The sequence below is a fragment of the Pinus tabuliformis genome, chromosome 2_2, assembly GCF_031772625.1.
Source record: "Pinus tabuliformis cultivar Carrire ecotype Pingquan chromosome 2_2, CPIR1, whole genome shotgun sequence".
In the NCBI taxonomy this organism is placed as follows: domain Eukaryota; kingdom Viridiplantae; phylum Streptophyta; class Pinopsida; order Pinales; family Pinaceae; genus Pinus; species Pinus tabuliformis.
Window position 1 is genome coordinate 217,017,113 of NC_142300.1, and position 144,179 is coordinate 217,161,291.

The window sequence follows — 144,179 nt, forward strand, 5'->3', positions numbered from 1 at the left end:
GATCATTCATGAGTAAATGTGACGTAAATTTAGAGACTTATAGTTTATGCATTGACAATTGAAAATTTAATCATAATGTAATAAATTAGAATGTATCATATATGCTTTATGATTGCACATATTTCTTAAATGTCCTAATATATATATATATATATATATATATATATATATGTGTTTCTCCCTTTCCAAAATTTGGGGAGGTCACGTTTCGTACCAGTGCTCGTTTCGGAAACTTGTACCCGTTTCCCCATTTCATGCAACTTAGATTTGGAGGAGCATTGCAGAAGTATAAAACAGATCCAAGTAGCGAATCAGTGTTATGAAACAATATTATAGCACTAGCACATGATATACATCATAATAACACTATATTTTTCACCATCCCCAACCACATAGATCAATCCAAGTGATCGTCTATTTATAGTATACTCGAGTGTGTAATCAATCTCCCTTACACTAAGGCTGATTCAATAAACTTTGATCACCCAAAGTGGTTACACAATTAGTATTTCCTAGATTATTATGTGCCCAGTGGAATGCAGTCTCCCAGTTGAGATCACTTTAGTCGGTCTTATCTGACAAGTAAAAACCCCTCCTTCAGCAGTCAATTTATTCAATAAATCCATGCACTTACAGCAAAATACATCAATTAATTTATAAAATTTGTGTTTGATCACAATCTCCAACAAGCTTTACATTAACATCAAATTAACACGAGTCGCCCCTTATCTCTTTAGTATATGTTTAAGGATATATGAAAATGTTGAATATTTGAACAAACATGTTCATTGTTAATGTCAAATAGCAGTTACCATTACATGCTTGTGAAAATTAATTTCATCATTCTTGTCATTCTAGTTGATGTTTACTTGGTGTGCTTCTTTCTTTTGAGAAAATGAATTTCATCATTCTTGTCATTCTCGTTTATGTTTACCTAGTGTGCTTCTTTCTTTTGCACACTGAAAAGAGAAACCATTTCGCCACTAGGAAAATTTAACCGATGGCATGGCAAATTATATCAAGCCTACTAGCTATCATTGAAGACACAATAACTATCAAAGGAATTTTCTACAGGTATTCTTCTGTCAGCAACAAAACTCTAATGTTGAAAGACGACGATTGACCTAAATTGTTGTAAAGTTTAGCTGTATAATTGCATTCTGTTCTAATACCGTTTCACTACATTATAGTTATGTATGAACCAGATCAAGCAGTAAACATAACTTCATGGCATGAGGATAAAATATAAAAAGTAGCAAGTCATATCATAAACTTCATAATCACCTTTCTTCAAGTAGGCGGGAGGCAAGTTTCAACACGGCCTAAAGTCAGACTGCATACCAGAGGGCAAAGCTGTCGATTCACAAGTCAACTGTGCTCGCAACAATAACTCTGCCTGTTCACAGAGAACATGGTTGATAAGTTAAAAGTAGGATATACGAAAGTATAACAACTCCCTGCGATAAAAAAGACTGAATTGATAACAGATAAAATTTTGACTAACTTACACCAAGGCTGGGTTGCCTCTTCCAAAACTTTGCTTGCTCTTGCTTCCCTTTTGGATCAAAATTTAGTTCACTCCGGAGTCGGAACAGCCATAAAGAGTTTCTGGAGAGGCAGATCATCATCACTACAGCGAACAGGCATGTCCATATATTCTGCTTCCTTAATAAAAACATCCACCACCTTCCTGTAAATCATATCAATGAACAACTAAATAAAATATAGAGAGCCACCATATATGCAATCAAAAGAAGACAATGTTGTTCATGTAACAAGGAAGATGAGACATTGTTATATACCCAAAAATGTGTAACAACTACATGAGATATATATAGCCAACATGTAAGCAATCAAACAAAGACAATGTTGTTCAAGTAACAAGGAAGGTGAGACATTGCTATATACTGCAAAATGGGTAACAACTACGCGAGATATTGATAGCCAACATGTATGCATTCAAAAGAAGATGTTGTCCAAGTAACACGACGAGAAAATGATATATACCCAAAAAGTGTAACACATTATTAATATCCACCAAGAGATATTCCTATGCAATCAAACGAAGACAATGATGCCCATCTATCAAGTAAGACAAGGCACTGTTATGTACCCAAAAAGGGGTAACACATTATTTATATACACTAATAGATGCTCATAATAACTAGTGTATGGCTTTCAGTTGTCACTATTAGGAAACGCTACGATATAGGTATGTATTTTCATCCTCTGTTGTAATATATCATCAGGCTAGAATTATCTGTTACTTTTGTCCTTGGGTCCACTACAAGTATCAGATTAGTTTGGCTCCTTAGTAAAATTCATCAGGCATCTGAATTTTTTGCCCCCAAAGTCTACCTGTCCATCTCATTGTCATCCCATATTGAATAAATGAAAAGATATAAAATAAAAATAAAAACAAAATAGAGGAATCCACGCATATCATCTTTGTATTAAGCTTCTGTTGACCCATCTATGTTTCAACTCCTCATGGTTAAAGTTGTAAATACCCCATACCTAGTTAATTTTCAAAACTTGTGTGGAGGCCCATTTTCCCAAATCAAAACTTCATCACTCCGCACAAGACCTATCTTCACATTAGTATTCATACTTAGCCTTGATATTTATGATTGGGAATTACCGAGGGGGGTGAATCAATAATTCAAGATTCGTTACCTTTGCTCAATTTAATTTTCTTCTTATTCAGCTAATGGTTTATGTTTGTGCTCAATTATTATTGAATTCTTTTTGTAGGTGTCAAAGAGATAAATTTGCAGATTTATTTATCAAGAATTCAAAAACATTCACACAACATTCAAGAACAAACACATGAAGACACCAGATATAAGTGGAAACCCCGAAGGGAGAAAACCACGAATTTTAGGCTGAAAGTGATGTGAAGGCAAGCTGCTACTCTTTATTTCATTAGATTTTTGTAGAATCCAACCTACAAGAAGCTCATACCTCAAAGGAAGCTCCAACTCCCATGAGTTTTCTACATGCTACAACCCACAGGAGGCTCCTACCTCAACAGGCTACAACTTGTTCTTTTTTAAGCTACAACATAGAAAGAGACAGAAATCTGTCAATCACAACATCAAGTCACAAAAATTGGTTACCTCATTTTTAGTTTTGTTTTCAAGTTTACTGTTGCACTGCTTCTTTTTTTCACTTTGTATATCTTCCCTTGTTGCTCATCAACTTTCTTATGCAGATTGTTTCTCTTCTAAGAAAGTCCTTTTACCATTCCACATTGTATATTTTATAAGGAAGTCATATTGGCTGTTTGTATTCTTTGCAAGAATATGAAATGAAGCATTGTCTCTTAGACTTCCAAAAACTGCTCACAAGCTTGTCTCTTCACTTTCAGTTCTAAAAAAAATTGTAATATTAAATAAAGCTGAATTAAAACAGCTCAGTTAGTAATGATTACAAGAGACAAATCAGATTTTTTATTGTCTACATTTTCTGTTCAGTAAAATATATATTTATTTAAGCTTTTGTAATGTCCCATTTTAACAATGTTCAACCTTCACATTCAACCTTTTCACTTCACATTTAATTTTCAGCCTTTCCACTTCACATTTAACTTTCATTCAACCTTTTCACTTCACATCTAACTTTCAGCCTTTCCACTTCACATTTAATTTTCAGCCTTTGCACTTCACATCACTTTCAACCTTTTTCATTCAGGCTCACCAATCCAACATTTAACATTCATCTCACCAATCCAACATTCAATATTCAGCATGATATATCACCAATGTGGTTAATGACTTCAATGCCAATATTACCAACATTCTCCCCCTTTTGCATTGATGGCAACATTATGATTTTGTCTGCCCTTAGAGAAAAATAAATTCCACTATGACCTCCCCCTTTGACATCAATGGCAGGGGAAAACTAAAAACCTTTTCTCTTGCAAATTCACAATCGAAATTGCTGCAAATAATTTTATAAGAGCTACTTCAAGAAGTAAACTTTTGAAAGATATAAACCCTAATTCATGGATTTTGTTAAAATCTGCAAATGTTAAGGTACAAGGCCCAACGCTACTCTTCATTGTTCACCATACACTCCATTATTCCTTTCAATACATTCTTCTATTAATGAAAGCACTCCTTGCATGAATATCAATAAGCATTATCATGCCTTAGATAGTATAAATATTAATGAATGTAGCTAGTTAGTTTACTGTAAATAATATGGTGCATTACTGCATATAATATACAAAACCCTAAATGCTTGTCCATTTATCTTTTAATTCTGGCAATGTCCATCCATCATTTAATTCTGGCAATGTTTCTTCAGATGTGCCAATATTGTTAATGCTACTCCACTAAAATACCAAAATTGTTCCTTTCAAGCGCTGCTCCATTTAAATTGTGTGAATATGATACCACTTTGTCGAAATTCCAAATTCCATATGTCAATAGGCTGCAGACACTTTGTTGAAATCCCAAATTCTAAATTCCAATAGGGATGCCATTGTTGTCCATTGTATGAATAATATTGCTTCAAATAATAATTAAGAGAAATAATATGTTGCTTGCATTCCAATAACTTTTTGCAAGAGACAGATAATACATTGCATTCCAATAAATTAATAAGTAATGCATTGCTCCATAATATTGAACACACATGAGTGTGATAGACTTTTGGCAAGAGAAACAACTAATTATAAATAAATAATATGAGTGTGATAGCTCCATTATACCCTGCACCAGGTAGCGATGTAGTGAAGGTTTTCCATATGGAGATATTATGTATTTTCTTGCGCTTGCTTGTTTGTATAGATGTGTATGCTTGTTACAATGTTGCTTGCAATATTAATACCAAGTTGCTTGTAATTTTAGCTCAATGTTGCCTTGTAGTACTGCTACCAGAATCAACTCAAGGTTGCTACCAAAATTTGTTTGTAATATTAACTCCTTGTCGAATCAGCCCAACACTGCTACCGAACTTTGTTTGCAATATTAACTTATTGCAGAATCAACTCAATCGTGCCTTGTAATACTGCTACCAAATCGGTGTTATCAAGACGCTGCTACCAACACAATATTAACAATACAGTCTTGAGGCTGCTAGGGCACAAAACCTTAAAAAAAATTGTGTGATTCTATCAATGCCTCACTACAAACTCATGCTTGGTTCATCAATGCTTGGTCTCACGCTTTTGTCATGCCATTAACACTTTGTTCCAATGCCTTTTATCAACACTACCATCAACGTTTTGTGCCAACACTTTGTTCCAATACTCCAACACTTTGTGTCAACGCTCCATCAATGCTCCAACGTTTTATTCTAATCGTTTTGTTCCAATACTCCAACCCTTTGTTCCAACACTTATTTGTGTTGCTCCATATGCTACGTAGCCAATGTATATACCATATGCTGCTCCATATATAACGCTTTGTTATAATATATTGTGTATCCATATGCTGCATTATCTGCATTATAATATGTTTATAATATGCTACATATCCATATGGTGTGTTAATACCATGAATGCTTGGAATATGCTACCATAATACCATATGTTGTGTTATGATTTTCTTTTATGATATGGTTATAATATGCTATGTATCCATACGCTGTGTAAATACCATGAATGCTTGGAATATATACCCTATGCTGCTCCATATATAATGTTGTTGTGCTAATATTGTAATGAATGCTTGGAATATATAGCATGATTGCTTAGAATATTATAATGTTGCTGTGTTAATGTTGTAATTGGTTAGCATTAATACCATGAATTAGTGTTGTGCCAAACAATGTTCTTGATAATTTATCACTTGGAAATCGCTGGAGTGGATGCCAATACATATTTTTGTTGGTATATAATGGTGATAACATAATACTCCATTAATGTTGGGGATGATACTCCATTGAACAATATTTTATTGCATGGCGATAATACTCAAATAAATGCAGCAATAATCCTCTTATGCAGTGATAATAATAATTTAAGCAGTGATAATTATATTAGTGAATATTACATCTTGCTTGGCACAGATATATTCTCTGAATACCTATTGTGCATCAATAAGGCTATTGTGCAGTGATAATAATAATGTCAATGAACCCTTGATAATGCCATCGAACGTTTGATAATGATAATAATGCCATTTGAACAATAATAACCACTAATGCTACTCTGAGGTAATTAACACTGAAGGAATCAAATAAAACTTCCCCAATAAAAATGTTGCCATGGATATATTGACGTTGCATATAATTTTTCCACTGTACATTATTATTCTGTTGCACATAATTATTCCCCTACGCATTATTATTCCATTGTCTCAGGAGATTTCATGATATCTCAAAGAATTTTAACGCTGCTCCAATCCATTAGCTGTCAATACTATGTATGGGCCTGTCTTTTTATCCTTGACATTTCGACTCCAGTCAAATTTTGACATTCATAATTGCAATTAAACGTTACTCTTCTTTGTCCTTGTGTTACCTTCCTTGCCACTATTCGTACCTTATCATGATATATAGAAATCATTTTGAGCACTTGGTTCTCTTTGATGGATGCCATTTTTTTCTTTTATGCTTACTTTCTCAAAATTCTTGAACTTTTATGTATCTTTCCCCGTTTTTTTTCTTTGAAGATTTTTAGTGCAGGCAAATGATCAATGCTTAGTGATGCCCTTTTCAATGGCATGCACTGGTAGCCTCTTATTCAACAATTTATTGTTCTCGATATTTTCTTAGAGTTGAATGCCCAGAAATTGCATCTCAATGACAGTAGAGAATAGATTTGACAGTACAATAGATTTAAATGTATGTTCATTTGTTTGCTATGAGATGTATGAGGTTTATTTTCTATATCTTGTATAGATATGGAGAATGCTCTCTTTATATAATTCCATTTCTTCTTTTGTAATGTTACTGACTCTTCATTTACTCTTTCAGATGTAGGAATTTGTTCTTCCTCAACTCAGATGTTGATGCTTTGAAGAATTTCCTCCATAATTTCACTTTGATCCTGTAGCATTAATATTACCCAAATCTTTACGGCCATAATAATGAAGCTGAAGGATTTGGAGAAATCCTAGTGATGCAATTGAGTGAAGCACAGTGTTTCAATCACCCATGGCCTTCTAATTGTAGAAGCAATTTCACAATTTTCTTCAGTAGTTGTTCTTTGCAATCACACGGAGATCTATGCATAAAATGATCTTTTGCAGTAATTTTCTCTTGATCTTTTATTGAGCTAGATTTCTTCATGTGTGTGCAACTTGTAAATAGTGTGGTTCATATGTCGATCTCACGATTCTACATGATGAAGACTTCTTGTAAACTTGCCACAAAGATCAATAAAATCTGCTCCTCTTGGCTTGATAATAGCATACATGTTTGAAGATATCTGAAACTTTGAATTTAGCATTGCAGCTTAATTACTTGATGTCCTTTGGATTTAAGAGCCATTTTACTTCCATAGAGGTCTCTTTGCTTCTGGTTGCATGTATATATATTTGAATAGAATAGAATTTGTTCCTCCACTTGATGGTAATCTTTTGCTTTTGCTTTCATGTAAATACATTAGAATGGATCTCGGGATTTCATAGATCAATTTCCAGTTAATACATGGATCATCATAATGTACATCAATGTATTCCATATAAACAATCAGAGAATGAAGGATTTTTTTAGAAAATTCAAATGGTCCCAACATGCTTTGTCTATATATTTACATGCTTATATACAGGACATACACGTGTACATTTTTCTATAAAACCTTGCTTTAAAGACTGAACTTTTGAATGGTACACTTGATTGATGTCACTTACTCATGAAGAAAATGCCTTGAACTCGCAACTTTATGATCCCTTTGTTCTTGTTGCTTCTTAGTGGCTTCAAATTCTTGACAAAATCATATGCTTCATATTCCTCTTCTTTACTTCTTCCTGCTCCTATAGTCTCCCCCTTAGATGGTGCATTCAATTTCAAGTTTTAGACTCTTCTTTTGAAGTTACATCAATGAGAAGCACCTGCAGGCACTATCCCTAGCTTGTTTCTCAGATACTCAAATGGTTCTTTAGCAAGAGGCTTTGTAAATATGTCTGTTATATGTTCTCTTGTGGGTATGTACTCCATCTTCACTATTTTCTTAGCCACTTGTTCTATGAGAAAGTGGTACTTTATAGGGATATGTTTAGTCTTTGAATGAAGCACAGGATTTTTCGAAATGCTTATTGCACTTGTATTGTCGCATTTGATAGAGATAGGCTCACTGAAATTTACCTTCATATCCTAAAGTGTTTGCTTCATCCACAACACTTGTGTGCAATAGGCTGCAGCTGCTATGTATTCAGCTTCTGTTGTAGATAGAGAAATTGATGTTTGTTTTTTGCTTAGCCATGCCACCAAAGACTCTCCTAGGTAGAATGCACCATCGCTTGTACTTTTTTTGTCATCCACACAGCTGGCCCAATCCACATATGTGTATGTTGTCAATGTAAAGTCCTTACCTTTCAGATACCATAGTCCATAGCCTATAGTCCCTTTCAAGTACCTGAATATCCTTTTTGTTGCTAACAAATGACTTTGTTTGGGTGTTGATTGATATATTGCTACTAATCTGACTACCAACATTATATCTGGTTGAGAAGCTATTAGGTATAACAGACTTCTTATCATAGATTTGTAAAGCTTTTGATCCACATCAGGGGATTCATCATTTACACATAGCTTACATCCAGTAGTCATGGGGGTTGAGACAAGTTTACAATCTTCCATTTGGAACCTTTTCAACATATCTCTTAGGTATTTCTCTTGAGAAATGAATATGCCTCCAGGCTTTTGTAGGATTTGGAGCCCTAGGTAGAAGGTAAGTTCTCCAATCATTGACATTTTGAACTCGGTCTTCATCTCTTCAGCAAACCATTCTACTAGATGATATTTATTGCTGCCAAACATAATATCATCCACATACACAACTATAATCAGTAATTCATCTCCATCAGCCTTTATGTACAGATTACTATCAGCTCCTCCTCTCTTGAAACCCTATTTTTGAAGGTACTTGTCCAGTCTAGAGTACCACGCTCATGGTGCTTGTTTAAGACCATATAGTGCTTTCTTTAACCTGCAGACATAGTTAGGCTTATCTGATAATGAAAAACCTTTAGGTTGTTCCATATAGACTTCTTCCTCAAGATCACCATTTAGGAAGGAAGACTTCACGTCCATTTGGTACACCTTGAAATCATTGTAGCATGCAAAGGCCAAAAACATCCTGATTGCCTCCAGTCTCGCGACTAGTGCAAAAGTCTCTTCATAATCAAGACCTTCCACTTGTGAGTAACCCTTACACACTAGTCTAGCTTTGTTTCTAACAACTTGACCCTGTTCATTCATCTTATTTTTGAATACCTATTTTGTGCTAATCACATTCTTGCGACTAGTGCAAAAGTCTCTTCATAATCAAGACCTTCCACTTGTGAGTGACCCTTACAGACTAGTCTAGCTTTGTTTCTAACAACTTGACCCTGTTCATTCATCTTATTTTTGAATACCCATTTTGTGCTAATGACATTCTTTTCGACAGGTCTTGGTGTTAGTTCCCAAGTCTCGTTCTTCTCAATTTGGTCTAACTCCTCATTCATAGCATCTATCCAACTTTTGTCTTTACTTGCCTCTTCAAAGTTCTTTGGCTCTATTTGTGACAACATAACTATATGAACTTGCTCAGATTTTTCTGCTAGTTGCCTCCTTGTTTGTACTCCTTCACTTTTATCTCCAATAATTTGATTTTCAGGATGATTCTTTTGAGTGTGTCTTGAGGGTCCTTTTGAATGAGTCTCTGTATCTTCTAATTCTTCATCTTGTACTTCATTCTCTTTACTGATATGATGATGATGATCTGGAGGATTGATAAAACCTGTGCTCTTGTTCTTATTGGGTAGCTCTTTGTCAACCTTTACATCTATGCATTCCACAATCTTATGCAATCTTTTATTATAACATCTGTATCCCTTACTTTTTGACGAATATCCAAAAAATATTCCTTCATCAGATCGAGCATCAAACTTTCCTAGCTTTTCATCATTATTTTTGATATAACATTTACTCCTGAATACTTTAAAATGCTTGATTGATGTTGGTTTCCTGTGCCACAGTTTATATGGTGTCTTATCACAGTTTGGTCTGAGATGTGCCTTATTGAGAATATGTACTGTTGTATGCACCGCTTCTGCCCAATAGGTTTGAGCAATGTTTCTTTCTTGCATCATGGCTTTGGCTATTTGTTGAACAACTCTGTTTTGTCTCTCTGCAACTCCATTCTATTGCGGTGTGTCTGCAATAGTATATTGTTGTTTTATCCCAAATTCATTACACAAGTATGCAAACTCATCTGATGTAAATTCACCTCCTTTGTCTGACCTTATGCACTTTATCTTGCACCCTGTTTGATTTTCTGCCAATGCCTTGAATGTTTTAAATTTCTCAAATGCTTCTAACTTATTTATGAGAAATGCCACCCAAGTCAATCTCGAATAGTCATCGATTACCAGCATGAAATATTGTTCTCCTCCTAGTGCTTTTGTTCTGGAAGGCCCACATAAATCCATATGAACTAGCTACAAAGGCTTACTACTTGATAGATTATCTTTGAATTTGAATGATGTCCGTGTTTCTTTACCCATTTGCATGACTTGCAAATAGTGTTTTGAGGCTTCTTTATTGTTGGTAGATCTCTGACTTCTCTTTTCTTGTTGAGTTTGATGATGTGATCAAAGTTGAGATGCCCCAATCTCCTATGCCATAGCTGTTGAATTTCCATGACCTTAGGTCTAGGTTAGAGTCTTAAAATCACTGACACTACCAAACCAAGAATCTCAACCATAAACTACTTTGCACAGCGGAAATATAAAGCAGTAAATCACATATGCACAAATATACACACTTTTAACAAAATTGTACAATAATGTACAATCACCAATCTTTGTTATATTAAACCAAAACTAAATAATACAACAATCTATGGTATACAAGATACAATGAAAAACTTGCTGCAAATTCTATGTCGTATCTTGTCCTACCAGTCCTTCACTCCCGTACTACTCACTAGTTGTCCCTTAATCCTTCAAAGGACAACACATCAAGACTCTAGGAGGGCTGCCACCTAACAATGTTGCATGTCACTTCTACTGCAAATACACGGGCTCATAAATCTGCTCTTTGGGTAGGCCTAATTCCCAAGCTCCAATCTACCTTCTAGTAGCCTCTTTCATCCATCAAAGAGCTACTCATAAGACTGCAATACTTCACCCAATCATGCACCAAACAACGTCCTTCTTGTATGCTACTCTAGGGCTACTTTGGGTAACCAATACACTGCCCTCCAATCAGATCAATGGCACCCAATCCAATCACTGCGAAATCTACACTAATGAAGACACACAATCACCCAATCTCGCCTCCAAATTGGCTCCCACAGGCTGCTAGTCAATCTGATCCAAACCAGTCACCTCTTGACCCAACGTTCCTCCACAAAACATTGTTGTAAACTATGTTTGACTTTGTTGTTTGTGATAGTCCTGGATAGGGCATGTGCTGCATCCCTAACTCCACTTAATAGTAAAAAAACAAGCCCTTTAAGGGCTACAACCCAACTTGGAAGGCTTCCTCTACACCCACATTGCCTCCTTAAGAGACTTGTCACCTCTTTACACCCTTAACGCAGACCCAGCTGTGTGTTATGGCCTGCGACCTAGCACAACAACCCTCCTCCTGTAACAAATAGCCTCCAAATGTTACCCAAACAGTCTTTAAACATCAGCATATTGCTCCTATACTCGACCCAACAGCAAGCCTTCTTCATCCTTGAGACAGCAAAGTTTTAGCCCAAAAATAGACCCATGTACCTTAGCTTACTCGGCCTCTAGTACAGACTTCAGACCCTTCTCCTCACCCTGTTCAAAACCCCTCCTTTGTTGTGGCTAGGCTTGAGATCCTCCTCTCCACTGAGTCTTTCTCTAGAAGAGACGTTGAACAAATGGATGCTCTCAACAGATCACATCACCCTCTATTTATAGCCAAAAGTGGGGCTCCAACGAATAGATGAAGAGAAACATCTATTGGACTAATTTACTTCAAGCTTACATGACTTGAAAACCAATAATTACTTGTCAACTCCAAACATACGTTTCTCCACTTCTACAACTTAGAATTCGACAATTCTCGAAGCGTTGGATTCTCCCTTCCTCCCTCTATCGTCTCATTCCATAACATGTAGAAATTTGCTCTCGGAATTTCCCCAAACACGATTGGGTGGAAAACCCCATACTTGGGTTCCAAGCCCACAAGTGACCCTTGTGGTGCTTTTCCCTCCAAACCCTGAACCCTAGGGCTTCGAGTACTTCCCAAGCTCCACAAATCAACACTCCCTCTTAGCGAGGGAGGTACTTCCAAGACTAGGAAGTAACTCGTCATTGTCATCACTGCTTGCAACATTTTCCCAACTCCTGGTACTCACAATCACAACAATCTCGATACGGTGAACTACACCATTCTCGAAAGCATCGCTATCACCATAGGAAGCACCCTACTTCTTCTTCTAATCCTGTAATGTCTTCCACTCTCTCAATGATTCCTTCTTGGCAGTTGTAGGAGCACCCTTGCTCCCCACTGACCACACTCTCTTCTTGGATTATAGAGTTTCCCTCTGAATCTGTAAGCTCCCTCTCGAACTTGACTCCCTCTGAGTCTCTGGAACCTAGACCTTCTTCTCAGGAAGGTGTACCTTCTTCTCAGGAACTTGTACCTGCTCCGCTGAAGCCTGCACCTACTCCTACTTCTCTGGAACCTGCACCTGCTCCACCTACTTCTTTCCATGATCCACAAGCTTGCTCGTCAACCTATAGAGACCATGCTCTCTAACTGTGAGTACAATCCCATCAGACTTAGAGCCTATGTGCCTGAGTCTTGCATTCCCATCTTGGAACAAGACCTTAAACCCAGGACCGAGCAAAATTGACTTGCATGCATGGGCTGCTTCTCCTAAGGCAGCATGCAAAAGCATCCCTTGTTTCAGGGATCTATTTTTAGCAGATGGAGGTTACATGTAAGAATCGTTTCAGAAACCTCCCATCAAGTGTCGCTTTCCCTAGATTTGTGGCATGCACGTCACAACCTCGCTGTTATCAAAACTCATCAATAGGACGCCGCAGAGTCATTCCTCACATCAACCTTGCAACTCTGACATCCCACATCACATCTAGGAGCTATCAGCACATTCAGCTCAGCGGCTTTTCCATGACTTTTGTTGCATTTCTGGCGCTTTTTGTGTTTCACTTCGTATGAACATTGTCTGCTTGATTTCAGTGAGCGTTTGCTGCCATTTTGATACATACTAGCTTGTACTAGCACCATTTTAGTTTTTGTCAACATCTCATTGTTGTTGCATGCATGAAATTGTTTTTCACGAAAGGTCGTCAATTCGGCGACTCGCCTCACCCACATGCATGTTGTTCTGTTTTTTGAATATGTCATTCACTATTTGCATGCATGATCATTCACTTATGCTCACACTTAGTGTCACCATGCATTCACTTCCACATTTGCTTTCAATTGCCCGTCGGCAAGTCTGGGCAGCCTTGGCCCAGACTCTGCCTCACCAAGAGCCTCACCAAGACAGCATTGCGCAATCCTGAGAGGGAAGGCTCTGTCTTCCTCTCAGGAAATGCGGATTTCTACCCAGGCACTGTCCTCTAGGACTGTTTTGTGCATTTTTGAGGGACAGTGACTATTGGCCTAGAAAATTGCGCAATGCAGTCACTGAGCCTGCAGTTATCGCCAGCTAAGATTGCGCATTGCGCAATTCCAGCAGTCAGCAGCGAGAATGGACTGTGCATTGCGTAGTTCCAGCAGTCAGTCAGTCTCACAGCAGCCCAGACTGTGCCTTATGCAGTATTGGCAGTCAGTCTCCTGACCTCCCGACCGAAATTGCACAACCTTCATGATCAGTCACACAGGTATGTTGCAAGTCAGTTCCCAAGTTCATTTTGGTTTTCGACTGACAGATTGCTTGCCATGTGTGTTGCCATGTCTCTAGGTATTACAGGGGTTCATTTGCCTCTCAGCATTGTAGGTACAATGGTTTCCAAGAGAGCAGAGTCAAAGACACCATCCAGAGCACACTTGGAGGTGCAGTCAATCAAATGTCTATGAGCTTGCCTACTCACGAAGACATCAAGTTGTTCGTAGACAAGGACATCAAGATATGACAACAACAGCATCACAACGAGCAACATCATGAACAGCAGTTGAAGGCAACATACGGAATGCAATGAATGCAACGAATGCAATGAATGCAAGAGGAAGGTTGTTGGCAACACAGAGGCGAAACAAAGTTGTGAGCTCAAGCAGATCCACTGATGATGAAAATAACTTTGGAGACTCAGGCTATGAGGTAACAACGCGACAAGAAGATCACACGAAGACATAGAATGGAACGAAGAAGGAGTTTCATGTGTTGAAGCAGCAACTCAGGGAAGAACGTGACACTGCACAGACAAACGAATGAGTTGTAGCAAGAACAAGAATAGTAGTGGGTGCAACATGCACTTATGGATGAAACTGCACCCGTACATGTTAAAGATCCATCCCAGCAGCTGGCACGAAGCAGACATGGTGAGTATTGTTGTTGATCGCATGCAAGGGATTCAGCAGCGTGCATGTCATTGTGCACACGCATGTGATCCAACCCATTCAACACACTCACCAAGGTGAAGACAAGAATCAAGTCCAACTAGAGATGAACATGTAATTCGGCAAGTTGATGCGCATGACTAGGAGCACACACTTGAAGATCAGCACGGACACTATGCATCAGTGTGTTGCTGGTTCAACCACACCCAAGAAGACCATGTGCATGTTAGCAGACAAGTTGGATGAAGGAGCCATACCAATGCACATGCAACAAAGGCAAGAGTTCGCTTCAGCAAGATGTCACCATGGGGTGCATGCACACCATCACGGACGACCAACCCTGGCATCAGCTCACCACCTTCGCCATCACAAGCATGTCAAAGAGTTGGTCTCATCACAACAGACCAAGTGTCAGTGATGTCTTGCATGGCTTGCTCAAGCCATTTCATCTCACATGAGCACATGTGCAATGTAATGTAACGTCATGTCAAGTGCAAGTTCAAGTGTCAATAGTTGGATGTAACAGTCATAGAGTAGATGAAGAGTCATGAGGGTAGATGAACTGTCACAAAGGGGAATGTCAAGGGTCACCCCACCCTTTGCTATAAATAGAACCTCATAACTCATTGTGAAGGCTTTTCGGTCAGCCAAGCTTCCGATAAGACTATCTTGGAAAGAGCTTGGACAATATTGTAACATGCCTTGGCTTCTCCACTACACAGAGCTAGTACATCTCTTTGGAGGAGCAAGTGGATGTGGCTGTAATGCTCCACTGTTGGGGCTAGTGGATGTACATGGATGTATTGTATGACTGGAACTTACACTTCTTTATATAATAAGAGCCAGCACATTTCATGCATATGTTGTATTGTATTCCAACTGTCTTGTTTACTATAAATGGCATATGTATTTTCTTTCTTACGCACGCATGTATGGACTGTTATGTATGAGCATGTATGAATCTTTCTAAAATGTGTTGATTGGTTTAACCATCACTTTGGATTGCCAGCTGACTTGCTTTCCATCTTGTGATGCATCTTCGCTCGTGTGTTCCCTTCCCATCCGAGCACTGTTACAGGTTGTCAAGGGGCGCACTCATCTCAACCCAAATGTGTTAGAATCTCTCATGCACCTTCCTTGACTCACCGCAACGGTCACACCCTTGCTACTAACAGAGTTATCTTACTTGCCTCTGTGTGAAATTGCGGTTAAGGCATTGTTATACGACCCACTGCTGGGACTCCTACACCAAACGGTCTAAGGTCTAATTGGGACTTCTTACCAGGGAGATCCCCTGACATGTTGGCAGGTCCAGCACCGTCAACACCAGGACACTCTGGACGAAAACTTGCCAATCTTTAAAAACGTTATTCAGCGCTAATCATACAAACTCTGTAGGTTGGGGTGCTAATCCAACTAAAGCCAGTTGATCTCGGACAACCTGAAGCCTAGTAAGGAAGGGGTCTACACGCTCCCCTTTCTACATCCTCGTGCATCTCAGCTTCTCCTCAAGGTATGTCTTTCGTTGCTCGAAAGATCCTTCGTATAGCATAGCTAATGCCTCCCACATCTGTCGGGCAGTATCTTTGCCAGCTATGTGAGATACCACATGATCTCGAACCCCATCGAGAATAAACCTCTTAGCTCTCGCCATCTCCTTCTTGTACTTCTTGAGCGGATCTGCATCGGCAGGTACAACTACCACACTATCAACATAAGTTTTGAGATCATGCTCATCTAGAAGGCAGGAAATCCTAGCCTTCCAGATCACATAGTTGGAGGCTCTGTCCAACCGATCTTGATCTCTCAACCCAGCTAATGCCATCTCTCCTAAAAAATTCAAACTGCTTCCTCTTCTCCTCTGCGCAGCTGCTGCCCAGCTATTCACACTCCCTTCTAGAGTGATAAATCTCGTACACAATTACTGTTGCTTTGCTAGGAAAATTTTGAACTTCTTGGCGTAAAGTCCTCTGAGAAAGGAATTCCCTCAATGTGTGCTTTTCTCTCCTTCTGACGCTATTCTGCTAGCAATTGCTGCAAAATAACTGCATCCTAGCTGAATATCTGTTGTGCAAGGAAAAATACATTACTCCCTTCTGCCTCTAGAAAGCTTTGATCTAGAAAATCAAATTTCTTTGTCAACTCACTCAGAGCAATCGATCTTTCCTCAAAACTCAACCTCCTTGGCCCAAGGACTGCACTGCCTTTGGGGTTTTGAACTGCTACCAAGGCAGAAATTTGAACCTCCTTCTTCCTTTCTGCTCTGAGATCTCCGGCTTACAATATGTGCTCCGATACCATGTGAAAATTCGAAAACCCCGAATCCTACTACAGCAACTGATTAAGTTTCTTCTATTTGTTAAATAAACTGAACAAATTATTTATTGCATCCTACGGTAAATATCGAAACTAATACATTGCAGCCTTCACAAATACAATATTGCGGAAACCAAACACTACACTAGAGAGAAATAAACACACATGCAATTAGACTGTTGTTTTTGGAAAAACGTCCCCAGAAAAACCCAATGTGAGAAAACCAGTGCAGCAACTGAAGGTTTTATTATTATGCAGTACTAATCTGAGTACAAATCATTAGATGCCCAAATTGGCAATTTGATACAGAGAATAAACTGGCAAAGAGGTAGTGAAAAAAATCTCACACTATCACTGGCGATCCGAATCTGATTCAGGCTTTGGATGGCTAGCCCCACGCTGCCTCTACGCAACCTCTGCGTCAGCCTACGCAGATATGTGTCACAACCTCTAGGGACTGCGTCACCTCCTCCTCTGATCTTCTGTTGGCTGGAAACTTGACCCTCTGGCCCTCCGGTCTCACACCCTGGCTTCTAGCACTAGATCTTGACTGCTCCTCAATAGAATTTTGGACTCCCTCTGAAGCATTGTGTTGCCTTTGCGTGGCACTGCGCTGCCTCTCTGAACCTCTCTCTGCCTTCTCTGCCTTGCACTCCCCGAAACTAGAAAATCTCCTCTGGTCTACTATCCCTGCCCCTCTCTCACTGCTTCGACTTTACTAAATCACTTCCGGCAACTCACAACTGCTACACAGGAAATCGACTTCCCAATAAAATCGAACTGCACAAGTGTATTCTCCAAGTGCCCATCAAACTCCTTATAATCTCTCGTTGGAGCACCAACGGCAAAGATTAAAACATAATCAACGGCTAAGATTAATTGGGAGTTGATCCTTGTCTTCTTCTAGAAGATTCACACCAGATTTAATTAATACCCTTTAATTAACCAGATTTCCTAAGTTTAGACTTAGGGAACCATTTAAAAAATTAATTATTTTAATTAAATCATCTCTAGGTGGAATTTTCCCAAACGACTTATGGGCATTGGAGAATGCATGTGCCTTAGTCTCTCTGCAAAATCTCGGGGCTAGAGCACATCCAATGCTACAGAAATCAACATATTGTTCTTTACTTTAGATAATTGTATTTCATCATTTACATATTTAATTCACCCCACAGCATCATAAAATCATTAGCAACATATGCAATTATACAAAAAGAATAATATCATCATCAATGCAATGAAACATAAAGGGACAATAGAAGAAAGGAATTCACACATAAAGACACCAAGATTGGTCAGAGACCAGGGCAAAACCCCACAAGGGGAAAAAAACCTTTCAAATTCTTCTTCTTATTAGATTGTCATTGAATGTTTCAACAAAGAGAGAGTACAATGATCCATTTCTTAAATCACAAGACTATCCACTAAAACCAACCAAACAATATCCCAAAGATGAACCCAGCAAAAATACTAATCAAAATCATGATTCAGAAGCCTACAATCAACAGTCAAAATCTACAGTCAATTAATGAAATCTGCGGTAACTGTCAAATGAAACCCTAGTTTCTAGCTGCATGGAGGGAGAGATGCATGCAACAAAAGTGTTCTAGTCGCACGCAGAGGCTTGCATGTGTGCGGCTGCAACTAAAAATACCTTGTGTCAACCATGTGGCTGCGAACTAAAAACCCTAATCACACATGCGAGCTTCAAATCCTGCAATTTCAAACCTGTGTAAACGAATTTTTGCAAACCAACTTCAGACCTGTGCAAGCCAAAGTCAAAGAAGAGAAAAGAAGAATTCTTGATGATTGTCTCTAAACAAGGGTCACTTGACTCGTATTCATAGCCATCCAAGGGTGTCCAATTTCTCTTCTAAGCTGACCTGTCCTTTTGTGCACATGTGGGTTTCCATATTGAAAATATATTTTTCCTTAACCAAATTAAATTCTTTCAAGGGCTAAAAGGAGTCTTCCTTGATGAGGAATATTGTCCAATGGAGGGAATTTGTCCCTGAGCTACCAAATTAACACACCCTCACAACTAGGGAGAAATTACAAACTTCAAAATATGTCCCATCACAAATATCTCGTCCACAAATGTCACATTTTCTCATCTCTACTCATACCTGCTCATCCATGCTTATCTTTCTTAGTCTTTGCTCATATGTGCTCAACGCTGCTCATATCTACTCATCCCTGGTTATCTTTGTTCATCTTTGCTTATACGTTCTCATCTTGCTCATCTCTGCTCATATGTTGAACACTCTCGAATCTAAAAGAAGAAGAATTTGGCATTGGAGGGGAGCCCAAGTTACCACCCTCAGTACTATCGAAGAGCTTACCTCAATCCAGAACAACATCAGGGAGCTCTGCTCAACGTGGAACCACATCGGGGAGACTATCTCAACCCGGAATCAAATGACAATGAGGAAGGTCGTATGGGACACTCTCACCTCATGTCTATGACAGTGGGGAAGGTCCTATTGTTGCCGCCTTGCACACACAAGGTGGGGTTGGTGGCAAAATCAAGGGATGGGGCTGTCACCTATTCCCAATTCTTTCCTAAGTAAGTTAAGGGGGATGGTCCCTAAATGAAAAGCTAAGTTAGAAGTAATGTGACATTTTTAGGAGATGTTGAAGTCAATTGGATTACTTGAAAAATATGACCAAATTTCAACAAATATGATGAGCAATATAAAATGAAATATACTTCAATAACCATCGACACATAAATCAAAGATAAGCATATAAGACCAGTGCCTTCAATATTGCTTCAAAATAAATAATACTAGCTCTAAAAATGAAATGTTTCAAAGTGAAACACAAACAATCCTGTCAATCAAATAGATGTTACAAAAAACATTATATCACTTGCAAGATTTGAAATTGCTCTCAAAGAAATATTTTCAAAGTATAACCATTCACAATTCTAAAGCACGTAAAGAAGCAATATAAAATAACTTGCAAACTGAAATAAGCTAAAACTTCACTTGCCAAACGAAAGATATGGTACTTGTCCAATGGGATATCTCAAAATGATCAATTCAAGACATTTTTATCATGACAAGCATATAAGTAAATTGCAAGTAAAATAGCTTGAAAAGTAAAGTGAATTAAGATGAAATACACTTAACTAAAGTTAGATGAAATTATCTTGGTTAATTTTAAGCTAAACGCCTACTCTAAGTGAGAGATCTTCCCTTTGAAATATTGCCAAAGGGTAAAAATTGGGGTGACTATAAGTAAGAGGGACTGAGGACACGAAGGTGTTGTTAACGATACCCTTCCCCTCAACCTTGCTAGCCAGTGTGTGCCTTCGTTCCTACAAGGGAACAAGCCACCTCCATAAATGCAGGGTCACACACCCTTACCTTACTTCATACTAGTTGGAAGAATTTTCCAAGAAAGTCTTTGCCTTATGATGTCTATCAACCAAGCTTATGCTTGGGGGTTAATTTAATTAAAATGTAAATTATGATAAAATGGCTATATGAAATGCAAGTAAGTTTTTAGTGCTTTACAAGAAAGGAATCGCCTCAAATAAGTGGAAATATGCTCACAATGATATAACTTGAAAAATTGCTCTCAAAATTGTACAATACATATGAAGCTTCATAAGTAAATGAAAATGTAAATTGCTCCAAGTAAATAAACAATAAACTTATAGCAATTGAAAATGAGATGAAGGAAAGAGTGAATGCTTGCTTGTAAAGTGTGCTTTGAAAATAAATGAGCAAAACCACCAATGAGCCTATTGTGAGGCATATTGTAAAGAGAGCAAATGTTAAACAAAAATATTTAACTTTCTACACAAATTGAAATACTTGCATGTAAGAAATGAGTTGCTCTAAAATGCCAACTTGTACTTTCAAAGCACCAAATGAAAACATGTAGCAAAATTCAACTTATAAAAGCAAAGTGTAAGAGTGAGGTTGTGTTAATTTTTAAATATGCAAATGGAAAAATTGAAGCACAAAGTTAATCCACCCACACAAAATCCTCCTTTTAAATAAGGAGAAAAGATGCCTTGGGTAAAACCCAAGCTCCCACAAGAAAAAGAGATATTTTATTTACTTGTTACAATGGTGTAAAAGCCTCTTAGAGGGCTGCCCAAAAGATGGAGGAGATTTGTACAAGATGAAAGCTAGAAAATACCTCCAAACTATGGTAACCTCAAGGATCAATGAAGTCCTAAAATCAGAAAATTACAAGCTCCAATAGGGCCCACTGTCTATCCTTCTTTATAGCTCCTCCTAATGTCCAGGGCCTCCTTAGAATGAATCTTGAATGCTTGAGAGGTCCTACAAGCAAAATAGTTTGAGTTTCAATGGTCTTTTCTCAAGGCACTTGTTGTCAAAACTCCAATTATGGGCTGCAAAACCAAGACAAAATTGGTGTAGAGAGAGCATATAAAATGAACAAGTATGATACAAAACAGTGTACAAAACCAAATCAAGTGATGGGAGTGAACCGCATCACTTGCCTAGTTTGGAAAATGCTCTTAAATAGTTAAATAAAATCAACGAAAGCACAATTTTTTCAAAATATTTAAATTTAGAAATATTTTACTTGTATACAAGCTATGTCCAAAAAAATCCCTACAACAACCACTTTATAAGATAAAACTATAAAGGCTCAAAGAACCAATGAGAGCTTCTTGGAAAATGTGTCAAGAGTGGATTGGTCTCTCCAAAGACTTCTCCTCATGCTTGATATTTGATTCCAATAAGATCTTTCTTCTATACACTTCAATCAAACATTAGTCCCATACAAATCTAGCAAATAAACAATGATAAAAAAATTCTAGAGATTTATTGGAAAATAACTAGATATTTTTACACCTAGAGCATACTTCTAAACCATTTTCCAATACAAAATAGCTTTACATTAACAAATCTACAAGAGCATATGGAAATAAAATAGATCAAAGTATGAGCAAAAGAAATTATACCAATAGTCATCCAATCATCATACTCAAATGGAACAACAACTCATGAATGAACCCCAAAGTCTTTTATTGCAATCGAGAACAAGTGTACATAAGAGCAAAGCTTCCCCAAGCACAATAGCTCGTAACAATGATACAAAATGAGAGCACAAAGCTCTATTATATAGATAAATGGGAGAAAATCCCAATGTAGCAACCAAGTGACAAATTTCCATGAAGAAAATCCCAAAGGGAGGAAATCGAATTCCAAGTGTGAGGACTCCAACAAATCGAATTCTATAGGTGGCATCAAGATTCCCTCAAGCAAAATCAAATTCTCTAAGTGTGAAGTTGAGCAAGGCCAAGTGTGAAAGAGAGGGAGTTAACTCCCAACAATCAAGCCATCAAGTGATACCTCTCCAAACTTGTCTCCTCCAAGCCATGCGTAGATCTCCTCAAGGAATGCATAGGCCCTCCATGAGCAAACTCATGGTAGATGATGATGTGCCAAGTGTAGAAAATTAGGAGTCTATGTGGAGACGAACTCCCAAGAAAATCTCATCAAATATCCTATAAATATTCCCCACATGTGCATTTACTCCAAGAAATTCAATTTTCCAAGTAAGTAGCTTCCTCATTAATGCCAGAAATTTGATTTCTGAGTGGGTCATGTATTTATGATGCAAGGTGCCAAATCATCCTCCACTTGTCCTTTGACCCCTTCCTTGATGAGGAATATTGTCCAATGGAGGGAATTTGTCCCTGAGCTACCAAATTAACACACCCTCACAACTAGGGAGAAATTACAAACTTCAAAATATGTCCCATCACAAATATCTCGTCCACAAATGTCACATTTTCTCATCTCTACTCATACCTGCTCATCCATGCTTATCTTTCTTAGTCTTTGCTCATATGTGCTCACCGCTGCTCATATCTACTCATCCCTGCTTATCTTTGTTCATCTTTGCTTATACGTTCTCATCTTGCTCATCTCTGCTCATATGTTGAACACTCTCAAATCTAAAAGAAGAAGAATTTGGCATTGGAGGGGAGCCCAAGTTACCACCCTCAGTACTATCGAAGAGCTTACCTCAATCCAGAACAACATCAGGGAGCTCTGCTCAACGTGGAACCACATCGGGGAGACTATCTCAATCCGAAATCAAATGACAATGAGGAAGGTCATATGGGACACTCTCAACTCATGTCTATGACGGTGGGGAAGGTCCTATTGTTGCCGCCTTGCACACACAAGGTGGGGTTGGTGGCAAAATCAAGGGATGGGGCTGTCACCTATTCCCAATTCTTTCCTAAGTAAGTTAAGGGGGATGGTCCCTAAATGAAAAGCTAAGTTAGAAGTAATGTGACATTTTTAGGAGATGTTGAAGTCAATTGGATTACTTGAAAAATATGACCAAATTTCAACAAATATGATGAGCAATATAAAATGAAATATACTTCAATAACCATAGACACATAAATCAAAGATAAGCATATAAGACCAGTGCCTTCAATATTGCTTCAAAATAAATAATACTAGCTCTAAAAATGAAATGTTTCAAAGTGAAACACAAACAATCCTGTCAATCAAATAGATGTTACAAAAAACATTATATCACTTGCAAGATTTGAAATTGCTCTCAAAGAAATATTTTCAAAGTATAACCATTCACAATTCTAAAGCACGTAAAGAAGCAATATAAAATAACTTGCAAACTGAAATAAGCTAAAACTTCACTTGCCAAACGAAAGATATGGTACTTGTCCAATGGGATATCTCAAAATGATCAATTCAAGACATTTTTATCATGACAAGCATATAAGTAAATTGCAAGTAAAATAGCTTGAAAAGTAAAGTGAATTAAGATGAAATACACTTAACTAAAGTTAGATGCAATTATCTTGGTTAATTTTAAGCTAAACGCCTACTCTAAGTGAGAGATCTTCCCTTTGAACTATTGCCAAAGGGTAAAAATTGGGGTGACTATAAGTAAGAGGGACTGAGGACACGAAGGTGTTGTTAACGATACCCTTCCCCTCAACCTTGCTAGCCAGTGTGTGCCTTCATTCCTACAAGGGAACAAGCCACCTCCATAAATGCAGGGTCACACACCCTTACCTTACTTCATACTAGTTGGAAGAATTTTCCAAGAAAGTCTTTGTCTTATGATGTCTATCAACCAAGCTTATGCTTGGGGGTTAATTGAATTAAAATGTAAATTATGATAAAATGGCTATATGAAATGCAAGTAAGTTTATTAGTGCTTTGCAAGAAAGGAATCGCCTCAAATAAGTGGAAATATGCTCACAATGATATAACTTAAAAAATTGCTCTCAAAATTGTACAATACATATGAAGCTTCATAAGTAAATGAAAATGTAAATTGCTCCAAGTAAATAAACAATAAACTTATAGCAATTGAAAATGAGATGAAGCAAAGAGTGAATGCTTGCTTGTAAAGTGTGCTTTGAAAATAAATGAGCAAAACCACCAATGAGCCTATTGTGAGGCATATTGTAAAGAGAGCAAATGTTAAACAAAAATATTTAACTTTCTACACAAATTGAAATACTTGCATGTAAGAAATGAGTTGCTCTAAAATGCCAACTTGTACTTTCAAAGCACCAAATGAAAACATGTAGCAAAATTCAACTTATAAAAGCAAAGTGTAAGAGTGAGGTTGTGTTAATTTTTAAATATGCAAATGGAAAAATTGAAGCACAAAGTTAATCCACCCACACAAAATCCTCCTTTTAAATAAGGAGAAAAGATGCCTTGGGTAAAACCCAAGCTCCCACAAGAAAAAGAGATATTTTATTTACTTGTTACAATGGTGTAAAAGCCTCTTAGAGGGCTTCCCAAAAGATGGAGGAGATTTGTACAAGATGAGAGCTAGAAAATACCTCCAAACTATGGTAACCTCAAGGATCAATGAAGTCCTAAAATCAGAAAATTACAAGCTCCAATAGGGCCCACTGTCTATCCTTCTTTATAGCTCCTCCTAGTGTCCAGGGCCTCCTTAGAATGAATCTTGAATGCTTGAGAGGTCCTACAAGCAAAATAGTTTGAGTTTCAATGGTCTTTTCTCAAGGCACTTGTTGTCAAAACTCCAATTATGGGCTGCAAAACCAAGACAAAATTGGTGCAGAGAGAGCATATAAAATGAACAAGTATGATACAAAACAGTGTACAAAACCAAATCAAGTGATGGGAGTGAACCGCATCACTTGCCTAGTTTGGAAAATGCTCTTAAATAGTTAAATAAAATCAACGAAAGCACAATTTTTTCAAAAGATTTAAATTTATAAATATTTTACTTGTATACAAGCTATGTCCAAAAAAATCCCTACAACAACCACTTTATAAGATAAAACTATAAAGGCTCAAAGAACCAATGAGAGCTTCTTGGAAAATGTGTCAAGAGTGGATTGGTCTCTCCAAAGACTTCTCCTCATGCTTGATATTTGATTCCAATAAGATTTTTCTTCTCTACACTTCAATCAAACATTAGTCCCATACAAATCTAGCAAATAAACAATGATAAAAAAAATCTAGAGATTTATTAGAAAATAACTAGAGATTTTTACACCTAGAGCATACTTCTAAACCATTTTCCAATACAAAATAGCTTTACATTAACAAATCTACAAGAGCATATGGAAATAAAATAGACCAAAGTATGAGCAAAAGAAATTATACCAATAGTCATCCAATCATCATACTCAAATGGAACAACAACTCATGAATGAACCCCAAAGTCTTTTATTGCAATCAAGAACAAGTGTACATAAGAGCAAAGCTTCCCCAAGCACAATAGCTCGTAACAATGATACAAAATGAGAGCACAAAGCTCTATTATATAGATAAATGGGAGAAAATCCCAATGTAGCAACCAAGTGACAAATTTCCATGAAGAAAATCCCAAAGGGAGGAAATCGAATTCCAAGTGTGAGGACTCCAACAAATCGAATTCTATAGGTGGCATCAAGATTCCCTCAAGCAAAATCAAATTCTCTAAGTGTGAAGTTGAGCAAGGCCAAGTGTGAAAGAGAGGGAGTTAACTCCCAACAATCAAGCCATCAAGTGATACCTCTCCAAACTTGTCTCCTCCAAGCCATGCGTAGATCTCCTCAAGGAATGCATAGGCCCTCCTTGAGCAAACTCATGGTAGATGATGATGTGCCAAGTGTAGAAAATTAGGAGTCTATGTGGAGACGAACTCCCAAGAAAATCTCATCAAATATCCTATAAATATTCCCCACATGTGCATTTACTCCAAGAAATTCAATTTAAGTAGCTTCCTCATTAATGCCAGAAATTTGATTTCTGAGTGGGTCATGTATTTATGATGCAAGGTGCCAAATCATCCTCCACTTGTCCTTTGACCCATTCCTTTGACTTGAGATAATTTCCAATTTATTTCCATGTCATTTTGTCACATGGAACTATTAATTTTTCTCCATTTAATTTATTGCCAGACTTCCCACCAAACTTAAGAAAAGTGGGTTTTGAGGGTCTAGAGCTTTTTTTTACCCCTCAAAGTGTGCAATAGTAGAAACTTTAGGGTGAGGTATCATTTTGAGCACACATACCCCATCCAACTTCTCTAGACATCACTTATAAGTTATTACATTATACATTCAAATTTCCGCCTTGCGGGAAAGTTACAAAAAAAAAAATTAAAAATGACTCCTAGACCTAATCAAATTCCACGAAATTTTACGAGTGATCTAGTATGGTAATATATGATTACTCTAGACACTAGGACTCACACAAGGCCTCGTCTTCAAGCCGTACTCTGTCTCTGGGGTTATGCTTGAAGAAAAAAACACAATTAATTATTAAATCCTCGTAAGGATATAATAATTAACAAAGTGACAAAAAAAACTCTCAGAGTAAACTCAGTTGATGACAAGGTCCCAGGTTACCTAGGCATGTTACATGACTCAACTCATCATACTAGCATCACTTTACATCATCCCTACAGGGCTTGTGGAATCTAAGTACAACAAAAGAAGATGAGAACAAGTAGAGTTCAAAAACTCTGATGATAAAGTGAACTTTGATGGTACATAAAATCTTTGATACATCCTTGGGCATGGAGTCTTCAAAAGAATCTTTGGGTACACTTAAGAAGTCAACATTTGACACCACATGGGAATGTATGCTAGATAGGAAGTGATAGTCTGCAAGAACCTGGAATCTGCATCCAACAACAAAAGACATATATTGGTAGTGTCTGTTCAAAACATCACATAAAATCAAATACATAAATGAAGAAGTACATGAATGGAAATTTATTCTAAGAGCATAAATGACAATTTATACATGAAACAAAAATGACAAAGCATAAGATTAGAAATACAATACAGAGATGCCCCATGGCATCAAATATTCTCTTTATAGAACAACTTGAGCAGTTGGCCATTAACAAGTAGCTCAAGTGATTCTCCGTCTAAGATTCTCAAATGGTACGAATTTCGTCCAACTACTTCTCTAATAATATACGATCTAAGCCACAAACTATCAAACTTACCATGGTCACTTGGCTTTTCATTCCTACGATCCCATAACAAAACCATATCACCGTTAGAAAAAATCCTACTCCTAGATGATTTTTCAAAATTTCTTTTAACCTTCGATTGATTTTTGCAACAATTTCTCCTAATTTCATCCAATTCTACAATTTTGTCAATTCTATTTGGCACAACATCTTTCTCAAATGTAAAGCTTTGTAGAAGTTGGTAAGCTGGTAGCCTCAAGTGCATAGGAAGGGTGACATCTAAGCCATAAACTAACTCAAACGGACTCTTTCCTGTTGAACTCTTGTTTGTAATCCTATCAACGCACAATGCATATTTAATTTTGTTATCCCCTACTATCTTCTTGATGATGGTGATCAAATTTTTATTGCTAGACTCAGCTAGACCATTACCCTAACGATAGTAGTTTGACGAATGGGATAAGGCAATACCATACTTAAAGCAAAAAGATGAGAATTCAGCAGAGCTAAAAGCTTTGGCATTGACAGTTGTGATCTTGGCAGGGACACGAAATGAGTGATAATTTTATCTTCAAGAAAATCCATCACTATTTTGTCGGTGGCGTGTTTCGTATGGATGGCTTCTACCAATTTAATAAAATAATCAGTAGCAATTAAAATCCATGAGTAGCCATTACTTGATTTTTTATTAAATTTCCCTATAAAGTCAAGCCCCCAATGTTGGAAGGGAGCTTCCGCGACCACAGGCTAAAGAGGCAAACTTCCTAGTGAAAAGTTGACAAGCTTGGCAACCTCTAACATACTTGTGCACATCAGCGAAAATTGAAGGCCAATAATAACCATCTCTCAGGATCTTATGGGTAGTAGACTTAGCAGCATAATGCCCTCCACAAAATCCTAAGTGAAACTCAATGAGAAGCTTTTTGCCTTCAACTTCATCAACACATCTAAGTATCACCCCCTCAGAATTTCTCAAACCCAAACCATCCTTCATAATGCAATACTTAGTTTCTCTTAGCCTTAATGCTCTTCTTTTATGACCAACTAGATGGCTAGGACATGACAAATTTTGCAAATAATAAATAATGTCTTTATACCATTCAAGTTGGCTTAACCTTTGAAGTTTTGATGAAGTTGATTCCAAATCATTTTGACAAATCAATCCTAACACTCTCTCATTCCCCTCAATCAAGATTTTGGCCAACCCTTGGTCCTTTACTAGCTTGGTAGGTCTAATATCTAAATCATATTCTTGAATCTTTGAGACCCACCCAGCCTTGATTCCTAAGTAATCAGTTTGAGTTAAAATGTCTTTCATAGTAGAGTGGGGGACAAACGCAATAATTCTAGAATATCCCACATAAACTCTATATTGTTTAAGGACTTGACTAAGGCATAAGCCTACTTCTCCATGGTGCTATACTTTAGCTTAGGTCCTTGAAGGGATCCACTCAGAAAAGCAACAGGTTTCTCATAGTACATACCCTTCTTTGTTCTTTTGAAGCAACACTCCACCAATAGTATCTTTAGATGCAAAAGATAAAATCAAAAATTTCTGTAAATAATCAAGGCTCACAAGAACAGGTGCTCTAGCAATGGAATCCTTAATTTCCTGAAAACCTTTCCTTTCTTCATCCCCCCAAACAAACTTAGCATATTTCTTTAAAAGGATTTCAATGGCTTTAGCAATTTTAGCATAATTTGAAATGAATCTTCTAAGGAAGTTGATCTTCCCTAAAAAGGATTGAAGGGACTTAACATTGTGAGGCAAAGGAGTATTTTGTATTGTCTCAACTCTCTCAGGGTCAATTTTGATCCCATCCTTGGAAATGATATGACCAAGCAACTTCCCTTCAGTCACCCCAAAAACAGATTTAGCAAGATTCAATGATATTCCATACTCTCTACACCTATCAAAGATTTTCCTTAGATGGCCCACATGAGAAATTCCATCTTTAGAAAAAACAGTCAAGTCATCTTGATAAATCTCAATGAACTTCCCAATTAGACCCTTAAAAGCATAATCCATGACCCTTTGAAAAGTTGTTCCAGCATTAGTTAATCCAAAAGGCATCCTTAAATATTCAAAAGTACCCCATGGTGTGGTGAATGTTGTCTCATGATTATCTTCCTTCTCCACCATGACTTGGTTATAACCTAAAAAATTCCATCTAATAAAGACATCATTCCAGATCTTGTTACCCTTTGCAATAAAGTTTCCATATTAGGTAAAGGGTAATTGTTCTTTTTACAAGCTAAATTAAGAGTTTGAAAATCCACAAATAACCTGATTGATCCATTCTTCTTTCTCACAATAACCAAGTTTGAACACCATGTGGAATTCCTAGTGTGAGCTATGATTCCAGCTTGGAGCATCTTTTGAAACTCCTTTTGCACCAAGTAGGCTAACTTAGGATTTATTTGCCTAAGTTTTTGCCTAAAGGGTCTGACACTCTCATCCTTAAGAGGGATAATATGTTCCATAACATCCTCCCTATATCCTTTTAACTCCTCATATGAAAACGCCAAAACATCCCTATATTCTTGAAGTAAATATATTAACTTTTTCCTTTCCTCCTCGATGGAACCCTTCCCTATTTTAATCATCTTTGGATCATGAGGGGTCCCAATGTTTACTTCAATGAACTCCCCTGGGTCAAGTTTTTTATCATATTTCCTCTTTACAACATCATACTTATCAAACATTTTCTCCATGGCTACATAATCCCTAGGATGGGGTTTGACACTGCACTACACTCCTCATAGTTGCAACACTCTTCTTCGTAGCCAACTTTAAAATCAAAAAAAATTTCCATATTATTCAAAAAACAAATCACTTGGCTTTCATCATTAAAGACTTGCCAATGCTCAATATTATCAGGGATAGATGGTATAAAAATAGTTTCCCTCTTAATCTTATCATCCACCAAGTTCTCCCCAAGCTATAATGTTAAAATTGGAAACTAGGGCCAAACTCCATGTGGTTCTACTTGTTCATCGCAAATGATATTTTTCTTGTATTCCTCTCGTCGAGAGGAGTAGGATTGATCTAAAGATCATCTGATTTCAACATATATTCATGAAGATATGAATTTATTTGTGTTATGGGACAATTCGTCAAGGTCAACCAACAACCAAATTGCCCCCACTTATGCTCGACGTTTTAGTATAAAAAGAGGTGGCTTGCTAGTCCTTTACACACACTCTTCTTGTGATCTCTTCCTCTCCACTTGTCTTTGGGTTTTGGTGGGAGGAGAGATCCTAAGAAATACGCTGCCCTAAGAAGAGATGCCCTAGATGCTGCCATGGGTAAGAAGGATCTAAGTAGCTCTTAGAAGATGATGCCCTAGCTCTATGCATGCCCTAGATCTAGGACGCAGTCAAACAGGTGACTAGGATATGCTAGTTAAAATAGCCCTCAATGCAGTCATGATGAAGTTGCCCTAAACGCAGTCAAGGTGAATACCTAAACGCAGACCTCAATGCAGTCATGGTGAAGACCTAAACACAGTCATGGTGAATACCTTAACGTTGTACACGTTTCCTTATCTACGCCCTAAAAGAGATCACGAATACATTGTTCTAGGCCGCAGTTTAAGGAGGGTTTTTCATGTGCCCTAACTGCTGTGAGTGCAAGCCCTAGCCGCAGTCCTATTGGGAGGACCATAATCTTAACCCAGCCGCAGAGAATGAGAAGATTTGGCCGCAGTCTTAGCTATCAAAGAGAAGACCAAACGGTGCCTAAACACAGTCCATGGAGAGGCCTTGACACAGGCAACAAGACACCCTAGTCTCAGCTCTCAAGGAGGCCATCTTAGCCGCAGTTGGAGAGGATCCTCTCAACCATTAGACGTTGTAAGGGAAGATGATTGTGCAGCAATAAGGCTGATAGGAAGTCATTGCTATTCTAGAGTGAAGATAGTTGGGTTGTCTTGCTGCAGGGCTAGGCCGTAGGCCATAGCTAGCAACATAGAGGACTGAAGTTTGATATGACAACATGTTTAGGTGCAGCACAATGGACAGTATGGTGCAGCACATGATGTAATAAGATGCAGCTTGGTTGCATTTTCAACAACAACGTGGTTGTATTGTCAACATCAACATGGTTGTATTGACAGTATGTTTAGGTGCAGCACAATGGATAGTCTGGTGCAGCACAATATGGTGCAGCACATGGTGTAATAAGATACTACATGGTTGTATTGTCAACATCAGCATGATTGTATTGATAGTATGTTTAGATGCAACACACTTGGATGGATGCAGCATGATAAATGCAGTGACTGGTGTGGGCAGCATGGATGCAGTACAGTGCTACACAATGGTACAACATGGTAATGATGGGCATGTAGATATAGCAGCAGCACGATGCATTGCAGCAGCTTGTTGATGATGAGTAAAACATGATGATGTGGTACTGCTCAGTGATGGAAGAAGCATAGTGATAAAGAGAAGCTCAGTGATTGGGTGCAGCACAGTGACAGGTGCAGCATGATGATGAGGTGCAGCACAGTGAAGGGTGTTGCATGGTGATGGAGTCACCTTGGACGATCAAATGAAGCAGTATGCCTTCACTTGAGATCAGATCAGCTGCCTCATGTGCCATCTTCTTAGAGAAGATCTCTACTCTTATTTAGATAAGTCAAAATGTTGACTTCTAATGCATATGTACTATCTCTCTCTCTGTTGAACTATTGAAGAACATATAAGAAGAATTGATCAAGGGTTTCCCCACATTAGGGTTTTTCCCTCGCTGGCGCCACATCTTGTGTCCTCTTGCCTTGGCTTGTCTTCTGCTATTTACGTTTATGTTCTATCTGCATTTTACTATCATGCTAAATGTGATTGCTAATCTAGAATTGATATTGAGCTAATATGGAAAATTGAAGTAAATTTGCTATCAGCCTAGAACATACCTAAAATTTAACATGGTATCAAAGTTGAGGTGAAGACAAAGCCCAAGCAAGAGCGAAAGAGAAAGCACTGAAGAAAGTTGGAAAGGACAAAAAGGCTCAATGGGTCCTCATCCCTCTTCAAATTCACCAAGGGTGCAGTCGAAGCAAAGAATATTATCCGAGTGGCGCAATGGAAGAATCTGATGGCCTACCTAAAGACCACTTCAATGGGAAGTCTGCATCTAAGGGTGGAAGGAAACACAGATGCCTTGCTTGCATTAAGTTCAGCCATTATGCGAAGGAGTGTTCGAATGGTAGGGACACATCACTTGATGATGATAACAATCATTCCAAGGACATCTTCAATGATCGGAGGAATGATAGGTAATGCAGGTCATCAAGGAAATGGACGACTTTCCAAGGAAAGCAAGGAACCCTAGGTATGAAGAATCATATGTTGTTTTTGATAAGCTAAAGGAGTGTTATCTTATATTGGCCCTCTCCACTACTCCTCCAGACTCTTTGGGAATCTGGCTTATTGATTGTAGTGCTTCAAGGCACTTCATCGGATAGAAGGAAGCTCTCTCTAATTTGGTAGAGATGGAAACAATAGTAGGGATTATACTTGGAGTCAATGCCACCGATCCCGGAAAGGGTGTAGGGAATGTTACCCCTCGATTGAATGAGGGTAACACAATTCATTTACAAGAAGTTATTTATGTACCTGATCTCAAGAAGAACCTGGGGTCCATTTCGGCAATGGAAATCAAAGGTTTCAAGGTGGCATTCATCGATGGAAAGGAAGTCCATTGGGGACCATGTCAATTGATACTTCTCTTCTATATCACTGAAGGTCTGCTTATTATGGGGCCCTATTTGATGTGAGTCAAATGGTGACAAGGATTCCTGAATTCAAGAAGAGCATGAAGGTACATGTCCGAGATGTATCGAAGGAAAATCTTACAAGGGGACCATTCCCCTCATGTAGCAAGTCCACAAGTTTGGAACAACCCGAGGGGTTTGAGATTCATGATCAGGAATCTCATGTATGCAGGTTGAAGAAAGCTCTCTATGATTTAGAGCTAACACCTCGGGCTTGATATGAGAGGATTGATAGCTATCTGATGAAGCTGAGATTCACTAGGAGTGAAGCCGATCCAAACCATTGCTTGAAGGTTGTGGATGATAGACCTCTCATACTGGCACCTTATGAGGACGACCTCTTTCTGACAGGTGCAGACCCTCTCATTTGCAAAAGTAAGAGGGAGTTGGATTCCGGATTTGGAATGGTAAACTGCAAGCCCGTGACTACCTCAATGGAGCTTAACTTTCAGAAGTTATGTGGTAGTGATGTCGGACCTGATTTGGGAAATGCCTCTGAGTTTCATAAACTCATTCTAGCATTGATGTTCTTGGTGAACTCCCGTCCAGATATATGTTTTGCAGTTAGCATGTTGAGCTCATATATGGTTGAGCCTCACTGGATTTGTGCCAAGAATTATTTGAGATGTCTTCAGGGAACAATCTCTCATGGATTGAGATACACTGTTGGAAATGTGAAGATGCATGATTATTCTGATGCTGATTAGGGAGGCAGTGTCGAGGATCGCAAGAGCACTTTTGGGTGTTGGTTCTCTTTGGGTTTTGCTTTGATATCCTGGATGAGTAGGAAGCAGAATTTGGTTTCTTTGAGCACTGCTGAGGCCGAATACATTGTTTCAAGTATGACCTCGTGAAGCTGCCTAGTTGAGGAAGCTCTTCAGTGAGCTGTTTGGACACATTCTAGATACCATCGTGATCTTCTGTGACAACCAAAGGGGGATTCGATTATTGAGGAATCCCGTGTTCTATGATCGCTCCACGCATATAGACATCAGGTACCACTTTATCTAGGATATATCACATTGAGGAGCAAGAAGGCTTCATTGCATTGGGACTAATGTGCAGGTCCCAGACATTCTGTCGGAGCCCCTGCGAAAGGTCAAATTTGTGACTTTCCAAGAACAACTGGGAGTCATGGAGAGACTCTCTCATAAGGGTCCTATATGATATGGACATTGAGCTCTAGGAGCTTCGGGGGCTTGGGGGTACATCTTGGAGCGATGAGCAACCATAGGGTGAGTGGTTCATCCTTCCCCTAGTGGTTTGTTATGTAGGCAAGATGAGTGGTTCATCTTCTCCTGTTGAGACACAGTCATAGGGTGAGTGGTTCAGCCTTCCCCAGGGATACCCCTGGAGACATGTAGGCAGAATGAGTGGTTCATCCTTCTCCTGCCGAGACATCCTACACATGCAGTATGGGACTCACGGAAGTACCTCTCATTTGGCCAATGAGCAGGGAAATGAGGATAGGGACCATAGTAGTACCGATGGACGCATCGTGTACTACCGTACTCCCTATGCTAGGATGATATTGATCTGGGATCAATTGGAACTGACATCGGGTAAGTAAGAGAGATATAACTCACTCTCTTTTCGAACCGACTTCGAGTCCGTAAGAGTGATATAACTCACTCTCTTTATTTGGAACTGATTTCGGATCAGTAAGAGTGGTATGATACACTCTCTTTATTTGGAACTGATTTCAGATCAGTAAGAGTGGTATGAGACACTCTCTTTATTTGGAACTGATTTCGGATCAGTAAGAGTAGTATGATACACTCTTTATTTGGAACTAATTTCAGATCAGTAAGAGTGGTATAAGACAATCTCTTTTATATGGCACTGGCTTTGGGTCAGTAGAGGATGGTATGATACATTCTTAGTCATTTCTTCTTTTTCATAGTTCAGCAGAGCAGACCAGAGTAGTGCAGGGCACTGATGGCAAAGATAGTACAATCTAGCAGATGGATCAACAGATGGAGTCCTCCCTAGTTGAGAGGGAGTGTTAAAATTGGCAACTAGGGCCAAACTCCATGTGGGTCTACTTATTCATGACAGTTGATATTTTTCTTGGATTCCTCTCGTCGAGAGGTGTAGGATTGATCTAAAGATCATCCGATTCCGACATGTATTCATGGAGATATGAATTTATTTGTGTCATGGGACAATTCATTAAGGTCAACCAGCAACAAAATTGCCCCCACTTGTGCTCAACGTTTTAGTCTAAAAGGAGGTGGCTTGCTAGTCATTTACACACACTCTTCTTGTGATCTCTTCCTCTCCACTTGTCTTTGGGTTTCGGTGGGAGGAGAGATTCTAAGAAATATGCTACCCTAAGAAGAGTTGCCCTAGATGTTGCCATGGGTAAGAAGGATCTACGCAGGTCCTAGCAGATGATGCCCTAGCTCTACGCATGCCCTAGATCTAGGACGCAGTCAAACAGGTGACTAGGATATGCTAGTTGCAATAGCCCTCAACGCATTCATGATGAAACTTCCCTAAATGCAGTCAAGATGAAGACCTAAACGCAGACCTAAATGTAGTCATGGTGAAGACCTAAACGCAATCATGGTGAAGACCTAAACATTGTACACACTGCCTTATCTAGGCCCTAAAAGAGATTCCTAATACGTTGTTCTAGGCCGCAGTTTAAGGAGGGTTTTTCATGTGCCCTAACTGCTATGAGTGCAAGCCCTAGCCACAGTCCTATTGGGAGGACCATAATCTTAACCTAGCCACAAAGAATGAGAAGAGTTGCCCGCAATCCTAGCTGTCAAAGAGAAGACCAGACATTGCCTAAACGCAGTCCATCGAGAGGCCTTGACACAAGCAAGAAGACACCCTAGTCTCAACTCTCAAGGAGGCCATCTTGGTCGTAGTTGGAGAGGATCCTATCAGCCATTAGACGCTGTAAGGAAAGATGATAATGCAATAATGCTGATAGGAAATCATTGTCGTTCTAGAATAAAGATAGCTAGGTTGTCTTGCTGCTGGGCTAGGCCGCAGGCCATAGCCAGCAGCATAGAAGACTGAAGTTTGATATGACAGCATGTTTAGGTGCAGCACAATGGACAATATGGTGCAACACATGATGTAATAAGATGCAACTTGGTTGTATTGTCAACAGCAGCTTGGTTGCATTGTCAACATCAGCATAATTGTATTGACAGTGTGTTTAGGTGCAGCAAAATGGACAGTATGGTGCAGCACAGTATCGTGCAGCTCATGGTGTAATAAGATACTGCATGGTTGTATTGTAAACATCAGCATGATTGTATTGACAGTATGTTTAGATGCAGCATACTTGGATAGATGCAGAAAGATAAATGCAGTGACTGGTGTGGGCAGCATGGATGCAATACAGTGCTGCACAATGGTATAACATGGTAATGATGGGCATGTAGATATAGCAGCAGCACGATGCATTGCAGCAACTTGTTGATGATGAGTACGACATGATGATGTGGTACTGCTCAATGATGGGAGAAGCATAGTGATAAAGAGCAGCTCAGTGATTGGGTGCGGCACAGTGATGGGTGCAGCGTGATGATGAGGTGCAGCACAGTGACTCGTGCTGCATGGTGATGGAGTCACCTTGGAGGATCAGTTGAAGCAGTATGCCTCCACTTGAGATCAAATCAGCTGCCTCATGTTCCATCTTCTTAGAGAAGATCTCTGCTCTTATTTAAATAAGTCAAAATGTTGACTTCTGATGCATATGTACTATCTCTCTCTCTATTGAACTATTGAAGAACATATAAGAAGAATTGATCAAGGGTTTCCCCATATTGGGGTTTGTGCCTGGCTGGCGCCACATCTTGTGTCCTCTTGTCTTGGCTTGTCTTCTACGATTTATCTTTATGTTCTATCTGCATTTTACTATCATGCTAAATGTGATTGCTAATATGGAATTGATATTGAGCTAATATGGAAAATTGAAGTAAATTTGCTATCAGCATAGAACATACCTAAAATTTAACATGGTATCAGCGTTGAGGTGAAGACAAATCCCAAGCAAGAGTGAAAGAGAAATCACCGAAGACAGTTGGAAAGGACAAAAAGGCTCAATGGGTTCCTCATCCCACTTCAAATTCACCAAGGGTGAAGTCGAAGCAGAGAATATTATCCAAGAGGCGCAGTGGAGGCATCTAATGGCCTACCTAAAGATCACTTCAATGGGAAGTCCAGATCTAAGGGTGGAAGGAAAGGCAGATGCCTTGCTTGCAATAAGTTTGGCCATTATGCAAAGTAGTGTCCGAATGGTAGGGATGCATCACTTGATGATGATAACAATCATTCCAAGGACATCTTCAATGATCGGAGGAATGATAGGTAATGCAGGTCATCAAGGAAATGGCCGACTCTTCAAAGAAATCAAGGAACCCTAGGTATGAAGAATCAAATGTTGTTTCTGATAATCTAAAGGAGTGTTATCTTATATTGGCCCTCTCCACTGCTCCTCCAGACTCTTTGGGAATCAGTCTTATTGATTGTAGTGCTTCAAGACACTTCATCGGATAGAAGGAAGCTCTCTCTAATTTGGTAGAGATGGAAACAATCGTGGGGATTATACTTGGAGTCAATGCCACCGATCCCAGAAAGGGTGTAGGGAATATTACCCCTCAGTTGAATGAGTGTACCACGATTCATTTACAAGAAGTTCTTTATGTACCTAATCTCAAGAACAACCTGGCACCCATTTCGGCAATGGAAATCAAAGGTTTCAAGGTGGCATTCATCGATGGAAAGGAAGTCCATTGGGGACCATGTCAATTGATACATCTCTTCTATAGCACCGAAGGTCTGCTTATTATGGGGCCCTACCTAATGTGTAATATCCCTTATCAAGAATATTCCTCAAACACAAGCAAACTCCAACCGGAGATGGACTAGGAGGGCATTTACTAGATATGTCGCCTCTGAAAAGAGGACGAGATCTGGAGGCTACCTAGCCCTTTCCAGACTCTGTCTAAGAGTATAGGATAAAACACACAAGTGGTATAGTAGTCGGGAAGCTCAAAGAGATAAAAATAACAATGGTGCAACATATAACAATATAACCATAAGCAGATACTCAAGAAATGCAGAGAGAAATGCTAAGCCATTTTATTATACTAAGTAATAGAATGAGTACAGGAGGTGATCAGAAAGATGGCACCTCGACTTGCAGAAGGCAAGTGAAGAAATACACTCAGAATAGCAAAGGAATGGCCTCTCTCTGAACTGCATCCAAGTTGTTGGAGATTTGTCGTGCTGCTACTGCTGCTAGAAATCAAATGAGGATTTGGGGTTGTTCCCCTCCTCAGAAAATGTTGAAACTCTGGAATCGGACTCTACTCAAGAAACCCAAAAAACCCAGAAAGCTTTTCTGAAATGGCCGACCCCTGAAAATCGCCCCCTTGAGGACCCATGCAATCCCTCAAGGCTCTGTGTTGCTATTGAAATAAACTCACCACAACTCTGCCTGAAACTCAGCAAAAACCCTCCAATATGCAAGGGCTGATCCCTTGCTCAACCTCCCAAGCACAAATCCCCCTACAAAACCTCAATCCAGAACTCCTGCCAGAAAGAACTGCGTCATCCCTCTCAAGACTGTGCAGTCATCTAAGATGTTCAATCCTCCTGCCAAAAATGATGATGAAACTACTGCAAAAATACTGACGGAAATACCTTGACCGAGCAAAAACTCGAAGTCCCCCGGGGCTAAGGGTGAGATTTCCGAACGGAGACACTCAATGCACTAAACAGTGCTGCAGACTAGTTAAACAGCGAGCGTGCTCTAAGTCAAAGTGACCAGCTCAAATGCACATAATCGAATGCCAAAATGAGGAGGCTCCTCTCTCCTTTATATCATTGGCCTCTCTCGATCCCAAGGCTCACCTCCTCCAACGTAGCTTTCCTCTTGCCACGTGTTTCTCACCATCTGCGCAGTCACTCCATGTGTCTACATGGGCCCCTCCTCTACGTGGTTCTTTGGTCCCCCTTGGCTCACCTTTTAAGTTACAACATTGTGCTATTAGGAAGTGTCTTTATTCATGAAGTGAGTATGTCCCCCTCTCCTCACCTTTTTATTTATAAACAGTTATACAAGGAAAAATTGAGCAAAATCGAATATTCCAATTAGCCATGGCTAATTAGGAATATTACAGTCTCCCCCGGCAAAATGTTGCTTGTCCTCAAGCAACTGAAGTGATGGATGCTGCAAGATCTTCTCACTCTCCCAAGTGGCATCCTCATCTGGTAAATTCTTCCACCTCACCAAAAATTCCTGGACTGTCCTGCTCTGCAGCCGCCTCTCCTTGGTATTAATAATAGCCTCTGGCTGTAATACCAAATGCCCCTCATCATCCGTGGGTGGTAGCTCATCTGTCACTGTCACATGCTGCCCCAATGCCTTCTTCAAGCATGATACATGAAAAATGTTATGAATCTTGCTGCCTTGGGGCAGCTCCAACTCATATGCAACCTGTCCAATCCTGCGTATCACCCTGTATGGCCCATAAAAGCGGGGCTTGAGCTTCTCAGCCCCCTTCTGCTTCAGTGACAACTGTCGGTATGGCTGTAATCGCAGGTAGACCAAGTCCCCTACCTCAAACTGTCTCTCCCCCTGACCCCTGTCAGCATACAACTTCTGTTGGTTCTACGTTGTAGCCATATTATCCTTGAGAGCTTGGAGAATATCCGACTCTCTTGGATCCAAATCTTGGTTCTCAAAGCCTTGCTAGCACCAAACATGACGTCAGCAAAAGATAAAGGATGATATCCATACAAAGCATAGAATGGTGACATACCGATGGACATGTGATGTGTAGTGTTGTAGCAGTACTCCCCCAGATGCAACCACTTCAGCCATGCCCTCTGCTGCCCATTGACATAGTTACTCAAGTAGCCTTCAAGCCACTTGTTAATTATCTCTATCTGCCTGTCCATTTGTGGGTGATAATTGGTACTCGGTGTCAACTCCATCCCCACCAACCGGAAAAGCTCCTACCAAAATCTACCCATGAAACGGTTGTCCCTGTCACTGGTGATGGTCTTGGGAAGACCATGTAACCTGAAAATCTCTCTGAAGAACAGCTCAACCACCTGCATTGCTATGTAGTGTGCAGATATGGTGAAAAAGTGTGAGTACTTTGTCAACCGATCAACGACGACAAAGATGCAGTCCTTCCCTGTACCATGGGCAACCCTGTGATGAAGTCCATCGACATACACTCTCATTTCCCCTCTGGGATGGGAAGAGGCTGCAATAGTCCTGCTAGATGGTTCATCTCCCCCTTGTTCCTCTGGCAAACATCGCACCCCCAGACATGATGGAGTACGTCCTCCTTGGGGCCCTTCCATGAGAACCTCTCTCTAATGGCCCTGTAGGTTTTGGTAAACCTCTGATGACCTGCCAATGGTGAATCATGTGACGCCTAAAGTATCTTCTTCTTGAGCTGAGACCCCTCAGTCAAGAAGATCCTGTCCTTGTAATAGATGATCTCAACGACCACCCTGTACCTGTCATCCACCACCTGCCCATCCAGAACCTCACATGCAAATCTATCCTTGGAGTACTCTACTAAGAGTCGAGCCCTCCAGTCTGCGTCCAAGCTCATAAGGGACAATGTGGCTGGCCTACGTGAAAGGGCATCTGCTACCACGTTGTTCTTACCCTTGACATACTCTGTCAAAGTCATATGCTTGGATCTTGTTGATCCACTTTTGTTGCCTCTCCTGTAGCTGCTTCTGCTCCAAAAAGAACTTGAGGTTGTTGTGATCAGTCCTCACCCTGAGCCTGTTACCCACCAAATACTACCAGTACTTAGCCAATGCATGCACGATGGCCAACATCTCCTTGTCGTATATAGAATACAACCTCTCGTGAGGAAGGAGCTTCCGACTCTCAAAGACTATAGGGTGACCTCCTTCATCAACACTACGCCAATTCCCTCTCCCGATGCATCACACTCCAAAAGAAATGGCTGCGTGAAATCCGGAAACACAAGCACTGGGCAGCTGCTCATAACCTCCTTGAGCCTATCGAAGGCTCACTGTGTTGTATCCAACCAACTGAATGCCCCCTTTCTCGTCAAATCTTTCAAGGGTGCAACTAGCTGTGAGAAACCCTTGACGAACTTCAGGTAGTAAGTACAAATGCCAACGAATCCTCGAAGTTTCGTCACGTTTCTCGGCTCTGGCCAATCTCTGATGGCCATGATCTTCTCCTCATGGACCCTCACTCCATCTACTCCTATGATGTGTCCCAAGTATAACATCTCCGTCAACCCGAACTCACATTTGGAGAGCTTGGCATAGAACTGTTGCTCCTCCAAGATGCGCAATACTGTCTCAATGTGTTGGAGATGCTCCTCCCAAGTCCTGCTGTAAATGAGGATATCATCAAAGAACACCAACACAAACTTCCTTAAGTGACTGCGGAAGATGTGATTCATGCAAGACTAGAATGTAGCTAGGGTGTTGGTTAGCCCGAAGGGCATCACCAAAAACTCAAAGTGCCCATAGTGACACCGGAAGGCGGTCTTGGGAATGTCCTACTCCATCACGCGAATTTGATGGTACCCAGATCTCAAATCAATCTTTGAGAAGAACCGTGCTCCTCTCAACTCGTCCATCAACTCATCGATCCTGGGTATGGGGTATCTGTTCTTCAGGGTCTTCTTATTCAGGGCCCTGTAGTCAATGCACATCCTCAAGGTGTCGTCCTTCTTCTTCACCAGCACCACGTGGAATATTCGATTTTGCTCAATTTTGCCTTGTATAGCTGTCTATAAATAAAAAGGTGAGGAGAGGGGGACATACTCACTTCATGAATAAAGACACTCCCTAGTAGCACAACGTTGTAACTTAAAAGGTGAGCCAAGGGGGGCCAAAGAACCACGTAGAGAAGGGGCCCACGTAGACACATGGAGTGACTGCGCAGATGGTGAGAAACACGTGGCAAGAGGAAAGCTACGTTGGAGGAGGTGAGCCTTGGGATCGAGAGAGGCCAATGCTATAAAGGAGAGAGGATCCTCCTCATTTTGGCATTCGATTATGTGCATTTGAGCTGGTCACTTCGACTTAGAGCACGTTGGCTGTTTAGCTAGTCTGCAGCACTGTTTAATGCATTGAGTGTCTCCGTTCAGAGATCTCACCCTTAGCCCCAGGGGACTTCGAGTGCCTGCTCGGGCAAGGTATTTCCGTCAGTATTTTTGCAGTAGTTTCATCAGCATTTTCGGCAGGAGGATTGAGCATCTTAGATGACTGTGCAGTCTTGAGAGGGATGATGCAGTGCTTTCTGGCAGGAGTTCTAGATTGAGGTTTTGCAGGGGGATTTGTGTTGGGAGGTTGAGCAGGGGATCAACGCTTGCATATTGGAGGGTTTTTGCTGAGTTTCAGGCAGAGTTGTGGTGAGTTTATTTCAGTAGCAGCGTAGAGCCTTGAGGGATTGTGTGGGTCCTCAAGGGGGCGATTTTCAGGGGTCGGCCATTTCAGAAAAGCTTTCTGGGTTTTTCTGGGTTTCTTGAGTAGAGTCCGATTCCAGAGTTTCAGCATTTACTGAGGAGGGGAACAGCCCCAAATCCTCATTTGATTTCTAGCAGCAACAGTAGCATGGCAACTCTCCAGTAGCTTGGACGCAGTTCAGAGAGAGGCCATTCCTTTGCTATTCTGAGTGTATTTCTTCACTTGCCTTGTGTAAGTCAAGGTGCCCTCTTTCTGATCACCTCTTGTACTCATTCTATTACTCAGTATAATAAAATGGCTTAGCATTTCTCTTTGCATTTCTTGAGTATCTGCTTATGGTTATATCGTTGTATGTTGCACCATTGTTATTTTTATCTCTTTGAGCTTCTTGGCTACTATACCACTTGTGTGTTTTCTCCTATACTCTTAGACAGAGTCTGGAAAGGGCCAGGTAGCCTCCAGATCTCGTCCTCTTTTCAGAGGCGACACATCTGGTAAATGCCCTCCCAGTCCATCTCTGGTTGGAGTTTGCTTGTGTTTAAGGAATATTCCTGATAAGGGATATTACAGTGCTATCAGAGCATAGATCTGGCTTAGCCTGTGGAGCTAGCAATCTATGACACCAGGGGAAAAGCCCTATATATGTTACAAAGGTAGGAGATACAGAGAAGCTGGGCATAGGTTGGAGAACACCTATGGAGAGGAAGACTGTGTTCTGGTGGTGGATGCCGAACAGGAGGAGCCTGTGGTGGACGCAGGACAAGAGGAGCCTGTGGTGGACACAGAGCAGGAGAATCCGATGGCAGATGATGATGGGAAGAGATTTGCGGACATGCTCCTCAAATCAGTACAGGATCTATCGAGGCAGATTGAGGTGATGGGGCAGAGATTCACGGCAGTAGAGGTTAGACAGCGTGAGAGCCCATGGGTTTTCCAAGTTGGTGAGGGATCGGGTGCATCCCACCATTTTCCAGAGCAGCGTCATACTACTTAGCAGGTGGCCTCACATGCCCCTACACGCTCTACCATGCCCACTTTCTTAGGAGCAGACACAGGGGCCGGAGCCCAACAAGAGGCAGAGCCCAATCATATGTGCGATTATTTTGCAGAATACCAGGCCTATGGGCAGGAGTTCAGGGAGGCTCTCTCATTTAGAGACTTTGTTCAGCTCCAACGGGATAGTAGACCCCGCGGCTATCACAGAGGGTACCGGCATTATCATGATGGTGACACCCACCGTGCAGCTAGTAGATTCCACTTACCTACGTTTGATGGTTAATCAAACAGTTCGGCAAAGTCTTGGGTGGAGAAGCTGGACATTTACTTCCAGCTTAACCAAATGTCAGAGACGGAGGCCATCAAGGTGGTGACATTACATTTGGATGGTGAGGCCCAGGATTGGTGGTTCCATGGGATGGTTACACTCAGACACTCCACAATGACGACATATGCTGAATTCACCAAGAGATTGATGGAGAGGTTTGACCGGAGGAATCCGAAACAACACTTTGTGGAGCTGACGAGGCTCAAATAGACTGGGAGCCCAGAGACCTACATTTCAGATTTCTTGAGGGTTTCAGTGATGGTGCCAGATCTATCCGCGACACAGAGGATCTACATGTACATTGAGGGGTTAGCAGAGCCACTTCGGGGTCTAGTTAGATCCGCTAGACCAACCACCCTTCAAGATGCTATTAGCAGGACCCGGGACTTACAGGGTGTCTTACCCAGGACCCGGACACCTTACCCCCAGTGACAGGCTTTTCAGCCTAAGGGGAAGGATGTGAGGATTCCCCCTCCGAAGGGGAATCTAGGACGAGTACAAATTGATGATGATGCCAGGTAGCCTCCAAATCTCGTCCTCTTTTCAGAGGCGACATATCTGGTAAATGCCCTCACAGTCCATCTCTGGTTGGAGTTTTCTTATGTTTGAGGAATAATCCTGATAAGGGATATTACATGATGTGAGTCAGATGGTGACAAGGATCCCTGAATTCAAGAAGAGCATGAAGGTATATGTCCGATATGTACTGAAGGAAAATATTACAAAGGGACCATTCCCCTCATGTAGCAAGTCCACAAGTTTGGAACAACCAGAGGGGTTTGAGATTCATGATCAGGAATCTCATGTATGTAGGTTGAAGAAAGCTCTCTATGATTTAGAGCTAACACCTTGGGCTTGATATGAGAGGATTGATAGTTATCTGATGAACCTGAGATTCACTAAGAGTGAAGCCGATCCAAACCATTGCTTGAAGGTTGTGGATGATAGACCTCTCATACTGACACCTTATGAGGAAGACCACTTTTCTAACAAGTGCAGACCCTCTCATTTGCAAAAGTAAGAGGGAGTTGGATTCCGAATTTGGAATGGTAAACTGCAAACTCGTGACTACCTCGATGGAGCTTAACTTTCAGAAGTTATGTGGTAGTGATGCCGAACCTGATTTGGGAAATGCCTTTGAGTTTCATAAACTCATTCTAGCATTGATGTTCTTGGTGAACTCCTGTCCGGATATATGTTTTGCAGTTAGCATGTTGAGCTCATATATGGTTGAGCCTCACTGGATTGGTGCCAAGAATCATTTGAGATATCTTCAGGGCACAATCTCTCATGGATTGAGATACACTGCTGGAAATGTGAAGTTGCATGATTATTCTGATGCTGATTAGGCAAGCAGTGTGGAGGATCGCAAGAGCACTTTTGGGTGTTGTTCTCTTTGGGTTCTTATTTGGTATCCTAGATGAGCAGGAAGCAAAATTTGGTTGCTTTGAGCACCGCTGAGGCCGAATACATTGTTTCGAGTATGACCTCATGTGAAGCTGCCTGGTTGAGGAAGCTCTTCAGTGAGCTGTTTGGACACATGCTGGATACCATCGTGATCTTTTGTGACAACCAGAGGGGGATTCGATTGTTGAGGAATCTCGTGTTCTATGATTGCTCCAAGCATATAGACATCAGGTACCACTTTATTTGGGATATATTACATCGAGGAGCAAGAAGGCTACATCGCATTGGGACTGATGTGCAGGTCGCCGAAATTTTGTCAAAGCCCCTGGGAAAGGTCAAATTTGTGATTTTCCGAGAACGACTAGGAGTCATGGAGAGACTCTCTCCTAAGGGTCATGTATGATATGGACATTGAGCTCTGGGAGCTTCGAGGGCTTGGGGGTACATCTTGGAGCGATGAGCAACCATAGGGTGAGTGGTTCATCCTTCCCCTAGTGGTTTGCTATGTAGGAAGGATGAGTGGTTCATCCTTCTCCTGCTGAGACACAGTCATAGGGTGAGTTGTTCAACCTTCCCCAGGGATACCCTTGGCGACATGTAGGCAGGATGAGTAGTTTAACCTTCTCCTGCCGAGACATCCTACCGATGCAGTCTGGGACTCATGGGAAGTACCTCTCATCTAGCCAATGAGCAGGGAAATGAGGATAGGGACCATAGTATTACTGATGGACGCATCATGTCACTGTCGTACTCCCTATGCTAGGATGATATTGATCTGGGATCAATTAGAGTTGACTTCGGGTCAGTAAGAGTGATATAACTCTCTCTTTTCGAACTGACTTTGGGTCAGTAAGAGTGATGTCACTCACTCTCTTTATTTGGAACTGATTTTGGATCAGTAAGAGTGGTATGATACACTCTCTTTATTTGGAACTGATTTCGGATCAGTAAGAGTGGTATGAGACACTATCTTTTATATGGGACTGACTTCGGGTCAATAGAGGATGGTATGATACATTATCGATCATTTCTTCTTCTTCATAGTTCAGCAGAGCAGACCAGAGTAGTGCAGGGCACTGATGGCAAAGATAGTACAATTGGTAGATGGATCAACAGATGGAGTTCTCCCTAGTTGAGAGCAATGTTTTAAAACTCCGACTCCAACTCCGACTCAGCCGAGGGTTGACTCCGACTCCGACTCTGACTCGGTATCGACTCGGCCGGCTCGATTTCAATGACTCGATCCTTGTAAAAAATACATTAAATATTTATTTTTTATAAAAACACATAATTTTAAAGATTTTCATTCATGTTTCCAAACACACAGCATTAGAATATAGATAGAAGACAACATATGATCAAAGTAGGCTCATGAATATATCCATTATATCAAAATGGCACCCAGTACATTGTCCAATACATACACGATGATGATATAGAGATCAAAACAAAAACACATAACCAAGGAGGCTATAAATGGCCTCTACAACAAAACTCTGTGACCAGTACTACTGGCTACTGCTAGAGTTGCCAACATCATCTGGATCAGTGTTACTTGGGAGCAGGAGTGAAAGTGGGGAGCAAGAGCGAAAACGGGAGCGGGAGCGACATTTTGAGAAGCTCTTGGTTTGGGAGCGAATCCCAGAGGAGTTCCACAACCAATGTCACTAACATCAAGGTACGTAGAGGGATTGATGCTCTTGATTAAATACGACTTCCAGAATCCATACCCTAATACATGACAAAATTCAATGGAAACATTGCAATCCTCCAATCCTGAAACCCTGAAAAACTGATAAGTCTGTTGGGTTTTGAATGAAATCTAAAATTCTACTTTCTCCATATGAAATCCAATGAGGCCGAAACCACTCTCAAACATCCTGAGTCATTTCATGGTAATGTTAAAAATTTAAGTAAAAGTGACATTCTCCTTAATATTCATTTTCATCATCCTTTTACTTTAAGAATTTAACATTACCATGAAAATTTATAACTTCTTGGAGTCCAAACCAACCAAAAAACAATTTAAAAATCCATTAAAATTTTATTAAATCGCAGTTTGACATGATGCTGGGCGCTTTTTTGTGACTCGGCCGAGTCATAACGGAAACAGCCGAGTTGGCCGAGTCAGCCATGACTCGGCCGAGTCATTCAATGACTCGGCCAAGTCATGGCTGACTCGGCCAGTCGAACCGTTCCAAAGGCCGGGTCATAGAAAAAGGTATTGGCTCGGATCAACCCGGTCGTTTCGGTTTCGAAACGGTCGTTTCTTAAAACAATGGTTGAGAGGCAGTGTTAAAATTTGCAACTAGTACCAAACTCCATATGGGTATACTTATTCATAGCAACTAATATTTTTGTTGGATTCCTCACGTCAAGAGGTGTAGGATTGATCTAAAGAACATCTGATTCCAACATGTATTCATGGAGATATGAATTTATTTATGTTATGGGACAATTCGTCAAGGTCGACCAGCAACCAAATTGCCCCCACTTATTCTCAACGTTTTAGTTTAAAAAGAGGCGGCTTGCTAGTCATTTACACACACTCTTCTTGTGATCTCTTCCTCTCCACTTGTCTTTCGGTTTTGGTGGGAGGAGATATCCGAAGAAATATGCTGCCCTAAGAAGCACTGCCCTAGATGCTGCCATGGGTAAGAAGGATCTACGCAGCTCCTAAAAGACCATGCCCTAGCTCTACACATGCCCTAGATCTAGGACGCAGTCAAACAAGTGACTAGGATATGCTGGTTGCAATAGCCCTCAACACAGTCATGATGAAGTTGCCCTAAATGCAGACCTAAATGCAATCATGGTGAAGACCTAAACGCAGTCATGGTGAAGACCTTAACGCTGTACACGTTGCCTTATCTAGGCCATAAAAGAGATCCCTAATACGTTGTTCTAGGCCGTAGTTTAAGGAGCGTTTTTCGTGTGACCTAACTGTTGTGAGTGCAAGCCCTAGCCACAGTCCTATTGGGAGGACCATAATCTTAACCCAACCACAGATAATGAGAAGAGTTTCTCGCAGTCCTCGTTGTCAAAGAGAAGACCAGATGTTGCCTAAACGCAATCCATGGAGAGGCCTTGACACAGGCAAGATGACACCCTAGTCTCATCTCTCAAGGAGGCCATCTTGGCCGTAGTTGGAGGGGATCCTATCAACCATTAGACCTTGTAAGGAAAGATGACTGTGCAGCAATAAGGCTAATAGGAAGTCATTGTTGTTCTACAGTAAAGATAGTTGGGTTGTCTTGTTGCTGGGCTAGGCCACAGGCCATAGCCAGCAGCATAGAGGACTGAAGTTTGATATGAAAGCATGTTTAGGTGCAGCACAATGCACAGTATGGTGCAGCACATGATGGAATAATATGCAGCTTGGTTGTGTTGTCAACAACAGCTTGGTTGTATTGTCAACATCAGCATGGTTGTATTGATAGTATGTTTAGGTGCAACACAATAGACAGTATGGTGCAGCATAGTATGGTGCAACGCATGATATAATAAGATACTGCACGGTTGTATTGTCAACATCAGCATGATTGTATTGACAATATGTTTAGATGCATCATACTTGGATGGATGCAGAAAGATAAATGCAGTGACTAGTGTGGGCAGCATGGATGCAGTACAGTGTTGCACAATGGTACAGCTTGGTAATGATGGGCATGTAGATATAGCAGCAGCACGATCCATTGCAACAACTTGTTGATGATGAGTACAACATGATGATGTGGTAGTGCTCAGTGATGGGAGAAGCATAGTGTTGGAGAGCAGCTCAATGATTGGGTGCAGCACAGTGACGGGTGTTGCATGGTGATGGAGTCACCTTGGAGGATCAGTTGAAGTAGTATGCCTTCACCTGAGATCAGATCAGCTACTTCATGTGCCATCTTCTTAGAGAAGATCTCTGCTCTTATTTAGATAAGTCAAAATGTTGACTTTTGATGCATATGTACTATCTCTCTCTCTGTTGAACTATTGAAGAACATATAAGAAGAATTGATCAAGGGTTTCCTCACATTGGGGTTTGTCCCTGGCTGGCGCCACATCTTGTGTCCTCTTGTCTTGGCTTGTCTTCTATGATTTATGCTTATGTTCTATCTGCATTTTACTATCATGCTAAATGTGATTGCTAATCTGGAATTGATATTGAGCTAATATGGAAAATTGAAGTAAATTTTCTATCAGCATAGAACATACCTAAAATTTAAGATATAAAGTATATGCAGCAACAACCATCTCATCAACTTCTTTATTTCCTCCTCTTGGAATCGTTTGAAGATCTAATGCATCAAAATACTCCATATTATCCTAAAAAACATTACGATACTTCTTCAATCTATCATTCTTACAAGCAAATTGATTCTTTACTTGAAGAATGACTAAATCATAACCCCCCTTGATACTAAGCATCTTAATTTTCAAGTTCTTTGCCAACTCTAGACGCAAAAATAAAGCTTCATATTTTGTTACATTGTTAGTTGCATCAAATTCCAATCTATAGGAAAACTTGAATATATGCCCAAGGGGGGAGGTGAGGACAACTCCAGTACCCTTACCAAACTTTGAATGGGCACCATCAAAGTTCACAAGCCAAATCCAATCCTTTTCACTTTCCACCTCCTTGTCCAAAGGAACAATAGAGTTAGCCAAGGTAGCATAATTTCCCAAGTTATCAGATTCATACACAATTTCATTATAACGCTTCTTAGAATTCTCCACATGATACTTTCTCTCCAATTCCTTATCCAACCTAACCATGGTGCCCTCACTATTAGCGATGGTAGCTTAACTTAAATCCATTTGCAAACTACCCCCTATACCATCTCCCCACTTTCTAGACAATAACATTCCCCAAGCATCAGGCACATTGTAATATCCCAAATGGGATATTTGGCTAATTTTGCATAAATCTAACTCAACCAAAATTTCTCCATTAAATCACCATTAAATAATATCAACTTTTATTATAATAGAAACTGGGGTTTACATGTTGATACAATAAAATAGTAGAGATGGAAACTGGGCTCAAGAATTTGCTCCAATGTTGTGTTGGCCCTCCAAACCTGAACTGAAATGTCACGCTGAGCTCTCCTGTGAATTCTAGATGAATTCACCAAGGGGAGATGGGTACTCGCCGAATCTCACTGAATAACCCAAGGGTTTCCGTCCTGGGGCTACCAATGAAGTAGAGAATTGGGTTCTCAACCTCATACAATAAGAAAGATCAATCCAATAAGTCCTCTAATGGCCTCCTACTCCTATTTTATAGATCTGATGGACCCCTCTAGAAGCTCCTATTTTATTATTATTTTAGTCATTGAGCACATTTCCCTCAATTAAAATATCTTTTCAATGTGGGAAAATGATAAATTGGTCACCATGCCTCCTCGGGCCATTGAAACTCCATTCTAACCATTCCATCCTGTATATATTCTCACTCTGGTTCCAACGAGCTATTACAATAAGGCGTTATGTCAAGTATTCCTCCCAAAATGCCACCTTAAGTGTCATTAATTGAGTGACACCCATTAATAACTTTATTTTTTGAAACTTGTCGGAATGCGCCGTAACGAAAGACAAATTGTGCGGGTGATGGAATATGCCAAGAGAATGCGATCAAACCTCATAGAACCTCATCAAAACCCTCCAAAAGCCCCTAGTCCTACTAATAAAGTAAACCAACTCCTGTGACCTAGCTGCCTCCAACCCTGGAAGTCCATCCTGACCATGTCGTAAGGGAAACCAAAAAAAGGAACATGACAAATCTTCCTACCCCAAGATTTCTTGCCCTCAAGCATTCCAAACCTATGGACCATTCTAGTGGCCCAATGCCTGGATCCCATACAAAACACTGGGTGATGCTATGCCTCTATGTCACCCCAAAATGAATGGACCCCTCAATGCCCGGATCCTATACAAATCTCTCGCTCATCCTGCTATAAATAGATCCGCCTGGATCCCAAAGCTACTCTAACCAGTCATATCTACCCATATCCTATGGCTCTAACTCAGCTCTATCTCTGGCCATAAATGTTACTCCAACAATAGAATAACAACTCATCACCTATCGCCAATCCAACCCTTGGCACAGACCAATGTCAACCCCACTATGTTGATACCAGCCTAGTGCAAATGGTATGTTGATGCATTGTTGGCCTACATCCCTCTGCTAACTGAAACATGCAATATGCCTTACATTTAAGGGCTCCTGATGTACTATGTCCCTGAGTAAAAACATCGCTCCATCAATAGGATACCAACTCATGATCTCTCGCTAATCCATCCCGTGGGGAGGATTAGATGCATGTGTACCTATATATGGCACGAGTCCATTGGGTTGCGCCATGCTCAACTCATGCAAATTTTCCCAACCAATCAACCAGATATGTCTAAGAATCGCTGCCTCTCTCCCTATAAGTGGGCAACCCATGCTACACGCTCTGTCTATGAACTCCTGGAGAGGGTTGTTGCCTGGAAATACACAGCTTTGCTCGCTGCCATTGCCTCTACCTGCACCTTGTCAGTGCGAAGACCTGAAGATGGATGCATCAATGTATCCAAAAGAGCCTCCCTCATCTGACTGAAAACTCCAAGCTCCACCGGTCCACTCGTCACCTACAAAATTGTCCTGTCAGGTCCCAACGCTTCCTGATGACCAATATCGGTAAATGCTACTTTGCCGGTGGCTGCCTGCACATCTGCCTGCTCCTCACCAATGGTTGGCCCCAAGGGTGTCTGCTCATCCTCCATCATGGGCTCAACATGAGCCACTAGCTGACTCTCCAAAAATGGCCCATCTCACACACTTCGTATCATCTGACTCATGCTCCTCTACGTGATCTCTTTGTTGAAACAATAGTCACTCATATGCTCCTTGATCTCCTTCCTCATGGGAACGATCGGCTACTCATCATACTCCTCTACCCCACATGGATGCATTTTTGGGCTATTGTCATCAACTCCACATGATTGCTCGTGCTCCTCAGAGACATCCCCATAAGAACCCATGGACTCAACTAAAAAAGAAGAATCCTTAGTCGGAAAGTCAGAGGGAACCTCCTCCTAATCTACCTCTGCCATCTCCTTTGTGTCAATCCTGCATGAGTGGTCAAGTCCCCAAGGTTCCTTGCAGGTGAAGCAAAGACCCTTCCTCCTTAACTCATTCTTGCTACATGGTCCACCAATCCTGAGCAGCTCCTCCCTAGTCAACTGTCTCCAGAACAATCTAATATTCTGCTCAACCAACCTTTTGGCTAGCTCATAAGCAACGGGCGAGACCATCTGTTCCTCTCTCCAAATGGCCAACAACTTAGACTATAACTTCTTGCAGATGGCATCACGATCTCCCATAATTGAAGACAAGATGGACTGCATGTGTGCTTTGACCGTGTCTAGATGATGTTTCTTAATGCTAAAAAAGAATTGGAACATTTGAAGAATCAGGTCATCACACTCTAGATCAAACATGATGTCATAGGTTCGGAGTTTGGCCATATCTTCCAAAATCCAAAGCTTTTGCCCAAAGGTAACACCCACAGTGTTATCAAAGTCCTGAAGGTCTCTACTATCAAACTGAAAACTTTCTTCATAAAATCATCATTGTAAGGCGGTATAGGTGCGGTCAACCTCATAATGTTACTGAGATAGGATGCAACTGGAAGTCTGGCCCCTTCACAAAGTTCCCACAAGAACTTGTGTTGTATGAAAACAAGCATAGCTGGTTTTAGGGCCTAAATTAGTTTCTTCCCTTCTAACTGGTTCACTTCGGAAAGGAGTGCATCTAGTTCATCGAGTTTGAAAAGGACTATCCATGCGAACCTCGTGTGCTTCAAATTTGTCCCAAGTGAAAATATTTTGTTCCCTATTTTCTGCCCCTCCTGCACATCCTTTGGCTGTTCTCTCTCAAGAATGGCATAGAACTCCTTTGAGAAGGATTTGTTGTTTGTTGTTGTTGGTTTATTAAGAGAGTTTATAAAGGTTTGATCCATGTTTTGGCCTATTCACTCAATTATTACAAGGATTTCAGAGCATATCAACAGCATATAGGATCAAGCATGCGAATGGCAGCAATATAACACACTTTGTCTCAGAACAATATACTATAATGTTCCATGCTAAGTTTCAAACAACTAACTGTAATATACCAAGCAACATCAAGCAAATGTTTCCAAGAGTATTTGAAATTTTCTTTTAGCACTTTTCTACAAACACTTGGTATGCAAAATTTAATGGGAAATAACACCTCGAAATCGCTCCAACTGATGAAGGAAGTGAGAACTCATTGCAACACTTCAAATCAGTTTAGCCCTTTTACGACAACTCTATCTTTAAAACAATGAATCTGCTATAATACTGACCACAAAATTGAACTTCAGCGTCTGATATATCTCCTCTACTCCAAGAAGTTCAAAAAGGTTGCTTTAGAGATCAACTTCTAGAGATGATAGACCCAAAATGAGATCTTTGGGTTTAAGAAACTACCACAGATACAGTGTGATATTCCAACTCTATCCAATGATCTGCTCCCTTCAGTAATGATTTCAACCTCCAATTAGATATTGGTGAAATGATTTGACCCTCAAAGTATAAAGTGTTGTGGCCAAGAATTTGATGAAGGTTCTGTAACAAATTGTTGGAGCTACAAGAGTGAATCTTCAATTAAATGTTCAGGCCCTGGAGGAATGTCTACAGGAATTTGAATCCTTCACTCCTCAGCCTTCAACTTCTACTAAAGCCATGGATACTTTACATGTCCAGCAGTGAGGTGCAGCTCGTCCCTCCTTTAATCTCAAGTCTCATACCTTGAAATGGACACCGTCAGCATAAACAAAGATGACTCGCCACAGGACTAATGGCAGTGCGTCTTCTTCTAACAACAGAGAAATATAATCGGCAGGGCATTATGAACACAGTCATGAAGTCCTGGAACTGTACATTTTCTTTTCATAATTGGATGAGTCTATCTCCCCTTTGATAATGGTAACTTCCTCCCTTCTAATGGCAAGTCGGCGGCTCGGCTGGGTTCTCAGTTGTGGGCCAGTCGTTACCCCTTGCGTCCAACTGTGCACGACCTGTCCCGAAAATTAATGGATGCTATTTATGGTCACTAGAAAGTTTCGATGCACACTCCCCAACTCAGTGGTGGATTGTACCATACTCCCGATGGTTTCAATGTTGATCAATATGCAATTATATCCAGTTTACATTGTTGACTAATTGCACAGCACGATGCGTCTGCTCAGGTTGGATGCATCCTCGCGCTGGTGGTCAATTGCTTACCAGCCAGGTAACACGTCCTCACAGCCACCAAATGCTTAGAAAAATCTTGCTCTCATTCTTAGGAAAAACCATGAACCAAAGATTCAAAGATTATTTTCAACCCTTCTGAAAATGATGTTGATGTCCTCGGCCACCTGTAAATAATTTCGGCTTGTACACAATAGCTTAATGCCCACGATCGAATGAAACACATCCCCCTTGCTAGCAGTTGATTCAACCATTGATTGTGTCATCACTAGATTTCAAATTGATTGAAATATTTGGCCTTTACGGCCTCTCCGCTATGCGATTGCTCTAAATCTGGTTTAATTGTTGCGCAGGTATCACACCCAATCATTGATAGCGTTCTTTAGAATCTGATGTTCCATGAATGAAAGGAAGCCACCGCCACCAAATTACACAACTCAACTTGACTCACGTAAATGGCTTCAGTTCCAAATAATTTTTAGCTCGGCAAAAGGAAACTTTGGCTAAACATCTCCAATTAAAATAAAAATTGCTCACAACCCCTTCTAGAATAATCAAAATGTGTCTTATGCTTCAGTTTCTAATTCCTTCTCAATTTTTCAATTTGTCGAATAATTATTGAACCAAAGACAATTCGACAAAAAATATGTCAGATACTTAATGGGGAAAATTTTTTGAGGCCATTAATAACTTCTCAATCCGTTACACGAACTGGGTATTTGGCTTCTCTAAAGTTGATCTACAATAAACCCTCAAGCTAGCAGCAAGACCAGCTCTGATACCACTGTAATATCCCAAACGGGATATTTGGCTAATTTTGCAGAAATCTAACTCAACCAAAATTTCTCCATAAAATCACCATTCAATTAATAGAAGATTGCCATGTAAAATATAACAAAAGAGTGCATGAAATTCCATTATACAATGAACAGAAATAATCTCAACTTTTATTATAATAGAAACTGGGGTTTACATGCTAATACAATAAAATAGATGAGATGGAAACTAACTGTTGAATTTAGGCTTCTGTGATGTTTAATTTAGGCTTCTGTGATCCATGAAAGCAAGCATAGCTGAGCTCTCCTATGAATTCCCCCAAGAACTTGTGTTGTATGAAAGCAAGCATAGCTGAGCTCTCCTGTGAATTCCCTCAAGAACTTGTGTTGTATGAAAGCAAGCATAGTTGAGCTCTCCTGTGAATTCTAGATGAATTCACCAAGGGGAGATGGGACTCGCCCAATCTCACTGAATCACCTGAGGGTTTCCGTCCTTGGGCTACCAATGAAGTAGAGAACTGGGTTCTCAACCTCTCATACAATAAGAAAGATAAAATACAAGATGTCCTCTAATGGCCTCCTCCTCCTATTTTATAGATCTGATGGACCCCTCTAGAAGCTCCTATTTTATTATTATTTTAATCATTGAGCACATTTCCCTCAATTAAAATATCTTTTTAATGTGGGAAAATGATAAATTGGCCACCATGCCTCCTCAGGCCACTAAAACTCCCTTTTGACCATCCCATCTTGTATATCTTATCTTTCTGGTTCCAACAAGTTATTACACTAAGGTGTTTTGTCAAGTATTCCTCCTGGAATGCCACCTTAAGCGTAATTAATTGAGTTAAGCCCATTAATAACTCTGTTTTTTTTAAGTTGTCAGAATGCACCAGAACGAAAGGCAAACTGTGCGAATGATGGAATATACCAAGCGGATGCCATCGGACCTCATAGAAACTCCTCAAAACCCCTCCAAAATCCCTTGGGCCTGCTGATAGAGTAAACCAACTCCTATGACCTAGCTGCCTCCAACCCTCGAAGTCCATCTTGACCACGCTGTAAGGGAAACCAAAAAAAGGAACATGACACACATCAATCACCACAATATCCATGGTAATCATAATATCCCGGTGTACTTCCAAGTGGACTTGAAGATACTTTACCAAACCACAAATTTCAATAATTTTTTAATCCATAGCACCAATGTTGTGGTAAGGTCTAGAAATCCTCAAGTTCAACTGATTCATGACCTCCTTGGTCATGACACAAGATGATGCCCTAGAATCAAACATACAATTATGCAAAAGTAACCCATTAACCAATAATGTAATAAAGAAAGGTTGATGGTCCTTGTTACCTCTACACATATCACTTTGCAAAATAATAGCGGCATCTGCACATCCATCCTTAGCAAAATTTGACATTTCTTTCACATGAGGTGCATCAATGGCTTTCAACAACTTAAACCTTTGGGAGGGAATCTTTAGGATTTCAGTCACAGGTACTAAAATCTTTGCATTGTTTATCCTTCGTCCCAAGTCAATATTTAAACCAAGTGTAGGTGGAGTGAAAATTTAGGGCTATTTTGATTTTTTTCCTTGTTCCTTTCCCTTTCTTTATCTTTGGCTATCTCTAAAATTTGATTTGATGAAGGCTTTTCCTCATATAATTCAGTGATCCTATCGAACTCTTCAAAGTTATTCACATTATGGGAGGATGGGGACTTCTTATTTATCTTTTGGCTATTCTCCACAACTCCCATCCAATTCTCCATGGACAAATCATGTTCCTTGCCAAGGACATTTATTTTCTCACTTGACCCAGTCGTTTCTCCTAAAATCCTTCTCACATAAGGACAAGTGACTTCATCATGCATTTCCTCACAAGGTCTACAATAAGGGATTGAATCATCAACTAAATTAGTAGACTCAAGTGGATTTGGTGGCCTATGCTCATTGGGAGGTCCCTTCTTTTGCCATCTATCATTTCCTCGATTTTGGAATCTCCCATCTTGATTCCTTTCCATGGCCACCAATCTATTTTGGATGGCATTCATTTGAATAGTGTGATTTGCTTCCATAGTCTTAGTGAGCTGGGTTAATTCTTTGATAGGATCATGTGCATTTTCTGCTTTGGCCCCCTTTAGAGTCATTGGACTTTGATGGCCCTTTATTGAAACTAGGAATTCCTTATTTTCTTTATTCCTCTCTAGCCCTTTCCATCTTCAAGGCTTCAGTTTGAGCTACACCCAAATTTGCAGACTCTTTTCTTCTTAACTCATAGGCAGTGTCAACACCAAAAGCATCCAAATATGAGCACAAAAGAAACTCATCAGGAGGCTTAACAGTAACAGGCATGCTTTTCACCAAATCATTAAATCTCTTATTAAATTCCTCCATGGTTTCATTATCATTTTTCTTCTTTTCACCAAATCATTAAATCTCTTATTAAATTCCTACATGGTTTCATTATCATTTTTCTTCATATTGTTAATAGCATTGATTAAGTGCCTATTCTCTTTATTCTCTCCAAATTTTCCCATAAAAGCATTGATGATAGCTTGCAAGGAGTCCTAAGAGTTAACAGGTTGCTCAGTGAACCAATCAAGAGCATCATCTTCTAAAGAGAGGACAAAGAGCCTCATCTTTACATCCCTATGGTTAGCAGTGTTACAGCACTTGAAAATACAAACATTGAAATTCTTAACATGTGATGTAGCACTAATGGCATTGTTACCTTGAAAAGAATGCAACTTTTCAATAGCCTTATTAGGGATATTGTTAGGATAGCCATTTATGTTAGCAAAATTACAAGGAGCAAAAAGATCATTCATGATGTTAGGCTCTACTTGTACTTGAAAAAACAAATGGATATCAGAAATAGCCTCTTGCCCAAGATTAGCAAGAAGTCTACTATGAGAGAGTCTATTTAACCTCGCTCTAAAAACCCTTTCAAGCTCAAGAGTGGGGCTAACTAGACCACTTGAATGCTACTAGTAGAAACTCTTGCAGAATTTGAATTAAGTGGAGTGATATGAATATAATTCATAACAAGTAAATAAATAAAATAAATGTAAATATTAAATAATCAGCTATCAATTAGGTTAAATAGTCATTAAGTTAAGTGAAAAGGCATGTCTAAAAGACATGTCCATTCACGAAAGGACACCTTCTTAGGTATATAAATGCGGGTCCTCATTGTAACATTCATCACTTATATATATATATATATATATATATATATATATATATATATATATATATATATATATATACCTAGTGTATTTTAACATATTAAGTCTTCAAGCTATCGGTTTTCATACTTTAGTAATAGTTTTTATGCTTCAATGGTATCAGATCCATGGCGCACAATATAATCATGCAGGTCTTTGAATGTTGTTCGCCGCATAATGTGCCATTACATTCACATCCAGAATGCGTTGAGCAGTTTAATAAAGTTCAAGAAGTATTTCAGCGACTAGAAAAATCATGTGCAGAAGTTAAAGCATGTCGAAAGGAAATCGATAGTAAGGAAGATGATAACGACAATGAAGAAACGAAAGAAGATGAAGCAGTAGATGATTATAATGTTCAATATTATGATGAAGGCATATCAAGGCCATCAAGTGCTCTATTGATACCTGCAGGCCCAAGACCTGTTGTTCCTATTGTATCCATTCAAACTGTTCCATTGTTGTCACGGTCTGTCAGTGCATCAGGAAGACTAGAAGTTGGAGATTCTATAGCTTCAAATAGCATGTTGTTGCCTCAAAGTTCACAGGTGCCTCCATCATACAAAATCGTTGTTGTTGGAAAGAATAAGAGTATTTACGCTAGGCATGTTCCTCTTTCGGTCTCGAGTGCTAACACTCTGGCAATGGCAAGTCCCTCTCAAGGTTCCACTGCTTCACATTCTAGTGGTTTTATGCAGAACTCTCTTTCATCTTTTGTGTTTCCTCCATGTACACTTCTGGTTTCTCCTCAATCAAGTCATAGGATGGACATGCATAATGACTATTCCTCAGGTTGGACAAGTTGTGATGCCTCACCTTCTTCATCTGGGGCTATTGGATCATATATTCGCACATCACAATTACCTTTCTTGATTGGACCTGAAAAGGAGCAGCGTATTTGTGGTGTTGCTAATCAGAGTGAGTGTCCTGTGGGCTTCACTTTTGGCTCAGTGATTCCTGAGATGATAAATCGGCAAAGATCTCATGGGCACACGCTAGATGTTGAAGATGCCAATTCTCATGTACCAGAAAAATCTTTCAGTGTGGACCAGCTTGATCATCAACCAAGTTTATTGGATGCAAATGAGACAAATATAGTGAAGTCAACAACCACACCAGGGCAACCTTCTAGGCAAGTTTTACATAATACAACAGGTAATATGGTAGTTTCTCTTCAGCAGGTTCAGGCTCGTAACCAGCAAATTCCTGTAGTCACACGGGACATCAAAACCGAGATGAACTTGGTACTAAGTCAGAGATCTGGCAAGTACCTTGTTGCAGCAGCTGAGAATGTTGTGTCAATATTTGATGTCGAGACTGGAACTTGCTTGCATTCTTTATAGAGACATACAAAGCCTGTGCACTCTGTTTGTTGGGATGCAAAAGGAAATTACATGGCATCTATTAGCGAGGATTCAGTGAGCGTATGGAACCGTGGCTTTGGAGAAGGCAACAACATTCCTTCTGCCTATTCCCTTATAGTTATAAATCATAAACTATATATTAACAACGATAATAATTATAACGAACTATATATTAACAACGATAATAATTATAACCGGTGCGGTCTGTGTGGAAATTCATCGAAATGCGATGAAATCGTGAACTATTTCGCTCTTCCCCTTTCCCAACCTGACGGCTCATTTACTGCATCCTTCCTCACTATTCGTCGCGCCTCCGTCCAGCTTCCTCGTTGTTCTCGGCGCCTCCATCCAGCGTGGGACATCCGCTTCAATGCCCTATCAACGCCCTTTTGCCAGCTGACCTGGACTGCTCCCACATTCCGTTGTCGAGGACTGCTACAAATCTTTGTCCGTTGTCGAGGATCGCTGCCAACCGTTAGTCGTTTTGTGTTGCCGCAAGTCAACAGGCAGGGCCGCTGCCAAACAATGTGACCCTCGTCAAAGAGCGTGATTCTTGGTCAAACAACATGACAGTCAGGCGTGACGCCCATGGATTATACATAAAACTATATAGTTTCATGATAGCTCGATATATATATATGGACGGACGTGCGGTGGAATTTTTTTTTTAAATATATCATATAAAGTCATGTCTTTCCAGCTTTCCGGCGTTTATTATCGTGGATTTGTTAGGCCCCTATACTACTAGTGTAACCCCTTATTGTTATTAGTACAACCCACTTATTATATTGATGTACCCATGTAGTGCCCATATTGTTACTATTGTGCCACATAGAAGCCCACTATTGTTATTGTTGTGCCCTACGATATTATTGTTATGTAGGCTTTGATTGTATTGGGACCACTTAGACTCCTATATATAGAAAGGAGGTATTTTCATTTGGATCATCCAAGAATTGTTCATTTATGTAATGTAAAGGAGGTTGCCCCCTCGAAGAGGCTGAATTCTAAGGCGTGGATTTATCTTTTCTATCTTTTCTTGAGCTGGTTTCATAACATTTGGTATCAGAGCTTTGGATTCTAGGGTTTCGCTGCTCCAAACAGGTCATCGTGGCATTTTCGCTATAACTTTTTTTCTGTGACGTTTCAGAAGTCGCAAAAAAAACCCATTTGAGAAGAATTGGCGCTGAACCTTGGGTCCAAATTTCAGATCTTTTCGCGTGATATTTTCGGAGATATGATCTGCGGAAGTTGGTCTTTTTGAAGACTCCTGAATTACACTCAAAACAGGTGACCTGGGGAAAATCGTCATAACTTTCTTTCTGAGCATCGGATTGAAATTTCGTAAGAAGGTACAGAAAGAGAACGGACTGTAGTTTCTGTTTATATATTTTTCAGAGTCAAAGGTTGAAGCAGTGACTCGTGGCACGTCGTACAAGTTCGCTCTACTGAACTAGTCTAAAAGCAAGTCACTGTGGGAGATTTCACATAACTTTTTCTTGGAGAATCCAATTTGGATCAGACTGGTGGCATTGGAAAGAGGACACAGAGGGCTACTACAGGTCACAATTCCAAAACTTAAAGATCCAAAAGTACAGAGTTACAGTCGTTTCAAGGTCGAGCTCCTAAAGTCAAGAAAAAGCAAGATGAGGAAGTTTGATGGCAAGGATCCGGTAAATTGGATACTTCAGATGGAGCAATATTTTGATCTACATGGTGTACAACTGTTACAAAAGGTATGTATTGCATCTTCATATTTAGAACCAGATCAATTTTTATGGTATAAAGGGCTTTGTTCTCGTAAACAACTTGTTACATGGTCAATTTTCACGGAGGAAATGATAGCACATTATGAGGATACAAAGAGCAACACCTTCTTTAGAGCAACACCACAACAATTGGAAAGAGTAAAAGGGCTTTGTGACATAGTGGAAAGCAAAATTATGGAAACCAGGAAGTGTACGCCTCACAACTATAAAGATGGAAGTGTTGTTTCTCCTAGCCTTCCACAACCTACAAGGGTTACACCACAACAATTGGAAGAAAAAAGAGAAAAAGGGCTTTGTTACAATTGTGATAGAAAATGCACTAAAGTTCATAAGTGTGCTGAGAAGAAATTATTTTACATAGAATATGAAGAGGAGGAAGAAAAGGATCAAGAAACAACAAAAGAAAAAGATATACGCCAGGACCCCACCCCAGAGAAAGAAGAAATGAATCAGACGATATCTTGTAAAGCATTGGCAAGAATTACCACTCCTCAAACTCTCAAGATAGAAGGACATATCAAGAAGAAAAAGGTGCAAGAAGTGAAAGATCACATCGAGAAAGAAGAAATGAATCCAACCATATCTTGTAATTCATTGTTCGAAATTACCACTCCTCAAACTATCAAGATAGAAGGACATATAAAGAAGAAAAATGTTCAAGTAGTGAAAGATCACATCGAGCATCAAGAAATGAATCCGACCACATCTTGTAAAGGATTGGAAGAAATTACCACTCCTCAAACTCTAGAGATAGAAGGACATATCAAGAAGAAAAAGGTTCAAGCAGTGAAGGATCACATCGAGCATCAACAACAAGTTCTCCAACTTTTAAAGGATAACGCCACTTCAGTGCAAAATCAAACGAAACAACAGGTAGATCAACATCGTAGTGAAAAATGCTTTGATGTAGGTGATTGGGTATTTTTACTGCTACATCTCAAGCAAGCTATTTATGAGAAGGAAATGTTGGCAATACTACATGCACTTAAAAAATGGCGACCTTACCGAATGGGAAGACTCTTCAAGGATGAGGATGTGGAAGCATTGTTTTGTGCTATTTATATTATCCAACCAGATTGGATAAACGAAGCAAGGGATGAATGGAAGAAGTACGAAGAAGTATGGCCACTTATTCAAAAGTTGCAAAAGATCCCAATTCAAACAATATTGCCAGAAATTGAAGAGGAAAGAAAAATCATATTGGAACCAGGAGCAGTCACAGAAACAAGAACCCGACAGCTACGAAATCGATCAATTTCAGAGTATCTCATCAAGTGGAAGAACTTACCCGCTGAATATTCCACATGGGAGGACAAGAATCTTATACAGAAGCATCAAGAACTACTCAAGCGTTGAGGACAACGCTTTTTGAAGGAGAGGGGCATGTTAGGCCCCTATACTACTAGTGTAACCCCTTATTGTTATTAATACAACCCACTTATTATATTGATGTACCCATGTAGTGCCCATATTGTTACTATTGTGCCACATAGAAGCCCACTATTGTTATTGTTGTGCCCTACGATATTATTGTTATGTAGGCTTTGATTGTATTGGGACCACTTAGACTCCTATATATAGAAAGGAGGTATTTTCATTTGGATCATCCAAGAATTGTTCATTTATGTAATGTAAAGGAGGTTGCCCCCTCGAAGAGGCTGAATTCTAAGGCGTGGATTTATCTTTTCTATCTTTTCTTGAGCTGGTTTCATAACAGGATCGAACTTAGCCTACGCAGACAAAACGACCTTGGATAATTAACGGTAATTAACGGTGGACGTGCTGTGGGAAAAATAAAAGGGGTTAACATATAAAAAGTTATATATATAATACATATATAAAGTTATATATATATAATTATTATTATTATTATATATATATAATTAAATTATAGATATATATATATATATATATATAAAAATATATATTATTATTTTAAAATATATATAGCGGTATATTTATAACTATTATATAAGGTCATATTTATAGCTAATATATTATAATTATAATTTAATTTAATTAATATATTTTAATTAATTAAATTATTATTTCAAAAAAAAAAGACAACCTTGGACTCAAAATAGAGTTACTAGCGAGCCACCAGTGACAGAGACCTTCCACCTTCCATATGCCAAGATGACAACAGCAAAGACAATTACCAGCAATATAGCTTTAAGGACAAAGCTTCTGAAGTAAGGGGCTATGTTATGAATATAATTCATAACAAGTAAATAAATAAAATAAATGTAAATATTAAATATTCAAATATTAATTAGGTTAAATAGTCATTAAGTTAAGAGAAAAGGCATGTCTAAAACACATGTCCATTCACGAAACGACACTTGCTTAGGTATATAAATGCAGGTCCTCATTGTAACATTCATCACTTGTATATATATATATAATATTATTATTATTAAATACCTCATGTATTTTAACATATTAAGTCTTCAAGCTATCGGTTTTCATACTTCAGTAATAGTTTTTATGCTTCATGGAGTTGTCACTTGCACAAGAATATAATCCTAAAAGTCCAATATGCTTAAACCAAAAGTTACTTGATTTCCCAGGTACAAGAGGACTTGTCCCCGACAACGGCGCCAAAAGAATGTTATTGTCACCTTGCACACACACGTAAATTAGTGAGAAAATCCCTTAACCCCATAAGGTGTGGTTGGTGGCAAAATCAAGAGATGGGGCTATCACCTATTCCCAACTCTCTCCATTTAAGCTCTCTCCTACGTAAGCTAAGGAGGGTGGTCCCTAAAAGAAAAGTTAAGTTAGAAGTGACGTGAGGTTTCTAGGAAATGTTAAAGTCAATTGGATTACTTGAAGATTATGAACAAATTTCAACAAATATGATGAGCAATATAAAATGAAATATACTTCAATAACCATCAACACATAAATCAAAGATAAGCAGATAAGACCAGTGTCTTCAATATTACTTCAATATAAATAATACTCTCTAAAAATGGAATGTTTCAAAGTGAAACACAAGTAATCTTGTCAATCAAATAGATGTTAGAAAAATTATAATATCGCTTGCAAGACTTAAAATCGATCTCAAAGAAAAGTTTTCAAAGTATAATCATTCACAATTCTAAAGCATGTAAAAAAGCAATATAAAATAACTTGCAAAATCAAATAAGCTAAAACTTCACTTGCCAAATGAAAGATATGGTACTTTCTCAATGAGATATTTAAAAATGATCTATTCAAGACATTTTCATCATGACAAGCATATAAATAAATTGCAAGTAAAATAGCTTGAAAAGTAAAGAGAATTAAGATGAAATGCACTTAACTAAGGTTAGATGCAATTATCTTGGTTAATTTTAAGCTAAATGTCTACTCTAAGTGAGAGATCTTCCTTTTGAACTCTTGACAAAGGGTAAAAATTGGGATGACTAAAGAAAGAGGGGTTGAGGACACGGTGTCGTTAATGATACCCTTATCCTCAGTCTTACTAGCCAATGTGTGCCTTCGTTCCTATAAGGGGACAAGCCACCTCCATAACTGCAGGGTCACACACCCTTACCTTACTTTGTACTAATTGGAAGAATTTTCCTTACTTTGTACTAATTGGAAGAATTTTCCAGGAATGTCTTTGATGTCTATCAGCCAAGCTTATGCTTGGAGGTTAATTGAGTTAAAATGCAAACTACGCTAAAATGCCTAACTGAAATGCAAGTAAGTTTATTAGTGCTTTGCAAGAAATGAATCGCCTCAAATAAGTAGAAATATGTTCACAATGATATAGATTGAAAATTTGTTCTCAAAATTGTACAAGACATATAAACATAAGCTTCATAAATAAATGAAATTGTAAATTGCTCCAAGAAAATAAACAATAAACTTATAGCAATTTAAAACGAGATGAAACTAAGGGTGAATGCTTGCTTGTAAAGTGTGCTTTGAAAATAAATGAGCAAAACCATTAGTGAACCTATTGTGAAGCAAATTGTTAAGAGAGAAAATGTTAAACAACTAAATTAAACTTACTACACAAATTGAAATACTTGCATGTAAGAAATGAGTTGTTCTAAAATGTCAACTTGTACTTTCAAAGCAAAAATAAAATGCATAGCATCAAATGAAAACTTGTAGCAAAATCTAACTTAGAAAAGCAAAGTGTGAAAGTGAGGTTGTCTTAATTTTAAAATGTGCAAATGGAAAGATTGAAACACAAAGTTAATCCACCGACAAAAAATTTTCCTTTTAAATAAGGAGAAATGATGTCTTGGGTAAAACCCAAGCTTCCACAAGAAAAATAAATATTTTATTTACTTGTTACAATGGTGTAAAAGCCTCTTAGAGGGCTGCCCAAAAGATGAAAGAGATTTCTACAAGATAAGAGCTAGAAAATCCCTCCAAACTATAGTAGCCTCAAAGGCCAATGAAGTCCTAAAATAAGAAAATTACAAGCTCTAATAATGCCCATGGCCTAGCCTTCTTTACAGCTCCTTCTAATGTCCACAACCTCCTTAGAATGAATCTTGAATGTTTGAGAGGTCCTATAAGCAAAATAGTTAGAATTTCAATGGTCTCTCCTCAAGGCACTTGTTGTCAAAACTCCAACTATGAGTTGCAAAACCAAGACAAAATTCGTGTAGAGAGATCACATAAAATGAACAAGTATGACACAAGATAGTGTACAAGACGAAATCAAGTGATGGGAGTGAACTCCATCACTTGCCTAGTTTGCAAAATGCTCTTAAGTAGTTAAATAACATGAAAGCACAATTTTTTAAAGAGATTTAAATTTAAAAATATTTTGCTTGTAGACAAGTTAAGTCCAAGAAAACCCTTGCAACAACCACTTTATAAGATAAAACTATGGAGACTCAAAGAACCAATGAGAGCTACTTGGAGAATGTACAAGAGTGGGTTGGCCTCTCCAAAAACTTCCCCTCATGCTTGATATTTGATCCCAATAAAAATTTTCTTCTACAACACTTCAATTAAACATTAGTCCCATAAGATCTAACAAATAAGCAAATGATAAGAAAACTCTAAAAATTTATTGGAAAATTACTAGAGATTTCTACACCTAGAGCATACTTCTAAATTAATTGACAATGAAAGATAGCTTTATATTAACAAATCTACATGAGCATATGGAAATAAAATAGATCAAAGCATAAGAAAAAGAAATTATACCAATAGCCATCCAATCATCATACTCAAATAGAACAACAACTAATGAATGAACCCTAGAGTCTTTTATTGCAATTGAGAACAAGTGTACATAAGAGCAGAGCTTCCCCAAGCACAATAGTTTGTAACAATGATACAAAATGAGAGCACAAAGCTTTATTATATAGAGAAATGGAAAAAAATCTCAATGTAGCAACCAAGTGACAAATGGCCATGAAGAAGATCCCAAGGGAGGAAATCGAACTCCAAGTGTGAGGACTCCAACAAATCGAATTCCATAGGTGGCATCAAGATTCTCTCAAGAAAAATCAAATTCTCCGAGTGTGAAAGAGAGGAAGTCAACTCCCAATAATCAAGCCATCAAGTGACACCTCTCCAAACTTGTCTCCTCCAAGCCATGCGTAGATCTCCTCAAGGAATGCATAGGCCCTCCTTGACCAAACTCGTGGTAGATGATGATGTGCCAAGTGTAGAAAATGAGGAGTCTATGTGGAGACAAACTCCTAAGAAAATCTCATCAAATATCTTCTAGAGTATAGATATTCCCCACATGTGCATTTACTCCAAGAAATTCGATTTTCCAAGTAAGCAACTTCTTCATTAATGACATAAATTCAATTTCCTTGAGTGGACCATGTATTTATGATGCAAAGTGCCAAATCATCCTCCACTTGTTTGTTGACTCATTCCTTTGGCTTGAGATAATTTCCAAGTCATTTCCATGTCATTTTGTCACATGGAGATATTTATTTTTCTCCGTTTAATTTATTTATGGTTTAATTTATTGCCAAATTTCCCACTAAACTTAGGAAAAATGGGTTTTAAGAGTCTAGAACTTATTTTTTACCCCTCAAAGTGTGTCATAGTAAAAAGTTGAGGGTGAGAGGTGTAATTTTGAGACACATACCCCATAAAAGTTTCTCTAGACATCACTTATTACATTATACATTCAGATTTTATTCAAATTTCTGCCCTAAGGAAAATTTTAAAAATTAAAAAAAATGACTCCTAGACCTACTCAAATTCTACGAAATTTTACAAGTGATCTAGTATGGTAACATACAATGACTCTAGACAATAGGACTCACCCAAAGCCTCATTTTCAAGCCGTACTCCAGCTTTGGGGTTATGCTTGGAGGAAAAACTCAATTAATTATTAAGTCCCTGTAAGGATATAATAGTTAACAAAGTGAAAAAGACCTCCCAAAGTAAACTCACTTAATGATAACGTCCCCGGTTACCTAGACCTATTAGATGACTCAACTCATCATACTAACATCACTTTTCATCATCCCTGCAGGGCTTGTGGAATCTAAGTACAACAGAAGAAGATGAGAAAAAGTAGTGTTCAAAAACTATGATGATATAGTGAACTTTAATGGTACATGAAGCCTTCGATACATCCTTTGGCATCTTCAAAAAAATATTTGGGTACACTTCAGTGATCAAGGTCCTGCGGGACACTCTCACACCAAGTCATCACTTATATATATATATATATATATATATATATATATATATATATTATTAAATACCTCCTGTATTTTAACATATTAAGTCTTCAAGCTATTGGTTTTCATACTTCAGTAATAGTTTTTATGCTTCATGGAGTCATCACTTGCGCAAGAATATAATCCTAAAAGTCCAATATGCTTAAACCAAAAGTTAGTTGATTTCCTAGGTACAAGAGGACTTGTCCCCGACAACGGCGACAAAAGAATGTTGTTGTCACCTTGCACACACACTTAAGTTAGTGAAAAAATCCCTTAACCCCATAAGATGTGGTTGGTGGCAAAATCAAGAGATGGGGCTATCACCTATTCCCAACTCTCTCCATTTAAGCTCTCTCCTACGTAAGCTAAGGAGGGTGGTCCCTAAAAGAAAAGCTATGTTAGAAGTGATGTGAGGTTTCTAGGAAATATTAAAGTCAATTGGATTACTTGGAGATTATGAACAAATTTCAACAAATATCATGAGCAATATAAAATGAAATATACTTCAATAACCATCAACACATAAATCAGAGATAAGCATATAAGACCAGTGTCTTAAATATTGGTTCAAAATAAATAATACTCTCTAAAAATGAAATGTTTCAAAGTGAAACACAAGTAATCTTGTCAATTAAATAGATGTTAGAAAAAATATAATATCACTTGCAAGACTTAAAATCGCTCTCAAAGAAATGTTTCGAAGTATAATCATTCACAATTCTAAAGCATGTAAAAAAGCAATATAAAGTAACTTGCAAAATCAAATAAGCTAAAACTTCACTTGCCAAATGAAAGACATGGTACTTTCTCAATGAGATATTTAAAAATGATCTATTCAAAACATTTTTATCATGATAAGCATATAAATAAATTGCAAGTAAACTAGCTTGAAAAGTAAAGAGAATTAAGATGAAATGCACTTAACTAAGGTTAGATGCAATTATCTTGGTTAAGTTTAAGCTAAATGTCTACTCTAAGTGAGAGATCTTCCTTTTGAACTCTTGACAAAGGGTAAAAATTGGGATGACTATAAGAAAGAGGGGTTGAGGACACGATGGTGTCGTTAATGATACCCTTCCCCTCAATCTTACTAGTCAATGTGTGCCTTCATTCCTATAAGGGGACAAGCCACCTCCATAACTGCAGGGTCACACACCCTTACCTTACTTTGTACTAATTGGAAGAATTTTCCATGAATGTCTTTGATGTCTATCAGCCAAGCTTATGTTTGGAGGTTAATTGAGTTAAAATGCAAACTATGCTAAAATGCCTAACTGAAATGCAAGTAAGTTTATTAGTGCTTTGCAAGAAAGGAAACGCCTCAAATAAATAGAAATATGTTCACAATGATATAGATTGAAAATTTGTTCTCAAAATTGTACAAGACATATAAACATAAGCTTCATAAATAAATGAAATTGTAAATCGCTCCAAGAAAATAAACAATAAACTTATAGCAATTGAAAATGTGATGAAGCTAAGGGTGAATGCTTGCTTGTAAACTGTGCTTTGAAAATAAATGAGCAAAACCATCAGTGAACCTATTGTGAAGAAAATTGTTAAGAAAGAAAATGTTAAACAACTAAATTAAACTTGCTACACAAATTGAAATACTTGCATGTAAGAAATGAGTTTCTCTAAAATGTCAACTTGTACTTTCAAAGCAAAAATAGAATACAAAGCATCAAATGAAAACTTGTAGCAAAATCTAACTTAGAAAAGCAAAATGTGAAAGTGAGGTTGTCTTAATTTTAAAATATGCAAATGGAAAGATTGAAGCACAGAGTTAATCCACCCACAAAAAATTCTCCTTTTAAATAAGGAGAAATGATGTCTTGGGTAAAACCCAAGCTTCCACAAGAAAAATAAATATTTTATTTACTTGTTACAATGGTGTAAAAGCCTCTTAGAGGGCTGCCCAAAAGATGAAAGAGATTTCTACAAGCTAAGAGCTAAAAAATCCCTCCAAACTATAGTAGCCTCAAAGGCCAATGAAGTCCTAAAATAAAAAAATTACAAGCTCTAGTAATGCCCATGGCCTAGCCTTCTTTACAGCGCCTTCTAGTGTCCACAACCTCTTTAGAATGAATCTTGAATGTTTGAGAGGTCCTATAAGAAAAATAATTAGAATTTCAATGGTCTCTCCTCAAGGCACTTGTTTTCAAAACTCCAACTATGAGTTGCAAAACCAAGACAAAATTAGTGTATAGAGATCATATAAAATGAACAAGTATGATACAAGATAGTGTACAAGACGAAATCAAGTGATAGGAGTGAACCCCATCACTTGCCTAGTTTGCAAAATGCTCTTAAATAGTTAAATAAAATGAAAGCACAATTTTTTAAAGAGATTTAAATTTAGAAATATTTTGCTTGTATACAAGTTAAGTCCAAGAAAACCCTTGCAACAACCACTTTATAAGATAAAACTATGGAGACTCAAAGAACCAATGAGAGCTCTTGGAGAATGTGTAAGAATGGGTTGACCTCTCCAAAGACTTCCCCTCATGCTTGATATTTGATCCCAATAAAAATTGTCTTCTACAACACTTCAATTAAACATTATTCCCATATAGATCTAACCAATAAGCAAATGATAAGAAAACTCTAGAAATTTATTGGAAAATTACTAGAGATTTCTACACCTAGAGCATACTTCTAAATTAATTGACAATGCAAGATAGCTTTACATTAACAAATCTACATGAGCATATGGAAATAAAATAGATCAAAGAATGAGCAAAAGAAATTATACCAATAGCCATCCAATCATCATACTCAAATGGAACAACAACTCATGAATGAACCCCAGAGTCTTTTATTGCAATTGAAAACAAGTGTACACAAGAGCAGAGCTTCCCCAAGCACAACAGTTTGTAACAATGATACAAAATGAGAGCACAAAGCTTTATTATATAGAGAAATGAGAGAAAATCTCAATGTAGCAACCAAGTGAAAAATGGCCATGAAGAAGATCCCAAGGGAGGAAATCGAACTCCAAGTGTGAGGACTCCAACAAATCGAATTCCATAGGTGGCATCAAGATTCCCTCAAGAAAAATCGAATTCTCTGAGTGTGAAAGAGAGGGAGTTAACTCCCAATAATCAAGCCATCAAGTGACACCTCTCCAAACTTGTCTCCTCCAAGCCATGCGTAGATCTGCTCAAGGAATGCGTAGGCCCTCCTTGACCAAACTCGTGGTAGATGATGATGTGCCAAGTGTAGAAAATGAGGAGTCTATGTGGAGACAAACTCCTAAGAAAATCTCAACAAATATCTTCTAGAGTGTAGATATTCCCCACATGTGCATTTACTACAAGAAATTCGATTTTCCAAGTAAGCAGCTTCCTCATGAATGACATAAATTCGATTTCCTTGAGTGGGCCATGTATTTATGATGCAAGGTGCCAAATCATCCTCCACTTGTCTTTTGACTCATTCCTTTGGCTTGAGATAATTTCCAAGTCATTTCCATGTCATTTTGTCACATGGAGATGTTTATTTTTCTCCGTTTAATTTATTTATGGTTTAATTTATTGTCAAATTTCCCACTAAACTTAGGAAAAGTGGGTTTTAAGGGTTTAGAACTTATTTTTTTACCCCTCAAAGTGTATCATAGTAAAAAGTTAAGAGTGAGAGATGTAATTTTGAGACACATACCCCATAAAAATTTCTCTAGACATCACTTATTACATTATACATTCAGATTTTATTCAAATTTCCGCCCTGAGGAAAATTTTAAAAAAAAAAAAAAAAATGACGCCTAGACTAATCAAATTCTACGAAATTTTACAAGTGATTTAGTATGGTAACATACAATGACTCTAGAAAATATGACTCATCCAAAGCCTCATTTTCAAGCCGTACTCCGGCTTTGGGGTTATGCTTGGAGGAAAAACTCAATTAATTATTAAGTCCCTGTAAGGATATAATAATTAACAAAGTGAAAAGGACCTCCCAGAGTAAACTCACTGATGATAAGGTCCCAGGTTACCTAGACCTATTATATGACTCAACTCATCATACTAGCATCACTTTACATCATCCCTGCAGGGCTTGTGGAATCTAAATACAACAGAAGAAGATGAGAAAAAGAAGTAGTGTTGAAAAACTATGATGATATTGTGAACTCTAATGGTACATGAAGCCTTTGATACATCCTTGGGCGTCTTCAAAAAAATATTTGGGTACACTTCAGTGATCAAGGTCCTGCGGGACACTCTCACCCCAAGTCATCACTTATATATATATATATATATATATATATATATCATTCATGGGGTCGTCACTTGCGCAAGAATATAATCCTAATAGTCCAATATGCTTAAACCAAAAGTTAGTTGATTTCCCAGTTACAAGAGGACTTGTCCCTGACAACAGTGACAAAAGAATGTTGTTGTCGCCTTGCACACACACCTAAATTAGTGAGAAAATCACTTAACCCCATAAGGTGTGGTTGGTGGCAAAATCAAGAGATGGGGCTATCACCTATTCCCAACTCTCTCCATTTAAGCTCTCTCCTACGTAAGCTAAGGAGGGTGGTTCCTAAAAGAAAAGCTATGTTAGAAGTGATGTGAGGTTTCTAGGAAATGGTAAAATCAATTGGATTACTTGAAGATTATGATCAAATTTCAAAAAAGATAATGAGCAATATAAAATGAAATATACTTCAATAACCATCAACACATAAATCAAAGATAAGCATATAAGACCAGTGTCTTCAATATTGCTTCAAAATAAATAATACTCTCTAAAAATGAAATGTTTCAAAGTGAAACACAAGTAATCTTGTCAATTAAATAGATGTTAGAAAAAATATAATATCACTTGCAAGACTTAAAATCGCTCTCAAAGAAAAGTTTTCAAAGTATAATCATTCACAATTCTAAAGCATGTAAAAAAGCAATATAAAATAACTTGCAAAATCAAATAAGCTAAAACTTCACTTGCCACATGAAAGATGTGGTACTTTCTCAATGAGATATTTAAAAATGATCTATTCAAGACGTTTTCATCATGACAAGCATATAAATAAATTGCAAGTAAAATAGCTTGAAAAGTAAATAGAATTAAGATGAAATGCACTTAACTAAGGTTAGATGCAATTATCTTGGTTAATTTTAAGCTAAATGTCTACTCTAAGTGAGAGATCTTCCTTTTGAACTCTTGACAAAGGGTAAAAATTGGAATGACAATTAGAAAGAGAGGTTGAGGACACGATGGTGTCGTTAATGATACCCTTCCCCTCAGTCTTACTAGCCAATGTGTGTCTTCGTTCTTATAAGGGGACAAGCCACCTCCATAACTGTAGGGTTACACACCCTTACCTTACTTTGTACTAATTGGAAGAATTTTCCAGGAATGTCTTTGATGTCTATCAGCCAAGCTTACGCTTGGAGGTTAATTGAGTTAAAATGCAAACTATGCTAAAATGCCTAACTAAAATGCAAGTAAGTTTATTAGTGGTTTGCAAAAAAGGAATCGCCTCAAATAAGTAGAAATATGTTCACAATGATATAGATTGAAAATTTATTCTCAAACTTGTACAAGACATATAAACATAAGCTTCATAAATAAATGAAATTGTAAATCGCTCCAAGAAAATAAACAATAAACTTATAGCAATTGAAAATGAGATGAAGCTAAGGGTGAATGCTTGCTTGTAAACTGTGCTTTGAAAATAAATGAGCAAAATCATCAGTGAACCTATTGTGAAGAAAATTGTTAAGAGAGAAAATGTTAAACAACTAAATTAAACTTGCTGCACAAATTGAAATACTTGCATGTAAGAAATGAGTTGCTCTAAAATGTCAACTTGTACTTTCAAAGCAAAAATAGAATGCAAAGCATTAAATGAAAACTTGTAGCAAAATCTAACTTAGAAAAGCAAAGTGTGAAAGTGAGGTTGTCTTAATTTTAAAATATGCAAATGGAAAGATTGAAGCGCAGAGTTAATCCACCCACAAAAAATTCTCCTTTTAAATAAGGAGAAATGATGTCTTGGGTAAAACCCAAGCTTCCACAAGAAAAATAAATATTTTATTTACTTGTTACAATGGTGTAAAAGCCTCTTAGAGGGCTGCCCAAAAGATGAAAGAGATTTCTACAAGATAAGAGCTAAAAAATCCTTCCAAACTATAGTAGCCTCAAAGGCCAATGAAGTCCTAAAATAAGAAAATTACAAGCTCTAATAATGCCCATGGCCTAGCCTTCTTTACAGCTCCTTCTAGTGTCCACAACCTCCTTAGAATGAATCTTGAATGTTTGAGAGGTCCTATAAGCAAAATAGTTAGAATTTCAATGGTCTCTCCTCAAGGCACTTGTTTTCAAAGCTCCAACTATGAGTTGCAAAACCAAAACAAAATTAGTGTAGAGAGATCATATAAAATGAACAAGTATGATACAAGATATTGTACAAGACGAAATCAAGTGATGGGAGTGAACTCCATCACTTGCCTAGTTTGTGAAATGCTCTTAAATAGTTAAATAAAATGAAAGCACAATTTTTTAAAGAGGTTTAAATTTAGAAATATTTTGCTTGTATACAAGTTATGTCCAAGAAAACCCTTGCAACAACCACTTTATAAGATAAAACTATGGAGACTCAAAGAACCAATGGGAGCTCCTTGGAGAATGTGCAAGAGTGGGTTGGCCTCTCCAAAGACTTCCCCTCATGCTTGATATTTGATCCCAATAAAAATTTTCTTCTACAACACTTCAATTAAACATTATTCCCATATAGATCTAACAAATAAGCAAATAATAAGAAAACTCTAGAAATTTATTGGAAAATTACTAGAGATTTCTACACCTAGAGCATACTTCTAAACTAATTGACAATGCAAGATAGCTTTACATTAACAAATCTACATGAGCATATGGAAATAAAATAGATCAAATCATGAGCAAAAAAAATTATACCAATAGCCATCCAATCATCATACTCAAATGGAACAACAGCTCATGAATGAACCCCAGAGCCTTTTCTTGTAATTGAGAACAAGTGTACATAAGAGCAGAGCTTCCCAAGTACAATAGTTTGTAACAATGATACAAAATGAGAGCACAAAGCTTTATTATATAGAGAAATGGGAGAAAATACCAATGTAGCAACCAAGTGACAAATGGCCATGTAGAAGATCCCAAGGGAGGAAATCGAACTCAAGTGTGAGGACTCCAACAAATCGAATTCCATAGGTGGCATCAAGATTTCCTCAAGCAAAATCGAATTCTCCGAGTGTGAAAGAGAGGGAGTCAACTCCCAATAATCAAGCCATCAAGTGACACCTCTCCAAACTTGTCTCCTCCAAGCCATGCGTAGATCTCCTCAAGGAATGCGTAGGCCCTCCTTGACCAAACTCATGGTAGTTGATGATGTGCCAAGTGTAGAAAATGAGGAGTCTATGTGGAGACAAACTCCTAAGAAAATCTCATTAAATATCTTCTAGAGTCTAGATGCTCCCCACATGTGCATTTACTCCAAGAAATTTGATTTTCCAAGTAAGCAGATTCCTCATTAATGACATAAATTCGATTTCCTTGAGTGGGCCATGTATTTATGGTGCAAGGTGCCAAATCATCCTCCACTTGTCTTTTAACTCATTCCTTTGGCTTGAGATAATTTCCAAGTCATTTCCATGTTATTTTGTCACATGGAGATATTTATTTTTCTCCGTTTAATTTATTTATGGTTTAATTTATTGCCAAATTTCCCACTAAACTTAGGAAAAGTGGGTTTTAAGGGTATAGAACTTATTTTTTACCCCTCAAAGTGTGTCATAGTAAAAAGTTGAGGGTGAGAGGTGTAATTTTGAGACACATACCCCATAAAAATTTCTCTAGACATCACTTATTACATTATACATTCAGATTTTATTCAAATTTCCGCCGTGAGGAAAATTTTAAAAATTAAAAAAAAAATGACTCCTAGACCTAATCAAATTTTACGAAATTTTACAAGTGATCTAGTATGGTAACATACAATGACTCTAGACAATAGGACTCACCCAAGGCCTCATCTTCGAGCCATACTCCAGCTTTGGGGTTATGCTTGGAGGAAAAACTCAATTAATTATTAAGTCCCTGTAAGGATATAATAATTAACAAAGTGAAGAGGACCTCCTAGAGTAAACTCACTTGATGATAAGGTCCCAGGTTACCTAGACCTATTAGATGACTCAACTCATCATACTAGCATCACTTTACATCATCCCTGCAAGGCTTGTGGAATCTAAGTACAACAAAAGAAGAAGAGAAAAAGAAGTAGTGTTGAAAAACTGTGATGATATAGTGAACTCTAATGGTACATGAAGCCTTTGATACATCCTTGGGCGTCTTCAAAAAAATATTTGGGTACACTTCAGTGGTCAAGGTTCTGCGGGACACTCTCACCCCAAGTCACCCCATAGGGGAGCATACGTCTTCCACCCTATGTCGAGAAATAAGCGAGATATAATATCTCATCCATCCTATTGCTTAATAATCTTCCCAACAATGACCCTCAAAAGTCATGTGGTAGAACAACTGCATCATAATCAAGCTTGGGTGAGATACCTGACTTACCAAAGGTAAGGATCACACTCCCCCAAGCCTCCTCAACCCATTAAGAGGAACAATCCCAACAAGCCTGACTTGTGGGTATGATTCCAACTGGGGTATACTCTGCTAGCCCAAGATATGGGAGCATACGTCTTCCACTCTATGGGTGACAGATAAGGGAAATACTCTATTGTTCATAGATTCTCAACCCCAGGAGCTCTTCATCTCAATCCATCACCCTGGGATGTCAGAAAGGGGGGAAGAGTTACCTCAGTGTCCTCAATCAACCTGAGCCTCAGACCCTTAGAGGGATCACATCCATTAATCCATCCTGCTCTTTGTAAATCAAAAACATATCAACGTGCTAATATCCAGTAATGGCTTAAATAGCTCACTGAAGAGTTCAATCATACTGCTTTATGTAGTTCTTTCGAGCAACAGTCTTTTGTTTTCCTGTTCATACAAAACATCAAATCAAATATCATGTTAGAACAAATAAATATCATAAAAAGGATACCTTATTCATCCTCCCTCTCACGGAGGCAGCAACCACAAGCCTAAGCTTGTCTCATACAGCAGCAATGTCCCAATCTATTAGGATATTTCTATCCTAGCTATATGAACAGGTTTCTTTGACAATCAGATCCAACTCTTATTGTCACAAGATATCACTGTCATATCCAAAACCTGCTCAAACAACTCTCTAAAGAGCTTCCAAACTGTCGCTCAGATAGCCATGCTAGCAACAATGTATTCAACCTCGTTCATGCGTAAAGCTACGAACTTCTACTTCCTACTCATCCAAGATGTCATGGCAGATCCCAACATACAGCAGCACCCAAATGTGTTATTTTTATCAATAACGTATCTACCCTAGTCAGCATCAGTGTATTCATGCAATTGTACATCTCCAGTAGAATGTTTCAGACCAAGATTGATAGACTCATGTAGATTATTTCAAAATGTACTTGGCAACAACTCAATTTGTACGCGGGGTGTTTACTGCAAAGCATATATCAGACGAGTATTCTTAAGGAACATCAATGCCTCAATCAACTACCAGTACTTAGAGGAGTCTGTCAAGGCAGGTCCAAACAACTTCTATACATAATTCAATTCCATCGGGGTGTCCAAGGATTTGCATTCCGTCTTTCCAAATCTTTCCACTAGCTTCATGTCATATTTTCCTTTTCCAAACTTTTAAACCCAGAAGGTAGTGCATCATGCCAAGGTCTTCCATCTCGATCTCAAAGGCCAACTCCCTCTTACTTTGATCATCAGAGGCTCGTTACCTGCCAAGAATAGATTGTCAACATATAAAACCAAAATCAAAGGCATACCTTGGACCACTTTGAAGTAGAGGTTCGAATCGGCACATCTTCCAAGCTTTACCAGGTAATTGTCAATGTGGACATACCAGGCTCGAGAAGCTTGCTTCAAACCATACAATTCTTTCTACAAACATAATACTAACCAAACCAATATACTCAGCCTCAAACAAATCAATACTGTGCAATCAAATTAACCAAGTCTGCTTATCAAGCCTTAAATGTCAAAACTAATATCAAAGCCATGAAAATTTCTTCCAATATCAATATTAAACTTTTCAATCCAACTCTTCTTATCAAGCCTTAAATGCTAAACCAGGTTAATATCAAAGCCATAGAAAATATCATTGTCAAACTCTTCAAAGTAGACTTCACACTCAAGTGCCAGGTTACATCCTTATCCATTGTCATAACAACAATTGTCATTTACCAAGCAATATCAAGCCAAACTTCATCAAACCGTCCACGTGATCATAATATGAATCATTTTTTTTTATAAATGTAAATGCATACACCAAGAACAATTCATATAAGTTTTTGCCATCCACTCATTTTGAAATCTCTGTGATAGAAAATACTGCATATTGAGGAGCAACCATTTATTGTCATATTAGCTCCAATGATCAAATCAAGACAACTAACATAATGATATGCATACTATAGACCCCTGCAAACACAAGATGAGTTAAGACATTCACATTCTCTACAACATAAAGATCTCTACATAAGACAGTAATCATGTCAATTATGAAATTCTCCTCAAGATTATATTAGTGATGATTTTCCAGCCCTGCAACACAAGAGTAGATTCCAAAAGGTAGGTCACTTCACATTTTCTAAAGAGGTCTTGCTATCAAACAACCTTCATTTTGATCCCTGCAACAAGTCAAACATTATGTAGATATTTCTGCTCTTTTTTTGTCCATAGAACTTTCTATCATGCACTTCATGACTGTATGACTATCATACTTCTTATGCGCTCCTGGTTTCATGCATAAGATTTCATTTTTTGTATCCTTCAGGCTCAGTCGCACCCATAGGCCTTCTTTCGTGCAATTGCAAGGCCTATAGTTGCACCCTTGATCCTTTCTCCCAATGGATGGGGCTTGAACTAGGAGAAACCCTCTTTACTCAGACCAAAACTTGCTAAAAACTAACAACATCAGATGATCATCAATTCATGTCCAAAAACCTTGCTTCAACAATCAACAGTCTTCAATTTATTTATGCAAATAATAATGGAGTTTCTCCCTTTGAATGGAAAGCCTCTTCAATCATCATTCAAGACATCAACCTGTCTATCATAATATTGTTATGCATCAACAAAACCGTCAGATCACAAATTCACAACTATATTAGTTTTTCAAACATATGTTCATCATAGTCATAAAAAATTATCATTCGTTGCTTCATCATCACAAATGAACATATCATCAAATATTCATCAAAGGTTAGTGTCATATAAGTGTATCTTCATACTTCAAGGATTATAATCACAACATCACTTCTTTATCATATTATTCAACCATCAATTAGGGCATCCAATTTTACCACTTGTCAAAATTACTAAGCTTATCAAAACCTAACCAAAGTTCAACAAGAAGATCCTAAATATCAATCTTATTGTTACACTTTTATCATCAAGGTTACCATGCTTATCACAAGCATTATCAATAGTATCAAGTTTCCATATATCAAAATCAATGTATCTAGCCTGCTTCAGGAAATCCATCATGTCTAAAATGTAAAATACTTGCCAAATATCAAGAGCACCAATATATCACATGTGCCAGAAATCAAACTTACTTTCATATGCATGCATGAGTCATTTATGAAGGTAATATTCTTGACATACCTTAGGGCTTAACTTGCCATCCAATCTTGCAGCTAAATCAATATACTATACATACCTTGTAGTATTCATATATTTGTGCAACGTGTAACACTTATTTGTCATTGACAGTGATAGTACTTGCATATTGTAATTTCCGGATGCTACTTTGAAAACTTTCAAAAATTTTCCTCCGTAACTTCTTTCCTTTTCCAGCACCAACTCTTCTCTTCTTGCACTAGCTCTCTTTTCCTGCACATTAGATGATCCTCAAGAAGGATTTGCTTTTTGCATCTCATCTAGAGGTTAGAAGTATAAATATGCTCAACAATTCATTCAGGAAGTATAAGAAATAATCAAAACAATAAGTCAAAACAAGAATAGAATCACAAAGAAGTAACATAAATCTAAAAGGTACTTATACTTTGAGAGGAGATCAGCTCTTTCTTCAAGAGTTATTATTGTCCATTATCCATGTAACAATGTTGCCTTCAATGTTTCCATCAACTTCATCAGCAACCAGGCCTAATTGAGGTTAGCCCAACTAGGGTTACGCTTAAATCTGTCACAAGTGCTAGAACAACTTCTCATTGATCATGCTAGGGTTTCAAAACTGCAAAACTCAAGCCTTTATCTTATCCCAGGGTTTCTTCCAAACCCTAACCTCATGTAATCCATCAAACCCTAATAACCAAATTGCCTAGGGTTTCCTTCAAACCCTAGCATTCTTTTAGGTCTCCTCCATCTTCTCTTGCTTCCATCAAAGGTGTCTTCTCAAGGGTGATGTCAATGACTTTTCTTCAACCTCGCTTTGATACCATGTTAATTTTTTCTTAGAGCTATATTGTTCTTTTCTTTAGATAATTGCATTTCATCATTTACATATTTAATTCACCCCACAGCATTATAACATCATTAACAACATATGCAACTACACAGAAAGAACGATATCATCATTAATGCAGTGGAACATAAAGGAACAATAGAAGAAAAGCATTCACACATAGGGACACCAGGATCGATCGGAGACCAAGGAAAAACCCCACAAGGGGGAAAACCCTTTCAAATTCTTCTTCTTATTAGATTATCATTGAATGTTTTAGCAAAGAGAGAGTACAATGATCCATTTCTTCATTCACAAGACTATACAATAAAACCAACTAAACAATATTCCAAAAATGAACCCAGCAATAATACTAATCAAAATCATGATTCAAAATCTTGCAGTCAACTTTCAACATCTATGGTCAACTGACGAAATTTGTCGTCAATTGTCAAATGAAACCCTAGTTTCAAACCACACGGAGGGAGAGATATACGTGCAGCTAAAACATTCTAGCCGCACGCAGAGGCTTGTGTGCATGCGACTACAGCCAAAAATATTTTGTGTCAACCCTGCAATTGTGAACCAAAAACCCTAATCACATGTGAGAGCTTCGGACCCTGCAATTTCGGACCTGTGCGAACGAACTTCTGTGAACCAACTTCAACCCTGTGCAAGCCAAAGTCAAGGAAGAGAAAAAAAAGAATGCTTGATGATTGTCTCTAAATGAAGGTCACTTGTCTTGTATTTATAGCCATCCAAGGGTGTCTAATTTCTCTTTTGGGTCAACTTGTCCTTTTGTGCACATGTGGGTTTCCATCTTAAAAAGATATTTTTCCTTAACCAAATTAAATTCTTCCAAGGGCTAGAAGGGGTCTTCCTTAATGAGGAAGACTATCCAATGGAGGGAATTTTTCCCTGAGCTACCAAATTAACAACTTCTTCATCTTATTGCATCAACTTCCTCATCCTAAACTAGCTCTCTTTTCCTGCACCACTTAGCATCCATAAGATCCTCACGAAGGCCCTACTTATCACATCTTCATCAGGATGTTAGAAGCATTCAAATACTCAAGTATTCATTCCAGAAGGATAAGCAATAAACTAAAACAATAAATCTAAACAAAAGCAATGTCATAAGGAAATAACATAAGTTTAGAAGGTACTTATCTTTGATAAAGATTGAAGAAAGTGGTCAGCTCCCTCTTGATTCAGCTTCCAAGAGTCACTATTATTCATCAACCATATGTCAATGTTGTCTCTATTAGAAAAATGCAATCTTTAGAGCATCAGTTGTATCTCATTCCAAGTCCTTAATCTTTCTTCTTTCCCACGGGGTACTACAGCTCATCAACCATATATCACAGTCATCAACAACGAAAGAAGAGATGCCTCAACTGAGCACCTTCAATATTCTCACTCGACTTCATCAGCAACTAGGCCTAACTATCAAAAATATGATTACTCCAACATGTCATTGTTCCATCTAGGGTTATACTAAATCTATCATAGGTGTAAAAACAACTTTTCACTGATCATGCAAGGGTTTCAAGACTGTAGAACTCAAGCCTTTATCATATCTAGGCCCTTCTTCAAACACAATCCAAGGGTTTCTCCAAAAACCTAACCTTATGATATCCGTCAAGGATTTCTCCCAAACCCTAATCTCCTTTTATTCACCAAACCCTAATTTATATTGCTAGAACAAGGTTGCTTAGGGTTTCCTTCAAACCTTAGCATTATTTTAGGTCTCCAAAATCTTCACCTTTTTCTTTTGCTTGATCCAAAAATCCATCGAAGGTGTCTTAATAGGGGTGACCTTAAAGACTTTCCTTCAACCCAGCTGCTAATTTTCTTAGGGAAGGATTGTTCTTTGCTTTAGATAATTGCATTCACAAACATTTCATCATTTATATATTGAATTCACCCCATAACATCTTTAGCAATTATGTAGAAAGAGCAATTTTGAAACTGTGCGAACGAACTTCCGTGAACCAACTTCAAACCTATGGGAGCCAAAGTCAAAGAAGAGAAAAAAAGTGTTAAAATTGGCAACTAGGGCCAAACCCCACATGGGTCATCTTATTTATGACAACTGATATTTTTCTTGGATTCCTCTCTCCGAGTGGTGTAGGATTGATCTAAAGATCATCCGATTCCGACTTGTAAAAATAAAGATATGAATTTATTTATATTATGGACAAATTGTCAAGGTCAGCCAGCAAGCAAAACAGGCATTCAAACCCCCAGCTCATCCTCAACGTTGCATATAAAAGGAGGAGACCTTAAGTCATTGTATCATCATCTCATATTCACTCATCTCTCTCTCCTCACTTGATTGGGTATGCTAATCTGCGCAACCATCTCTCACACGTGCGAAGGAAGGAGGACATTTTCTGTTTGACTGCATTGACCAATTTGACCAAATTGCAGAGGTTGTTTCTTGGGCTGCATTGACCAGCGTTGACCTCCTCTTGACTACGGATTTGGGTGAGGAACTTCTCCTTGGCAGGTTGCAGATCTGGGCACTGAAATCAAGGTGATTTGACCTCCCATTTGACCAGCGTTGACTACCCTAGATCTGGCCACAGTTTGAATTTCGTTGAACCAGCCTTTGGTTGGACTGTTTTGGGCTAATTGGGCTTGCTGTTGGAGGCCAAAGTTGACTGGGTTTGACAGAGCTTCTTAGATGAAGAATTCTTCCCTGTTTGACTAGCATTGACTTTTTTTATTAGGGCTTCTTGCTGCTTTCATAAATTATCAAATTTGTAATTTCTACTATTCTCTCTCTTTGCTGAACTATTGAAGAATATAAGAAGAATTGATCAAGGGTTTCCCCACATTGGGGTTTGTCCCTGGCTGGTGCCACATCTTGTGTCCTCTTGTCTTGGCTTGTCTTCTACTGTTTATATTTATGTTCTATCTGCATTTTACTATCATGTTGATGTGATTGCTAAATTGGATATTGATATTGAGCTAATAAAGAAATTGAAGTAAACTGCTCTTAAGCATAGAACATACCATTGTTGTCTAAAATTAACATGGTTTCAGAGCTGAGGTGAAGACAAAGCCCAAGCAAGAGTGAAAGAGCAATCATCGAAGACAGTTGGACAAGGACAAAAGGCTCAACGGGTTCCTCATCCCACTTCGGGACTGAAGACAAGCTCCGTGAAAAGTCTGACTACCATGGATGGAAGATGTCTCTCGATCTAACCTTGGAAGAACAAGAAGTGTTGGATTATGTGAAGGGTAAAATCCTTGAGCCTCCTTCAAATGCACCGGCTGCTGTGAAGACCAAGTACAATAAGGCTGAATTCAAAGAAAAGAAGATTATCAAAGATTCCATTGACAGGCGTTTGGGGGCCTACATCTCCGATTTGTACACCTCCAAGGAGAGCTACGATAGGTTGGTAAGCATGTTCAAGGTTAGTGATGCAAATCAAATTTTATTTCTCAAAAATAAATTGAAGGATATTAAGAAGGGCAAGGACAAGGATATTCAATCCTACTTCTTAAGGATCACTGAGATCAAGAATGATCTACTTTAGATTGAAGAGGTCATTCCTGACAGGGAACTTACTATCACTACCCTTGGAGGACTCCATCCCGAGTGGTATATATTTAGAACCACTATTCTCGATAATGACGAATTCCAGGGTTTGAAGAATTGATGTCGAGATGCATTCAAGAAGAAACAAGAATGGTGGAGCAAGAAATGCCTACTAATAGAAGCAACCCAACTGCTTTCTCTGCTCATGCCAAAAGGAGAAATAATGCAGGGTCTAAAGGTCATTTCAATGGAAAGCCTGGATCTAAGGGTGGAAGGAAGGGCAAGCGCTTTGTTTGCAATAAGTTTGGCCACCATGCAAGGGAGTGTCCAAATAGAAGGGACACATCACATGATGATGATCACAATCATTCCAAGGGCAACTTCAATAACAACAATCAAAGGAATGGCAAGTACAATGGCAAAGGAAAAACGAATGTGGGACATCAAGGAAATGGTCAACTTCCAAGAAAACAAGGAACTCTAGGTGTGAAGAATCAAATGTTGTTAACAATAAGCAAAAGGAATACTATCTTATATCGGCCCTCTCCACTACCTCCTCACCAGACACTTTGGGGAATTGGCTAATTGATAGTGGTGCCTCAAAGCACTTCACTGGATACAAGAAAGCTCTCTCTAATCTAATAGAGAAGGAAACAAAATTGGAGATTATCCTCGGAGACGATGCCACCCGTCCCATGAAGGTAGTAGGGAATGTTACCTTTCAATTGAATCAAGGTAACACAATTCATTTACAAGAAGTTCTATATATACCTGATCTCAAGAAGAACCTGGTGTCCATTTCGGCAATGGAAGACAAAGGATACAAGGTGGCATTCCTCGACGGAAAGGTACGTGTTTGGAAAAGGAATTTTAAAGATGCTTTTACTCTTGTGTTCAGGGTTGACACTTTGTACCAAGTTGGAGGAAGTCCATTGGGAGCCATGTCTTGCGACACATATCTACAATCTGAACTATGGGACCGGAGGTTTGCCTATCTTCATTATAAGGCTCTTCTCGATGTGAGACAAATGGTGATAGGGATTCCCGAGTTCAAAGTAAAGCATGAAGGTGTATGTCAAGGATGTATCGAAGGAAAACTTACAAGGGATCACTCCCCTCAAGTAATAGCAAGACCACAGATATATTGCAATTGATCCACTCCGACATATCTGGTATGATGCCCGTAAACTCTTTGGGAGGATACTTATATTATCTCACCTTTACGGATGACTATTCTCGCAAGACCTGGATCTACTTCTTGAAAAAGAAGGATGAAGTGTTCACTTGGTTCCATCACTTCAAAGCCAAGATCGAAAATCAATCTGAGAAGAGAATCAAGATATTGAGGATTGATAATGGGACTGAGTACGAATCAAATGAATTCCATGATTATTGCAGAGAAGTTGGCATTAAGAGGGAGACTACAACACCATACACTCCTTAGCAAAATGGTGTGGCTGAAAGGAAGAATCATACTATTGTAGAAGCTATTCGTGCCATGCTTCATGATCAAGGGCTTTCGAAGTTCCTATGGGCCGAAGCTGCAAATACCGCCGTGTATGTTCAAAATCGATGCCCTCATCAAGCATTGGACTCCAAGACTCCCAAAGAAATGTTCACTGGTAAGAAACCCGATGTCTCTCATTTTAGAATTTTTGGAAGTCCCGTATATTTTCATGTGCCGAAAGAGAAAAGAAGCAAATTGGGTGCATTTGGGAAGAAAGGAATCTTTGTGGGCTATAGCGAAAATTCTAAGGGCTATAGAATTTATGTGGCTGGTCAAAGGGAAGTTGAGATAAGTCATGATGTCACCTTTGATGAAGATATGGCCCTCAGCAAGATCAACAACCTTCCTATCCCAAGGAAGGACAAAGAAGCTGACACCAGAATACAGGGTGAAAAAAAGGACAAATCGATACCTGATGTTGATGAACCTATGGATCCTATTGATCCTCCTCCCAAGAGCCCTCCTCCTCCAAGAGGAGGCCCTCATGGCTTTGGGAGACTCTCAAAGATGCCGAGAGACATATTGCACCAAGGGGGACTTTTTGTGAGAGCAAGAAGCCGAATAGGTATCAAGGATACTTGACACTCATGAGCACTATCATTCAAAATGAGCCTTCATCGTTTGAAGAAGTTGTGAAGCAACAACTATGGAAGGATGCTATGAATGAAGAATATGAGTCTATTATGAAGAATGATGTCTGGGATGTGTTCCTTAGACCCCAGGACAAATCAGTTGTCACCTCTAAGTGGCTCTACAAAATCAAGCATAGAGATGATGGAAGTGCAGAAAAGTTCAAGGCCTGCTTTGTTGCTCGATGCTTCTCTCAAAAGGAAGGTGTAGATTATAGTGAGATATTTGCACCTGTTGCCCAATACACCACCATCCGCTTAATCATAGCCCTTGTTGCCTCGCAAGGATGGAACCTACATCAAATGGATTTCAAGACCGCTTTCTTGCATGGCTCGATCAAAGAGGAAGTCTATGTGGAACAACCCAAGGGATTTGAGGTTCATGACCGGGAATCTCATGTATGCAGGTTGAAGAAAGCTCTCTATGGCTTCAAGCAAGCACCCTGGGCTTGGTATGAGAGGATTCATAGCTATCTGATGAAGCTGAGATTCACTAGAAGTGAAACCGATCCGAACCTTCACTTTAAGGTTGAAAATGATAAACCTCTCATACTGGTACTTTATGTGGACAACCTCTTTCTAACAGGTGCAGACCCTCTCATTCACAAATGTAAGAGGGCGTTGGCTTTTGAATTTTAGATGAAGGACCTAGGACTGATGCACTACTTCCTAGGGTTGGAGGTCTAGCAAAAAACAGGAGAAATTTTCCTATCTCAAGGAAAGTATGTTGTGAAGGTATTGGAAATATTTGGGATGGTGGGCTGCAAGCCTGTGACTACCCCGATAGAACTTAACTTCAAGAAGTTATGTGGTAGTGCTATCGGACCTAAATTGGGAAATGCTTCTGAGTATCGTCAACTCATAGGAGCGTTGATGTTCTTGGTGAACTCCCGTCTGGACATATGTTTTGCAGTTAATACGTTGAGCCAATATATGGTTAAGCCTCATCATATACATTGGATTGGTGTCAAGAATCTTTTGAGATATCTTTGGGGCACAATCACTCATGGACTGAGATACACTGTCGGAGATGTGAAGCTGCATGATTATTCTAATGCTGATTGGGCCGGTAGTGTGGTGGATCGCAAGAGCACTTCTGGGTGTTGTTTTTATTTGGGTTTTGCTTCGATATCCTCGATGAGCAGGAAGCAGAAGTTGATTTCCTTGAGCACGATTGAGGCCGAATACATAGCTGCTAGTATGGCCTCCTGTGAAGCTGTCTGGTTGCGGAAGCTCTTCAGTGAGCTGTTTGGACATGTGATGGATACCACCGTGATCCTCTGCGACAACCAGAGTGGAATCTGATTATCATAGAATCCCGTAATTCATGATTGCTCCAAGCACATAGATATCAAGTACCACTTTATCTAGGATATGGTACAACGAGGAGCAATAAGGCTCCATCACATTGGAACTGATGAGCAGGTTGTCGATATTCTGACAAAGCCTCTGGGGAAGGTCAAGTTCTTAGTCTTCCGAGAACGAATTGGAGTCGTGGAGAGACCCTCTTCTGAGGGTCTTGTATGATATGGACTTTGAGCTCTAGGAGCTCCGGGGGGCTTGGGGTACTTCTTGGAGCGATGAGCAACCATAGGGTGAGCGATTTAGCTTTCCCCTAATGGTTTGTTGTGTACAAGGTTAGTGGTTCAGCCTTCCCCTATGATACCCCGTGGAGAAATGTAGGCAGGATGAGTGGTTCATCCTTCTCTTGCTGAGACATCCTACCCATGCAGTCTGGGACTCATGGGAAGTACCTCTCATCTTGCCAATGAGTAGGGAAATGAGGATAGGGACCATAGAACTACCGATGGACGCATCGTGTACTACTGTACTCCCTATGCTAGGATGACCGATATTGATCTGGGATCAATTGGAACTATCAGACACTCTTTTATCTGGGACTGACTTTGGGTCAGTAGAGAATGGTATGATACATTCTCGATCACTTCTTCTTCTTCTTCATAGTTCAGCAGAGCAGAGAAGCGTAGTGCAGAGCAGTGCATTGATGGCAGAGAGTACCGACTGGCAGATGGAGTTCTCCCTAGTTGAGAGGGACTGTTAAAATTGGCAACTATGGCCAAACTCCACATGGGTCATCTTATTTATGACATTTGATATTTTTCTTGGATTCCTCTCTCCGAGAGGTGTAGGATTGATTTAAAGATCATCCGATTCCGACATGTAAAAATAAAGATATGAATTTATTTATATAATGGACAAATTGTCAAGATCGGCCACCAAGAAAAACAGGCATTCAAACCCCCAGCTCATCGTCAACGTTGCATATAAAAGGAGGAGACCTTAATTCATTTTATCATCATCAAATCTTCACTCATATCTCTCTCCTCACTTGATTGCATACGCTAATGTAGGCAGCTATCTCTCACACGTGCGAAGGAAGGAGGACATTTTCTGTTTGACTGTGTTGACCAATTTGACCAAATTGCAGAGGTTGTTTCTTAGGCTGCGTTGACCAGCGTTGACCTCCTCTTAACTGCGGATTTGGGTGAGGAACTTCTCCTTGGAAAGCTGCAGATTTGGGCACTGAAATTGAGGTGATTTGACCTCCCATTTGACCAGCATTGATTGCACTAGATCTGGCTGCAGTTTGACTTTCGTTGACTAGCCTTTGACTGGACTTTTTCGGACTGTTTTGGGCTAATTGGGCTCATTGTTGGAGGCTGAAGTTGCTTGGTTTAACCGAGCTACTTAGAGGAAGAATTCTGCCCTATTTGACCAGCGTTGAATTTTCTGGTTAGGGCTTCTTGTTGCTATCATAAATTATCAGATTTGTAATTTGTACTATCTCTCTCTCCGCTGAACTATTGAAGAATATAAGAAGAATTGATCAAGGGTTTCCCCACATTGGGATTTTTCCCTAGCTGGTGCCACATCTTGTGTCCTCTTGTCTTGGCTTGTCTTCTACTGTTTATGTTTATGTTCTATCTACATTTTACTATCATGCTGATGTGATTGCTAAACTGGATATTGATATTGAGTTGATAAATAAATTGAAGTAAACTTCTCTTAAGCATAGAACATACATTGTTGTCAAAATTAACAAAAAGAATGCTTGATGATTGTCTCTAAATGAAGGTCACTTGACTTGTATTTATAGCCATCCAAGGGTGTCTAATTTCTCTTTTGGGTCAACCTGTCCTTTTGTGCACATGTGGGTTTCCATATTAAAAATATATTTTTCCTTAACCAAATTAAATTCTTCCAAGGGCTAGAAGGGGTCTTCCTTGATGAGGAAGATTGTCCAATGGAGGGAATTTGTCCCTGAGCTACCAAATTAACAACTTCTTCATCTTATTGCATCAACTTCCTCTTCCTACACTAGCTCTCTTTCCCTGCACCACTTAGCATCCAAAAGATCCTCAAGAAGGACCTACTTATCACATCTTCATCAGGATGTTAGACGCATTCAAATACTCAAGTATTCTTTCCAGAAGGATAAGAAATAATCTAAAACAATAAATCTAAACAAGAGCAATGTCATAAGGAAATAACATAAGTTTAGAAGGTACTTATCTTTAATAAAGATTGAAGGAAGTGGTTGGCTCCCTCTTGATTCAGCTTCCAAGAGTCACTACTATTCATCAACCGTATGTCAATGTTGTCTCCATTAGAAAAATGCAATCTTTAGAGCATCAGTTGTATCTCATTCCAAGTCCTTAATCTTTCTTCTTTACCATGGGGTACCACAGATCATCAACCATATATCACAGTCATCAACAACGAAAGAAGAGATGCCTCAACTGAGCACCTTCAATATTCTCACTCAACTTCATCAGCAACTAGGCCTAACTATCAATAATATGATTACTGCAACATATCATTATTCCATCTAGGGTTATATTAAATCTGTCATAGGTGTTGGAACAACTTTTCACTGATCATGCAAGGGTTTCAACACTGTAGAACTCAAGCCTTCATCATATCTAGGCCCTTCTTCAAACACAATCCAAGGGTTTCTCCCAAACCCTAACCTTATGATATCCGTCAAGGATTTCTCCCAAACCCTAATCTCATGTTATGCACCAAACCCTAATTTATATTGCTAGAACAAGGTTTCTTAGGGTTTCCTTCAAACCTTAGCATTATTTTAGGTCTCCAACATCTTCACCTCTTTCTTTTGCTTGATCCGAAAATCCATCGAGGGTGTCTTAACAGGGGTGACCTTAAAGACTTTCCTTCAACCCAGCTTTGACACCATGCTAATTTTCTTAGGGAAGGATTGTTCTTTGCTTTAGATAATTGCATTCACAAATATTTCATCATTTATATATTGAATTCACCCCATAACATCTTTAGCAATTATGTAGAAAGAGCAATAACTTCATTAATGCATCAAAACATAAAGAAACAACAAAAAAAAAGCATACATAATAGACACCAAGATTTGATAGGAGACTAGGGCAAAACCCCACAAGGGGGAAAACCCAAAATTCAATTCTTCTTCTTGTATTGCAGATTCATTAATTGTTCAGGTGAGATACAAAGTACATCCATAGATAGAGACATCATTATATCATGCCTTGCTAGGGCCGATCTAAGTTAGTTCACAACTTTGTTTGTGAACTAAATGAAGCAACAAAGCAAGTCCAAAGAGTTGTCATATCATTGTCATATACTACCACTGATCACTGTTATAAATACATTGATACCAATGTCCACTGCCATGTTAAACTCAAAGCCATTGTCAAACATTGTTCTTAGATTATATGTCATTGTCTCTTGATCATTGACCTACTACTATCATAGTCTCATTAATTATTAGGTCACAGAATGACTGATACTTAGGTTACTACCATATCTAGGGTTATAGTCATAAAAATTAACTTTGCTCGTATAAGGTTATAGTCATATCAAAAGGGTCATTTTAATATCTTCATCCTACTGTCATGACAAATATTCACTGTCTCATGTTTAGGTCACTGTCCATATATTATAATGCGACCATAGAGAATGGCAAACACCAAGTGAGTAGACCATTGTATAAAAGAAAATGAACCTCACAGATATGTGATGCCATACATACCAAACGATGCCACAGATATGATTCTATACAACTGGTGCAATGCTACATATACAGTTATGATGTCACATAATTGATACAATGCCATATATAATTGGTGTGATGCCACATACACAGATATGATATCACACAAATGATACGATGCCATATATAATTGGTGCGATGGCACATATAAAGATAAGGTGTCACATAGCTAATACAATGCCATATATAATTGGTGTGATGCCACATATATAGATATGGTGTCACATAGTTGATACAATGCCATATACACAAATATGGTGCCAAATAACTAGTGTGATGCCACAGAAACTACTTACAGAATATAGCGATCCATTGATAGATGTGAAGTCACTTCACTGTGCGAGTTACAGCAATTACAAATTCAAGCCATAGATCGCTACGAACCACCACAAAAGACACAATATGAGGCAGGGGAATTTATGTGAACCTCTAAGGATGATATTCGAGCCATATCAAAATATCAACAAACTTCAGAAATAACCATATGGATCATATAAAGTATGTCAAGCCTTTTTCTTGATAAGCTAGCCACCCAGATTAGAAGAGAACATGATGATGTATCCGAAAGAGCTCCACGACTCTCTTCTTATACCATTAATAGGGTGCCCAATGAGGCCCTTTATTTGAGGCTGACTTATTAGATTTGGAAGGAATACTTGAATTCAAATCTTCTCACAATAATATTTAATATATATATTTTTCTTGCCCAAATTTGATTTATGTTACATTGAATAATGGAGAGAGAAATGCCAAGCATAATTAATAACAATTTCCTTTTGACAAATTGAATTCTTCCTTTGGGGCACGTTGGGCTTTTTCTTGGGGTCTTAGGGTTTCCCTTTTGTGGAAATTCATCCCAAAGCTACCCAAATTTCAACACAGAGAAGAGAGTAATCATTGATGTTCTTGAGGAGAAGATGGAGAAGAATCACTCCTATGTATCGATTTGGAAAAGTCTCATGTTGTTGGACCATAAAAAAGTAAGTAAGCTCTTTCAAGAAAGGATTAGGACAATCAGAAGGTCCTATTACCCACCAAAACTGGATAACCCATAGGTGAAAAAAATTCTCCTCATTTGACACCAGCCAGCCAGCAGCCCTATAATGGTCTTCGGATAGCATCATGCCAATGTTCTCCACCTATTGCTCCAATTAGTTCTCTCTCCCATCTAGCATTCTTCTTGAAGGAAGGTGGATCATCTAGCTGCAAGTACTCTAATAAAACATTGTACTCATCAAATATATTAGAAAGCGTTCGGTGGTTTTTTTCGTGGAATGGTTTCCACCTAAAAAATTTTGATGTATTGTTCTTGTGATGTGATGTTGATTTATGTTTTGATTTCATGCCAATGGTATTTAATGCTCTATAAATTTAAAATTAACTAATTGAAGTGAAATATTGATTCACCCCCTTCTCAGTATTTCGAATAATTAGTATCAAGCAGAATAATGGCAGACTTTCAACAGTTTTCAAAATGCATATTTGAAATGTGATACATTGGCAGTTTGACAGAAGTTATCCACTAAAATATCATAGAAAACAATCTGTAAGTGGGTCATTTTCCCTGGTATGGGATCCCACATTCTATTCTTCAATCTATTATTTTCAAGGTGGTTGGGTGGTGCAAAGCAGAGAGTGAAGTCTCCCTCAGGTTGGAGCCTGAAAATACTTCAAAGTGGTAGAGTGATGCTAGGGCAAGTTGGAGCTTGCAAGGTGTTGGAGCATCCTTCCAGTTGGAGCTAATAAAACCAGGGTGTTGGAGCATCCTTTTAGGAATTGGAGCTTCATGATAAAATATAATGCTTTTCTAATAGAGTACTAGCAAGTTGGAACGTCTTTTCAGTTGGAGCTAATAAAACATTGTACTCATCAATTATATTAGAAAGCGTTCGGTTATTTTTCTCATGGAATAGTTTCCACCTAAAAATTTCTTATGTATTGTTCTTGTGATGTGATGTTGATTTATGTTTTGATCTGATGCCAATGATATTTAATGCTTTGTAAATTTAAAATTAACTAATTGAAGTGAAATATTGATTCACTCCCTTCTCAGTATTTGCAACAATTGGTATCAGAGCAGGTTCCCTCACACGTAGTCTAACCATTGGAAGGGAGATCATGGATTGCACCAAGAATGGAATTCCACTGTTTAATGGACAAAATTATGCATTTTGGAGTGGAAGGATGAAAACGTATGTGCAAGCTCAAGGATTTGACGTTTGGCACTTTGTAGTAAGTGGGTACACCAAACCTCCTACTCCTCCAATAGATGAAGTCGGTAAGAAAATTTATGAAAGTAATGCAAAAGCTAAGAATGTTATCTTAAGTGGCTTAATAGGTCCAATTTATGTTAAAGTGATGAGTTGAAAATCTACTAAATAAGTTTGGGATAAGCTTCAAAGTATATATGAAGGAGATTAGAAAGCCAAAGAGGCTAAGCTTCGTATTTTCAGAGGGCAATTTGAACAATTGAAAATGAAGGAAGACGAAAATATTGCAACTTACTTCCTCCGTGTAGATGAGATTGTAAATGCTTTGGAAGGTTTGGGAGAACCAGTGGATAGCAAAATAGTTGTTCGAAAGGTACTAAGATCTCTCGGGAGAGATTTGATTCTAAAGTCTTTGTTCTAGAAGAAAGATTAGAGGTAGATAGTGTCATTATGGACGAGTTACATGGAACTCTTACAGCTTACAAAATGGGGATTAAACAAGAAAACCCATCCACAAGAGAAGCAACATTCAAAGAATCAAAGTAGACAAGAAAGAATAAGCAGTAGTCAAAGCCAAGTTCCAGTTGCAGTTGCAACTTAGATTGGGATGAAAAAAATAGCCAATTTCATGAGGAAGCTGAAGAAAGGAACCGACAAGTACAAAGGTAAGCTTCCCTTGAAATGGCTTTAATTGTGGTAGAATTGGTCATTTTGCTTCAAAATGTCCCTATGCAAAGTGTTCAGACAATGATGAAGAAGAAGCTCCTAACAAAAAGAAAAATCAGAAAAAAGAAAAAGAAGCAAGGTAAAGGTGAAATCAGCAAGAAAAATCTCTATTCAAAAGAAGATAATTCTTCATCTGATGATGAAAGTGCCAGCGATAGTGACTTAGAAGTTGAAGGAAGTTGAAGAAGAAGTAGACATAGAAAGAGGATTCGCCAACAATTTAAAAGATCTAAAAATAGAAAGAAAAAATGTAAAGGTGCTGGAAAAGGCGCTGAACGAGCTAAATAACACTCTAAAAATTTTAACAAGAAACCTGAAGAATAAAAAAAGATCATCATCATCCTAAAAGTTCAATTAGAAGAAGCCAGGAGAATTGAAGAAACACTCAAAAAACAGTTGCAAGAAAATGCCAAGATAAAGGAAAGTTTGGAAGCAGAAATAGTCTCTCTAAGAAAGGAGGCACAAAAGAAAAATATCCAACAGAAGTTTGTAAACAACACTAAAATGTTGGATGAAATTATCAGGAATCAAAGGTCATGTTTTTAAAATTGGCAACTAGGGCCAAATTCCACTTTGGACAGCTCATTTGATGGAGATGACGATTGCATGAAATTCCTCTTCTCGAGACGACCAAAATCGACCTAAAGAACATCAAATTTGGACAAGGGAAAATATATTTTTGAATTAAAAGCCCACATGTGCATATTTGATCAAGTTGGCCCTAAAGCAAATTGGTCAACCTTGGAAGGCTATACATACAAGTGACCTCTGCCTCATTTGGACATTATCATGGATCATTCTTCTATTCTCTTTCTTGTTTTTGGCTTGCACAGGTCTGAGGCAGGTTCGTGGAGAAATGGGTTCGCTCGAAGGTGAAATTGCATGGTCCGAAGCTCACATGTATTTTTCTAGGGTTTTGTCTCTCAGTCGCAGGCTTTCCAAAGGACAGATTCGACTAGTCGTTGGCTTGCAGGCTCAAGGGAGCGACTGAAAGCTCCCAGTCGCTCGCATGCCGAATTCCTCCTTGCCACTCAGACCTAAAGTTGTATTTTTTTTTTTGACCGAAGTTTTCGCTCGTTGACCGCAATGTTCAACAGTTGACCGCAAACAGTGACAGTTCATTACAGGCTTCTGAATCAAGGTTTTGAGTATGAGCATGGTTGGGTTCATCTCATGGATATTGTTTAGTTGATTTTTGTTGGATAGTTGTATGGATGAAGATATGGATCATTGTACTCTCTTTTGTTGAATCATTCAATGACAATCTAATAAGAAGAAGAATTTGAAAGGGTTTTCCCCGTAGTGGGTTTTGCCCTGGTCTCTGACCAATCCTAGTGTCTCTATGTGTGAATGTTTTTCTTCTATTGTTCCTTTATGTTCCACTGCATTGATGATGATATTGTTCTTTCTACATAGTTGCATATGTCATTGAATAATGTTATGATGTTGTGGGGTGAATTTAATGTGTAAATGAAGAAATGCAATTATCAAAGCAAAGAACAATATAGCCCTAAGAAAAATTAACACATGTGACAACAAATCTAGGTTAGGATACAGGCCAACCTCTGTTGAAAAGGGATCAAGCTCCAAGACAACAGGTAAATAAGTTGAACAGAAGAGCTATGTAGGTATCATAAAGGACCCTATCAAGAAAGAGGAATGCATGCCCTCAAAAGAGAAGGTTCAGGATTAGTCAAGTAGGAGAACGTGAAATCAGCAACCAGCAATGGAGAAAACTCAAGAAGAAGGTTTTTGGAGAGTTGCACCACCTAGAAGATCCCCCACTCTCAGGTATCAAACCATCTTTCTTAGTGTGTGTTACTCCTGCAACAATTTTGGGCACAAAGTTGTAAATTGTAATGCTTACACTAGAAACAGAAGCAACTATGGAAGTTATTCTAAGAGTGACTATCTTAAAAGGCATCATGAAGATTATAACCAAAACTATAACAACTTTGGATTGTTAAGTAATGAAGTAGAATGTTACAAGTGCAACAATTTTGGACACATAGCAAAGGATTGCAGGTTGATCATTCCTCCAAAGGAGCCAAAGCAAGGGTTCAACAACCCTCCAAAAGAACCTTCAAGAATCTAGAAGAAGAAGGTTGAAAACTATGCAATTGCTTTATGATCCCAAAGCAAAAAAGGTGGATGGTATGTCGACAGTAGTTGTTCAACACACATGACGGGGGATAGAGACAAATTTGTAACCTTGCAAAAAGAAAGGGATGGAACAATTTCGTTTGGAAATGATGGCTCAGCCAAGATTTTAGGAAAGGGTACAATCAAGCTCGAAAGCAAGGATGCCATGGCAGAAAATATTTTGCTCATTGAAAATATGAACCATAACCTACTAAGTGTGAGTCAAATTTTTGACCAAAGGCACACGCCTCTGTTTGACTTAAAGAAATACAAAATAAGAAGGAAAAAAGTAGGTAGATTAGTGGGAATAACATCAAGGACTCCAAATAATATATACATCTTAGATGAAATTGGAAAGGAAAGTTGTTGTTTGGTGAAGGAAGATGAAAGTTGGCTTTGGCACAAGAGAATGGGTCACATGCACTTCGACAATCTGGTCAAAATCAGCAAAAAGGAAGCAGTAAGGGATATGCCAGAAATCTTGAAACCAACAAGCACCATATGTAAGCATTATCGACATGGAAAACAAACAAGGGTTGAATTCAGAACCAAGGAACACTCCACTTCAAGGCCATTGGAATTAGTACACATGATGAGAACTAAAGGATTGGATGGTGAACAATACTTCATGTTGCTTATCAACAATTACACCAGGATGACAGCGATATGTTTCCTAAAGAAAAAGTCAAAAGCATTTGAATGCTTCAGGATTTACAAAGAGATGGTTGAAAATGAGACTGATTTGAAAATCAAGTGCTTAAGATCAGATAATGGAGGAGAATTCACGTCTAAAGAATTTCAACACTTTTGTGAAAAACATGGAATAAAAAGATAATCCATGGCAACCAGGACACATCAGCAAAATGGAGTCGCTGAAAGAAAGAAAAAAACGGTAGAGGAAATGGCTAAAACCATGTTGAATGACTCCAAACTAAGTAATATCTTTTGGGGTTGAAAATGAGACTGATTTGAAAATCAAGTGCTTAAGATCAGATAATGGAGGAGAATTCACGTCTAAAGAATTCCAACACTTTTGTGAAAATCATGGAATAAAAAGATAATCCACGGCAACCAGGACACCTCAGCAAAATGGAGTCGCTGAAAGAAAGAAAAAAACGGTAGAGGAAATGGCTAAAACTATGTTAAATGACTCCAAACTAAGTAATATCTTTTGGGTACAAGCAGTGGAAATAGTCGTTCATATTCTCAACAGAGGAATGCTCAGAAGTAAGAACAACAAGACTCCATCTAAACTATGGAGAGGGAGACTTGTAAAATTCAAGCACTTTAGAGTCTTTGGAAGCAAATGCTATATAAAAAGGGAAGATAAAAATATTGGAAAACTTGACTCTCGGGTAGATGAAGGTATACTTGTTGGATACTCAAGCAAAAGTAAGGTATACAAATGCTATAATCTAAGACTCAACAAGATAGTGGAAAGCATAAATGTAACAGTTGATGAAATGCATGGGAAAAAGACAAAGCAGGGAAGCACATCTTCAAAGGAGCAAGAAATAGAAGAACCAGAGCAAGAAGAAAGAATAAAAGAAGAAGAACAATTAGAAGAAGAGCCAATTGTCAACCAGGAAGAAACAGAACATAATCAGTAGGCACATACTAAAGCACCTAAATCATGGCATTAGAAGAATCATTCATCAAAGTAGATCATTGGAAATATGAATGCAGGAATAGAAAACAAAAGAAGACAATAGGTGCACATGCCAGAACAAGGACATCTTGCACTGCTATCCACAATTGAGCCTAGCAGCTTTGAAGAAGCTAGCCATGATGAACACTAGATCAAAGCCATGGAAGAAGAACTGGATCAGATTGAAAAGAATGAAACATGGGAATTGGTTCCAAGACCTAGGGACAAAAATGTCATTGGCACAAAATGGGTCTTCAGGAACAATTTGAACGAAGATGGACAAGTTACCAGGAACAAGGCAAGACTGGTATGTACAGGATATGCGCAAGTTGAAGGGATAGATTTTGAAGAAACATTTGCACTTGTTGCCAGGATGGAAACAATTAGAATGTTCTTGGCCTATCCTTGCTCGAGAAGGATTAAGGTGTACTAGTTGGACGTAAAATCAGCCTTTCTAAATGTAGAGTTGGAAGAAGAATTCTACACAGAGAAGTTTGAAGGATTTCTGCTAATGGAAAAAGAAGTCTATATATGTAGAATGAAGAAAGCTCTATACGGTCTTAAGCAAGCTCCTAGAGCCTAGTATGCATGACTGCACAGGTATTTACAACAAGGATTCAAAAAGGGAAGTGTCGATAGCAATCCATCTATAAAGGTTGAACAACATAGCTTGACTACCATTGAAGTATATGTGGATGACATCATCTTTGGAAGCAACGATGACAGGTTGAGTAAGAAGTTTGTCGAAGATATGCAAAGTGAGTTTGAGATGTTCTTACTTGGAGAATTGACCTTCTTCTTGGGACTCTAGATATCTTAGGAAGATGATGGCATATTCAATTCTCAAACCAAATACATCAAGGAAATGATGAAGAAATTTTTAATGGAAGACTGTAAACCTATTAGCACTCCCATGACGGTCGATTGCAAGTTAAGAAAGGATGATAAATCAAAGGAAATAGACCAGAGGTTCTATAGATCAATGATTGGAAGCCTATTGTATGTGACAGATTCGAGACTAGATGTGATGTAGGTAGTTGGACAAGTGGCAAGATTCCAAGCAGCACCAAAAGAATCTCATGTTATCACAATGAAAAGGATCTTCATATATCTTAAAGGAACAACAAATTTGGGTTGTGGTATCCAAAAGGGAATAAGTTGACTATGACAACCTATACAAATGCAGCTTGGGCAGGTAGTGTTGATGAGCAAAAAAGCACTAGTGGAGCAGCCTTCTACTTGCGTGATTGTATCGTATCATGATTGAGCAAGAATAAATCTTCAATATCCTTGTCCACAGCAAAAGTAGAATATATAACAACAGTAGCATGTTGTACTCAGGTCCTCTGGATGAAGCAAACTCTACAAGATATTCAAGTGAAGTATGATGAGCCCATTCTAATATTTTGTGACAACACCAGCGCCATAAGTCTCTCCATGAATCATGTCACATATTCAAAAAGCAAACACATTCCTATCAAATACCACTTTATTCAGGAACAAGTTGCAGAGAAGAATATCAAGGTAGAGTACATTGGGACAAAGGAACAAATAGTTGACATCTTCACCAAGCCTCTACCACGAGAGACATTTGAGTATCTTCGACAGAAGTTTGGGGTGCTTCTACGTTCCCATTGATATACATTTCATCAAGCCAAGCAAACAGGGGGAGAAAGGCATATTACAAGAAGACAAAGGACGATATCTTGTCAAGGGGAGACACCCTTTGACATTGATGTCAAAGGGGGAGAGAAAACAGGAGAGGACGATTAGAAGCATGGAGATAGGGGTAGAAACAATCGCAAGGGGAGCACGTGTGTTCCCATCAATGCCAAAAGGGGAGATTGTTGGAAATTGGTTGTCATTGATGTCAACCCAAGTAGAAGCCAGATGAAGCCTCGCATTTGTTGAAGTAAATGGATAGGAGGAATGTGAAATTGTTAGTAATATCATCATCAGTTGGTTGTTCTCATCTTGTCGATTCTAATAATAGGTGTCACACCACATAACTCCTCATGGTTGAGGAGATATGCCTTGTCAAAGTTGGAGCCCCATAATGTGGTCAAGGTGCCCCAAAAATGAGAAGCTAAAGGCAACCCCTTGAATTGTCAAATATTGACATTTATGTTCAAGAAAAATTGATTAATTGTGAGGGTCGTATCAGCCCTCCAAATGAGGAGTTTTCTAGCCCAAATCAGCTTCCAAAGGAGGATCTCGACGACCACTTAAAAGTAATTTTATTTGTGAAAATAATTCCAGAATTGGAGATCAGGTCAGATCATTAAAATATTGAATTTATCCTTTTAAATTTTGCAATTATTGAGGTCAGTTCCATGGCTTACTGGGCTAGTCAGCCCCTCTAGAAGCCCCCTCATTATGTATAAATAAGAAGGCTCAGTTCCTCTTCAAATCATCAATCTAACGCATTATCTTTTGGAAACTTTGTCTGATCTATGTAAGACCAAGGACTGTCATGCCAATCTGAAGAGAAGGTCAAATTATCAATGGTTATTGGGTTTATTGTTTTATCTTTTTATGGTGGTTCTTCGTTGGTTAAAGGTTACAATTTTGTGATCATTTTTTCTTGTTCAACAGGCCTAATATCAACCTTCCCGAGGCCCTGTCTGAGGCACCTCGCTGAGGGTATTAGGCTGCCTCTGAGGCCAAATTTTGGACCTCTAAAGCAGGGCTCCTAAGTCCCATCTCATCCCTCCTATGACACTCCTCAGATGCTTTTAGACCTTTGTTGAAGACCAAGTGGAGTTGCATTGGAGTTTGAGTCAGTTGTTATTCGTTCACTGAGATTGAGGTCATTTATTGAGGCAGTTTGAATGTTAGTCTGAGGCTCTATTGGTCCTAATCCAAAAGTTTCCTATAGCTTTTTTAGGCATCTTCTTGAGACATTATTCAATCCTTTTAAAGGATGTCCTGTAGTTGTTCAACAGGCCTAATATCAACCTTCCTGAGGCCCTGTTTGAGGCACCTCGCTAAGGGTATTAGGCTGCCTCTGAGGCCAAATTTTGGACCTCTAAAGCAGGGCTCCTAAGTCCCATCTCATCCCTCCTATGACACTCTTCAGATGCTTTTAGACCTTTTTTGAAGACCAAGTGGAGTTGCATTGGAGTTTGAGTCAGTTGTTATTCGTTCGCTGAGGTTGAGGTCATTTATTGAGGCAGTTTGAATGTTAGTCTGAGGCTCTATTGGTCCTAATCCAAAAGTTTCCTATAGCTTTTTTAGGCATCTTCTTGAGACATTATTCAATCCTTTTAAAGCCTGTCCTGTAGCAGATTTCGGCATCCCTTTTTGACTGGTTTTTTGTTTTTCCACGGCACTGGAGAATCTAGGTTAGGGTCATAGAATCTCTGACACTACCAACTCAAATTCCACAACAAACTACTTTGCACAGCAGAACAAATACAACATTAAATCAACACGTGCACAAATAGACAACTTTTTAGAATTTTTCAATAACCAAACTTCGTTATATTATCAATTTATAATACAATAGTCTATGGCTCCCATACCAAGGATCATGGCCCTCATACAATCACTGATACAAGAATACAAACTAGGGTTTGGTGTCAACAACTATGACAACCAATCTACCCTGAACAAGATACAACTGACCTACTAGTTGATGTAATGCACCATCAGAGCTTCACTTAGTCGTACCCTGAACACATCTGTTGGTCCTTCTGCTCCCAATTTGTAGCTCTGCCTCTATCAATGGATCTTTCTCCTTTAGGTCACCGAACACGGCTCCAATTCGCCCTCTAGTTGACCATTAGCCGTCAAAAAATCAACACATAGGGTCTTTCTGCGAGTTGTTCACAACTCTGTTTGTGAACTCCTAAACTGCCCATTGTTGCTCCTCAATTCTTTAGAACTTCTTCCCACTATTGCCTTCTTGTGCTACTCCAATGAGGCAAACTTAAGGCATGGAGGATTGCCCGCTATGATTGTCAAACGTCCTTCTCAACTGTCAACTTAGGGTTGAATCACTGCTCTCTTGGCTGCCTTCTTTTGGTCCTCCAAAGATCAGTACCTGAGCATCAACCTTTTGTCTCTTCTAGCAGACCTGTAGTCCTTCAAGATCTGCACTTAGGGCTCAACAGAACACCTACTTTCTGCCCTCCAAACAGTCGCAAGGTGTCCTTCAAACCTATCCTAAACTAGGACCACAATCCTACACCTTCCCTCCTTGAAGACATCCACATCTGCTCTCCAAAACACCTAAGATCTGAGCAAGACTTCTCTTTGGCTCTACAATCATGAATTCTTGCAATCACACTATGAATTCCTATAATCACGAATTCCTACAATCACACACAAATTCATGTAATCATGAATTCTTGCAATCACACGCAAATTCCTATAATTTTGAATTCCTGCAATCACATACGAATTCCTACAATCACACTGTGAATTCCTATAATTGCGAATTCTTGCAATCACACGTGAATTCTTGTAACCGCAAATTCCTGCAATCACATGTGAATTCCTACAATACAACGCGAATTCTTGTAATCATGAATTCTTGCAATCACACGTGAATTCTTGTAATCGTGAATTCCTTTGCCTGGCTTCACATGAGAAAGAAGTGTGATGATTGGATGCACAAATGGGGCTCCTCTCCATATTGATATGCTTCCTTAGGTTTAATGTCCAACCCTTCCAAAGGGTCTCTTCAAGTGAGCCCGACTTGATTCTTTAGGACGATTAGCCCACACAAACATATAACAATTAATGTCTCACAATCTACATGGGCTCTCTTGGGGCTTGGAGTGACCCCTTGCTCCTCTAAGGGTGCTCTTCTATCTCCAAGTACCATGTCATCAAAATTCTTCTTGGTTTCACACCCACAAGCTTGGGTGCAAAGCCCACATCTTGGGTTCTTAGCCCACAAGACCCTTTTGTAGTGCCAATTCCTCCACAACCCTGTCCCCTAGGGTTTGGAGTACCTCCCAAACTACTAATCTCAACAAGGTTTTGTGGATATTTTTGACCTAATTTTTGGTCCCACTGCAGCTAGGCTAGCGCTCAGTATAAGGGTGACTTTTGGGCATGCTAAAAAGTATTTTGTAACCCAAGCCAAGGTTTCTTTATGAGTAAATTAAAGTGTTTCCAATCAAGAAAAGAAGGCTTGTTTTGGCTAGGAAAGGAGGTTGCGCGTCTAAGACCATGGAGAAAGGTTTGTTAGAGCTTAAAGCTATATTTAAAGTTTGTTTTAAGGGCAGTGTTTGACACAGCAACCTAATACTTGTCAAGGACAAAAGCTAAAGCAGAAGTAACAGGTGTCTGACCATAGTCAAAGGCCCAAGTCAGACTTGTATTGAGGCTTGTCGAGTAGCTATTTGAAGGAGAGGTTAAGACCACTTTCAAAGGAAAATCACTCGTCAAATTCTGAAGCAAGCAAAGGTAGAAAAGGCACAACAGTCTTATGTTGACCTTTTCATGAAATCTACAGTATGATCCAAAATATTATCCTAGTTAATTGTTCAACCTACATTTGAAACAATTAAGACAAGAATTTGGACAAAAGAATAATAGCAGAGTTTTAGCAATTTTCAAAAGGAAAATTTGAAGTGTGATACATTGACAGTTTGATAGAAGTTGTTGACTAAAATATCACTCAAACAATCTTTGATCTGAACATGTATTGATAGATATTAATAGGATTTTGTATATCATTGTAAGTGGGTCATTGTCCCTGGTACGGGAGCCCGCATTTTATTATTCAATCTATTATTTTCAAGGTGGTTGGGTGGTGCAAGGCGATGAGTGAAGTCTCCCTTAGGTTGGAGCCTGAAAATACTTCAGGGTGGCAGGGTGGTGCTAGGGCAAGTTGGAGCTTGCAGAATGTTGGAGCATCCATACAGTTGGAGCTGATAAAACTAGGGTGTTGGAGCATCCTTCCAGTTGGAGTTGATAAAACCACAAAATGCTTTTCTAATAGAGTACTAGGAAATTGGAACTTCCCTTCAATTGGAGCTGATAAAATATTGTACTCATCAACTATATTAGAAAACGTTCGGTGGTTTTTCTCCTCGAAGGGTTTCCACCTAAAAATTTCTTATGTATTGTTCATGTGATGTGATGTGATGTGATGTTGATTTATGTTTTGATTTGATGCCAATCATATTTAAAGCTCTATAAATTTAAAATTAACTAATTGAAGTAAAATACTAATTCACCCCCTGTCTCAGTATTTCCAACAATTAGACCATATGGGTGCCCCGAGCATTCCCACGAGTCAAGGTGAACCATGACCTCTGAGGGTGCAGCACCAGCTTGTTTCCCCCACTATGGCATGACCAACTTGCAAGTACTTCACCTGGAATATGCCTCTTTTTTGTACTTATTATGTGTTTAGTTAATTCTTGTAGTGGAAATACAAGTAACCAAAATCATATGTACCACATCACAATTAACATCTAGTCATTCAATTGTGCATCATATATAACTCATCCATATAACCATGTAACATCACACAAACATATGGGGTGGACGGTCGTAACCTCCAAATGTTTTATAAGTGCTTCAATTATAAACTTTTATATAGAATGCTTTTGTTACAACAATATGGAGAAGGCTCAAGTCACTCCCCTACCCAACCTCTCCAAGAAACAACACAAAACCAACCCTCAAAAGATACTCAAGTCACCCCTAAGGTGAGTCTTACCCAATCTATCCACTTGTCAGGTGGCAAGCCAAACCCACAGACATGTAACCTTGGACTTGTGCTGTAGAAATTTGATAGACATTGCAACTGCTCAAGATTTCAAACTGAAAAACAAGAGACATAATTCTACTCATTGATTTGTGGATTGGAAATCATAATTTAGAACAACATGCATAGACATGCAACAAGCAAAACCACAGGTACACAATGATTTCTATGGGAACCCAACTGGGAAAACCCTCAAGCTTTTTTGCATAAATCAGTTGAACAGAGAAACTATTACAATTGCTTGCTCCAACTCTGAGCACAACTTACAAAAGAATAATTGTTCTCTCTGCTGAATGACAAACTCTGGCCAACACTTAGCCAATTATTTGCTCCTCCAACCTCCTATTTCCTTACGCAATTCCTGAGTAAATTAAGATAGGAATTTCCTCCTATTTTCTTGCGCAATTCCCAAGGATTGATCTATGACTCATGCAACACCTATTCACTCAAACTAGTCTACAATTGATGTTACACTACCTTGTCATCTCCACTTCAGCTAAGGAATTTGAATTCCTTGCATGCATTAGCTATTTTGGGCTTAATTAATCAGTTAACTGACAGATCTCTGAGTTAGACTGTTGTCCCACTGCACAACTGACCTTCAACTAACTCTATCAATAGTTAGAGGTCAGTTAACTGAATACAACTGAAAATAACTGAACTATATTGCTAAAATTTAGTAATCACACATGCATAACTGAACTCCAAGCCCTCTAACTCGAATTTACTGAGCTAACTAAGTGACAAGAGCCATGTCACACTAGTTAACTGCCTCCAAGTTGTCCTGCTGATGTGGAAATTTGATTTACTCAATTTGACTAAGGCTAAAGTCAAATTGAGCCTTTCGCACTACATTTTTTAACATGTGAAAAACTTGCACTTGGCTCGAACCTGCTTCCCAAGCTCCATTCGGACCTATGACACTCTTCACTAGCCTTGTCATAAAGTTATGAGTCATACGACACTCATTTTAGTCCACCATCTTGCTCTTCAGTTATATGCGTCTTGGTCATGTGGTCCCATATTTCGGTATTGTGCAAAGTGGGGCATCTACTCATGGCGCACTCGTCTCTTGTCTCAGTCCACTGTGAGGTGCACTCATTTTGTTGGTGCTCAACTCATCTCATCAATGCCCAACATATCTCGTCGGTGCCTGACTCACACAATGGTGAGCTCATCTCGACTATAGGCAAAAACACCCAAATGTTGCATAAACATCACATTTCTTGCAATCGGTAACTCACCACGCTGTCCATCTCAATGTCGTCCTAGGCACGTGTGTGCAATCATCCTAAGGGCCTAACAGTATGCCTTCTATCTCAACCTACCATCTTATCACAACATTCATTATATGGTTTATGTTAGCAACATCAAATAATATTTTTCAAACACAAGGTACAAGTTGTGCACCTACAAGATATTATTCCATATTTCCAACCTCCCCTTCCAGAAGACATGGTGCTACATAACAAGACAAGGAACACCAAAAATAGATAGACTGCAATACATCTAGTCTATCGAAAGACAAGCATGTCTTCCCAGGCTAAGTTTATCTTACAATACACATTTGAGTAGTGGCTTCCCTATTTATAAAAAAAACTGAGGACAATTTCATGTTAACCAAGGATTCTACGGTAAGCACTTTGAGTTCTCTTCATGAATTGTATTGTAGATCTTAAGTGTGTGATTTTGCAGTTTGTCATGTAGTGATCTGTCCTTAATTAGATGCTCTATAGAAGTTGACATCTGGTGTTTTGTTATTCTTACATCTATATGGCACCTTAGATTTGTAGCTTGCTTAGAGACTCTTGACGGTAACTTATAGTGTCATTCTTCGAAGAGAGGCCTTCATGTGTAAAGTCTCTTTGTCCTTTCAAGAAAGTGCACATTTCTGTTTCAAGTGTACATGCAAGCCTAAAGTTAATGAAAATATCATCTTGCATTTTTTTAGCAAGTTTTTCTCCTTTACACTCCACAATATATATTTTAGATTTACTCATATTGCTCCATTTTTGGCCCTTATCACTTAGTGAATAATGTAGAACTTAGTGAATAATGTAGACAAATATTCACTGCCATTGTCACACCTAAGTTTCCTAAGAGATTTCCCTATCGAATTCTCAGCCAAAGCTGGGAGTATTTTTAATGAATCTAAAACTTCTCATTTATTCTTAACAAAAGCAATTGGAATTATGTTAGATGCATCGTCAATGTATGTAACAAAGTACATTACACCACCATGTTATACAGTTTGCAGTGGTTGACATATGTGGCTCTTTGTGTGATTCAGTTCAAAAATTCTTTAAAAAGATCATGGTATCTTTAAGAAATTGTCCTAGTGATGTTTCCCATACAATTAATTTTCACACAACTGCGAAATTTCTGATGAATCCACATCCCACACGTAACCAAGTTTCTCCCCCTCATCTCTGCTACTTGCCCAGTCTACACTGCACAACTTCACTTTACGTAACCAACTTGTTGAGACTAGCATGAACTTTTATGGGAACATAATTACAGTGATAAGTATGTACAAGTATGTAAAAGGTATTTTATTGTGTTCCTTATACAACTCGTTGTCGCCAAGCATATGCTACAACACAAATATCAGTATTAAACTCAATTTTAAATCCAAAATCTACAAATTGTTCTTAAAGAAAGTATTTTTCAAGCTTAGGCACATGCAGCACAGCATTAATTCTCTTACAAGCCTTACTTGAAACTTAAACCATTATGGGGCCTGTCCCTACAACCCTATTGAGGGATGATCCCTATTGCTTCCATCATCCCTCAAGAAAGCATACTTGCATTGGCGAGAGGTATCATATGTCAGAAACCACTCTCCATCAAGAAGATATGCTTTGTAACACTCGAATCCAAGAACAGAGTTTGTCCTCTTCCCACTAAAGTTGACACGTCTACCATAAATAGTATCTCATCTTTATTACACAACACACTATTTATCCACAACTTCCTTTTCTTCTTCTCATCTAAAATCCTCTGCCTACACTTACTGTAAAGTTATTCAACTCTCTGTAGTGGCACATATTCAGATTTTGAAATGTAGACCAAAACTACTTTATACTCCTCTGAGAATTCATCATAAGAAATTCTAACACACCGAATTTAGACTAGAGTTGGAAAAGCATCCTTGGAAAATTTTAATTTGGAAGACGTGCACCTAGAATAAGAAAAGTATTGACAATTAAACAAACAAAATGCCTTAGTAATATAAACAAAGCTTTGGAGTGAAAATTACCAAGAGAACAGTTACCATACATGCTAAGTTTGTAACTAAACCTTTGAAATAATTGTGGAAAGTTCTTGTCCACTCAGAGAAACCAGGAGTTGCAAAAACATGACAAAACACGGTGTGTTTATATACCTAGGAGAAATGATGATTCCATAAACAACGTAACCATGTAAGGCTCCTTTGTCAATGAATAAAACTCCCTTTTATAATCGATATAAATATATAGCTGCATGTGCAGCTATTTAAAGACACTGCACTAACAATCTATTAACATGAGAAATGAATACAACATTGTGATATGGTTTGAAAATGACTGAATAAATTCAAATAGGCATCTCCAGCCAAATACCTTCAATAGAGATTACACTGAATAAATGTTGTCAGCTGCCACAACAAAGCTAGTGGTAAATGGAGAGAATCAATTGGTCGTTAGAGCTTCAAAAGGTTTACAAAGAAACTGCTCTTAATTCTCCCAATAAACTTGCAGCAGACAGATTGGACTCCACATGCATTGAGCTTGCCTAAAGTCTCAATGTTTAGTATAGGGATGTTCAAAGTTATTTAAGATAATATGGAAGGGGAAAAATGTATTGTTTGTCGCTCTCCTTTCCCGTCACACATTACAACAAGTGCAAAGACATAAGTAGTTATTGAAGAGTCAATAAAGAAGTCCGTCAAAAGAAGCAAATCAGATATCAATAAGTGAACACGGGACTTCATTCTAAGTTTCCATTTTTTTTTCAATGAAAATACATATGGAAAGGAAAATAAACTAGGTAATTAGGAATGTGGATCAAGCAACCCGAATTTTGTTTGATAGGGTTCCGTCTGTAAATGAAGTCACATGAAGCAATCCAATCATCTTTTCAATGTCCATAGATTCTTAACCAAGTTAGCATCCTTGGTTCTATCCAATTCAGCGAAAGCCCAATTAAGGTCATAAATATTCTCTTATTTAGATCTGACTTCCATAATAAGGCTATTGGTATACTTCAAGTATTGTCATGTAAATGTACATCTCCACTCCGTTCCTTCAGTAACAGCAAAAAAGTTCGACTGAATAGTTGACATCTTGAAATCATATCAAATAAGAGCCAAACAAAGCTTCCAATTCTGAGAAGTACCCAGTTTTATTATTAACCAACTAGAGGCCTATGAATGTTTTGGCTCCCTGTGGTTGATCTATTCATAGAATACATTTTTACAAGACGTGAACATCTGACATTAGGGCTGAGAAATGACTCTTTTCAACTCTTTTATATTTTCATCGCTGGTAATATGCAATTCAATACGGAGGTTGGTCAGCAAGCAATGATCTTTCAGGCTTAAGGAAGTCGGATTCTGAGCATAAAGGACCTTTAACACAGAACGATATACCTGTAAATCCATCTCATGTGTTTTTGTCCTTTGCTCCATGACTTCTGCTGGATTGCTATGCTTAAACCGTTTGACATTATTGCATTTTCCATTTTGAATGTCACTGAATGTTCTATCTCTTCTGTCATCATGGACATATAGTCTTTTGAGTCCTTTCAAATGAGGGGCAAGCAAATTACTTCTCTGAGACACGGCTTCAACACTCTTTAATCCATTTTCATGATTAGAAAACTTGGGCGTTCTTGAATCTTTGACAACTTCCTTAGCATTGAGAAAATTTGAGCATTCTTTCAGTGTTATCCTCGTTCCTATCAAGCTACATTGTCTTCTCTGCTTGTTTACTTCTTGTTCAGGATGCTGTTGGGATTGCACATCAGTTTGCATATCTCCAGGAGATGATGCTACAGAAGTTTGCTCACTGTTTTGAACCATGGGACAATTTCCATCATAGATGACATCACCCGATTGCTACAAGAAAGAGAAATAATACATTAGCCATTCTATCATGGAAGGACTAAAAGTCTTCCCAAGTTCACTATGAAACATAATAATACAAAGTTTTCAGACAAAACTCCTAAAACTAGGAAAAAAAATTAGTGGGTTAAAATTCTGTAATTCAATTATCCATCCCTCATACATTCTCTCTCCTACATTGTAAAAATTATTAAAGTGAATTACATTAATCTTACAGGGCAAGGATTAATGTTTACACACAAGCAGGGATGTGAAAATATAAACCCATCTGCAATGTAGTAAGCTTAACCAACCCTACTTGTATAGTGCATGCAGATAGATACAACGATGTATAGTGCATGCAGATGGATACAACGAAGTTTCAGATCTGTACGAATGGACAATAATACTATCATCTTTTAGAGCCCTAATTTAACTCCAAACAAAAAAGTATTAGAGATTTCAAAATTTTCCAAAAGTTTTGAAATTTGCTCTGGAAATGTAAATGGGCATTGATTTTAATTTTTACATGCTAAAACTTAAGGTTCAAACCTAACTTTTCACTTCATGATCATTAGGCATGGAAACAGTCTACACCAGTTCATTCATGCAATAGATGATGTGTTGGACCTCCCAATTGCACAATAAGTATGAGGTTATGGTTTGAACCCTAAATTCGATAAACTAAGAAAAAAACAAAAATTTAAACTCTTTAATCACCTCCTCTTTAAAACAATTTCTTGGAAATTATTAAATGTAAGAGCTCATTCATGTCATGGATAAATGAATCTCAAATCTGTATAAATGGACAACATCCCTATCATTTTTAACCCTAATTCAACTTCGAACAAGAGTTTTTATATTTTAGAGATTTCAAGGTTTTTGGATTTCCAACCTAAGTTGGAAAAACAAATGATTGTTGATTTTGATTTTGACTTAGTCAAACTCAGTATTCAAATGTAACTCCGCACTCCATATTTATTAGACACGGAAAAGTTATACCAGTTTATTCATTGCAATCATAATGAGTGCACCAGATAATGTACTCAACCTTGCCCAGCCGCCAGGGTGCGCATGTTCACCAGGGAACCCATTGCTGATGCGTCCGTGCCCACCGTGCCCTTGAGCACGTCACAGGTTCAAACCTTAATTTACTCACGTACCAAGAGGGGCTGTGCGGTTGCACCTGGAGGATATGGTGGCAGCAGACAGGAATCTACCCAATATCACCAAGACGGCCCAGCTACCGATTCCGCCGGAATATAAAAAAAAAAAATAATACAATAATAATAATGTACTCAATCTAGTCCCATTAAATCTGCCCCATTATGCTTTGAATCCTAGGTTTACAAAATTACTTATGAACAAAGAGTACGAACGATATTGAATACGCAGACTCTTTTAATCATTCTCTTTTAAAATAATTTTTCAAACACAATTAAGAGAGTAAATATAAAGTCCATTAATTAACCTCTATTATATATGGAAGAACAACTTCTTTTTGTATGAATTTGGCTACAAACAAAGTAATAACTCTAACTGGAACTCAATATTCTATGAAATCCATGAAATTTATTACCATTCAATTACTCTAACTGGAACTCCATATTATATGAAGAACATCACTGATAAATTGAAATTAATAACAAACAAACAAAAAGAAAAAATGAAAAAAAAAAAATAGAATTGCAGTAAAAGTGTTACCTGTGAGTATAACAGAGACCATCTTCTTTTGGACCATAGTTTAGCATCGCGTAGTTGGGAGAGAGAAAATTCGTTATAGAGGCCAGTGTGAGGATTATGGATTAAGAAATACTTCGCCGCGTGCAAGACTCGGATGACAGTGCCCAGCCACCAGCAACCTTTGTCATAAAATTCAACTACATCCCCAACAGAGTAAGAATGTTTCTCTGAGAAAGAGGGAGGAATGGGCCTCACTTGGGTGGCTGACACATCTTCTTCTGTCAACGGTTGTCCGTTGTCAGAGAGGAGTTCAAAATTGTCAGGGTCGTAACGTATCTTGTAACGACGCCCTCGCCCAGGTGGCACATATACAGCCATGATCACTCCTTCCAGCCAAGCACTGCGATACCTATCCTCATTACTCCGTACCTCCACTCTCATCCCCAACATCAACCTGTTCAACATCCTTAATGCACCCGCTGCAACCTGCAATCCAACAACTGCCAAACCGCATTCGTTTGCTACGAGGACAGTGGTCGGTTGGGACTGGGGTTAGGGGGTCGTGCCTTAAAATGGAATAAATATAATTGAGAAAGAAAAAAAATGGTATATCATGGGCTTCCTCTGGGTGGGGTACATATAAATAAAAGGCAGCAATACCAAGAGGGGTCGCGTGTTTAACTGTGCAGCAGTGCATTCCTATTTAGAGAGGTACAAGACCCCCATAATTGCAAGCATATGGTGATGACAAGCTGGCCAGGTAGATTGTAGGTGCTCTTTTGGTCCCGTTGGGTTTCTTTTTTAAACAGTTGGATTGGAAAAATTAAAAATAAATAAATTGTATTTTATGAAAAATGAATATGTAGGGTATTTATGTGTAATTATATTAAAACTCATTTAAATAAAAAAAATTATAGAATTTGTATATTAGTGTTTTTGTTTTTTTGTTTATTTAATAAATTTATTAAAATAGATTTATATTAATTATATTGATGGTCACATATTTACAAATATGTGATAAATGATTAATATTATGTAATTTACATAATTCAAGTTATAATTTTATGTTTTGTTTTTATTTAGAAATTAATTTATTATTCTTTTATGATGTTAAAATTTTTAATTATTTTATGATTAATGACATATTTAGGTGTATTTTTTTTTTTAACTGAAACGGTTGTGGTGAAACGGTTGTGTTTTATTAAAAATTCCACGTTGGGCAAAGCCTAATCAACCATATTACAATTCATGGATTTTACATGAGCTCCTCTCCCGGTTAAGGGATAATTGTCGTTTTCAAAGCACCTGCGTTTATGCTGATCATTCCACTTTGTTGAGTGCATCCTGTGTTTGCCAATCTGTCCGCTTCCTTGTTTAGATCTCTGAGTATGTGAAATGTTTGCACCGAGGAGAAGTCCTTCAGGATTCTGCTCACTCTTGAGAGCTGTTTGTCTAACGCTGGATCCTTAAACCGTTTCTTTCTTATTAATGACTTTATCAGCAATTTTGAATCCCCAAAAATAAGGATTTCTCTTTGGCTTTCTTTTCTAGCTAATTGGCAAGCTTTTAAGAGACTAAGAACTTCAGCCTGATTGTTGGTTTTCGTTCCTAGTCCCCAACTGAAAACTTCTTTCTCCCCGTTCGGATAGAAGATTACCCCTCCTGCTCCTGATATGCCTGGATTGCCTTTTGAGGCACCGTCAAAGAAGATAGTGCACTTGCCCTGGGATTTCCACCACTGCTGAAATCTATCCTCGGATTCTCGAATCTGCCATCTTTCCTTATGGGTTGGCCGAGTGATTGCTAAAGGTCTGGTATTGTAAGAGAAGTCATCCAGCCATGCCCTTTCCTCTGTTTGAAGGGAGTTGTCATCTTTGACTGAAGAATGGTTCAGGGTTTCTAAAAGGAGCTTCTTTGCCTGTTCTGCCACTTTTTCTGCTGGTATTTCATTTTGGTTGAAGATGATTTCGTTCCGAGCTAGCCATAGCTTCCAGCATACATATTTTGGGGCAGCAATCCATACCTTATACCATAGAGATTTGCCAGCGATATTGTGAGAATAATTGGCTTTCCAAGTGGAGAACATATCTGCAATCGAACAGTGAGCTGAGGGTCTCAGATTTAGTCCGGTCAGAAAGATAGACCAGGCCTTCTTAGCATACTCACAATTAATAAACATATGATCTGAAGTTTCCAGTGCGTTTTTGCATAGAACACATCGATGGGGGCCTACTATGTTCCTCTTACACAGGTTTTCTCCGGTCAGGATTTTGTTGTGGAACAGAGTCCAGAAGAAGAAATTGATCTTGGGAATGCTAAAACTGTCCCAAACCTTCTTCCACACTTCTTTCAGATGAGGCGAATCCTTTTTGCTTTGCATCTGCAGGTATCCTTGTCTTGTTGTGTACACCCCCGTCTTTCCCCATCCCCAGGTATCTTCTTCATCTTTATGAACTGGAGCGAAGTCTGAAATTGCCTCTTTAAGGGCGTGTAGCTGAGGGATTAGATGCGTTGGTGCCTTGGGAAAATTCCAGCGTTGCCATTCTCCTTTGTTATCCCAGCCAGAGATGTCTTCGATCTTTCGAATTCCTTTTGATTGTAGCCATGTTCTTATCTCTGCGATTTCACTGTTTTCTTTCAGAGGAGGGTGGCCCATGACTCTGTCTTTCCATAGCAGAGTGTTTTTGCCGTTCCCAGGAATTTTGTACAGGTGAGTTCTGAAGAATTCGATGCCTTTGCTGCATAGCTTCCAGGCTTGCGTTCCTTTTGGAGCTTTCTCCGGGATGAAGGATCTGATTGACTGGTGTTTGAGGTATTTGTATTTTAATATCTGGCTGACTGGATGATTGGGCTCAGCAAGAAATTGCCACAGTAATTTACAACCCAACACTATGTTTGCTTGTAGGGGGTCTCAGATTTGGAGGTCGCCTTCCTCTATAGGTCTTTTCGCTGTTTCCCATTTAATTAGATGGAACCTGTTATCATTTCCTCGCCCGCCATTCCACAGGAAATTTCGCATGAGGCTGGAGATTTGGTCTGAGATTTGCTTTGGGGCCAGCATTAAGGAGGCCTGAAACATTGGCAATGCCGAGAGGACCGATCTAATGAGTGTGAGTTTACCTCCTGTGGTAAGCCAATAGCCCCCCCACCCTGCGATATTTTTCTTAAATTTTGATATCACCTCTTCCCACAGATGATTCCTGTTGGATCCCATTGTTATTGGGAGACCCAAGTATTTGAATTTGTCCCAATCTGCGTATCCGTTGAAGCCCAGGTCGCTGGCAATTCTATTGATAGCTTGCTGCTCTGTATTCCATCCGTAGACAGTGCTTTTCCTTTCGTTGATTAACGCTCCAGAGATGTTGCAGTATTTTTTTAGTATGATTCTGAAGGAGTTCGCAATTCGTGGAGATGCGCCCCCAAGCAACAGTGAGTCATCAACGAACAGCGCGTGGTTCATTGGGTCGATTTCTTTCACGATTCTGATTCCAAGGAGGTTACCATTTTTTTTTCCATGATCAATTTTCTGCTCAGGGAATCTGCCATCAGGATGTAAAGAAATGGAGACAGGGGACAACGCTGCCTCAATCCCCTGGTGGCTAAAAAGAAATCTGCTAGTCTCCCATTTACCATTGGAGCTATCTAGATCTTCTCTAGGCAAGCTTTGATTAAATTTATTAAGTCCTGATTAAATCCAAAGGTTGAAAGGACCCTGTACAGAAAGGAGCGGTTAACTCTATCAAAAGCATTACAGATATCCAGTTTTATAAGCATACCTTGTTCTTTGCGTGAATGGCTCGAGTGCAGGGCTTCTTGGACTTGGATAATGTTGTCCAGGATGTGTCTTCCTTTCACAAATCCCCATTGGGCTAGAGAAATGAGCTTTTGCAGGAGAGGCTTGATTCTGCTCGCCAGAAGTTTGGCCACTATCTTGTAGGATGCATTGCACAGTGAAATCGGCCTGTATCTGTCCAATGATCCTGGATTTGTTTCCTTAGGTATTAAAGCGAGAAAGGTTGAGTTAATTCCGCCCCCGATCCTTGCCTTTCTCATAAATCCACGTATCATTCTGAGGAGATCAGGTTTGATTAACTCCCAACAGATTCTATAAAAGTGGATTGAGAATCCATCAGATCCTGGCGCTTTGTCTGGCTCCATAGACTAGACAATGTTGGATACCTCTTCTTCTGTAACTGAGCTCGTAAGGTTTTCATTATCCTCCGCGCTGATTAGCTTTGGTATATTTGCGAGGAACTCTGATATATCTTCCTCACTCCCATCCTTTTCTGCTGTAAGGAGAGTCTGGAAATGTTTCACAGCAACTTCCTTTATTTGGGCAAATCCTTTGCATACCTGTCCATTAGATGTGGTGATTTCTGCTATGTGGTTTCGGGTAAGTCGAGCGATGTATTGTCTATGGAAATATGTGGTGTTTCTGTCCCTAGCTTTAAGCCACAAGCTGCGGGACTTTAGGCGCCAATACTCTTCCTCGCTTCTGAAGGAACAATATGTTTTCCTTTGTGCAGATTTTTCTTGGTCTAAATCCATGGGGTAAATATCTTTCTCTTCCAAATCAAATTGCATTTCTTCCAGCTGGGTGACAGCCTCTTTCCTCTGGCTGGTGGGGGTTTTCATAGATTTCTTTATCCATTCTTTTAGGGCCTTCTTTGCATTTTTCATTTTTTTCTCCCACACATAGCTTGGGGAACCTGAAACTTCTGTTGTCCATGCTGTTTGAACTGTTTCAAAGAACCCTTCTCTTTCCGCCCAGAGAGGACTGAAGCGAAAGGGGAGAGGGCCTAGGTCTTCTTCATCTTTCAGGCAGAGGAGAACAGGTTTGTGATCCGAGATGGGCTTTGGAAGAATCTTATTGATGACAATTCTTTTCCCCATCATTTTAGAGCTGTTGATGAGGAATCTGTCCAGCCTTGCTGCGATATGATTTTCTCCTGTTCTGTTGTTGGTCCAAGTGTATTTTCCTTTGACTGGCTTGAAATCTACTAAATCCCTCTGTAATATCATATTCTCCATTGTGGTAAGAAAAGGGTCTCTTGAGTAAGTCCCTCCTCTCTTCTCTTTAGGATCAAGAATTATATTCAGGTCGCCTCCTATAACTATGTTCCTGGGGTTGATATGGTCTAGAAACTCCGAGAGTGTCTTCCAGCACTCTTTCTTTTCCTCGTAGTGAACAGGAACATACATAATAAACAAGGCTAGGTTGAGATTTCTTGCTATGTGGTGCAGTTCAATAAATATCCAATGCTGGGTCTCGAAGGATCTTTCTAGAGAAAAGGAGTTTTTTGCCCATAATGCTCCTATTCCTCTAGCCGTGCCTCTTGCACTGACAACCTTTCCAGAGTCGAATTTCCATTTGGTGTTACTGGTATTTAGAAGGATCTCCCCTTCTACCTTTGTTTCTTGGAGCATGAGGATGTCTGTGGGTTCCATTTTCAATAGATCTTTTATAGTTTCTGCCTTAGTGGGATTCCCCAAACCCCTGCAGTTCCAAGAGACCAACTGCATCATTTACCACTTATTGAGGTAGACCCTCCTCCCTTGGGGGCCCTTGGCCTGGTATTCCTCCCAAGTGTCATCTCTATGGTAGCTTAATTGCCAAGGGTTTTTTGCCTTTCTGACTCTTCTTCCCTGGTTTCCCTGTTTGTTCTTCTTCCAACCTTTTTTGTTGGCCTTTCAAATGTTTCATCATCTGATGAGCCCATATTCTCTATGTTTTTCTTCTTTTGTTTGATTATATCTGCATAAGAAGGGGAAGAAGTATTACTTGGGGTTGGGATTGGGTTATTACCTGGCTCTAAGGTGTCGTTGTTCTCCAGCTGAGGTGGATCTTCTCGCTCTGTTTCTGGAGGATCTGGAGGTGGCTTAAGAGATTCAAAGGGGTTTTTGTCCCCCTCGATGCTGATTGTATCTCTGCTTCCAGTGTTTTGATTGCTTGCACTTTCATGTCCTACTTTATTCTCTGTCTCTTTAGCTTTATTTTTGTTGTTCTGCCTGCTGCTTGTTGTTTTCTTTGCTTGTTTCCATTGTTCGCCCTTTTCTTTCTCTAATACCTCCTCATTTCTCTTTTTGCAATATCTTGCGAAGTGCCCGTACTCGTGACAGTGTCGACATTTGAAGGGCAACTGTTCGTAGTCGAGCTCTTGGATATGAGTCCAATCTGCCACCGATAGTTTGATTGCTTATGGTAGCCCGATTTCCAGGTCAACCTCTACACAGATTCAGGCACAGGAGAATTGATCCTTCCTCGGTGCCTGATCTATGTATCTTCCTAGGGCATTGCCGATGGATTGTAGCGAGTTCTGGCTCCAGCAATGAAGGGGAAGGTGCGGGAGACACACCCAAACAAGGACTGTCGTGGGCACATCTTGTGCTGGATCAAAATCTGGGGACCATTTGTTCAAGTAGAGGCCTTGGGGACCCATGAAGTATGGCCCATTTCTGAAGATCAGGCTTCTGTCCTTTGCGTTATCAAACACGAAAATGAAGAACCCTTTGCCTACAAAGTGACTCTTTATTCCTTCATTAACCACTGGTATCCAGTTTCTTTTAACCCATTCTTCTACTGCTTTCGGGGATGGCCACAGTCCAGTAAACTGGCCAATAAGGCCTCTTTCTGCTAGTTTCAGGCTGTTCTGCAGGTTTCCTCCACAGGCAAGGTCACCGTGGGGATGTTGTCCAGTTTTTTCACGAACTTTTGCTGCGAGCTTGTGGTCTGGCGTTTCCCTGCAGCAGCTACTAGAGTTCTGAAGGCTTCGAGCTTCGGAGGCAAGGGAGGAAGGGCCGCAGGGCCACCTCCAAGCTCCATGGGGGAATGATCGCATGAAGGAGGGTGGGATCAGTCGGGCGCGGCTAGGGTTGAAGCAGCGCAGCCGAACCTTACTGAATAACGTTGACATATTTAGGTGTATTTGACAATATAAGTTTTGAAAGAAAAAAAAAAAAAATTAATTATATTTCATAACCAAAATGGTTAATTTTAACATCAAACTTCAAATTGCTCTCTTTTTTGTTTGAATGGTTATTATTAAAATATTATAAATTTATTATTGAATATTAATATAAAATTAGAAATATTATATAAAAAAAAAAAATAGAAATTATTGATGTAAAAATTTAATAACGTAGGATCTAAACCATTTAAAAGAGATATTATATTTGTTTTGTCAGTGGTATTGATATGTGAAATCATGTGGTGCGGCATAAAAATAAGCAAAGTAAAAGGAGTTGAAGTATTTGGTGCGACATAAAAATAAGCAAAGTAAAAGGAGTTGAAGTACTTGTATATGGGCATTGCCACATCCACACACATCATCCTATACACTAACTCTTCCTTATTGTATATGTACCAACTATAGTGAATGTAGAAAACAATATATTGTCACTAGAAACTGACTTCATATTTACAAGTCTGTCACATCCACATACATGTCTTCCCTTGTGTCAATGGGTTGTGGTGACCCTTGTTAGCATTTTTGTGGTTGAACATAGTGGGAATGCATTGCTTCTATTTTGTAGGGTTCATTAAGAGATTTTTGACAAAAAAGGTATCACAATCATAGTGTGTATATGAAAGTTATGCTCTTAACAGATTGATTACCACTGTATCCAATTTAATGTCATGTGGAATTTATGTTAGCCCCATGTTACTCATGTATGTGGAGCTAGAAATATAAAAATAACCAATTTGATAACAATAGTGGGGAGAATAGAAAACCCTAATTTAAGTCTAGCCCTTGCCCCCAAAGGAGAAAGGGATTATTTTGGTTCCTATTCAAAGCATTGCAAGAGGAGTAGAGATATTGCATAATAAAGAAAAGGAAGAGTAACCATGTAGAAGTATCTACAAGGTTATAATGTTCATTTACCCCATAGTGTTCATTCCTACTATCCAAGTAGATAACAAACTAGTAAAGAAAATTCAAACCCCTAACTTAAGCCTAGTCTTAGCCCCACACTACAATAATGTGAAGACATTACAAGCCCAAGAAAAAACATCAAACCCTTTTATAAATATGCTTTGAGAACAAAACATTTCTAAAGAAGAAGGCAATATAACATATATAAATATGTATAAGATGTTCATATCATTAAATAATAATTAATGAATACTCATTAGTAACAATAAAATGACATTACTCTTAATGAAAGTGTACTTCTGTTTAGGTATATATACAATGCCTAAAATCTGATCATATCATTTTATTGATCAAAAAATATAGATATATATATATATATGTGTGTGTGTGTGTGTGTGTGTGTATCTTAAATGGATATCTTTATATACCAACTATTTTGTTTATTAGTGAGCTAGGTTTGGTTGTCCCAATAAAATTATGTGTAAATTAACTAATTAGTGTGCCTAATTGATTTGAAAAGGTTTCCCTAATAGGAGATGTGCCACTTCTTGTCCCATATGAGCTAGTTGAGGAGATAAATGTGAATATTGGTGCCTAGTATGGTATTCATAAATGTATTATGGTATCTATTGATTAATATGGACATAAGATAGTTACTTGGTCAATTTTAGTTTCAAGAAAATGTGACCAATGGGTTGATTCTCATGGATATTCCATAAGAAATGAAAATACTTTTCTAACATATCGAATGCACCTTGGGGATTGTGAGGTGCATAGGGTACTAGAACGTAAGACTGTCATTGACAAGAGGATGCATATGTGGTGCCAAGTTGAGATATTGAGGCTAGTGGTGGTACTGCTTAGGTTAGTGGTGATTTGTCAATAGGTGATTGTGTTGAGGATAGATATAGTGACCTTGTTGAGGGTGGTGGTTAGCAACTAATTGGTACTAGTATTGTTGTTACCAGTGGTAGTGCTCCCAGTACTAATCATTTAACTAAATGAAACACTTAAATTGTCCTTGCATTAACAATACCTTCAATATATAAACCATCTAACATTAATTCTACTAAAATTATAAATAATTTCATAAATGGATGCATGAGGCATATCCTTTTTCTTGAGGTTCTTTAACTACTATTGATAGAAAACACGTAATAAAGAAATATAAATGGCTTCTAACACATAGTCTATCTAGAATAGAAGTCATTGTTTTCCATAATGAGGATGGAATATGTTCATTAGTGCTAATCTCAATATTATTTGAACACACCTCCACATTAGTAGTTCTCTTCTAAATACATGAGTTTTATGACCATAATGTGGCCAATCCATGGGAAACACCACTAGCATTTTAAATTCTTGGTTATGTATTGTAGCAGAGCCTTCGATTGAAATAAGAGCATTACTACACCTATTTAGTTTGAGAGCACCAATGCACCATATTGTATTAAAATGATTATAGAACACCAATGTGCAATTTTTTTGTAGATCATTATGGACCATTAGTGTTTTCCCTATAAATAATGCATGTTATTTATATTAATTAAAATTATTATTAAAATAATAATCATCTAATCTACAATTCCATTTTCTATCAACTAGCATTAGACTTTTTGTTACATGTATGGGAATCAAGATTAAATTATCTCAATTACATATTTTATGCATTATGTCCTAAGGATGTTGGCCTCCTAAAATATTATCAAGTTGTTAGATAACTGAAGGTAAAAAACAAATTCATGAGATAATTGATAAAATGTTGGGATCATGTTCCAAAGGCATTGAAGTTGGAGATGGAAAATTAGCTTTCCCTAATAGATTATGAAACATATTTAATTTCTCACTTATGTAATAAGATAATGCATTATCCCAATTCCCCTAATGGTCTTGATCATGCTCCCATGGAGATGTAAATGACATATTCCTTAAGTGTGTCAATCTTGTAATTCCCCACATACAACACTTCTAGATGAAGGGGGTAATCTTAACATTCTCTAATTTTATCATCAAGAGGTATAAGATGTTAGTCTTATTCTCACAACATTGTTCATTTTCCTCAATTATGGACAAACATTGGTTTTTGGGATATTGTACTACATTTATTGCACAATTGAACAATAATTAAGTGGAGTAAAAACCTTGGATTACATGTGTTAAATTACTTGTATTACTTGTAAATATGAAATAAAGAAATTGCAAAAGCAAAAACAGAAATACAAGAGACAAATAATAAAATAAAAAAGCCCAATTTTATTATCAAAGGAAAGATTTTGACACTTGTGGGGAGATCTTAAAAATAATTGGCTTCTCCTTCAACCTCCTCCTTGGGAGGGTCCTTTATGAATCCTATACCTGAAAATAAGTACCTATCTCTGGAAAAAAAAATGGCAATGGTGGTATGAGAACTCAAGGTGTATGAGTCTCACAGATAATCATAAGTTGGACGGTGAAACGGTCATGTCAAATGAGGGAGAAAACTTCTCATATTTATAGTTAAATAATGGTTATATTTGATATGGTCCAAATAATAAAAAATGATTATTGGATCAAATCAATATCTAACCCTATTAATTTTTTATTGTTATTTTGTTTTTTATTGATTAAATATGATAGTAGAAAGTCAAAATGGTGGCTTATGACCTTTATTATGGGAAACTAACTCAAGAAAAATGATTTCTCAAGTTAATTAATGAAACAACTCATAATAATTGATTTATTGAATTAGTTCCATGTGAATGGATCAAATGGGTGAAATTGGCATAAATTAATTGTATTTTTGGGTTATTTTCACATAAATAAATAAAATTGATGAAAGTAACCCGTGAGGAGTAGCTCAATTAGTAATGCCCGTGTTATGAAGTATTATATAAACTATGAGATTTGAGGTTCAATCCCGCAGATTAACTCGTGTCTGCAGAAGGGTGTGCATAGCCACCTAGAGGTTATAACGGTAGTGGTAGGAATCAACCCTATGTTAGGAAGGTACGAAACTCGCCGAGTTGCTTATTCTTCTAGATAAAAAAGAAAAAAAAAAAAAAAAAATATGATGAAAATAACTAAGGAAAATTGGTTATTTAGGTTATTTTCATAAGTTTTTTTTATGTGAAAGTGGTTTTTAATGTGGGAAAACCATACTAATAAAGTGTATTTTGGTGATCTTATCAATTTTGGCCAAGTGATCACATTTTATGTGATAACAAGAGGTGTAGAGAGGGATAGATTGTCATAATGATTGTATTTGTGTTATGTATTTTTGGAGAGGTTTCCATCCACTTGACCTACATATAATTGCCTGCTCAACTATTCATTGGCCATTATGCATATGCACACTTGGGGTATGATGATGTCCAACATAGGGTAACTAATTATACTATGCTAAGGAGTTGATTAAACTATGAGTGATATGATATGGTCTAGACAAGATTGAGCTAGGAGTTGTGTTATATCACTATGTAGGCATTTGTCAATGCGAAGTTGAGAACCTCCCATTTCTTTATGGTGATCCAACTACTAAGAAAGGTAAATATAATTAAGTACTTTTTAGTTAAGATAAATTTTTGCATACTTTGTTTAATGTGCATGATGTATTTAATAAGAATATGTGTAAATTGACTAATTAGGGTGGTGGATTACTTAGCAATTTTTTTCTTAGTTCTTATCCTAAATGATGTAACTAACAAGTTAAATGATATCGATGCCTCAGATGGTAATGGTAAATGCATTCTGGTTTTTGTTTCAATACAAACACAGGGTAACTACATAATCAATTTTAGATTCAATAAAATATGACCAATGGGTTGACTCTCACAGAGGTTCCATGAGACGTGAAGACATTTTTGAATTATTATGGGTGTGCCTAAGTAATTGTGAGGTGTGTAGGGTAGTAGAATACAATACTATGCAATTAACAAGAGTATGCATATGTTTTCCAAGTTATGTTGTTGAGGTTGGTGATCATTCTTAGGGTAGTGGAGGTGTGTCATTAGCTTGTGGTGTTGAGGGTAGTTGCAATACCTTGATATGTAACATTGTTGAGTGTGGTGGTTAGGAGGTGGTTGGTACTAGTATTGTTGTTTCTAGTAGTAGTGTTCTCAATATTAGTGATAACAAACATGGTTTCAATATAATTTCTATGGACAATACAACGTGATACTTCAATATTTGACATAGATTGATATTTTGTAGATATTCATTTTTTATACCTATGCTATGGCATAAATATTATTGGAAATCTACTAGTTTTTACTTTTATTATTACATATTAATTTGATATATGTCAAAATATGTTTTGTTACATTTATTATTTGATACATAGTTTTATTTTATCACATTCTGTTATGAAACCAACTCACAAAAAGATAGAAAAGATAGATGAACGCCTTAGAAATAAGCCTCTTCGAGGGGGTAACCTCCTTTACATTACACAAATGAACAATTCTTCGATGATACAAATGACAAGACCTCCTTTCTATATATAGGAGTCTAAGGGGTCATAATATAATCAGAGCCGACATAACAATAATAATGTAAGGGCACAATAATAACAATAGCGGGCTTCTATGAGGCACAATAATAACAATATGGGGACTACATGGGCACAACAATATAATAAGGGGGTTGTACTAATAACAATAAGGGGTTACACTAGTAGTATAGGGACCTAACATGCCCCTCTCCTTCAAAAAGTGTTGTCCTCAACGCTTGAGTAGTTCTTCATGCTTCTGTATAAAATTCTTGTCCTCCATGTGGAATCTTCAGCGGGTAAGTTCTTCCACTTGATGAGATACTCTAAAATTTATCGATTTCGTAGCTATCGGGTTCTTGTTTCTCTGACTACTCCAGGTTCCAATATGATTTTTCCTTCCTCTTCAAGTTCTAGCAATATTGTTTGAATTGGGATCTTCTGCAACTTTTGAATGTGTGGCCACACTTCTTCGTCCTTCTTCCATTCATCCCTTGCTTTGTTTATCCAATCTGGTTGGATAATAGAAATAGCACAAAACAATGCTTCCACGTCCTCATCCTTTCTTGAGAGTGCATCTGCAACAAAAAATTTCTTCCCTTTTCTGTAGATGATGTCAAAGTCACAACCCAACATATTTGTGACCCATTTTTTCTGTTCTTCTAAAGATAATATTTGTTCTAAAAAGTATTTCAGACTATCATGGTCCATTTTTACCTTGAAGTGTCTTCCCATTCGGTAAGGTCGCCAATTATTAAGTGCATGTAGTATTGCCAACATTTCCTTCTCATAAATAGCTTGCTTGAGATGTAGCCATAAAAATAGCCAATCACCTACATCGAAACTTTTTTCACTGCGATGTTGATCTACCTGTTGTTTCATTTGATTCTCCACCAAAGTGGCATTATCCTTTAAAATTTGGAGAACTTGTTGTTGATGCTCAATGTGATCTTTCACTGCTTGAACCTTTTTCTTCTTGATATGTCCTTCTATATTGAGAGTTTGAGGAGTGGTAATTTCTTCCAATGCTTTACAAGATATGGTCGGATTCATTTCTTGATGCTCGATGTGATCTTTCACTTCTTGAACATTTTTCTTCTTGATATGTCCTTCTATCTTGATAGTTTGAGGAGTGGTAATTCCAGCCAATGCATTACAAGATATGGTTGGATTCATTTCTTCTTTCTTGATGTGATCTTTCACTTCTTGAACCTTTTTCTCCTTGATATGTCCTTCTATCTTGAGAGTTTGAGGAGTGGTAATTCTTGCCAATGCTTTACAAGATATGGTCAGATTCATTTCTTCTTTCTCTGGGGTTGGGTCTTGCGTATATCCTCTCCTTTTGATGTTTCTTGATCCTTTTCTTCCTCCTCTTCATACTCCATGTAAAATAATTTCTTCTCAACACACTTATGACCTTTAGTGCGTTTGTTATCAGAATTGTAACAAAGCCCTTTTTCTCTTTTTTCTTCCAATTGTTGTGGTGTCACCCTTGTAGGTTGTGGAAGGCTAGGAGAAGAAACAATTCCATAATTATAGTCATGAGTGGTGGGATTCCTTATTTCCATAATTTCGCTTTCAATTTTTCTTGCCCACCTGAATGCCTTCTCCAATGAATCAGATTCCCAAAGACGAACCTCATGTTGAATGTTATCCTTTAAAGTACCTATCAAGACATCAATCCTTTGATTCTATGGAATGTCATTTACCCTTATACTCAATTTTTGAAAGTCCTCAATGTGCTCTGCCATTTAACCCTTTTGTTTGAGATTTATCAATTGGCTAAAGAAGGTGTTTCTCTTTGTATCTTCATAATGTGCTATCATTTCCTCCATGAAAATTGACTACGTGATAAGTGGTTTATGAGAACGAAGCCCTTTATACCATAAAAATTGATTCGGTTCTAAATAATTAGATGTAATACATACCTTTTGTAACAATGGTACACCATGTAGATCAAAATATTTCTCCATCTGTAGTATCCACTTTAACGGATCCTTACCATCAAACTTCCTCATATCACCTTTTCTTGATTTCAGGAGCTTGATATTGAAATGACTGTAACTCTAGACTTTTAGATCTCAAAGATCTGAAATTGTCTCCTGCAATAGCCCTCTGAGTCCTCTTTCTAACCCCACAAGTCTGATCAGAATCTGATTCTCCAAGAAAGTGTTATGCCCAATCTCCTGAGATGACCTGATTATATAATGTTTCAGTAGAGCGAACTTGTACGATGTGCCACATGTCACTGTTTCGACCTTCGGATCTGAAAACTATGCACAACAAGCTACAACCCGTCCTCTTTCTGTAACTTCTTACGAAATTTCAATTTGTTTCTCAGAGAGAAAGTTATGACGATTTTCCCAAGGTCGCCTATTTAGGATGTAATTCGGGAATCTGCAAAAACTCTAACTTCCTCAGATCATATATCCGAAAATATAGCGAGACAAGATTTGAAATTCGGACCCGAGATTCAGAAATATTTCTTCTCAAATGGGATTTTTCGTTATATTTTGAAACTTCGTAGCGAAAAGGTTATAGCGAAAATACCATGATGACCTGTTTTAGATGAAATTCTGGAGCTTGCGAAAACCCAACTTCCTCATATCATATCTCCGAAAATATAGCGAGACAAGGTCTAAAATTCGGAAGCACGGTTCAACAATATTTCTTGTCAAATGGTTTTTTCTTTTAGCTTCTGAAACCTCAAAGAAACAAAGGTATAGCGAAAATACCACGATGACCTGTTTGGAGCAGCAAAACCCTAGAATCCAAAGCTCTGATACCAAATGTTATGAAACCAACTCACAAAAAGATAGAAAAGATAGATGAATGCCTTAGAAATAAGCCTCTTCGAGGGGGCAACCTCCTTTACATTACACAAATGAACAATTCTTTCATGATACAAATGACAAGACCTCCTTTCTATATATAGGAGTCTAAGGGGTCATAATATAATCAGAGTCGACATAACAATGATAATGTAAGGGCACAATAATAACAATATGGGGACTACATGGGCACAACAATATAATAAGGGGGTTGTACTAATAACAATAAGGGGTTACACTAGTAGTATAAGGACATAACACATTGTAAATAAATGTGATACATTATCTAATCACTTTCTCTATATACAGTTAATTTCATTTTGCAAAATGCATCATTTGATTTGATATATGGTTAAATTTTGTGAAACCGCCAATTTCTAAATTTTTCTCCAAAGAAAGCTTTGTGTGATTCCCCTTCTTCAATAGAATATTTTGATGGAGGGTATCTCAACCATAAATGATATTAGTGGTTAACAACCCCAAGGGGCTCAACTGGATTTGAACCTATGACCAAGGAAAATTTTAGGGGTTAATATTCACAAGCAAGCTAATTCTCCATGCTTAAAAAAAAAATTAGACAATTTTCCTTTTTTCCATGATTAATTTGCCCAAATTTTATAGAATAAAAATATTTTATCTTAAAAATCACCAAAATTATATAATGAATATAAAATCATTAGAAATTTGGATATTTAAAAATTATCACCAAACATTTTACATTTTTCATATAGAGACTAGTAAGATTTGCCAATATTTCTAAATTTGAATAAAAAATTACATCCTTAAAATTTTCCCTGCTATGACCTATGGCATCCCCATCAAGAACATGCCTTAGGAACATTGTTTAATTGATTGACCTAACTATTGGGGTTATTTATTTCTAATTAATGATGCCTCCATCATCATGCCCATGTTCCCCTCTTATAGTGACAAATGTCTAAATAGCAAGCAGTGTGGCACCCTTGGAACTCCATGAGGAAGTTTTTGAAGGCCACAACCAACCTGACACCCTTGACACTAGGAGATTGAAGGAAATTCATGGCCATGTTGGTGAATTAAAACACCAAAAGAAATGGAACCAATAAAATAGGTAGTTTAATTAAATATTAATCAAAAGGTTAAAGTTCGAGAGATTGGAAATAATGATATACTTCTAGAGCTAAACTTAAAGATAGCTAAAATATTCCCTCTAATCGCCCTCACACGCGGGGAATTTCCCTTAACAAGATCAAAACTTTGAACATTTAAAATATTCTAAGATATAGGGGAGGAATGAATTATAAACTAGAAAATAAGAATAATTAAATGGGTGATACATATTTATAGAAAAATGTGGGGGAGAGGAGGGGTGGGGGGATGGGGAAGTTTGCGTGACTAATTTAAAAATGGGGAGAATCTCCATGTGGTTAATGCATAAATCAAAATCTTAAACTAATATTTAATTGAGAAAAAGCAAGGGGTAGTTGGGAACAAGAATATGATACATGCATGTTGACTCCGGTTGATTAAACACCAGTGCACCAAAATAGGGAGTCTAAATTGGGATCAAGGGACAACTAAGAAACATTTGTAGGAGAGGGAAAACAATATTTTAATAGAAAGTAAGAAAAAAAAACATGAGAGCCCTAATAAAATTTTGACACTTGTATTGGTTAATAAACAAACTTTTATATGAAAATCCAAGTGGCACTAGCAAAACCTTCTATACAATGGAGAGAAAGCTAAGAGAAACTAACCTATGGATGCACCTTTATGCTAGATGGATATTCTAATGCTATTTTTCTTTTGAGTGACTATTAGAGATCTAATTGTGAGTTTGTTGTGTGTAAAGTTTCCATTGGGTGAGAACCTCTTGAGTTTGAGAGCTCACATCCACATTGCGAGTGTGTTCATCTCTTGTGTAGCCCCATTGTAGCTCGAGGGTTCATGGGGATGAAGAGTACCCAAAGGAAAGACTGGGAGGTCAACAAATGGGTTGGTGAAGTTGGTCAGATCACAAGAATTCCAAGTACATGGGGACTACGTCAAGGAAACATGGGGAATTCAACAATCAGAGTTCTTAATTCAATTTCCTTGGTTTAAAATATTTCTCAGTTATGTTGAGATTCTTGTAAATTAATAATTTTGTAATACTTCTCACGTTATAATAACCTTATCTGTAAAAGTTGAGATCTGAAATATATTGTTTAATATTCGTTGTTTGTGACAAAACTTGGTGGAGATCTTTGTAAATATTATGTTAAGATGTTATAAAATTGTGAAACATTATGCTAATATTCAACTCTTATGCTAAAGTTGTTGAGTTTCTAGTTAAAATGGTTCTAGTTATTTTCCAGTACTTATATGAATCTAGTAGGTTAGGTTGAAGTTTTAATGAATGTTATGCTTGTAAATTTCTTGATTTAATGGTTAGCTGAAAGTGTCTAGATTATTAAGGATTATGCTTGAACCAGCTAGTTCATGTTGGGATTATCGCTAATATGATATGCTATAATATTCTTCCTCTTACATATATCTTGTCAAACATATGTTTATATATACATATATGAACTTTCACGAATTAACTGATTTTGTCATGAGAAGTTGTACTTGGAGCTTTGGTTAAGAATATAATAGTAAATATCTCATAAATCCATAGGCATCGGCACGAAGGTAATTACCTATGAGTTCAAGTAAAATTATAGTCAAAATAAATTATGTGAAACTGTAGTGGTATACAATGATAGTAATGTAGTGAACAATTGATCCCCACTCTATATTGAACTAGAATTTGGTGGGCCATTTCATCACCTCACCATGTCATTATTAAACTTTGTTGACAATGTAATAATATAGTAAATGTGTTGTGTATGCATTACATAAGAGACTATTCGTGATTAGGATTACCTACAGAGGTATGAACAAAAATAAAAAGGACAAATACACCCATTTCCTCATATTAACCAATATATTGTAGTGCGCCAATGGAAATACAAAGTGGCAACAATTAACCATGGGTTTTATTTTGGTCGATTCCTACAAGCAATTCAAGAATTCATAGCTCTGAAGCAAGTGATAGAATAGGAACATTTATATCGCCTTATAAAATTTATCCAACCCAAGGGGGTGAATCAAGTCTTTCTACCTACAAATTGAACTGTATATATATCAAGTTGCTATCAATTTTCAAATTCTCTTCAAAATCAAGGACTCCATTAATAGACCACAAATCGAAGGAACAATCATGCGAAATTCTTTGAATTTGTAGAACATTCGAGAGGTGTTCCTTAGGATAAAATGTTAACATGAGGTTATTTATGATTGGAAATTAGGGAGCACAAAGAAGTCAGAGGTAGGGTTGAAGGGGTGCTAGGGTTTGAACTGTGGGAAGCATGGCGGGACGTGCAGGGGGGAGCGTTGCTCCCTCCTACAGTCAGGTAGTTACAGGCAAGAATAAGGAAGCAGGAAAGCAACACTTTAAAAAACCTCTGGAAAAGGCAGCAGAAGCAAAAGGCAAAGGAACATTGGAAAGAAATGGACTTCAGGAACAAGAAGGGGATAAACCGGAAACAAACAGAGAGGAGGAGAATGCAGGAAGCCATGGAAAACATCCTTCCATAAGGACAACGGGGGTCTGCAAACCCAAATCAAGTACCATTCCACAGGTCATATTGAGTGATCCTGCGCTTCAAGCACATAGGGATCATATGACGGAACATGCGATCATTTGCAAGTTTATGGGGCTATGGCCAACGGAGAGGGTGCTACATATCTGGATAAGGAGTCATTGGAAGCCTAAGGGGGAAATACACCTACATCTGGGGTCTAAGGGCTTCTTTACAGTGGTGTTCATGAGCCTAGAGGATAAGGACAGAGTGTTTGAAGGAGGTCCATATTTCTATGCTGCGGCAGGACTCTACATGCGGCCATGGAAGATGAACTTTGTCCTGGAGCGTGAAACCTTCACATCGGTACCAGTATGGATTAGACTGTACTCTCTTCCTCTGGATTATTGGCTACTAGAATCTCTGAAAACAATAGGCAATAAGCTGGGGCATTTCCTAAAGATCTTAGAGGCAACTCTGAAAGGAAAATACACCTCCTTTGCCCGGATTTGTGTGGAAATGGACTTATCTGGAGCTCTTCCGGAAGCAATAATTCTGGAGGTGTATGATGAAGAATGGGTGCAAACTGTGGACTATGAGCACATCCCATTTAGGTGCCGAAAATGTCATGAACATGGGCATCTATTCAGAGACTTCCCAGCAAACAACAGGGAAGGAAATGCGAAAACTACTGAAGATAAGAATCAAGAGGGTTTCACCAAGGTCGAGAGCAGAGGGAAAGGCGGTAAACATCCACAAAAGAAGATGAATGAGGATAGACAGTCAAGACACAATCGGTTCAAAATCTTAGAGGAAGAAGAGGGGAGCAAGGAAATAATCTAGGATATGGAGAACATAATCAATGAAAAGGAGAAGGAAGACGACATGGAGGATATCATGGTCGAGAACCAGCAAAAGGATGACCAACCGAGCTGCATGGAGATAAGTAAGGACCAGGAGATGACTCCAAGTGAAGTGGGAACGGAGGAATTTGAACTCCAGGAGATTCTAGATAAAGAAAATCTAGATCTAGAAAAATTTCTGGAACAAGGGACGACTATAGGAGTGGACTCCCTGCCAAGGGAGGACTATGATAGGGTTCAACAGCTCTTTCTATGGAGATCACAAGCAAAGGGAGCTGGAGTCAAAATAAATCATGAAAATCAAGAGCATAGTGGAGTCATAACAATGGAAAATGTACAGGCACAATCGTCAAAGAACTCAGGAAGGAAAAGAGGAAGGAAAAGACAGAATGAGTTGCTCAATGAATGTGGGAAACTATTGATTAACTCAGGTAAGATGAAAGATCTTACCAGCTACTCCTTTACTAATATTTCTTAATGAAGCTCACAACTTGGAATATCAGAGGCATAGGAAATAAAAGGAAACAAAGGACTCTCAGTCATAGAATTAAGGAAGAAAAACCCGATATGATCTTTATTTAGGAGACAAAATGTTCGATGGAAAAGATTAGAGAAATTCATAATAAGTGGCTAATCAGATATGAGTACTTAGAGGTTAAAGCAAACAACTCGGTGGGGGGGATTCTCACGCTGTGGGATCCACAGAAATTTGGGATCCTGGATGCTTCTATGGTTTGTCAACCTATAGGGGATAAGGAAGTCTACATGATAACAAATGTTTATGGACCGCAAAAGCAAGCAGACAAACTCAAGCTTCTCATCTCCCTTGAGGATCTCAGAGCTAGATACCCCAATTTGCCATGGATTGTTGCAGGAGATTTCAATATGATAAGATCTCTCTCGAAAAAAAAAGGAGGTACTAGACAGCTAGGAAGAGATTCCTTGGCTTTCCAGAATTTTATAATGAACATGGGGCTAGTGGACACTGAAACAATAAATGGAACCTTCACCTGGAACAACAAGAGGGGAGGAGCTGCTCAAGTTGCTTCCAAACTAGATAGATTTATTATTTCAGAGGATCTCCTTCTCACAGGCCCAGCCATAAAAGCTTCTATTCTGCCCTTTGGAGGATCAGATCACTGGCCTGTACAGCTGGAAGCCACATTTATGGGCACGCCTAGGAACAAACCTTTCAGGTTTGAAAATGCCTGGCTAACTCACCCTGAATTCATCAGTAATATTGGGAAATGGTGGAGAGAAGATATGAACATCCAAGGCACTAAAATGTTCATGCTCCATCAGAGACTCAAATACATCAAATCCAAGCTTAAAGAGTGGAACAAAAAGGAATTTGGGGATATCTTTAGAGCCAAAAAAGAAGTGGAGTAGAGGCTACAGGAGATTAATCAGATAAACATCACAGATGGTTTTACCGAGGAGCGGCTAAAGCTTACAAACTCTTTGCAGGAAGAATGGGAAGAGCGATGCTTGCAAGAGGAAATTTTCTGGCGGCAGAAATCAAGGATACAGTGGATTAGGGAGGGGGAAAGGAATACAATTTTTTTCATAAATCCACCATGGCTCACAGGGCACATAACAGAATCACCAAGCTTAAATATTCTCAGGGAATAGAGCTTGTCTCTCACAACGATATGGAATCAATCCTTGTACAACACTTCCTCAATATAGCAGAGGAACCCTTGGAGGATAGATCCAGGTTCATTGAACAATTTACTCAATACATCCCTCAACTGGTCACCAGAGAAGATAACCACAATCTCAACAGGCCAGTGTCAGAAGAGGAAGTTAGCGGAGTGATCAATGAAATGCAAAATGGAAAAGCCCCAGGCCCGGATGGGTTCAATGTGGACTTCTTCAAACCCTGTTGGGAAACAGTCAAACAGGATATCCTTGAGGTTGTGGAAGACTCAAGAAAATCTAAAAAGGTTCTAAAGGCTCTTAATGCTTCCTTCATAACTTTGATCCCAAAACAGGAGAATGCCATGACTCCGGATGGTTTCAGACCCATAGCCTTATGTAATGTGGTGTACAAAATCATTTCCAAAGTCATAGCCAATAGACTCAAGCCCCTTCTACCATCTCTAATCTCGGAGGAGCAAACGGGCTACGTGGAAGGAAGAAAAATCCTCAACAACATCATACAAGCACATGAGGTGGTACACTCTCTCAAAAGCAACAAACAATCGGGTATGATCATTCAGTTGGACCTAGCGAAAGCCTATGACAAACTAAGTTGGTCTTATATAAGAGCAATTCTAAGGGCCTATGGATTCGACCAAAATTGGATAAGATGGGTTATGGCACTGGTTACCATGACCAGTTTCTCTATACTGCTCAATGGAGCTCCATCAAGAACCTTCATTCCATCTAGAGGTCTCAGATAGGGAGATCCACTCTCACCTTTCCTCTTCGTTCTCATGATGGAAGGGCTAGGTAGAGCATTCAAAGTGGCAAATGCTGAAGGACGTATCCAAGGCATCAAACTCACCGAAGATGGAGAAGCGAACACTCATCAGCAATTTGTGGATGATACGATGCTACAGGGTATACCCACAGTCAGGGAAGCCAGAGAGATCAAACATATCTTGAATGACTTTGCTTTGGCAGCAGGCACAGAGGTAAGCCTCAACAAATCCAAAGTTTTTTTCTTTAATACCAATATTGCTATTCAGAGGAATATTACCAGAATTCTTGGGTTTCAAAGGGAACAACTACCTTCCAAGTATCTGGGCATACCTCTTACTGATAAACCTTTTAGCAAGAGTGTGTGGGAGCCAACAATCAACAAACTTCAAGACAAGGTCAGGAAATGGACACACAGGTCACTAAATTTGGCAGGACGCCTGGTGCTCACACAAGCGGTCTTGCAGGCTATTCCCATATTCATGTTCTCAGCTCTTCCGGCTCCTAAAGGCATTATGCAACAGATCAGGAGTATACAAAGGGATTTCCTGTGGGGCAGAGGTGAGGAAAAAAAGAAGTGGGCCTTAGTAGCCTGGGACAAGATATGCAAGCCCAAAAACCATGGTGGCTTGGGGCTTCATGACCCTGAAACCCTTAGTAGAGTTTCGGGAGCCAAACTTTGGTGGAGATGGATTAAGGAAGCAACAGCTCCATGGGCTAAGCTGTGGAAACAAAAATATGCCAAGTATTGGCAGGAAAAGGATCACATTAGAATGTTAGGGCAAATCAGGGGCTCCCATATTTGGAATCTGGCATGGGAGAATAAAAGCATTGTTTAGCAACACAACTTCTGGGAAATTTGAGCAGGGAACCTAGCAAGATTTTGGGAGGACAATTGGCAACAGGAACCCATCCTATATAAGGATGGTTTAGCAGCTCTCAAGAGAGACACAGATAATAAAGGGCTGATTATGGTTAAAGATTTCTGGGACCAGGATGGGGATAATGAAAAATGGAGGAATTGGAAGGATCTAGGCTACAATGATGATAGTCCTTTGAAGGCCCTGGCAAGAACTCTCGCCTAGGAGCTAGAGCACAGAAGGATTCTAGTTTCCTCCTTACCTGACCAACTAAGATGGGGAAAGAACCCCGAAGGTAACTTTAACCTCAAAGAAGCCAAACAGGAAGTAACAAGATTTAACTATACGAATCTTGTTCTAGTCTGGAAGAAACTATGGCAAAGCCCCCACTGGATGAAAATAAAGTTATTTATCTAGTTAGTGCATCAAAGGAAAATCTTAACTTGGGAGAATCTAAAAAAAAAGGCTTTATTGGCCCCTCCCAATGCTATCTTTGTGGCTCTCAAGAGGAGACAATGGATCACCTTCTCAACCTCTGTCCTTTCACATCAAATGTATGGGACTGGGTAGCCTCAATCTTTAGGCAAACAGACAGGGATAGTCTCAACATTTCCAATACCTTGAAGAACTGGCAGGTAAATTTCTCAGGGAATGAAATCATTAACAAAGCCTGGATTCTGGTACCAGGCTTTGTTATTTGGAATGTTTGGAAAGAGCGCAATAATCGGATCTTCAAAGACAAAGCAAGAGAGCCCAAATGCATAATTGCTCAAATATTGAGGCAACTCAAAGATACAATAAGAAGCCTACTAAGGAATCTTCCTAAGGATCCTCCTCTGCCCCAAGAGGTGAGCATTCTTATGCAGTTGGGTCTACAGTCCATAAACCCTTAGGGCTTAACCAAGGGGGTAAGCCAAATTAGTGCAAATATTAATATTTGGCAGCCTCCTCTGCATGGCTTCCTAAAGGTTAATATAGACGGAGCTTCTAAAGGCAATCCAGGGTTAGCTGGCTTTGGAGGGGTTATAAGAGATGAAAAGGGTCAAATAAAGAAAATCTTCCATGGCCACTTGGGCAAGGCTACTAACAACATGGCAGAGCTTATGGCACTAGAACAAGGCTTGGAAATTTTGTTAGTTTCTAATGTGCACAATGTCATCATAGAAGCAGATTCGGAATTGATTATCAGAGCGGCCCAGAAAATCTGTAATGGTACTTCTCCAAACAAAGTTTCAAAGCACTGGAGGCTTTTGCAAGTCTTTCACCGAATCCAATCCCACCTGCAAACCTTAAAAACAGTCGGCTTTGTCCATGTGAAGAGGAAAGCTAACATGTTAGCGGATCGCTTGGTGAATGAGGGGGTCACCAACATGGATAGGGATTCTCGGTTTGATTGGGATCTTGTACCCCCAGGCAAGCTATTGGAGGACTGTCTCTGTTAGGTGGACAAAGACATAGAGCTATGGATTCACAGGAAGGAATAAGATGGTACAGAAGACAGGAGGGAGGACAGGGTACCCTAAATTGTCCACCCTCATGGGGGGTGGGTCACAGTCCACAGCTCAATACTCCCTCGGACCTACTATGGATGTACTACAGACTGGGTCGTCTATGGAACAGATCTTTAGGTGGAAAGGTTGATGGTGTTTTTGGTTCAACTGTGATTTTGGAAGGACGGCACAAGAACCGTCCGATGCGCTTGATCAACGGCAACTACTTGGTGAAAGAGCACGGTAGTTATTCCGCAAGGCATAGTTTTCCAAAACCACAAGAGGTTTATCGGGCGGGATCTAAGTGGTATCGGGTTTTTTGGAGGAAGGCCCCGATTCCACTCATCGGGCAACACGTAGTAGGGAGAGGTGAGAGAATACCACTCGTATCAAATGGTTATCCCTCGTGCGACTTGTCCACCCGATATCTTTGTACACCATTGGATCATCGGCGGGAGATCAACGGTGTATGGTTGATCGTGCAAGTTAGCTTGGGTCTCGGACCCGAAAAAAGTTTAGAGGGCGGGAATAAAGTTTACGTCAGGTCCGTAAGAATGGTTTGGTGTGGGTTGTTGTGGGCCCGCAGTTGTGGTTGTTATTGTGGGCCGTGGTTGGTGTTGTGGTTGTGGGTCTGAGCAGGCCCAGTGGATACTGACAGGTCGACTCGGACGGTGCGCGGCTCTACTTGCTCTTTAAAGTTTCTTGTTGATCTTCCTGGTTGAAAGTCTGGTGGACCCTCACTTGAAGCTTCTTCTGGAGGCTCGTTTTCTTTCAGCACTAGACAACATGACCAAATGATCTTCTGTTTGCCTGCTGTCCATTGTAAACGGAGGTAACTCCCAGGTTGTTTTGTTTGGACTGTGCACAGTTTTGGTTGCGTGGTTCGGCTTTTGTTTGCACAGCTGCCGGTTGAACTCTCACGGGGCTGCAGCTTGTAATTTATGTATTTTTAACTTGATTAATAGAAGGTCCTACTCTTACCTGATAAAAAAAAAAATGTTAACATGAACCTTGACATAATCACTTTGAAATTGGAAATCAAATTTTACATATATATATGGTCCTAGTAAACATTACTATATAAACAACCATTCCAAAACCCAAATATTGAAAGTAAAACAACACATTACTTTTTAAGTATCTCAACATTTGTTTCAATACCACCACTTGTCAATTTACAATGTTGAGCAGGGACACCACATGATCATCACCAAGCTTTCTCATCATTTTATGTTTAGTTGCCACAAATTAGATGAGTGCATGGGTGGAATATGATATGACAACAAATTTGAGGAACCCTCAATGGTTGATAAGCTATGTTAGTGATTCTTTTCGATAGACCATAAATTCTACAAATAGAGATCCTGGCATCTTAAAATTTTCTGAAACTATATTGAATTTTGGTTGTTGAATAATGATATTAACTCTTCATTATGTACTTCAATATATTGTGACAAAGGCCTCTTCTTAATGAAATTACAATAGCGTGATCACATTATCTATCGCTAGCACACTAGTTCAGTTGGTGGTATTATAACTATAGCTTTTGGAACCCTAATCATTATGAGTTGCACAACATATCGACAAGGAAACATCCATTGGACTAACAATGGAACTGTGACTTTGTACTATCACTAACTGCAGTAACATTGTCATGCATTGGATACTCAATTGTCATTCTAGTTGTGTCCTCACACATGGTGAACTGCCTATGATTCCAACTACCAAGTGTGCACACTCACTTGTTGAGTGGTAGCAAGCAGGTAATTATTTAGTTAACAATTGATTAAAATATAAGAATTTATACTTAATTATCTCTCTCTTCACCTAGTTATCCTCATCAACAAATCTACATCTCGATTGTCGAGACTCCATAAACCAAAAGCATATCCAAAATTATAATTGGAGTGCAACCCTTTATGTTTTAATTAAAATTGCCATCATGGTGGTGGTAAGCATGTGGGAAATTTTTTAGTCGCTTGTAAAATTTTGAGTTACACATCAGTGAACAATTATCTTAAATTGAAATGATTTTGAAGGAAATCAAGATCTAGCACTTGGGTAGACTACAAGCTAGTTAGGTTATAACATTTGAGTGAAAATTTTATGGATTAAGGGTTAAGAGTATTAAGTGTGACCATCACTTAACAACTTACAAATTAATCAAGACTAATATATGTTTAAATTAGACTGCTAGAGCAATCTCATTCTTATTTTTGGTAATTAATGTGGGCATTGTAAATAGAAGTGGAAATTTTAATGTTGTAAGGGGTTTCTTAGCACATAAATTCTAGAAGGAAGTTGACAATAGTATGGCCATGTGAATATTTAGACCTTAGTTAGTTAACAAATCTAAGTTAGGTTAAATTATACCCTTGTAATGTCAAGATTAGGATTTACAATAACAAATTAACATCAGAGTGATTGAGGAAATGTGTATCACAAAATCAGACTGAGCCCTCGCTTCTATAGTAGTTTGAACCCACATATAAAATACTAAGTTTAAAACAATTTGAACCCACATATAAAGTACTAAGTAATGGGTATTGTATGAGAGCAAGGTTACCTTTTAACAATGATGAGAATTGGCAAGTGGAATTGCTCAATGTCATACCTCTTGATTAATTGATATTACAATTACAATGGATAGTCCTTGTGGTTATAGACCATGTTCATGGAATTGTATGAAACCTCGATATCACTTGTGAATGAGTAAGAGTACCCTACATATTAGTCATGTGTATAATCCCTTGGTTTTGAGAAGATAAATGGAATCACTGGCTAATAGGAAGGAGTGTCACCAACTTCTTCGATTGTTCTTTGGTAATTAGTATGAAAGTTTTCACCATTTCATATCAACTTCCTTTATACTTAATATAGTATATATATCATATATTAAGTATATATATAATATATGAGGGTTTTTTGTTTTTGTTGTGAAAAATATGAGTATGATTACGAATGGACTTGACTTTGGACCCCTTCTAAGATAAGGACCCACATGGCTAAAGTAATTTTTTAAATAATTGATATATGTACATTTATAATTAGTTATATAATGATGCATCATAGTTAATGACCATATGGTTATATTGTAGGAATTAAATAATTTATGATAATTACATTTATATTATAACAGGAGCATGATAATAAAACTAACTAACATTACTTTTATATATATTTACTTTATCCAAGGGTATGTGAGTAAATCATAGTGAGTCATTTGTGATTGTGGAATGCTACAAAAAAATGTTTTTTCTAATGTGTAAATGTGTGGATATGATATTTTGCCTATTGTTTTCTTGATATGTCAATATAGTTCCAAATTATTCTAGTACTTCGTGTCTCTAGCTCTTGAATTTCCTATGTATGGTATCCATTTGCCAACATCCTCATCTATGTCCCAATCATGCATAGACCTCTTATCAGTTCAAATTTTAGTATCTACAATGGAAATTCGTTCCTTGATGTGCAAGGGGGTCTACCCCTAGAAAATATTGATGACCTCCTTAGGAGATTGTTGGAATCAAGAGCCATAAGGTCACCTATCACCTAGTCGACCCCTCCTACCTATTTTCCATGGAGACATAGTGACTGATCCAAATTGAATCATCATGTTGTTTGTCATCCATATTCATCCTTTTAGGATGGAAAAATTAGAGAAATCAACTTACAAGAGTAGTTTCAGTGGTGAGATTTAGTTTGGAGAATTGGGATCAAAAATCTTCTTGAGTTGACTTGAAGCCTTAAACAATGTTTTTTGGCGGTAAAACTTTGTCACTTAAGTGCACCCCATAGCACTATTCTACACTTTGAATACCTTACCAACAATGTAAGAATCTTTTCGAAAGAAAAATTTATGCTTCCCGAAAGTTGACCTATTGTGATTGACCACCATAATTTGAGAGGATGCAATATCAACCCTTGCTACTCCTGGAAAAGGAGATAGCCACATGGTAACTATGAAGAATACTCTAGAAGGGTTGAGTTGTAATTCATATTGAGGGTTGAATGGGTCAAATTTAAACCTCGATTGGCTATTGAATTGTGCTATAAATTGGACACTAGGAAGAAAAGGGGGTTTGATTCTATTCTAATGCATTTTGTGCCATAGTAGAGCATAGTAGCTAAGAGTGGAAAGAGGGAGTGAAAGAGAGAGAGAGAGAGAGTTTGTGCTTCGCATTAGCCAATGGGCCATAGGTCTAACTCCTTCACATTTGCACCATTTCCATTTAGCAAAAGAGGGAGCAAAGCAACCTCACCTTCCAGTTGGGTTTTCTCTTGAAAGATCTTCTCTTGTCATATCTTGGTGTTATTGTGGTCTGTGACTAATTGTTTTATTTGTTCTATATTTTGTACATTTATATATTGCATGCATAAGAAAAAAATAGTAATTTAATAAATCTAGAAAATCTAAGGAAAAACAACCCTCATAGTATAAATTGCAGGTTTTAGTATACTTTAATTAGTTATGTTATGATGAACTGTCCAGTGGAATAGCCATGGTAGTTTATGGATCATATTGGTATTAGAGTGACTTTATTTAGGTATATTGTGGGCAGTTGGAGGGGATCAAACCAGTTTAAGAAGAAATTCATAAAACCCCAACCATGATCAATGAATGTAGTTTTAATAACCCTCAAGATCCGACAAAGGGGAGATTTGCATGGATGGAAGAGTAATTGTAGATATCAGCTAAAATATAAACCTCCTTATGGAAACTCTAGCGAAAAATCTTGGAATTGGAGAATATGAAGGTTCTAACTCAAAGGATAGAATAGAGAGAAAATTAGGGGATCGAGAAGAACCAGAGCAGGATTCTAAGAAAGAAATAAAAAAAGAACAACCTAGTTCAAGTGTCATGAACCATTCATAGTCCTTGTTTAATATGGAAGTGAAGGTTGACATCAATCCATATCAAGGTGAAATTGATGCTTTTAAATTAAATCATTAGTTGTAGTAGTTATAGGTTTATTTTAGTATCCACCACATAGAGGAGGAACATAAAATTTATTTCACTCGTTTCAAATTAGAGTTCCATGCTCTGACTTGGTGGGAAAGCCACACATAAATCTTGAGGCTAGAGGGGGATCCCCCAATAAATAAGTGGGATGATTTCAAAAATCTCATAAAGTCTCAATTCGACCATATTAGGAATGTATAGGACCAATGGATCCAGTGGCATTACTTCAAGCAAAAACACGGGGAGAGTGTATAGAAGTACACCAAAAAATTCATGAAGATAACAATAATGTTGGGTATGTCTTCCAAGAACCCCTATCTACTCCTCAAGTATATATGGGGTCTACATAACTATCTACGAAAGCAAGTGATGTTTTTCAACCCCATAACGGTGAATGAGACTTCTGTACAGGCACAAAACCTAGAAAATATAGGTAAAAAGAAAGGGAAATTATGTGGTTCAAAGAATAAGGAACACTAGGAAGTTTCCAAATAAGGGAAGAAGAAGTGGAAAGTGGAGAACGAAAAATGGATAGCAACCACACCACACCAGTGCTAAGATCCCAACAACCATTATAACATTTATGGTTACACATAGGAGAAGTGTTGGAAACAACATCTAGAACTCGATCCAAAGAACTTGAAGAAGAATAGGAAAAAGAAAAAATAGCATGTCCATAGATTCAAGTAACCAAGTGGGAAGTAGCTTAGATGTGGATGAGAAAATTATTTTTACATCAATGTAGAAGGGGGTGAATATGAGTATCCTTTAGCAACACAAAGAGAAGGAGATGACCAAACTCTTCCATGTAAAGATATAGGTCAACAAGACAGGTAAAGATATGCTTTTTTGTAGAGAAATAAAAATTTTATGGCTTTTTTCTTTGATAAATGGCTAAAAAAGCTTCAGAAACCCCATGCACACTATAGCCTTAACGAAGATTTAATCACCCACATAAATATTCAGGATCTAAGAAAAATGATCCTTTCCCACAATTTTTGAACTTGGAGACTGTTAGGGTCTTGATATGTCGTTTAATTCCCTAAATTTAGAATTGTCAAACTAGACTTTGTAATCTTCGAGTTACAACGCATGACGATTTAGATCTGAATTTATTTTCCTATGCTTGCTTAGTACGGATTTAAGTAGCGAATAGACAAACTCTATTCCTAATTTAAAATCGTTACACTAAATTTTTCTGAAGTGAAGAAACCTATTATATTTCTCAATTTCATGTTGATTTGGGGTAGCATCGGATGTGCTCTAGGCCTGAAATTTTGCAGGGAGGCTTGAGCACATGTATTCAAAAGAACCCAAAAAGTGTTTTGGGAAATTCGACCCAGAGACAATTTTATTAAAATAATTAATATTTTTAAATGGGACCCTAAGTCTAAACTTAGGAAATTAAAATTATTAATGGGTATTAATCTAATTGTGGGTGTAACTTCTAGAAGAAGACAAGGGTCAAGCTAAAATGATCTTAGCCATTGATTAGCTTTTAATCTAGGTTGTTGAGTGTCAACGCGAATATTATTTAAGGGCGCTTGAGGGTCATTTGGAAAACACACCAAGAGATCAAGAGATAGAATTTCTGAAGTGAGAAGTTCTCAAGAGAAGTTTTGATCGAGGAGATTTCTTGCATTTGAGGGGCATGGATAGCATCTGGAGAGAGAGAGAGGTTTTCTCAGCCAGAGAATCATCAATAGAGAGAGACAGAGAGTGATCCAACGGTGCTCACGCAGAGGCTGACGCAGGGCCATGAAGGGCCACGCAGAGGCATCGCAAAGGGTGAGAGAGAGTCCAAGATTTTGCTGGGAAGAGTCAGTTTCAGAAGTCGAAATTCGGGGTGTGAGACTGGGAGGTTGAGAGCAGAGACTCTTGGAATAAAATCAATCATCAAGCTGGGTGACGCAGTGCCTAGAGAGGTTGATGCAGGGACTACGTGAGGACTGCATAGACGCAGCATAGGGCCTGCCAAAAGCACCTCATCCAGTGTCCTAATCAGTCGAGATTTTTTTCAGTGATTGTGTGAGATAATCTCACAAATATTTTTGCGAGTATTTCTCTCTATAATTGAATAACCCTTGAGGTATTCAAAGACGTATTCATAATTTGATACTGCTTAATAATAATAAACCCTTAGATCTATTGCACCGGTTTTCCCGCATTGGGTTTTTCTAGGGAATTTTATCCAAAAATAACGGTGTCTATTGTGTCGTATTTTTTTTCTTGCTCAATCTATTGTTTCAACATAATATTTAATTATGTGAAGACTGCAGTGTATGTATTATGATATTTTCTATAGAAAACTATAGGTAATTTGTTTAAAGGAATTTAACAAATAGGAGTAATATCATTAGTTATTGCAGTAGGAATTCCAGTTGAGGAATTTTCACATTTCACATACACACAATAAAAATTACTAAATTATTTTTAATAACTATGCAACTAATTAAATATTCATCCAAAAATAAACTCAACAATTATCGTAAACCATGCTCACAATCCAATTTAACAATTTGTTCTACTCATAAATCTTTACACAAAACTAACCCCACGGTCAAGCTAGAAATCAAAAATTAAACCCATCAATGCTATTAAACTTCGAACTCATTCACACAGCTTCCTATTTCGATAAATCGATTCAAAATTAACCGAGCAATTAAACGAACAACACACAGCTTCCTAATGCAACAAATCTTATTCAAAATTGGCTAAGAGATGGAGTAAATGGCACACTGTTTCTTAATAAAATGAATGGCACACTATTTCTACTTAATCTTCATGAAAATTCAAACGTGTTGAACATTAACTACAAGGATTTCTTATCAAAGATTATAGATCCACAGACAATCAAACTGTTTCATTTAGATCAAAGGATTTATTCTAAGACTGTGGGAAA

At 38.4% G+C, this 144,179-nt stretch overlaps 1 protein-coding gene across 2 annotated transcripts; it reads right to left on the reverse strand.

Moving 5' to 3' along the window:
* Nucleotides 1-1,119: 1,119 nt before the first annotated feature.
* Nucleotides 1,120-112,601, reverse strand: LOC149192092 (uncharacterized). 2 transcript variants are annotated; one of them, XM_089406306.1, is made up of 4 exons: nt 111,945-112,599; nt 109,788-110,255; nt 1,509-1,690; nt 1,120-1,396 (listed from the first exon to the last, which is right to left on the reverse strand). In XM_089406306.1, the coding sequence occupies exons 1-3, from the start codon at nt 112,386-112,388 to the stop codon at nt 1,667-1,669; spliced, it is 936 nt and encodes a 311-aa protein (XP_089262432.1). In that variant the 5' UTR covers nt 112,389-112,599; the 3' UTR covers nt 1,120-1,396; nt 1,509-1,666. The 2 variants fall into 2 exon arrangements, with proteins under 2 accessions (XP_089262432.1, XP_089262431.1); XM_089406305.1 differs by lacking the exons at nt 1,120-1,396; nt 1,509-1,690 and having other exon boundaries at nt 108,731-110,255; nt 111,945-112,601.
* Between the last annotated feature and the right edge of the window lie 31,578 nt (nt 112,602-144,179).

Coding starts and splice junctions, on each gene's coding strand:
- LOC149192092 (XM_089406305.1), bottom strand. CDS start 112,388: ATGTTGAACAGGTTGATGTTGGGGATGAGAGTGGAGGTACGGAGTAAT. Junction 110,256..111,944: donor GGTCTCTGTTATACTCACAG/GTAACACTTTTA, acceptor TCTTTCTTGTAG/CAATCGGGTGATGTCATCTA.